At 42.3% G+C, this 144179-nt stretch overlaps 4 protein-coding genes across 9 annotated transcripts; 3 read left to right on the top strand and 1 right to left on the bottom strand.

Annotated features, from left to right (window-relative positions):
* The first annotated feature begins 12947 nt into the window (after window positions 1-12947).
* ogfrl1 (opioid growth factor receptor-like 1) lies at window positions 12948-26181 on the top strand. The gene is made up of 7 exons (XM_080481767.1): window positions 12948-13208; window positions 17125-17211; window positions 17315-17393; window positions 17473-17551; window positions 21325-21391; window positions 22171-22316; window positions 23805-26181. The coding sequence occupies exons 1-7, from the start codon at window positions 13035-13037 to the stop codon at window positions 24361-24363; spliced, it is 1191 nt and encodes a 396-aa protein (XP_080337893.1). The 5' UTR covers window positions 12948-13034; the 3' UTR covers window positions 24364-26181.
* Window positions 26182-40169: 13988 nt separating this feature from the next.
* Window positions 40170-101251, bottom strand: ncapd3 (non-SMC condensin II complex, subunit D3). The gene is made up of 35 exons (XM_080482255.1): window positions 101184-101251; window positions 98593-98759; window positions 98225-98387; window positions 96950-97116; window positions 96552-96722; window positions 96419-96480; window positions 96255-96342; window positions 95657-95790; window positions 95149-95221; window positions 94903-95028; window positions 93219-93471; window positions 90935-90973; window positions 84196-84288; window positions 83992-84065; window positions 83754-83888; window positions 81216-81436; window positions 80862-81053; window positions 80412-80509; window positions 80216-80325; window positions 77712-77819; window positions 72542-72656; window positions 72326-72421; window positions 72014-72252; window positions 63141-63220; window positions 53461-53598; window positions 53195-53328; window positions 52470-52678; window positions 49068-49178; window positions 48811-48978; window positions 47753-47865; window positions 47528-47598; window positions 45830-45877; window positions 41040-41102; window positions 40914-40962; window positions 40170-40399 (listed from the first exon to the last, which is right to left on the bottom strand). Exons 1-35 carry the CDS (start codon window positions 101236-101238, stop codon window positions 40330-40332), a joined length of 4233 nt encoding a protein of 1410 aa, XP_080338381.1. The 5' UTR covers window positions 101239-101251; the 3' UTR covers window positions 40170-40329.
* Window positions 101252-109123: 7872 nt separating this feature from the next.
* Window positions 109124-132815, top strand: hells (helicase, lymphoid specific). Of its 6 annotated transcripts, XM_080481183.1 has the most exons (24): window positions 109134-109196; window positions 109286-109311; window positions 110012-110109; window positions 110215-110327; window positions 110707-110829; window positions 110905-110946; window positions 111029-111062; window positions 111291-111349; window positions 111440-111481; window positions 111665-111892; window positions 112139-112321; window positions 113472-113615; window positions 113790-113986; window positions 114842-114935; window positions 115037-115198; window positions 115336-115478; window positions 122758-122902; window positions 123061-123144; window positions 126597-126716; window positions 126809-126925; window positions 127052-127211; window positions 127284-127380; window positions 130949-131025; window positions 132415-132815. In XM_080481183.1, the coding sequence occupies exons 2-24, from the start codon at window positions 109304-109306 to the stop codon at window positions 132501-132503; spliced, it is 2559 nt and encodes an 852-aa protein (XP_080337309.1). In that variant the 5' UTR covers window positions 109134-109196; window positions 109286-109303; the 3' UTR covers window positions 132504-132815. The 6 variants fall into 6 exon arrangements, with proteins under 6 accessions (XP_080337313.1, XP_080337311.1, XP_080337309.1 ...); XM_080481187.1 differs by lacking the exon at window positions 109286-109311 and having other exon boundaries at window positions 109124-109196; XM_080481186.1 differs by lacking the exons at window positions 109134-109196; window positions 109286-109311 and adding an exon at window positions 109809-109872.
* Window positions 132816-139192: 6377 nt separating this feature from the next.
* Window positions 139193-141853, top strand: calhm3 (calcium homeostasis modulator 3; the record flags this gene model as incomplete). Its single annotated transcript, XM_080482273.1, has 4 exons — window positions 139193-139493; window positions 139970-140097; window positions 140275-140402; window positions 141401-141853. Exons 1-4 carry the CDS (start codon window positions 139207-139209, stop codon window positions 141851-141853), a joined length of 996 nt encoding a protein of 331 aa, XP_080338399.1. The 5' UTR covers window positions 139193-139206.
* Window positions 141854-144179: the final 2326 nt, after the last annotated feature.

Raw genomic sequence — 144179 nt, 5'->3', positions numbered from 1 at the left:
TGAACCCAATAGATGTTGATATTGTTGTCGTTGTTGTTTGAGGGCGAGCTTAAGCCAGGGAATAGAGAGCATTTCCCACGGCTCCAGCTCATCTATATCCCAAGTTAATATTATATGAGCTAAACACAGCGACAACAACAAAAAATATGTTTTTCCTACCTGTGGAAGGTAATCCCACGCAGTTGATTGTCCTGATTTTGTCTATTAGCACAACCAAACGCAGTACAGTGATGCGGCATCGTTGCTGACGTCCTGACAAATGACACTCACAAGATGGCGGCCGCACTGACGTATGCTCCTGCCAGTCGGTGAGGCGTCTAGTGTATATGTCTATGAATGAAACTACCATGTGTACTAATGTGTGCTTTGTGGAGGAGCTAACATGCTAGTGTGCACTGTGACATAATGCTAATGCTTTCTAATGCTTTCTAATGCTAATGCTAGGCCTGTTAGCGTAACTGGTTAGCATTTGAGATTAGACCAGATTTCGGGTCAAGAACACCTGGCGGGGTATCGTGTGTGCTTTTCAGGTACATCACAGGTCTAAGCATGCTACTTAGCATGCTAACAAAGTTTTGTTCGAATGAGCTGAAATTTGGGGGGTGTAACAATGGGGGCGCTAGGAGTACGTATCATTAGCTAATTAGCTGGATCCCGCCAACGCTTGACCATGCCTTACGGTTAGAATGCTAACAAAGTTTGTCCGATTGACCTGAAATTTGGTGTGTGGCCTTATGGGGGCGCTACGGTTACGGATCACTAGCTAATTAGCTGGTTCCCGCCAACTTTTGACCACGCCTTACGGTTAGGATGCTAACAAAGTTTGTTCGATTGAGCTGATATTTGGGGGGTGGCCTTATGGCGGGGCAAGGGTTCCAAAGAGGCCATAATAGGGCAAGCCCGACGGGCCGGAGTCCGGCAAGGATCGAGGTCCCGACCAACGCTGCTTGCAGCTTTAATTTTCATTGAAGTTCATCCGGTATTTCTTTCTTTGTAAGTACTTCATAAATATATTCCAAAGTAATCAAAAATGTATTATTCCATATAGCAAGGTATATGCTGCTTAATAACTATGTCCATCAAAAGAACAGAGGCCACAAATATGGTGCTCCAATCCTGTGTGGGTTGGGTCTAACAGATGTTTGGGTGATTCCTTGCTGATTGGCTGGTGCTGATGTAGGCACTGCTTGGCAGAAAATAAAACAAGAAGAAACAGGAGGTAAACTGAGTGACTCAGCAACAAAACCCTTGTGAGAATTCCTGTCAGTGTTGGGAAAGTTCAGTTCACAAATTTTAAAATGAACTAGTTCAGTTCATAGTTCTAAGTTCACTATTCGAAAAATGAACTAGTTCATAGTTTGTTTGTTTTTATTATGTTGCTGCGAGCTATGAATACTGGCATTTCTCCATTGTTGCCACCCATTCAGTCCACACTAGTAGCAGCTGCAGCTCCCCACCCCGGCAGTATATTCTCAAAAACAGGAGGAAAAACTTGCTGCTTGAATGGTCTTTTTGAATGAGGAATTATTAAAGCAAAAACAAAAAATGAACAATAGTCCTTAAGGTGCAAAGGGAAATTACCAGGCAGGTTCCACAAACAAATTACAACTTAAAGGAGTAAAACCCTCACGGAATTTTTTTGTAACTCACACATCCCTTGAAAGGCTCGCCAGGTTCAATGTGTGTCTCAGGTTAGATGTTGAAGTTGTTGAGTTGCTTCTTGAAACCCGGCGGGTAAAGTTTATAAAAAAAGGTAAGAATTTTCCCACCTGGATCATCAATGACCTTTTCATAAAATTCTTTGAAGTACCTTGATTTCCGGACTACTGAGCGCACCGATACATAAGGCGCACCCACCAAATTTAAAAAGGAAAAGAAATATTGGAGTTATGTGATGCACCTGAATGCATCACCCATATCAGCGGCATGAAGCTCGTTAACCCTTAAAAAGCCGAGTCATCCTTCAAAGCATGTTAAAAGAAAAACAATTTTAAGTAGCGGCTTATCATTTGGAAAGCACTTTAACCATACGAAGATGAAGTATTAATGGTGGAGGTCTTCCATTTGTTTTTGCCGCGGTGCTTCACGCTTTGATAACGCATGCGGTGGTGCGACTCTGTGGTGGTTGCTGTTGCCAGATTGGCTGTTTTCCCCCGACAGGTTAAGGCCCGTTTACAGTGAGCTTGAGCCGGGTTGTCTGCTGGAAGGCTCTATGGAAATCTGGCACTCTCCTAAACAACGTTGAACTGAGAGCGCCGTTCACTAACAGCAGAATGAGCGCGCTCACAGTAACGTTCATCAGGCAGAAATACAACACGTTCAGTTCACGTTCGCCTAAAATATGAAGGAGTTCATGAACGAGCGTTCACTGAACTCGATCAGGCACAACACTGATCCCTGTTACATATGAATTTGTTGCTAGTCTAGTGATAGAATTCTCCCCTTTTACACAAGAGGCTTTCGTTTGGTTCATGACACAATGTTGTCTATTTTCCATCCATCCATCCATCCATCCATCCATCCATCCATCCATCCATCTTTGACACAACTTATCCTGGCTGAATGCCTCCTGAAGACGTCTCCAGTCCATCACCGAGCCAAAGACACACACACAGACAACCACACACACTCACATTCACATGTAGGGACAATTTAGCGTCACCAATTAACAAACAATACATGTTTTTGGTCTGTGTGCGGAATCCGGAATACATGGTAGGGCTGTAGTTGTGATGTCCTGTGTTTCCTGTTTGGTGCACCTCTCCTCTCTCTCTCTCCCCTTCGGCCAAACCAGAAGGAAACCAGGTGAAAGCTATGAGGACCCAACAAGAACTGATGGTCTCCAGGATGGATTAGAAAGACCGCCTCCTGAGAGAAGCTCTCGCCGCTAAAGCTGCAAAGGACAAGCAATACCACCAGCGAAAGACTCTGAATGAAAAAAATGTGTGCAGACAGTAACAAGCACTGGGACGTTCGCTGGGGCATGAGGGAGAAAAACATGGCAGCCAAAGGAGGAAGCTCTGGTCAAGCATCATCAGCAGCAGGTCGTCCAGCTGACTGCAGAGAACCAGGCTCTCTGGAGAACCCGCAGAACATCGGAGGAACCCAAGACAGAGCCTCTGGCCAAAAAAGTGGTAGCTATTTCCAGATTCTCTGGTGGTGCCCCCTTTCATTATTAATGATTAAATAATGAATTCATTTCAATTAATAATTTGCATTAATAAATTATTTTCGATCATTTATTACCTTAAAGTAATTAATCAATAACTTTAGTTGAGTGAACTTTAAAATGAGTAAAATGAGAGTTTACTTCATTGATAATTACAATTTTTCATAAATTATTTCCAGTGATTTATTCCTTTCAGTAATTTATTACTTACAGTTATTTAATGCTAATAACCAACTATAAATCCCAACATTGATATTGTGACAACTTTAGTGAACTTCTACTATCTCCTCAGCATAAAAAAAAGCCCATTGATACCCTCAATTCCTCACATTCCTTTTGTTTTTCTCAAGTATTAATTCTTGTGGTTGTTGTAAATGATTTCGCAGCATCAGATCAGGAAGCATACTTCCCAATGACAGCAGAAAAGTCCCTCCTAGGGGTAGCACAGTGGCTTTTAAAAGCCCAAGTAGCACGGCGTGTGGACATTTACACTTCTATGCATGTCCATCATCACTGTGCCTCCAAACACTATAATGAACTCCACAACTGCTCTTTCTACTGGTTCGTGGACTATTATGAGCATGAAGAGAGCGCCTGGTCATGAAACAAGCAGAGGATTGGTTAGACAATACTGCCATCTAGTGGTAGATGTGACGGATGTGCAGGCACAGAAAAGAATGCAACAAGCCCTCCAACTCAAACGACCACATTGGCATTAATCAGATCAGGCATCAACAAAGAAGTAGTAATGGATAATAGTGGAACTAAAGGTAAAACTTTCAAAATAGAATGGAATATTTTACTTTACTTCCGGATAATTGTTTTGCAGAGTTGCTTCACACAGAAAAGAACACAGAATAAATGGAATAATGGAAATTAAAATATCAAATAAGACAGGATGAAAATGAAAAAATAACATTAATTATTGATATGTATAAGGCTTAATGGTGAAGCACAGAACAAATAAAATGAACACTCTAGAACTCCTTAGTTCAGAGTCGCAGGAAATTCTTCATTTCTGCAACTCTGAACTAACGAGTCTTTTAGTGAAGCTGCTTTTTTTGTCTTTTACAACTCTTTTAACAAATTTAGCTGTTTTGGTCATTTCTCATTATTTTATCTTTTAAAACAGGTGGGAATAGTTTTAACAAATTTTGCAATATAAGATCCTCCTCCTCCTCCTCCTCCTCCTCCTCCTCCTCCTCCTCCTCCTCCTCCTCCTCCTCCTCCTCCTCCTTCTCCTATTCCCCTTCCTCCTCCTCTCCCTCCTCCTCCTCCTCCTCCTTCTCCTCTTTCTCCTTCTCCTCCCTATTCCTCCTCCTCCTTCTCCTCCTCTCCCTCTTCCTCCTCCTCTCCCTCCTCCCCCATCTTCCTCCACCTCCTCCGAGAGGCTGCCAGTGGGGAATCCAAGATGGCCGACAATATGGCTGCTCCCTGGTGATCGCCGCCACATTGTTCCGTCATTTTGTTCTGAATCACCACCACAGCGCCACTCTCGGTGGGAGGCGGTAGTACATGAAATATGGCCGCTTCTTGCAGGTCGCCGCTATTTTGTTCCAAAGCACAATCACAGCGCCACTGTTCTTTGGGAGGCAGGAGTACATGATCAGAAACACGACCATACTTCTCCAGAATTGAAACCCCGCCAGTGGGATGTCAAATAATGGCGGTGTATGGGCGCCGTCATACTTGTATGTGGTCGCCGCCATATTTAAAAGGCAGAATGACGTCAGTGGCTAAAGTTACGTCACGGCTTCATGGGTCATGTTCAGTTCTGGGAAGCACAAGTACACTGGAAGGTACATCCAGGTAGATTGTATCTGAATAAAACTCAGAGAGTATTTATAAGGTCCAGAGCCAAGTGGATTGAGGAAGGAGAGAAAAAAACATCATATTCCACATTCAATTTATAAAAACAGCCTAGAAAAAAAAGATTCATTCTCATGATGTATGGGGAAGAATACTTAGAACCAAAAAGTATAGTGAAGGAGATCTTGAATTTCTTTAGATACCTGTATGATTCTTCTTATTCTAAACAAAATGCTGAATTACTTTAAATCATTTATTACTGTAAATGATGAAAACTTTAGAAATGTTTGTGAGGAGGATTTGAAAATTGAAGTATCATAAAAACAGCCTCTGACTGATCTCCAGGCTCAGATGGAATCACTACAAACATTTCTGAAAAGAAATGAAAACGTTGCTATTTGAGGCAATAATGTATGACTGGAAAGGAATTATTGACAAAGAAATGAGGCAGAATTATTTCAGACATCCTGAAATAATGGGATATGCTTTTATTCTATTTGTCATGTTTCCTTACCTTCAGGTAAAAATAAGAAAAGTGTAAAACATTTCACATCACTGCACCTGTGTCATTTTATATCACAAATCGTTGGTGAGCCATGTAACAAAAGTTTATTCTGCAGACACTTGCTGCATACATGATTGACAAAGTTGTCTAACTGCAGCTGACCTCCGCTCAGGGTCAGAGGTCAGCTACTAAACTGATCTGCCTACTTCATTCATCCAGTGACAATGTGTGGCTGCATGAAGCAAAACAAACGACAAGAATGGAGAATAACTGTAGTTTCTTCAGCAGGAAAGGAGGAAATGTCCATGACAAACCTTCAACAAATACCTATGACAACTTTTAAAGAATCAAACTATCATAAATCATGTCATTGTTCTTTATTATATATACAATCACAGGGTACTTTAATAAAGAAAACCCAACAAATCCACATGAGCAAGCGTGAGCGACTGTGGAAAGGAAGAACAGGAAGAAACCTGCAGAAACCAGACTCAGAGGTGGAGGCTTCCTGCTGACTGGTTGGGGTGGGAGGACAGAGGAGAGGACAGACAGATAGATAAGAGAGAAATCCACTCTGTGAAGACTGATCAGGACAGGAGGCTTCAATCCACCTTCAGCTCCACTGTCATGTACGGTTGGTTCCCCTGTGAGAGCATGTTAGAACGTTCTCCCTCTGGCTATGATGACCTCTGCCTCAAGCCTTGAATGACCTTCGGCCATCAGGATGTTGATGAGGATCTGAAAAACATTGACAAGGTGCAGGTAGAGAGGTTTACAAAGACACAAAATATTGAGCACTCTACTTCTATGATGTCCTCTATTCCATTGATCATCCTACTTCTGGGAGCAAAACATCAAAACGTAATGGATGAGTCTCTGGTCCTCCTTCAGGATTCCTGTGACTTCCTCTATCTCCTTCAGCATCTCCAAGATCTGCTGCAATACAGAGGAATAAAAGTAAACAAATCAAGCTCATGTTTCGTAAAAACTCTCAAACTTGACTGATGAGATGTTTTCTTACCTGCTGGTCACTGAAAGGAAACATCCTCAGTTTGAGCTGCTGCTTCAGGGAAAGTGATGCTGACGACATCTTCCAGAGGTTTATTCTGTCTGAACAGACCCTCGACTCCATGACATCATCATGTAAGATCTGAAGACAAAGAGCAAAGAGAGAACATATATTTGCACTCGGGAATAGAACCACCAACAGCACAGTTTGTTTCGCTCACCTTGATCAGCTCTCTGGAGAATACAATCAGGATCACCCCCCTTCAACACGTCAATGATCCTGCAGATTAAAATATGTTGTTAAACCAATGAAAAGATGCAGCAGCAGCAAAGTTACACTTTGATTAAAGTCAAACTGTCATTTAACAATATTAATCAGCCAACTGGAGACAAGATGTAGAATCAGTTGATGTTTTGCTTTGACAATGTGATCATCAAACAACTGTTGGTTCAAACCCCTTTAGGAATGTAGTGATGTCATTTAAAGACACAGCGTCCAACACAAAGAGTCCAGAATTAATATCTCAGCCAAGTGGTTCAGTCCTTTCTCCCATACGACACACATCTATTGAATAATTGCACTAACTATTGTTGTAGTACCTTGTGCTCTCATTCATGGTGTAACAGCCACAGCTGGATGACTCATCCAGATGTTGGTGGGATTTTAACAACCAACCAGCATGCAGCCAGTCTTTACAAAGTTTACACTGCTTCCATTCCAGCATTTCTGTGTCTGGATATGAAATCCTGCTAAACAAGAGATGGATTCACATTATTCTAGTTTGTTAATTTCATTTAAAATAAATAAAATAAAGATATGGACAAAAAACTACTTAATGTGAATGGATGAAAAGGAGAGAGCAACAATCTTATAGTGATCTGCCTCCTACACACACATTCATTATGAACCAATGGCTGGAGACAAAGCAATACTCTACCATCATTTCACATGGCAGAGGCTGAAGAACCAGGTGGATCAGGTGTGATCTTCATATCAGAGGTTATGTAGGAGGATGAGTGATGGTTCATGTGTTACATGTTGTTAGTTCAAACTCAAAGCCAACAAGGCTGAGCAGAGTCTGGGTCCATGCTGGAGACCTGAGTGACGAGGCTGAAGAGTCCGGAGGAAGGAGAAGAGAGGACCAAGGTTTGTGGGAGGAAGGAGCTGGTGTCACTGACCAGGTGTTCCTGTTACCTGTTGACATCTAGTTTCTCTGACCAGGTGTTCCTGTTACCTGTTGATAGTTAGTTTCACTAACCAGGTGTTCCTGTTACCTGTTGACCGCTAGTTCCACTAACCAGGTGTTCCTGTTACCTGTTGACAGTTAGTTTCACTGACCAGGTGTTCCTGTTACCTGTTGACAGTTAGTTTCCTGCCAAGGAGCCAAAACAGGAAGCAAACAGGGTCCGACAGACAGTGTGGGTGGACGTGTCTACCACTACTTACCATCCTGCTCTCTGCTCAGCCATGTGGCACCAGATGTCTCTGGAAGATGTTCTGGAATGTTCTGTTTGCTCTGATGATCCAATCGAAGACTGTTTTTGAAAAAACCAAGTCATTCATCATCATTTATATTTGTTATAACTTTCTGTGTTGATTTCACTGCCGTGTTTATCTTATTTAACTTTTTATACTTCTCTTATCGTATTATATTCTTCGCCTGTATATGTGTACCTTAATTATTTCTTGTATATTTTTAGTGTGTGAAATTCTTTTTTAAATGTGGGTGTGAAGAGAAATGCAATTTCAGTTCTCTATATGTGTGGCACAGACGGACATAAACATTAAACTTTATTGACAAACATCTAAATGATTCATTGCAGCATGTTATACATTTGATTTTAATTCTCTCATAACCATTAATAGTTTTCTCATGTGGAGGCACCCAAATTCATCCCAAATAGATGCTTCCTATTTAGATGTCTTGTCGTAATAAGTTCATTATTTGTCACATTTTAGTGACCGAGGATGTATAGTAATGTATTTTTACACATAAAGACACTTAGTTCTTTTGAAAAAAGTAGCTTAACATTGGTTAGAAATCACAGCGGGGAGAGAAAGAAAAAGTTGTGTAGTCCTTCATAGAAAAGAGGCTCGAAGTGGAAAACAAATCAGGCACATATGTGAAGGTGACGGGAGGAAACAGGGATGAAGACTCAGCACAGAGGAATTCCTAGATACTGTCCAGCACCTGGTTGCACACAACTAAATAGAGAAATAGTCTGAATTCCTTCAGGGGGGGAAAAGAAGTCAGAGAAAAAAAAGCCTGTTCCTGATTCAAACCTTCACAGAAAAGACTAAACTATATATAAATCATCTATCTGGGATGAAACCGACAAAAACAGCAGCAAGCACCTTGTATACATTAATACAGTACGATACGAGTACTGGTACGGGTCAATGTCGACACATTCGTCTCTTAACACACCAAAAGTTGCTGGAGAAAGTTTTCACAAGGCAAGAAATTCACTTAATAAACCAGCACATGGTACGAGGATCAAAAGAGCAACTAAAAAGAGTACCTGTCTCTGTGCTCTGTGCTGATTTTACTGTCCTGTGTTTTTTTTTGTTTTTTTAAATTTGTCAGTGTGAATTGTTGGATGCTTTGTCCCGCAAACTGCAAAAAAAGACCGTCTACGGTACTAATGAAGTCACCTTGACCTTGACCTTGATCATTTCTGTAGTTTGACAAGGGAGATGTATAGTTGTGTCTATCATAGCCTGCAGCATGGTCTTTTCTTAATCTCATCACTATCTTGGTGCCAAATGCTTATTTTAGTATAAACATGAGAATTAATTCTGATTGCTGGTTGGTGTTAATGAGTTATTTTTGGGATTAAAGGATTTCCTCTCTACAGCAGGGAGAAAGACATTGAGCCTGATGAGAAAGGGTGTAACAGCGTCTTCTCTGCTGATCATGGTGCAGCTGTGTAATAACGTCAGATCGTATCAACGAAAGCAATAAAATGCCTGCTGGCAGTCTTTATGGCCGACACACTATGGAAGCAATAAGACAGAAAGGATGTAAAGACAAACAGCAGCGGATGTGAATGTAATATGCTGCTGATCTTCTGATCCTCGTCCTCCGATTCTGGGTTTCCACCTTGTGACTTTCTGTTATCTGACTGGAAAATCCAACACACACACACACGCACACACACACACACACACACACACACACACACACACACACACACACACACACACACACTTTGGTTTCATTGTTGACGCCACAAAACGATCACTTCATTTGTTCCCATCAGATTCACTACAATCATAGAAATCCTACGTCAGCGTCTCACTTCCTGTTTCGGCCAAAAGAAGCTGCAGCCACGAGGTTTTAGTCTCGATTGCTTCAAACGGCTCTTTCTCTCAATTTCCACATCTTTTCTGAGCGAAACTGATGCAGCTTTGAACTCTGGTCCACGTCCGTTTGACCACAGCAGACCCTGGGTCAGGTCCTGGGTCAGGTCCTTGGTCAGGTCCTGGATCAGGTCATGGGTCAGATCCTGGGTCAGATCCTGGTTCAGGTCCTGGTTCAGACCCTGTCTCAGACCCTGGTTCAGGTGCTCAGTTAGGTCCTTGGTCAGGTCCTGGGTCAGATCCTGGGTCAGACCCTGGTTCAGGTCCTGGCTCAGACCCTGGGCCAAGTCCTGGTTCAGGTCCTGGGTCCGGTCCTGTGTCAGATCCTGGTTCAGACCCTGGTTCAGATGCTGGTTCAGACCCTGGTTCAGACCCTGGGTCATGTCCTGGGTCAGATCCTGGTTCAGTCCCTGGGTCATGTCCTGGGTCAGGTCCTGGGTCAGATCCTGGTTCAGACCCTGGGTCATGTCCTGGGTCAGGTCCTGGATCAGACCCTGGTTCAGATTCTGCTTCAGGTCCTGGTTCAGACCCTGGGTCAAGTCTTGGGTCAGGTCCTGGTTCAGGTCCTGGGTCAGATCCTGGTTCAGACCCTGGTTTAGATCCTGGGTCACTCTCAGTTGACCTCCTCAAGACCTCCTGATGTCGTTTTGTTTTTTCAATTTAGGCGGTCTCATATTTTAAAGCTTCTTTTCATTTATTTAGTCACACGGAAATTGTAAAATGTGTGTACAGCAGTGTTGCATGAATATTGTGATATTGTGCAACTTTTTAGATAAGATTATTCAAAAACAGACATTTGATTTACAGTACAGAACAATTATTTTGTTGAAAGAAATACAAGCTACAGGTTGCATAACTGTTACACACTTAATTGCTATGAAAACCATATTCATATTGAATTATTTGACTTCGAAAATTAATTTATCAATCATCATCTCATACCTCACTTTTATTATTTTAGAGTTGGTCAACCTAATGTTTGAGGCACAATCCCCAGTTTGCGCTGACATAGAGCGTCTGTAGTCACGTGATGCAGCTCTGGTCCTGATGCTGCTGTAAGCAGCTCCTTGTATAGAGCGTGGTTAGTGCCACACACTGAAAGTACTGTACAACTAGTGCCATAATTCCCCACAAGTTGCAATATGCAGTGTGAATTCATTCTCAGCTTCAGATTTACAACACAAATGTAATTATTTCCAATCATTTCATACAATGCTACGTATGCAGCTGTAAGTTTTATCTTAGATATAGCATGGAATAAATGTATCATTATTTCATATCCCAGGTGTTGGTTAAATATGTTATTTATGATTAATTTCATTCATGAACAAACTTTGTCTTAATATTTGCCACAAGACAGAAAAAAAGATTTAAATAAAAAATGGAATTCCAACCTTTGTTCAATTGACTTTATTGAGAGAGTAAATTCTTTCATTAAGAATGAATATTTTGTTAGAATCACATGTTGCACTTTTGTCCTTTGCTTTTTCATTCACTGCTGAGCCGGATGAGTAGCTGCAGAGCCTCCAGAAAGGGCGTAGGGTCGGCACTCGGTGGCAGAAAGGACTCAAACTGGCTGATGCCAAAGCTGGTGACCTGGCAGGCAAGGCTTGAGACAAAGAACCTGGCAACCCCATCCTGCAGACTGAGGAACTCTTGATCCAGCAAATGTGTCAGGCCGGCCTTTATTTTATAGTTGACTCGGTTATTTATCTACAAAGTTGTCAGGAGAATTTCCTAGTAAATACACAGGACGTTTAAGACCATTTTATTACATTATTTTTGCAAGAAGAGACAATATCACAGTACAACCTTTCCAATAAACAAAACCTCATGCATACATGACAATTACATTTTGTTGGAGCTCAGTTTAATATAATTCCAATTTTAGTTCAACGAACTTAATGGCTCACAGAAAGAAATACATACAATCCTTCCCCCAAATCCTTTCTATCTGATGGTTCTGAAAGTAAAGAAAAGGGATTTCATTATCACAAATAACCTCTGAGTGCATGTAAACAACAACAAAACATTTTAATGAATGATAAAGTAAAACATTAACATTTTTAACAATACCATTCCTGCAAAGCAACTTTGAAATTTATTCATCAGAATTTTAATTATCAGAGCATGTCAATTTCACAAAGTACCGTTCAGAAAAAGAAGAGCAACAAAGAAAACCTACTGATGTGGATGTCGTCTGTAGAAAATGTGTTTTGTGGTGTTGAATCTCTTGTAAAGCTGCTCCTCTCCTTTCACTGGCACGTCTTCCTTTAGAAGACACAATCCTGTCCTTATCTCAACCATCAATTAAAGCAACACATAAATCAGTAAGATGATGAAAATGACACACAACTGCATACAGAGCTGCATCAGCTTGCTAATAGTAATACTATCAAGAAGAACAACACGAATGATACATTTTTGCATTATATTATGAACCATCAACCAATATAAAAAATTGGTATCAATAGTTTTTTTAGAATGTGTAAATATTATAGTGTAACTACAAATTAATCCTGCTGAATCTCAGTACATTTGTAATCTCACATTTATAATTATTATTTTGTTTTTAATGTGAACGTTTCTCTCCTGAAAAATGTTACATTTAATGTGATGACTGAGCTCTGAGGACAATCTGCAAGTGTGCTGCGTCTCACAGTAGGGGACGCTGTGAGACTGCAGTCCAGCTCAGTCCCCCTTAATGAGACAGGAGCCCCCCCCTTAAAACATAATTTGTGAAGTTTTGGGGGTCTCTAAAATATTGGTTAAATGCTGTTTTACCAATATTCAGATCCCCCCCCCCCCCCCCCCCCCCACCTATCTATTCCCCATATTTGAACCATACATGCACAAATTCAGCTAATTTAAATTTAAAAAAAAAATGTTTAAATGTTAAATGGAGAATTAATTCATTTTCCAAAACCATTAGATAAATATACCAAATTTATTTGTTTATTCTTCGTTCTTGTTGCCTGGATGACGTGTGTCTGCAGCTTTAACGGTGTGTGGCACGTTCCTCCCCTCATAGTTCGGCAGCGTCATCGCTGCTGGTCTGGAATCCCCCTTCCGGTTTGTGCCGCGTCGAAGCTTCGCGGGGTATAAAGTGTGGAACATGTAGCGTCTCTCTCCTCCGGGACAAAGAGGACGGCGGCCAGGCGGTCCTGCATGCCGCTCCGATGGGAAACCTGCTGGGCAGCTGGCGCTTCAAGGAGCCGAGCACCGTGGAGGAGTGCGACTCGACATGGGGCTCGGACTCCGAGGATGACAGCGGCATCTCGGAGTCCGTCAGCCCGGCGGACAGCGAGCGGGCCGCGGCGGGGGGGCACGCCTCCGGAGACACGAGCGCGCAGGTACCGGGGGGAGGGGCGCCACGAGGCCGGGAGAGGGGGCGTTTTCTGCAGGCACGGCACCATCCACACACCGCTGACCGAGGCGGGGGGCGCCGCCGCAGCATCCAGGGTGGCAAACAAACCACAAACCACTCTTTCATATTTAAGAAAAGAAAAAGAAATACACATTTCAATCCTTCAGCTAATGTCTTCTTCTTGATTCTGTCAGCCAAGTTGAATATTTAAAAAAAGGCTGCATGTGATTGAAACCTGGAGTTTACTCTTATTTATATATATATATATATATATATATATATATATATATATATATATATGCCAAAAATGACCATGTCTGAACATACTCACATACATTGCAGCAGAATAAACACACTTCAAAAAGGTACAGAATACAATTTTAAGAGCATTTAAAAAGAATTCAAGTAATTTTTAAGTCGAGAAATGGATATTCAACTTCAACATCTTTGAATCACATAAATAAAGATGAAGACATTTAAAAATGAAAATGTGGTCATAGACAAAAGTGACACTGTTTCCTCTAGCGTGTCATGACTCCCAGTCCAGATTCTACGGGGACTTGGTAGTTTTATTTTGACAGTCACTGTAATAACAATCCAACTTGGTTGTCCGTACATACAGAGGTACATCTCCTCGCCATTGTTAATGTTTGAGGCATATTGTTCTCTAAATGCACTGTGTTTGTGGTCTCCTCACAATAACAACAACCCCAGCTTGTGGCGGTATACGCGAACTACATTGTTGTCAATGTTTCTGTCCGTGTTCCGTATTCAAAGTTGCCACATAAATGCAAAACTTCACTAAAATGAAAATGCTAAAAATGAGGCTTCAGCTACATTGTTCTCTTCAACTTCTGTTTTCAGTGCAAACTACTCCTCAGAATAAAGATGAGATCAGACTTTCGACAGAGATGATGTGATGAGCTGCCACTTCATGGCGCCATCTTGAAATCATATGTTCACCTTATTAAAAATATTATCCTCCAGTATTGTCGGTTGCTTATTCAGCTATTTAGAGAAATACATGAGCAGCTTTTTGTCCATTTTGCACTAAATAAAATTAAACTGCCCATTTAACTTTCATAAATACTCCTGTTATTTTCACCAAACTGCAGTATATGTTGCATTTAAAAAAAAAAAAAAAAAAAAAAAAGTGAATTATATTTCTTGCTGTTTTATCATAGTTATCTCATTTTTTTTTACACTATCGCAGCGATTGTAACTTTCAAGCTTTGTAACTGTTTTTGTAGAGTAGGGTCGAGTTAGGGTTAGGTATTTCATGCTAATTTAGTGAGTTGTTTATTCATTTTTCTCCACGTGTCAAACATTCAGATGAACCTGCTCTATAGCAAATCTATAACTTTCTTCCAAAGCATTTCTTTAACTGGTTCGGGGGGGCACCAGCAAAGTCCTAGATCCACTCGCTGCTGACGGATTTGGGCGGAGGCTCAGACCATGAACTTCCAGTCCCAGTGTCAGAGATCCTGCAGGGAGGTAGAGAAAATGTATTTTGAATTCTTCGACAAACTGCCTCAAATTGTTCCATGAATTTGTTCATAGCTTTGAAGATTGTAATACAGTCGTGGTGTCATGTGTCTACGTCTCGCTCCCATATAAAGGCTTCCCCACACATTTTAACAAACTTTAGTTCTCACGCCCTCTCACACTGCAAAAGAAGAAATTAGATAATCACGCCTGCAGACAAACACACACGCTGACTCGTGGGTATGGGCTTTCATGTACAGCTTACTGTAGGTATGTGAAGAAAATGCAACTGGTACCACTGGAAAGAGCAGGAAAAAACCAAGAAAATGACACCAAAAAAATAAGGAATTTATAGGCAAAAGAAGTTTACTAATTAGTGCAATTGTCTTTTCGGTAATTCGTACACTAATCTGTGACTGAAAACTTTTTACATAAAAACACTTGTAGTTTCTTTAATAAGCAAGATATCTCAATGAAACTTTCAGGGAAGATGTATTTCTTTATACTTTTCAATCTGAATGAATAATAATATATATTTTAAGTTTGTTCTTGGTCTGAAATAAATTTGATAGTATTAAGATTGGAGCTGCCACACCCTACTACCATACTACGACATACTACCTACTACCACACCATAGTTATTGTATTACTCACTTTTTATCCATATACATGTTTTTTTTTAATAACCTGGTAAATGTGTGTCATGTATTTTTATTATATTGGTCAATAACAGATCAAATCCTGTCCCTCTGCCTGTTCGCAACTTTTTTTCTGAATCATAAAAAGTTATGAAACTTCGGGATTAGAAAGTCAAAATAATAATAAATACTTCGTTTTACCTTTCAAAATCGTCACTTAATCCGTTGAAGTTGTTTTTATGGATTGAAGTCGAGTGAGTTTTTAATACGTTCCGGTGACGATCTGAATGTTGACGGAAGTGAAAAAATCCAAATGGCGGACGACGAGGAGTTTCCCGATGACGTCATTCGAGAGAATCCTGAGGAATTATGCAACACTATCCAATCAAAATGCATATTTTCCGGGTAAGACGCAGCGCATCACTGTCCAAAATGCGGATCACGAATCAGGAAGAAAATATCGGGCGCGATCTTCACACACCTACCTACCTACTGGCATTGATGTGTTTGGAAAGAAATCCCATTAAAAGAAGTGGAGGATGTGGACACGGTCGTGACTCAGAGAGGACAGCCATGCAGCTGCCTCCCTAAATATCAGACACAATCCGATAGCGGTCGCGGGGCTTCCGACCGGCACCTCGGCCGTCCTACAACCGAGCACAAAGCCCGACCGATTTGAGTCGCGACCGCGGATTTTACTAACGATTCTCATGCGATCCGATCTTTCGTCTAAGACAGCAGAAAATCACACCGCTTTTGGAGCCTCAAGACAGATGAGAGGCTGATGTTGGTGTGAAGCCAGATGTTTTTGGTCTTTCATCATTTGGTGAGTTGAGCAGTTGAGCAAGATGTCCAGTTGCCAACCTTCTGTGTCCAATGTCAAATCTTTCGTGACGACAAGTCCACGAATATTGGAAGCTGTTCACCTCGTCAAGACTTTTCTCATCTATTGTCCATACCCATAATTCATTGCAGTGTTGTCCAAGGCGACTTGTAAGTTAAATGAGTTCCTCTCTGGATCCAGCGGTAACGTCGATAGAGATTAAGTTGAGATGAGAAGCAAAACATTTTTGAGGTGTTTTCCAGTCACACAGACGACCACCGCCTGCAATGACTGCACCTCCACCTTCACCGATCATGATCGTTCACTTCCTTCTTCTTCATTTCCTCTTGGCGTTTGGCCAGAACATTACAGTAGCGGGAAGTGGTGGATGTCACAGGGCCATGCTGTTAGCGACCAGTGGAAGTTCACACAACCTAGATCACGTTTGAGAATTGGTTCCTGCCGTGCCTTTGGTCGCCACTGCACAGCGGCGCCGGCGCGACTCGTCTTCCTTTGCTACGAAAAAGATGGATGTGGCAGAGAGGTGATTAAGCCCCTGATGCGTATCAGGTGTGCTGCTTCACCTCTCTGCCCATAAAAGACGAGCCGCCCAGACACACGCGGTGACAGGCGGGCGTGAACACGCAGACACAGAAAAGCCTGAAAGAGTAAGTCGCGTCTGAGAGTGTGTTTTGAGTTTTGGTTTTGTTTTAATTTAATTTAATAAAAGAATGGATTTGGAAAGCCCTGATTCCACGCCTCTGTGGGTGAACCCGGCGGTGGCATGCACGACTGCTACAATGGATGATTACAGCCCCCGACCTCTCGAGCAAAACTCAGTGTTTTCTAACTCCGCTGTGAATGGCAGACAAGCGCTGCACCTTTTAGATTCAGACCTGCTTTTGTTTCAATTCTATTTTCTTTTTTTTTTCTTTCTGTCTTGTGTGGTTTGTCAGCGGACTGACTCTCCAGAGTCCACCCCCAAGATGAAGAGGAGTTTCTATGCCGCCAGGGACCTGTACAAATACCGCCACAGCTACCCGGTACTAGCACACACACCCCAACACATGCAAGTGCACCCAAAAATACACAGACAAACACGGGCCTCCTGTTTGATCTCTCTGATCTGTGTGTTTTTGTGTGTAGAACTACAAAAAGACCCGGCAGCCCAACGAGTACCGCAACCTGCGCTTTTACCTGAACAAGATCCCTCTGGTGCCGGATGGTGAGATCACACACACACACACGCACACACACACAGTGGAAATGTGTGCAGCCTCTGATCAGCCTCGGTTTCCTCTCAGGTATCTACATTGAGGAGATTCTTACCAAGTGGAGAGGCGACTATGACAAACTGGAGCACAATCACACCTACATTCAGTGGTGAGACTTTTCATCTGTACGTGAGGATGTTCTTATTGTTATTGCCTGTCAAATGAACAGAAATAGCACAGCAATAATCACTTTTTAACACTGACACGGCGCCCAGGTTTTTTTTTTTTTCACAGTGTCCTAAGGTGAGTGAACAGAAAAACAGTGCAGATGGTGTATTGTTGTGTGCACAGTAAATGTTAGAACAGACGAAGCACAGCAGTCTGAAGCGAGAGAGAGCACAGTACTCAGAAAAGATATGTGTGCATCGAGAGAGCACAATAGTTTCAATTATTGTTTATGAAGTAATTAGCCAATATACGAAGGCAGTGTTTCTTCTAGGATTTTTTTCAGCAGTGGGGGCATGCTCTCCCAAAGGGGCGTGGGGGCTTTATATATAGTTTACCTCAGTACTTGAAGTATTTGTGCAGCAACCAGTGCTAGTCAAATATATATTTTTTGTTATTACTATACAATCAGAACCCCCGGCTTGCTCAGTTGGTAGAGCATGAGACTCACACTCTCAAGGTAGAGGGTTCATGTCCCACACTGGGCGCTACCTTCCCGTGGGCTCACCACCTGCAGGAAAGGTTCTTAATCGGTGCCATGTCATCTGGGTGACGGTGCTCAGACTGCCACCCCCGCCACCCGGAAACGGATAAGCGGAAGAAAATGGATGGATGGACTATACAATCATAACATCAAATAAATCTAAAATAAAAATAAATAAATGGAGCAAAAAAGTAGATTTGGCTCCCGAACAAACACCCTCATATTATGAAAAAATAGACCTTAAATGGTGCATTCTAATGCATTGCGGACTACTAAATACAGCATAAATTGTTGGACCAGATGGTAGTGAACAAACCAAACACCAAATAATATATTGGTGGTGTATTTGCGTCAATTAAAGAAAAGAAAAAAAAGAGATATTTGAAGTCCCTCCAGCATGTCCGAGGTCTGCCCCGAGGCCTCCTACCGGAGGGACAGATGCCCGAGCCACCTCAGCTGGCTCCTCTGGATGTGGAAGAGCAGTGGCTCTACTCCGAGCTCCTCCTTGGTGACTGAGCTCCTCACCCTATCTCTAAGGGTGCGCCCAGCCACCCTACGGAGGAAACTCATTTCAGCCGCTTGTAAGCGGGATCTCATTCTTTCGGTCATGACCATAGGTGAGGGTAGGAACAAAGATCGACCGGTAAATCGAGAGCCTCGCCTTTTGGCTTCGGTCCTTCTTCACCACGACGGCCGATACAGCGACCGCATAACTGCAGACGCTGCACCGATCCGCCTGTTGATCTCACGCTCCATCTTCCGCCCACTCGTGAACAAGACCCCGAGATACTGAGCTCCTCCACTTGGGACAAGGGCTCTCCACCAACCTGAAGGGGGCCATCCACCTTTTTCCGGTCAAGAACCATGGCCTCGGATTTAGAGGTGCTGATCCTCATCCCAGTTGCTTCACACGCGGCTGTGAACCGCACCAGTGCACGCTGAAGTTCCTGGTTTGATGAAGCCACCAGGACCACATCGTCTGCAAAAAGCAGAAACGAGATCCTGTGGTCCCCAAACCGAACCCTTTCCGGTCCCTGGCTGTGCCTAGAAATTCTGTCCATAAAAGTTATGAACAGAACCGGTGACAAAGGACAGCCCTGCCAGAAGCCAGCGTGCACTGGGAACAGGTCCGACTTACTGCCGGCAATGCGAACCAAACCCCTGCTCCTGGCGTACAGGGACCGGGCAGCCCTTAGCAAAGGGTCCTGGACTCCATACTCCCGGAGAACCCCTCACAGGATGTCTCAAGAGACACGGTCGAAAGCCTTCTCCAGGTCCACAAAACACATGTGGACTAAGGGACTCTTTGTTAATTTTGTGTGGAATTCTTTCAAAGTTGAGAGAATGAAATTGTCCACAATGTCTTGGTATGCTGAAGCTTTCAGAGTTCAGGATCGGCCGAGCGGTCATAGCGACGCTGCTTTTTGCTCCTTCGATGTTGGCTCTTCCAATCACTGTGAAATATTTGGCGTGAATTAAGCTTCCCAAAACATTAAAAGATGAGAGAGCGCCAGGGGTAAGAATTGGAATCGTAAACTTTTTATCAATTCTATTTTCTATTCTGCTTAATGACTCGGTTCTTAATCGATTCTCTCATTTGAAATTAAATCTGCAGTATTAACGGCAGAGGACGTGCTAACGTTGTCGCTGCTGCTAGGTTAAGATTCGCTCCGGAGCGGATTGAAAACTGACATTCATTCAAAGTTTATCGTTGCTGTGTTTGTAAATGTTTCTGCATAATTGGTCGTATTTCTTCCTTTTGATGAAACGGCCACTTCCTTGTAAAATGGAGCCAAACTTTTGAGTGTTTCTGCAGCTCAGGCGCCATGTTCCCTGCTGGCTGCACTGGTGAATAACGTCACCAAGCACATTGTGTAACGTGTGGTGACGTCATCCACGCCCACTGGAGTCGAAAAGGGAATAATTTGTAAATTTGGCAAGCGATTCCAAGGAATCGGAACACTGGGAACCAGTTCTCAACAAGAACCGGTTTTGATTCACATCCCTCGAGAGCCCTGCGAACACCATCTCCTTTCAGCACACAATTTGACAAGAAGAAGAGGCTGGTTTTAAATTATAAGCATGTGGTGCAGCGCGTCGACTAGGGACTTATTTCACTCCCGATACCTGAATTTGGATATCTGCAGATACGGATATTATTCCGATACCAGAACTGTTTGGTTATCATTATTGTTGACTTTATATGAGGCTGTAATAAACTCCTCTCTACAGTTAAGTATGAAATGTATTCTCCCAAAAATCAACTTGAGGTTAGTATCAGGTCAGAAAAAGAAGCAGTCCAAAGTATTTTTGTTCCATGTGGACAATGTGGAGGTCTGCGTGACGTCATCATCTCATAATAAACTAGTTCTGTCTAAAGACCTCAGAATCACTTTATTAATCCCTGGAGAAATTCTTTAGCAACGCAGCACAAACAGAATGTGCTTTACGGCGGTGTGAATCGCCTGCTACGGGGGAGGAGCTGCTGTTCATTGTTTTGATGTCAGTGCTGTTCTCCTCGGAGAGCTGGCGTTTTAAAATGGTGACGTCTGGCTGTACAAAAGCTTTGTAAACGTTTCTGTTGCTTTACGTTGTTTTTAGTGTAAAATTCATCCAAACAGCGACATGTTGTCATGAAAAGTTGGATAGCACAGTGCTACTTCCCTAGCCTGCTCACTGGCTGCAAACTGTGGAATGGATTTCCTGACTCATTCCTCCTGGTCTCATTGAGACCCGCCTCCCTTCAGGAAATCCAGTCCACAGTTTGCAGCCAGCGAGCAGAGCAGCAGCAGAGAAACACTGTGGAGTCATTTCAGCAACAGTGAAGCAGACGAGGCTTCATGGATCACAAATCTCCGCAGGTTGGATCGGAAATTTCTGATCCGTCAATTACATAGGGAACTGAACCCGATACTGATACTGGGTCGGATCAGCCCCATCCCTAGTGATCAATAGCATCACAACTGACGACCAAGAAAGTCGTCCGCTCACTGGAAGATGTTGAAGCAGAAGCTGAAATAACTGATGGAGGGACAATAAAATGCTGAGTTTGAGGAAGAACAAGAAAAGTACCTAAAATTTAGTTTGTAGATTGAGAAGCTCTGCACTTGCAGACTGTACAGCTCTTTCTCAGGTCAGAAGGTTTTTGTTTTGATTTTGCAGTCAGTCAGTTTGTCCTCACTAGTTAATGTGTTTTCGCCGCTGTGTTGTCTTATTCCTTTTCCATGTGCCAGGCTGTTCCCATTAAGAGAACAAGGGCTCAACTTCTACGCACATGAACTGACTCAGGACGAGATCAAAGTAAGTGCCGTTTTTTTTCTTTGTTGGCTTCCTTTATCTGCGCTGTGCTGTAGTAAACCTGCGCTGACATGTCTTTGACCCGCAGCCGAGCAGCGCCGCTGCAGGCCGGCGGAGACAAGCCAAACTGGCCGTCTCTCTGCAGATCGAACTTGTTTATCTCGGAGCCCTGGAGGGGTTCTAGAGACAAAATCATCAGCAGCAGGGGGCGCTCCGCTATGAGACGCCACAATATTTTGTACCCACAGAACTTCTTTATACTGAAGCCAGACTTTTGGTTCGTCAGTAACTACTAAACAAACTACAAACTACTGTAAATGAAAGTTTGGAAGTTTTAGACATAAAATTTGCCTTTTAATGGCTTCATGTGAAAGAAAACTTTAATCAGTGTGTTTCACTGAAGTTAATCTAATAACTACGGGGGGATACATTTCATCCAGCTGTGCGCTAAAAACGATTCAGAGAAAAAATGGTAAAGTATACCTAAGGTTGTATATCTTGGGATGTTTTCCAGAAATTTACACCCTGATTATGAGTGAAAAATCAAGTTATTGCATGTATTTTGTCGGGAAACGTGAAGAATTCTTCAATAAATGTAAAGAAGAATTCAAAATCTAAAGCACTACTGTGAATCGAGAGAACAACCAATCTGTTTCTATGACTACATTCAGAAGTGATCTAAAAGGTTCCACGTGTTCTTTTTAAGTTGTCCTACTCAGCCATCATCCGAACAGGAAGCTACCGCCGTTGGTTTTCTCATCCGTTGCGTTTAATCCCGTCAGGAATTCCAAAACACCCGGGAAGCCAAGCGGAGGTTCCTGGCGGCGTATTCCCTCATGCTGGACTTCTACGGCATCAAACTGCTGGATAAGAGCGGGAACGTGGCTCGGGCTTCCAACTGGCAGGATCGCTTCCAGCATCTTAATGAGTGAGCACACACACACACACACACACCAGCCTGAGGGTATAGAATTGCAGCCAATTGCTGCTTTTGTGTCCTTTGGTAAAAAGTTATTGTAAACGCTGCGTAACTTAATTGTTCCTCAGTGGTGCACCAGCCTGTTTTAACCCAGCAAACAGATGGTTAACGGGTAATTTAAGGTATTCCTTTCTACCCATCTTCATGCTTTCATGGCCTATTGTGTTTCCCTGCCAGAAAGCCACCTGATTGTTGAACTTCACTGCTTCCACTGAGATATATTTCTACTTATACCCAACACACTCTACGACCCAATCGAATCACACATCTACCAGTCTAGAGTATCCGAGGCAAATCGTCGTTATTATCCTCACCATTAGGAGAACAACAAATCCTCCACCATGACCCAGCTGCTCACTGCATTTATTTATTCCCTTCTGTTGTTTTTAATAGCCATTAAAAGTGTGTGATAACGTCTACATCAGGGTAACTGCAGTTTGTAGAGGCCTCGGGATCGACTTCAACAAATTGTTCTTGCTGAAAGCTGAATAAGTGAAGGAGACTGTCAGCACGTCCATCAGAGGTCGGTGTGAGTTAATCCCAAGTGTGCAGGGTTTCTGCTGTTCTCCATTGTCAGTTTAAAAGAATATTAATCAGGGATTGTATTACTGTCGTCAACTTTATTTTCTTTCTTTGAAAGTGACTGAATCAGAACATAATAAAACTAGAGCAGGCCCTCGGTAGAGCGCACGCACACCTTCACCAACACCACATCTGTCATCATGGAAACCAATGGATTACAAGGTTATTCGATCCACCACACCACTCCTTCCATCATTTGTCATGGTCAAACTGCTTCATGTTGTCACTGATGTACACACATTTTACAATTTACATGTATTCATCCATTCAGCTTGTGGAGCTGGTTGGGCTCTATGGATGGATCGAATGAATGTTAGAAGTGACCTCTATGGTACAGACCCATTCTTACTTATTGCTGTTTGGAACATTGCCTGCACGTTTAGGATTGTGGATATTATGAGGATTAAGAAACTCCAACTGTCACTTCACTGAAAACTGTTCTCAGAAATCCTTCAGTTTGTCTCTGTGCTGGATTAAAAAACGCCCACCGCCAGCTCCAAAACGTTTTGTACTTCCATGGTACCATCCTACCCCAGCAGGCCGTCGCTCTACTGACCGTGAAGGAATCTGCCTTCATTCCTACAAATCCTGTCAGTAGGCTGTCTCAGGAGCCTGTTTCTGGGGTGAAATCAGATTTTTGGAATAGCCAACTACATTGGAAGCTTTGTTTTAGGGATGAACAGAATTACTGCTCTGTAATCTGCACTTCTAGTGAGAAGGAGACACGATGATGGCGAAAGGGAAAAGGGCTGAACTGAAGTCGCTGGACAATCAATTGGCCGTTTGGATAATATTAATTAGTCTGTGAAAACAAACGGTATAACAAGTGTCTTCTTTCCTGCTTTGCTTTTAAAGATCCCACCACAACTACCTGCGGATCACCCGCATCCTCAAGTCCCTGGGTGAGCTGGGCTACGAGGCGTTTAAGGCCCCCCTGGTGCGCCTCTTCCTGGAGGAGTCGCTGTGCCAGAACACCCTCCCCAACATGCAGCACAGCATCCTGGAGTACTACGTCTACACCATCCGCCTGCCGGCCACTCGCCGGCGCCTGCTCCGCTTCGCCCGCCAGCACTACAGGCCCACCCACGCCTTCCTCTGGGGCCCGCCGCACAAACGGCGAGGCGGTGGCTCAGGTTCCAGAGGAAGTGTGGGCGGTGCTGGAAGTAGCGGGATAAGAGCACCGGCTCCAACACCAGAGCAACAGAGGAGGGGGGAGGAGACCACCACGTCTATACCTGCAGGGAGCGGGATTATCGTGTCTTCCCACAACGCCATGATGTGCCAGGACCTGGCTGGAGGCGGGCCTAAGGACTGCGCCGGACCAGGGTCCAACATGGCCGGACTGGAGGGGGCACTGATGATGGTGGGAGCGAGAGGAGAGAGGAATGAGTACAATGACATGGTTCCTCTGTAGACATTCTAGTTCTGACATGAAATAACATGTCAGTAATATATGAAGAGATTCTTCTAAACATCTTCTGAAAGGCCCTTCAGGGTCCGGACACCGTCAGGACAGGAACAGTTCCTCATACATGGTCAGTCGGAGTTTAGTTTAAGGGCTTATCGTCAACTCTGACCTGTCTTTATTGCCAGTCATCTCTGTGTTCCTGATTAGGGCTGCACAATATCAGCTGAACACGCAATAGTGGAGTAACGATATGATTGACCATTAATGTCCTTCCTGTTTGTAAAGTTCTTCTTCCAAATAATCATTTCTAGAAGGAGCAAACAAACAGTGGTGCAGTTTGTTTTTGCTCTTTTTCTCTTGGTGTCTGTGCTCTCAGGCTTCTTATTTCTGGTGTGAAATAATGTTGCAGGAAGGAAGTGGAATATGATCCGTTTCCAACAAAATGTTTTGTTCTGAAAATTGTTGGAGTTATGAGACATTTGTTTTACTACTTCCTGAAACAACAAACATATTGTCCATTAGATTTATTGCAATTAGTGTATTTCGCATGTTGCGATGAATTGTGCAGCCCTATTTCTGGTCATATCGCCACTTGTAAGTTTCAGGAATCTTTTCATGAGCCGATTCAAATCAGTCCCCCGTGGGCCAAATCATCCTAGAACCATTGACACCGGTAAAGATCGATGTTTTTGTTAAGAGGTTTCTTCTCATCAGGGCTACGACCACGGACAAGCCGACACAGAAAATTGCCTTATTTAAAGTTTTTGTCTGGAACTGAAATGTGGTCACCGACACCTTGAGAACCTTTTTTTCAGCCAAAGGTGCCCCCTGATTGGCCGGCTGGTGTTGCGATGGTTTCAGGTAATAAAGTTGTGCGTACTTATTAAACGGTGTAGCCGGAGCTCCGCAAAGCAACAAGCTGGACTCTCTATGTACAGGTGCTATAAAGACAATAAGACCATTTAAATACGCAGATTTTTATGTCTTCATTCCCTTAACATGTGAAATGACCGGCGGAATTAGAAAGACGGTTTGTCAGCAATATTTTGAAAGTTGATCCACTTCTTGTTGGCTTGGGCACAACCTCAAGTTGAAGGGAGCTACTTTCTCTGAACATTGTACAGAGCTGTAAAGCTACAAAATAATACTTGTTTGTGACTTGATTTCTTGACCTACCAGGTTGGGATAGAATTGCTTTTGGTGACACTTGAACTGAAATCACCAGTTGTTCCATGTAGTATTCAAATAGGACAAATTGGTCCAGATCAGATATTTATTTAGTTTTAAGATAAATAATTTGAAACTCTTGGTGGAACATCTTTCTGTGCAGTGTCACTGAGAATCCTTCTGTGCTCACCTTGAACCAGGGAGTGGGAGTGACGTTGGCGTCACGTGCAGTGTGTGTGTGTGTGTGTTGCGCTTGTGTCTTCCTGTTGAAATCACTGTAGGTCTGTGTCCTAAAGGCTGCGAGGCATCAACATGATGAGTCGCTCTCATTTAACCCAACACTGCAATAAGTTCTCCACATGAGAAACCGAGAGCAGGAGTCTGCAACCTGCTGAAACCTTTACTCTGCAAACATGGTCAAAAACGGCTCACTGAGAAAAACAGCCCAGAAAAAGATCAAAGGGAGAGAAAAAAAGGCTAATATGGGCAAAATTGTAAAAATGACCAAAAACGTCAGAATCTGCAAAATGGATGGATGTGGCCGGAATAGATGACATCATTCAAAACTGTGAAAGGACCAACAGCCAAAACAAAGGAATTGAAACAGCTAAGACCAATAGAAAAGGTCAAATAAATCAATAAACTGCCACAGGAGCCAAAAATGCTCGAAATAAAAACTAAGAATGGTGAGAAACAATGAGGCTTAAAAAAGAAAATTTTGAAACCAAATAACTGAAGGAGAATCTGTAAACATGGCTAAAACTGCTTAAGAAATGCTAAAACGACTGAAAAAGCAAATAGAAAATAGTTAAGACGAAAACAACAATCAAAACGACTTTAATCAATAGAAATGGCTTAGAATTATGGAATGAGTAAAATGAGTCTAACAGCAACTCAAAATGGCTGAAACACCGCAACTGTTAGAAACCTGCCAAAACGGCTCAATTGTCTTAAACAGTCACTCGGAATTCCTGAAAAGGTAAAACAAAAAAGTGTTAATTTTCTCTTTGATGAAACGTTGGAGATCCAAGCTCCGCTCTAATGAAACCTGCAGATTGATTAAACTTAAGTCCTGACAGGTTTCAGATTTCTGCGTGAAGACAATTCAGCCTTTATTCTTTTCTTTGATTCTTTTGTGAACGAGCAGAGGATACGGAAGAGTATTAGGCCCACTGAAGAAAAGAAATCATTCGGAGGCTAAAAAAAAACTTTTCTGTTCTCCAGAAAAAGTTGAAAATCAAAGTCCGTCCATGTCCATGCCAGCGAGTGTGACTGCTTCTATAGCATGCATGGCGGTGGAAAGGTGCTTCAGGACAGGATGCAGCTCCTCTACAGTCGGTCATCATATCAGGACGAGAGGAGACGTCCAGCCTGCAGCCTTTTTCCATCGCAGACGTTGGTCGAGTACAAAGACAGAGACACGGATCCCAGGGTGCTTATAGAATATAGTGGTATTAATCAAGGAACTCCAGTGTGAAATCACGTCCATGAGCAGTAAGAAACACTATATAGTCAGAATTGAGTGATTTGATGTGATTTCACATCCACGGGTAAATGATGAGGGCTGGACAGACGTCTCCACTTTGTATCCAAAATAAACAACAAAAAAACATTTTTTTTTCTCAGTGAAGAAAAAATGTTGACTTTGATTTTCGACTTTTTTTTCAGAAGGGCATGTTTTTTGTTTTTACCGATTTATTTATTTATTTTTTTCTTCAGTGGCCTGATTACTCCTCCATAAGAGCATGAGATTTCCTGCTGCCTTGCTAACTATTCATCTGCAGTACACCGGAGTAACTCTCACTCTGCGTGAGCCACTGTAGCTTCCTAACCTTTCTCAGATTAGACGGTACTATTGTTGGGATCGGCAGGTAATAATCTATCCTGACCTTTACACCATGGCAGCCTGGCCCTGCAGCCTGACGACCACAGCTCGGCCAGAGTGAAAGTCATGTGACGGCGGGACAAGCGTATCTGAAATAATTGTAACGTGGACTTTTCAGGTGAACTTCATGAGGACAAGTGTTTGGGTCACTAGCATCCTGTACGTGTACAGAAGTGAGCGCGTGATATTCTAAAGTGCCTCTTTTTGTATTTTTTGATTTTTAGCGTTTCAACTTTTTTGGGGCGGTTAATTTTTTTGTGTACAGCAGTTTTAATATTGTCATTCCAGTTTGTGTTTCTGTCTGTTTCTGCACACGGTGGGATTATTAATGTACAGCTGCAGCAGGAACCCGTCTCCAAGAATGGATCAATACTATAGAATACTTGAAATTGTTTGTATTTGGCTCATTCAATTAAAAATGTGATTGTTCCACAGATAAATTTTTTGGGGTTGCATAATTTTTGCATGTATTTTATGAAAGGTGAATTATTCATTTTGTAATCTAAGACATGCATTTGATTCAATAAACATAGAATAATTTGATCATGTCCAAGTGGCTTACATTGTTGGATAATCCTTTACAATCGAGACTTCTGTTAGAGATTATGATGTTTTATTTTCCCTCGCTATAATCTGAATTGGCCATCACTGCAGCAGACGGTTTATTGTGAAACTGCAATTAAAAATGAATCAAGAGTCAAACTGAAAAGATGACACAGATTTAAATGTTCTGAAGACAACAAAGGAATACAAAAACATGAATTATGAAATTTTATATCTTCCTCTGCTGATCTCCAGATTAAAGCATCTTCCTCCTATGCTGCAATAGTAACACTGCAATAGTAACACTACAGTAGTAATGCTACAGTAGTAACGCTACAACACTAACGCTTCAATAGTAACACTGCAATAGTAACACTACAGTAGTAATGCTACAGTAGTAACGCTACAACACTAACGCTTCAATAGTAACACAATAGTAACGCAGCAATAGTAACACTACAGTAGTAACGCTACAGTAGAAATGCTACAGTAGTAACGCTACAACACTAACACTTCAATAGTAACACTACAGTAGTAACGCTACAGTAGAAATGCTACAGTAGTAACACTACAACACTAACGCTACAACACTTAACACTTCAATAGTAACGCAGCAATAGTAACACTACAGTAGTAACGCTACAGTAGAAATGCTACAGTAGTAACACTACAACACTAACGCTACAACACTAACACTTCAATAGTAACGCAGCAATAGTAACACTACAGTAGTAACGCTACAGTAGAAATGCTACAGTAGTAACACTACAACACTAACGCTACAACACTTAACACTTCAATAGTAACGCAGCAATAGTAACACTACAGTAGTAACGCTACAGTAGAAATGCTACAGTAGTAACTACAACACTAACGCTACAACACTAACACTTCAATAGTAACGCAGCAATAGTAACATTACAGTAGTAACGCTACAACACTAATGCTTCAATAGTAACACAATAGTAACGCAGCAATAGTAACACTACAGTAGTAACGCTACAACACTAACGCTTCAATAGTAACACTGCAATAGTAACACTACAGTAGTAATGCTACAGTAGTAACGCTACAACACTAACGCTTCAATAGTAACACAATAGTAATGCAGCAATAGTAACACTACAGTAGTAACGCTACAGTAGAAATGCTACAGTAGTAATGCTACAACACTAACACTTCAATAGTAACGCAGCAATAGTAACACTACAGTAGTAACACTACAGTAGTAACGCAACAATAGTAATGCTACACTAGTAACGCTACAATAGTAAAACTGCAATTTTAACTCTGCAATAGTACCGCTACAGTAGTAATGCTGCAATAGTAACGCTACAATAGTAATGCAGTGACTTGGAGAAGTAACTTTAATCTGATTACTGGTTTGGAAATAGTAATGCATTAGATTTCTATTACTGATAAGTAGTCACATGAGAGTAACACGTTACCGGTATCCATTTTTCCCATTACAACCACAAATGTATTGCATTGGGATTTTCTGCAGCAGACCAACACAGCGCCTGTAAAGTGGAAGGAAAATGATTCATGGTTTCACACACATGGCTGTTCAGCTCAACAAGGGATCTGCAGCCTTTGTGACCTGAAGATCCATGTTCACAATTTTCCACCAAATAAAAACACAGATGTTTAAAGTGACACCTGAGGACTGAACTTTGAGCAGAACACTTTAACAACAACAGATTAACAACAGCTAATAGCATAAAGCTGGCCCATGCTAAGTTTATGGCTCCTGACTGCAATGACACCTAAAAACGTCTTCCTGAAAATGTTACCCAGAAATACGTTACCTAGAATTTCCACCTTTTCTATTTCTATTTCTATCTGCATTTCTTACCTGCATGCCTGTAGGTTGCCCCGAATAGGAGGACACCGTTGAAGTCTAATTAAAGTATGGGTGTTAAAATTAACAATCTGGAATATTGTACAGCTTTTATATATTTGTAATTGCTAAGAATGGTCCAACACAGCCTGTAAAAGTGAACTGTGCTATCAGCATAACTTTATTTATGCCTATCAGGTGAACACCGGCATCCCCCAGCTAGCTCAGTTGGTAGAGCATGAGACTCTCAATCTCAAGGTAGAGGTTTCATGTCCCACGCCGGGCGCCACCTTCCTGTGGGCTCACCACCTGCAGGAAGTGTCTTAATCGGTGCAATGTGATCTGGGAGACTGCCACCCCTGTGACCCAGAAATGGAAAAAAAGGAGAAGATGGATGGATGGATGGATGGATGGAGGGATGGTGAACACTGTGTATAGAAAGTGTTCTATCTTTCAAAGTACCCACTGTTCCTGAAGGCAACATAATCAGGGAAGGTCCTGAGCTTTCTTTGCCATGCAGCGCCTGACAAAATATGAGAGTGAAAGAAAGTTATTAGGGTAGCGTTACTACTGTAGCATTACTACTGTGTCCTGATCTGCAGTGGACTGAGAAAACAGACCTGAGATGGTTGTTGTTTATACAGTGTTTATCATCAAAAGACATTGTCACCAGACGATCAATATAACTTCTATATGGGCTCTTTCAACACTGAAGGTGATGGAAAGAGACTGATTCAAATCACAGCAGAGAAATACTGTCTAACCTAGAGGGGCGGTGGACCAATTCCGGCCTTTCTCTCCTGGGCCAATCACAGCCCACGATTCTTGATTCCAAGTTATGTTCACTAAAAGCGCTCCGTCTGGTTCGACAGTCCTAAGGTGCAAGGCACTCACAAGTTCATATACCTGATAATGTTACTCTGAATCTGAGATTAAAGTGGCAAAGAAGTTAGAGGAAAAAAACTTTTCATACACTTATCTTTATTTTGAATACAGTGTTTTTAATTTTCCAAAATTCAACATCAAAATTTGAACATTGACTTTTGAATTTAGTTTTTCCAGTCAGTCATTTTTTGTTCTATTTTTTCAAATGAATAAACCTTTTGGCCTGGATTTAGCTCCATACATGCAGGGCAGCAACTTTATTAAAATGAAAGAGTGATGACTCACGATCATGCGCAAATCATACATTAAAACTAGCCTCATTTTAAACATGATCCTGACAAAAATAAAAACAAACAAAAACAAAAAGGAAATACCTGGAAAAAAATGAATTTTAGAGACCAGGATTTCACAGATTATATTTTCAGGGGGGATGGTGTCTCATTAAGAGGGGCTTTTGGAAAGCCCCCCCCCCCCCCCGCCAGTAATCCCTCTCTACCTTTAGTAACTTGCACAACAAGCAAGAGCTTCACGCTCACATATCGTTAAAAAGCTTCTCTGAAGAGCAGAACAATGTCTGATGGAATGATTTAGACGGAATGCAGACATTGGGATTAAAATAAAATGGTTCTTTTTCTCCGCCTCTAATCTCCATGAATTCATCGCCCTCTTCATGACCTCCGTCTCTCTCGCTGTGCGAAGCCGCCTTCTGGTTTCGTTGTGGTTTCGTTCTCGCCAACAGCTGCTCATGTTTGGTTTCGGGGGATTTCTTCATGTCGCTGGTGACAGGAACTGAAGTGTGCACACACACACACACACACACACACACACACACACACACACACACACACACACACACACACACACACACACACACACACACACACACACACACACACACACACACACACACACACACACACACACACACACACACTTCTTCTACAGTCACATTTACTCAACTATTCCTCGAATAGCTGAATCAATCAACAATCAACATCTATTTCTAAAATCCCTTTACAACACTCAAGGTGATCAAATAGCTTTCCAGTAAAAACAGACAGTAAAATGAGAAGAAAAACATACACTATATTAACAAAGTAAAATCAAATCAAAATAAAAGAAGATAAAATGTCACAATATTACTGAGAATTAAAAGCAAGTCTAAATAAATAGATTTTGAGTCTGGGGGCAGTTTGTTCCAGAGTCGGGGGGCAGTTTGTTCCAGTGTCTGGGGGCAGTTTGCTCCAGAGTCGGGGGGCAGTTTGTTCCAGTGTCTGGGGGCAGTTTGTTCCAGTGTCTGGGGGCAGTTTGTTCCAGAGCCTGGGGGCAGTAACTGAGAAGCCCAACCTCCCCAGAGCTTCTACCTGGCTCTAGGACTTCCAGTAGCAGCTGGTTTGTGGATCTTAGCCCTCCAGTGCGATGGACAGTCAGAGTTCTGCTGAATAAGGAGGGTCAAGGCCGTTGAGGGCTTTAGAATTAGAAACTGACAAATGAATGCACAAAGCTAGAAGTAAGCAACGACGAGTCAACATACAGAATCATTTTACTGACAGAAAGGGGGCTTTTGTTTACAGGGGGAATCTGGACTTCAGAACCAAGAGAGGAAGGGGTGCACTGTCTGAATGAATGTGTATGAATGCAAAACTTATTCATTCTTTCTATATGTTTGTGTATGTACAGTAGAACCTGTGAGGCACGGATCCGGTAAGAGTGACACCCTGTACTGGACACATCACTGTGTATGGATGGACACATATTTACCTGTGAACACACCTAATGAGCAACAACCTGCCTGACGAGGACAACAGACAGCTTTTCCTGGAAAATTTCAAGCTGACCGACACTAAAACGGCCAAAATACTTGGGCTGGACCAGATTATTGGAATATTCAGGCTGTGGGTGCTCCATGCTTGCGTCCATACTCCACTCCTGGTTCACTTCCTTAACGTTCCATAACATAACGTAACGATCCCCAAACTATCTCCACTTCTGCTGCCCGGCGTTCTCCACCTTTCCTGAAGTAGTTTATGTTTCACTTCAGCAGTTCTGAGCCTCTGGCTTTTTATTTGCTTTTAATTTGTGATTGTTCAGACGGGAGACGGAGGATCTCCTCACACAAGTGTCCTTAAAGCAGAGAACATAAGGCTCCTGGACCAAAACCCACCAAGAGGCTCCACTCTGGTCCCACCAAGCAAGGAGGTTATAAAGGATTTATACAAGTTTTATTTTGACATTTCATTGTATTTTGCACCAGAATGTTTCATTAAAATTGGCTTTATGTTGAGATTGTAATCATTTTCAGTACTAACCGTTTGATCTTACAAATATAGACAATTCCATTACATACACTGTGACCACAACAAAGAAAAACTTTGGAGTGTAAATTTAAAGGTTATTATAACAATATTTTACAAGTCTGGTCCACTCAGGATGAAACTGGACTGTACGTAGTCCCTGAAGTAAATTAAATCTGATTTAATAATTATTTTTTATACATCTTGGATACATATTGTATATATGTATATATATTGTATACATCTTGTATTGGTTCAGTTATTTGCTTTTAAATCACCATAACATATTCGGTGTTTGGTTCCTTCAATATCAACTGGTCCTACAATTTGTCCTCCTGACCCGTCCCTCCAGAGAGGACACCTGTCTTCAGGGGACACTTGCCCTTGATTTTTAGGGCGTCCCTACATCACAGATTTTACTGTATATATGTTTGTATAGGTAGGTGCGTGTATATACATGTGCCTGTGTGTGTGTCATTATATTACAGCGCATTCTTACTGGACATATTTACATATATAATACGATATTTTTAATACAGAACGATATTAATAGGGTGGAACTATCCAATATTGGATAAGGAGTAGAATTTGATAAGTTTGACTTCTTCCTCTCCTTTATCAGGCACGTTAATTAAACATATGAGTTATGTGCATGAGTGTCTGTTTATAAGGGTGTGAATATTCTAAAATATAGATTATCTATTTTCTGTGATAATATTTTCATAAGCTATGATTTATTTATAGTATCATCTGATGAAGGTTTCTGGACAATATTGTTGAGAAATGGACATGGACCCTCCAGCGTGTCTCTCTCCGAGGCGTGTTCCTGACAAGCTGAGGGTGTTTGTGGATTATGGAGGGTCTGCTCTCTTTTTATGATGCAGATGCTGCAGTGCTGATCTACTCCTTCACTGGCTGCTGCTTCACTGACACTCACCCATTCTTAAATCTGTCTTAATGATGGTGTAAAGAATCCACACCTCTGGCCATCTGTCCTGTCAAACTGTCTGATTAGTTTTTATCATTAAACATCCCCAACAAGGAATAAACTGGTGAGGAAGTGACGGATTGAATGCAAAAGTTCAGCTGCCTCCTCTTTCTGGTTCTTGTCTTCTTACCGGGACTGAAGGAGAACCTCTTCAACGCTCTCACTGAGGGTTGATGTTATGCTGACCTCTGCCGGTCACAGAGAGAACCACAACACACTTTAACCAGTTTCCTTGAAGAAACTCTTCCCCCTGACTCACTTCTGTCGAAGTGGAGGTGAAAACCAAGAGAAGCCTCACCTCCTCACTTTGTCTCTCCTCTGATTTCATTCTGATTCTGCTGATTCCTGTTTCCCACGCTGAAGCAGAGGAACTTTGGACCAACATTAAAGAGGCAGTGGCACAAAGCTTACTGGACGGATAATTAAATAAATACAAAATATGAAGCGATGTAACTGTAATACAACTGTACCTTTTTATAGTAAAAACCCTGAACAGAATATCTTTATTTTTCTTTTATTATAATAGTGTGAACAATAAAACTGCAGCCTCACAAAGGCACAGCTTTATTAAATAAATATCTATACAATAATTAGTCAAGGGGAATGTTCTCTTCAGTTCTTCTTAAATGAAATCATTTATTAGAAACAATGCTACGCCGATGTCTTCTCCCTCCATTTGAGTTGGTAGAGTTGCACACAAGGTTGCTGCAACAAAGTTCTGTAGTATTCTGTGAAAAGCACCGCATTTGAAAACACTGACTCTCAAAAACAAGGACAACTGGACATCGGGTTATGTTCTCAAAACCTCATTTAACTGAGTCGGATTAGTGAAAATAGAGACAAGCAGTCAAAATTTGACATGTGAACTATGATCTGCATGATCAAAGTAGTTTGGAAGATAAAAATAAATCCATCAACACTTAAATATCTGCACTTGTTTCCTTCTGACTAAAAATCACAATTCAATGACACATTGTCGCCGCTCCATTTTTTCTAAAAATCAAATGAAAAAAACACAGTTTTTGTACTCTATACCTCTAGAAGATCTTTCAGAACTTTAATTCTTGAGAAACTCAGATTTAAGTGAACAGTGAGTATTCACCTTACATGAGCTATTCAGTATATTTAAATCTGTGGATAGCCAATACACCCACCTGCTCTGTAACCCCTGTATTAAACAACTATCTGACTCCTCTTTACCTGAACAGGTGAAGCTTCTTAATGGGAGCTTTTTTGCATACTGTCAAACTCTGTTCTGATGAATAAAACCTGGAAACAACGAGCAGTGAGCATTCAAACTAAAGAGCATGTAGTAGGATTGTTGACTCAACTGTGGTCCGTGTGACTTCGAAATGACATAGAACTGATTGATGTTGGTGAGGCAGCACCTGGAAACACACCACAACCAAATCAAGGCTTTAACTGGGTTAACAGCTGTTGTATTTATCTGTCGTTTCCCCTGCAGCATGGCAGTTTTCCTGCTCTATGCAGAAAAAGCAGGGGTAGAACCAAACCGCTGATCAGAGCCAGCCAATTGACTGACATCAGGATGACACAGCCAGTATTGTAACTGAGCAGATTGGAATTCTCAACAGCCAGAGCAGCCGCCACTGCCAGCAAGTACAGCAGCAAAATGGCCATGATGGTGGAGATGGTGTTGAAAGCCCTCAGTTTTAACTGACCTGCATGTTGATTGTCACTGCCCACTTTACCCGGGCCTGGACCAATCAGAGCACAGAGAACAGAAAGGCTGCAGAACGTGATGACAGCCAGTGTGAAGGCCAAAAGGCAGAAAAATGTTGTGTACGGTATATCAGGGTAATTAACGTGTGTAACACCCATCCACCCAGAGCACAGCAACCAAACACAACCGATGCTGATGTTTCTGATCCTGACTCCACCAGCCTGCCTCAGCCCCAGGTAGGTGACAGGGTGAATGACAGCCACATAGCGCTCCACACTGGTCAGGATGTGGAGAAACAACTCTGCTGGAACAGCAATTGAGGAAATGTAAATGCATACTTGGATCAACAATGTCTGCCCTGTGTGCTGAACACATAAAAACAGAATCGTTGCAAAGGCAGTAATCAGATGAATGACGGCCTGGTGGAAGGCGAAAATGTCTGAGTGGCTCATTGCTGCAAAGGAGCGACGCCGTCGCCATTGCTGGGAGCACAAGAGGAGGATGAGGATGGAAGCAGGAATTTGGGTGCAGAGTTTTACACCAACGACGGAATAGGAGATCGATTTGGAGAGTTCAGAGCTTAAGCAGTATGGCAAAAGGTTGGAGATGGGCGCAGAGGAGTTTTCAGACATGTTGGTTGGTTCAGTGGTCGGGCTTTGGATGAGAAAAAGAAGACAAACATTGCTCAGTTGTCAGTACTTTAAATATTTACTGTCTTATTTATAAGGCTGATGTCAGGAGTCACATTCAATCATTCACCCACCACTGCTGTCCATAGCCAAGTAATCTGAGTGTTTGTTAAACATATACATATGAGATTTTTAGGTTTCAATGAACTCAACACTTTCTATGCTGGTGATATTGTGCAGTTTCTTTGGTTTCTGAACAAAATAAAGATGAATGCTGAAGTCTTTCTCTGAGGTTCATGGTCACCATAAGTTCTGAAATGAAAATCTGGGTGCTCCATGTTTCCAGACATTAAAACAGTGGAAAGATATCCAAACATGGATCCAATAAAGACATTCCTACCTTGTTTGTTCTTTGCTCAACTCGTAACCAAGCACATATGAAGGCTGAGATGTGAAGAGAGCTGGAGATGTGAATTGAGATTTTGCTCCACTGCTGACTTACTTCAAGATATATGAACTCTAATCGCAGGTGAGATCTGTGTGAGAGATCCAACGCCATCCAAAATGTCCAAGCGGGGGGATTTTTCCTCTAAAGCTGAACTGAGTCCATCATTCATCGAAAGTGTTTGACAGCATTCAAATGAAGTGTGAAGAGAGTGCTGCAGTTTATTCAAATGAAATCATGTTTCCAGCAATCAGTCTTCAGTTCATGCTTCTGAGCCATTTATCAAGGCGAGTGACCTTATTTTACACCTCCATCATTTACTCCAAACCTGAGTTAATAGTCACCCAACACGAGAGGAAAGAGGTCAAACGAGAACTTTGAAAACTTCTAGAATTCTTGTTTTGTAAGAATTCAAGAATGTGTCAGAGTTCTGGTAGGTGTGTGAGTTTTTGAATGTCTGAGTTCTGGAATATGAGAGTTTTACATTGTGTCACAGTCCTAGAATAAGTATGACTTCTGAGTTCTGTAACAGAGTTCTAGAATGTGTGACAGTTAGAGAAAGTGGTAGCACTCCAGATGGTGTGAGACATCGAGAATACATCTTCTGCACATGCTCAGTAGATGGACAATAAGAACAATGTTTTCCTCCAGAGTGTCATGACTCTCAGTTCATATTTTCCTGGGACTTGGTAGTTTTATTTTGACAGTCGCTGTAATAACAATCCAACTTGGTGGTCTGTCCACTAGAATGTCCGTCTTCTCCCATTGGAAATGTTTATAGTGTTTGGGTACTGTCGGTTGTTTTTGTAATGAGATCACACAAACAACCGACAGCACCCACTCATGGCCTGGCATGATAACTACATAGTTTTCAGGGTTTCAGCCGTTTGCATGGAAATGAACAAAACTGTGTTAATTGTCCAACTGTCACCTTTAATGTCTCTAAAATCAGGAACATGGAGTGACACTGACAAACTAATCCATCATTTGTTACTTCCAGAGGAGACTATTGTACCTCCCTAACATTAGTGTACTAATAACTGCTTAACAAGTCTTCCATTGATTCAAAATGCTGCAGCGAGCGTGCTGACAAGAACCAGCATCAGAGATCACATCACTCCAATACTAACTTCTCTTCATTGGCTCCTTGTTAAATCTAGAATAGAATATAAAATCCTCCCTCGAACTTATTAAGCTCTCTACAACCAGGCTCCATCATATCTTAAAAAACTGTTAGTCCCATATCTCCCCAGAAGAACACTTGGTTCTCAGAGTGCTGGCTTACTGGAGGTTCCTAGCTTTTCTAAAGTAGAATGGAGGCGGAGCTTTCAGCTCTCAGGTTCCTCTGATGTGGACAGCTTCTCACGGATCCCGGGGGAGGATGGAGACATTGAGTCCGAGTGGACCATGTTCTCCACCTTGTCGGATCTGCTGCTCGGAGCTGTGGTTGCAGGGTCTCTGGTGCCTGTCGTGGGGGCAACCCCCGAACCGGGTGGTGGAAACCAGAAGTAAGGGATGTCGTCAAGCTGAAGGAGTCCTATCGGGCGATGTTAGCTCATAGTACTCCCGAGGCAGCTGACAGGTACCGGCAGGCCAGGCGTACCGCAGCCCGGGCCGTGGTGGAGGCAAAAAACTCGGGTTTGGGAGGAGTTCGGGGAGGCCATGGAGGAGGACTATTGGTCGGGCCCGAAAAAATTCTGGCTAACCGTCCGACGCCTCAGGAGGGGAAACAGGTTTTCACCAACACTGTTTACAGTGGAGGTGGGGAGCTGCTGACATCAACTGGAGATGTTGTCGGGCGGTGGAAGGAATACTTCGAGGACCTCCTCAATCCCACCATCACGTCTTCCGCTGAGGAAGCAGAGGCTGGGTTCTCAGAGGTAGACTCGTCCATTAACCAAGCTGAAGTAACCGAGGTAGTTGCTAAGCTCCTCGGTGGCAAGGCACCGGGAGTGAATGAGATCCGCCCCAAGTTCCTTAAATCTCTGGATGTGCAGGGACTGTTGTGGCTAACAAGTCTCTGCAACATTGCGTGGCGTTCGGGGACAGTGCCTCTGGAGTGGCAGACCGGGGTGGTGGTCCCTCTAATTAAGAAGGGGGACCGGAGGGTCTGTTACAACTCCAGGGGGATCACACTCCTCAGCCTCCCCGGGAAAGTCTATTCCAGGGTACTGGGGAGGAGGATCTGGCCGTTAGTAGAACCTCGGATCCAAGACGAACAATGCGGTTTTCGTCCTGGTCGCGGGACACTGGACCAGCTCTATACTCTCCACCGGGTGCTCCAGGGTTCACGGGAGTTCGCCCAACCAGTCCACATGTGTTTTGTGGATCTGGAGAAGGCGTTCGACCGTGTCCTTCGGGACGTCCTGTAGGGGGTTCTCCGGGAGTATCGAACCCGGGACCCTTTGTTAAGCCCTGTACGCCCGAAGCAGGAGTTTGGTTCTCATTACCAGCAGTAAGTCGGACCTGTTCCCAGTGCACGTTGGCCTCCGGCAGGGCTGTCCTTTGTCACCGGTTCTGTTCATAACTTTTATGGACAGAATTTCTACACAGCCAGGGACCGGAGGGGGTCCGGTTTGGCGACCACAGGATCTCGTCTCTGCTTTTTGCAGACGATGTGGTCCTGCTGGCTTCATCAAACCTGGACCTTCAGCGTGCACTGGCACGGTTCACAGCTGAGTGTGAAGCAACTGGGATGAGGATCAGCACGTCATGTTTTGGAGTGATGTAATGACGTGGCTCTCACTTGGCTCTGCTAACGGTGGAAAAAGAACCGGTTCTTTAGTGGTGCTCATTTAAGAACAGGCTCTGGCACCGGCCCCGAACTAGAACCTGGTTCTTTTTGGTAGAAAAGCCCTAACTTGCTAGGAGGCCTTGGGGCAGACCTCGGGCAAGCTGGAGGGACGATGTCGCTCGGCTGGCCTGGGAACGCCTTGGGGTCCCACCAGAAGAGCTGGAGGACGTGTCTGGGGGAAGGGAAGTCTGGCCATCCCAGCTTAGATGGCTGCCTCCGCGACCCGGCGCCAGATAAACGGAGGACAATGGATGGATGGATGGATGGATGGATGGATGGATGGGGAGAAGAAAAGCTCTTACGACATGTGGGTATATATTTACCATTATTAGATGAGAATCCAAATTGTAAATCATTTGTTTGTATTGTCAAATTGTCAACAATTCAAATAATGGAGGCTAAAAGCCCTGAATGTCTCGAATGGTTAAAAAGCATTTCCCACAGCACTTTTTAAACACTTTGTTTTCCTTACAAATGTAATGGTAAGTTCCGAATTAGAGAATCCAAAATGATAGGCTCAAGCTCAACCGTGGAATAAATGCATCTGACTGAAATTATGGATGGAAAAACTGAGCCCTGCTCATAACTGTGACACCGCCATGTTGTCTCTCTAGGGTCCAGTGGTCCAGGAGTCTGTCCATAACAAGCCTGAAATACGTTTCATCTTCAAGAAGTGCTTTATTGATTCATCAGTTGAAGTCAAGAGGAAAAATAGAAGTATAAACATGGAAAGCAAGATCACCTTTCGGATGAAAGATTAAAAACTCCAGATTGATAAAGTACAGACAAAAAGAACAAATATGAGAATATATCATCAGTTAAACTCTGGAAAGTCTTTTTTTCTGGCGTAAAGGAGACTGAACGTTCCACCGTCTGAGACCAGGAGCTCTGAGAGAGAAACACACACACACACACACACACACACACACACACACACACACACACACACACACACACACACACACACACACACACACACACACACACACACACACACACACACACACACACACACACACACACACACACACACACACACACACACACACACACACACACACACACACACACACACACACACACACACACACACACACACACACACACACACACACACACACACACACACACACACACACACACACACACAGTTCAGTGTGATAACAGTTGTGAATTTAGAGAGTCTGTCTCTTCTGTCACTCTGGTCTCCTCCAGCCTGACAGAAGAGCTTTTGAAGGACTGACTGATGTGAAGCTATAATGTCTCTCATTGGAACGTAGTGAGAGGCTGATATGAAGAGAGAGACGCTGCCACAAATGACTCCTGATACTAATCTAGCAGAATGGAGCAGCTCAGGTCGGGGCTGATGGACAGACGATGTGTCAATGTGTTGAAGACTTACTGCGGTTCATTTGAGCAAACATGAAGGAGACTGGAGTCTTCAGAAGCACCTGTGAAGAAGAACCTCCACTTAAAAACATGCAAACGTCACATACTTCTCATAGGAAGATGAAGGAGAGAAACTCACCTGTTCCCTGTTCACTGAAGATCGCACTGAGTCCTTCTTCAAAAGTTAGGTTGATGTTGACACCTGGATCACAGAGGAGACGGTTTGATTCCTTCAACATGTTTCTATGAAGCCTGCCTCATTCAAGTCTTGTTTCATTCTATATTTGCTCTTGGTTTGTTTCCTGGTTTTTGGTTAGTTTTTTCCAGATTGGTTTGATGTTTTTAGTTATTAAAACCCATTAAAGTTATATTTGTTTTGACAAAGCTGTGTCTTCTTTAGAAATGATTATTCATGCAAGTCGTTTGCGAAAGACATTGAGAGGTAATAAAAAGAGGTAATAAAAAGCATGAGGTTTCTATTTGAAATTAGTGGCGAGTGTTTATGGAAAGTAACCTCACCATATCTTATGATTTGAATACTGTACATTACATGTACAGTGCCGTGAAAAAGCATTTTTGCATATTTCCCCAAATTGAATGTTCAACATCATCAAACTAAAGCAAATATCAGACAAAGATAAACCCAGTAAACACAAAATGCTGTTGTTTTTTTATTTAATAAAATATGAATTTAAAAAAAGAATAAATAAAAACGACATGGGGGAGGGGTAGCCTATTGATTCTTATATTTTCAAATAGGACAAAAATATACATGTAGAAGTATTGATTCAAATAGTGTGTTCAGAAAATGTCTGAAGTCACAGACTTGACATATTCTGATCATTTCAACTTTTTTCTATATAAATGTGTCCTTTAGTTGTGTGATGGAAAAGGAGAGTTTTTTCATCATATAAATCTCTTGAACAATGTTTATCCAGTCTTCAGTTGGTGGTTTGGGCTTTGCTTGCTTTGGCAGGGCTCGACATTAAGGCCTGTCCGAACGTCCGGGGCGAGTAAAAGCTTTGCCCGGGCAAGTGAATCATCTACCCACCTCGCCCGAGCGGGCCAGTGATTGTTTGGCAACATTTTGACGTTTTTTTGGCAAACATCACTTGGCATGACCAACGGATCACACCATCGAGGAGAGATTCTCTTCAGGTCTTCTTGCTCTGTGAAGACCGAGGAGGACCTGCTAACAGCTAACAGCTAACTGCTAACAGCTAACAGCAGAGACCTGCAGCAAAGGTCTCAACTCCTCTTCTGACCGATTGTAGGACAACTCGTCCATGGATGAGATTTCAGAATTGTTTTGAGAACATAAATCCTGTGGAATGTAGTTTTAGATATCATTTCTAATTGATATTTTACATATTTTTCATACATCTAGTATTTGTCCATATGTATGTAGTATAGTATCATATGGCTTTGCTTCTTGTGAAGAATGGTCTTCTATGTGCACAGTGATACAACAAATAAAATCTGAACTCAGGTCCTTCCTTGAGATTAATGACAATTGGGAATTGAACCCAAACATACCCTGGGATACATTAGAGGCAGTTATTAGCTCCGCCAAGGAGGTTATAAAATCATCTGTGTTTATTTGTCTGTCTCTTAACAAGATATCTCAAAAACTAAAGAGTGGATCTTCATAAAAATTAGCACACAGGTGCATTTTGATCAAAGGAAGAATCCATTAAATTGTGGGGGTGATGCGGATCAAAATAATTGTTACAATAGGAAATGATCATTTTGCAAATATTGTCTTATTAGGCAGTTGATCTAGATGTGGAATATGTGTCAGATTCCTGTGTCCATGTCGACCCTTGGCGGAGGTCAGAAATCTCAGATTGCTCTTGTTTGAGGGAAATTAATATCCCTTAGCACAGCAATTCTAGAAGTAAAAGAAAATAGACTTAAAGAACTTGAGAATAATTTAAAAGAGTTGGAAACGAAACGAAACACAGCAAGAAACAAGCTCCCCAAGTAATGGCCACAATTAAAGAAACCAGCAGAAACAAAGCAGTAATATTATGAAGGAGGACTGAAAGCTACAAAATTAATAGCAAGAAAAATAAGAAAAAGACCAACTCTACAATCAATATATAAACTATCAGACCCTAAAACAGGACAAACACACAGTAACCTGGATGAGATTGATGCTGCATTTCAAACATATTATAAATCTCTCTATTCACAACCAAAACAAGAAAAAAGATTTAGACGCTGCACAGAATAAATTAAAAGATAATAAGACACAAGTTCAACAGCAGGGAACATACAATAGCATTGTATTCGGATGACGAATTGCTCTATGTCAGCAATCCAAATGTTGGCCTTCCTGTCCTTTTGGATCTTCTTGATAGATTTGGTACATACACTGAATATAGAGTTAACATCCAAAAAACTCAGGTATTAGCATTTAACTCTAGCCCACCGCCTGATCTTAAACAAAAGCTGCCCATTGGCTGGTCTCAAAAAGCACTTAAATACCTTGGAGTTTGGTTTACTCAGTATCAGATTGTCTTGTGAATGTGATCGGACCAAACAGGTTCGGGCCCCAGAGTGCAGAAGACACAATTGACAGAAGTAAATATGGATGGTACGCAGGGTGCCAGATGTGACTCACTGTTTCCAGCCCAAACAAGGTAAAACCTACACACCTCACTAAAAACCAACCCAGATCTCAGCCTGTGTAGGAATCTAGACAACATGGCGAGGGAGAGGAGCTGTGAGGAAAAAGGAGAGCACAGCTTTTAACATATTAGCGGAGCTGCTTCCTTTGGCATTTATTAGTGACGTCAGTCACACGTCAAAGACGAAACAGGCGCATGTAGAAAATATCTGAATTGGTACCACAAATGAACAAGGCCTGTATCTGGTGTGAAAACATCAGAATTGGAGCTTTAACATGGCCACAAAAGAGATCAGATATTGGTCACTGTGAGCATCTGAATTGGGTAGCATTTTCCTGCAGTGTGAACGAGGCCTTAGAGACTATTATTATTCCTTCCAATTAAACACTACAGCCCTTTGGTGTGACAGTGGATATGAAACAAAATGCAAGGAAATGGAAACGAATGCAAGGGAACTCCAATACAATCAATGATTAGAGATTACAAACTAACCGTAACTCATCGAGAGGATTTAAACCCCATCACCTCATTCACCTTGCATATTTGGTTTGAAGTAATAAAACAATTAAATTTATGGGACCAGATTAAAAAACTTGGATGGATCGCATATGATACTGAAACCAACCCAAGCAAATGGATTCTGGATTCAACAATGGTATTAATATCTTTCATTCATTCATTCATTTTCTTCCGCTTATCCGTTTCCGGGTCGCGGGGGTGACAGTCTGAGCACTGTCACCCAGATCACAATGCACCATTTAAGAACCTTGCTGCAGGTGGTGAGCCCACGGGAAGGTGGCTCCCGGCGTGGGACACGAACCCACTACCCTGAAATTGTGAGTCTCATGCTCTACCAACTGAGCTAGCCGGGGGACTGGTATTAATATCTATTTTAGTAAAATGAAGAAAAAAACATTAAAAGGTTTTCAGGTACTAAGAGAAAAATGCAATTTGGAAAAGCACACATTTTTCTGATATCTATATTTACACAAATACTCTAGGAAACTAAAAGGAAGAGTGAGACAACTACAGAACCTAGTGGAATAATACAATCAATAATACAAGCATTTGCTGGTAACACAAACTCAATAATTTCAAAACTTTATCAGGGAATAAGAAAGAATAGAAGGGAGACCACAAACTACATACGGGAGAGATGGGAAAAAGAGTTCAATGACAGAATAACCGGTGAACAATGAGAGAACATGTGAGACTACCTCTAGTACCTCTTGTTCCATGTATTGGCGAGATTTCTGCTGGAGGAACCTTAACCGCTTTTTTGTTACTCCTAAAATTACAACACATTTCACACAACGGGCCCGTGCATGTTGGAGAAATTGTGGGGATGGGGGAGCGGATCACTACCACATTTTTTGGAGGTGCCCAAAAATCCAAATATTCTGGAAAAGTATTCAGGAAGTTATAAAACACATCTTTGGGCAGAACATCCCACTGATTTGCACAACACTTACACATACAGGGAAGATTGAAAGGACATGATAGATATTTTCTGAAAAAACTAATTGCTACAGCTAAGAAAGCAACGACTCGTAAATGGCTACAGAAATATGCACCGACACTAGATAATTAGATTGAAGTTATCAAGGAGATTCATGAGATGGAAAGACTGATCTTACTACGCCTGCAAAAGAAATCAGACATTGCAAAATGGAGTAAATTAAAGATATATTTTCAGATATGAGATCACGCCCCTTGCTCCCCCATCCCACACATACATAAATTACCTGTGTATGATAATAAAACTCAAAATGCTGCACAAAAAAAAAAACCTTTCTACAAAATTCCATAAGAACGTTAATTACCTTGAGATTTAGTGAAAAACAATGCCTGGCAACTGAGATGTACTGTGACACGGTTTTACTGTTCATATTTCTGTATGTTCTGCGTTTTCTTGTGTTAATAGTAAAAAAACGATTTAACAAAAAAAAAGAAAAGAATTCCAGAAGGGAGCAAATACTTTTTTACGGCACTGTAAATAGAGGTAATCCATTTGAGCAACTTTTTGTTTCTATCAATTTTTCTTTTCAGAGATCAAAGAAAAAAATCTGAATGCAAAAAGACTTTTCCCGACCCGCTTTTTTTGGCTGGAAAATAAATGGAGTGTTTCTGATGTGGTTTGTCTTTGACCTGGGAGACGCTCATATAGACATTTCTACTGCTTGTGTGTGTGTGTGTGTGTGTGTGTGTGTGTGTGTGTGTGTGTGTGTGTGTGTGTGTGTGTGTGTGTGTGTGTGTGTGTGTGTGTGTGTGTGTGTGTGTGTGTGTGTGTGTGTACCTTTGGGTGTGCTGATGGCTCTGTCGATCACAGCTCCTCTGGTAATCACTAGAAAAAACAGAAAACATACAAAGTCAGGCTCCATTTACACGTCAATGTTTCACATGACAACTCCTTTTACTGTTTACACTGCAGCATTGGACACACTGACAACAATGTAGTTAGTATTCACACCACAGGAGGGCAGTGTTGCTTGTTTTTGTAATGAAATCACACTTGCATGTGTGCAGGCAAACAATACACTAGAAATGCTAAGACAATGGAGAGTACTCTATATTCGAATGGACAGATGACGAACTGGATGCTATTGAGGTGAGTCACAACTATAAAACTACCAATATCGCCAATAACACTTGAATACGGGCCGCGAGTCATGCCACTCCAGAAGCAGCCATGTTTGTTACTCACGCATGCCAGAAAAGCTATTTACCAGGGCCGAGGTGTGCCGAGGGGCGACCGTAAATGAAAAGTTTCACACCGGATGCCGGTGTAAAAAAAAAGTCACGGTTGCAGTGACTCTGAATACTGCTGTTGTGTAAATGGAACCCACAAACTTTCTTTGGGAGCTTCTGTGGATGTTCCTGGGCTGGCAAAACAGCCTGAGCTGTTTAATGGCCGTGATCCACTTTGGAAGTGAGCCGTACTGGAGACTCAGTAGGTGCGGGATGAGGTATTTCATCAGCATGCTGAACGCTGATGGAGCGCACAGATTGCTAGTTGTTGTTAGCCGTAGTGAGCCTCAGCACACAGCACCAGTGTACCCGGGACAATCCCCTTAGGATACTCCACTTAGTGTCACCGGGATCACTCAAGAAGAAGCTCGGATGGTTCCCAACAACCGCAGGAGAAAATCATCCAGACAGCCGGTATTGGAGGCGACGACCGGTAAGCGATGCCAGCCGGCCAAACAGTAAAAACCACTGAAAGAAGGCTAAAAGCAGTCTGAAAATTTTCCCTGTGGTTTTGGCAAAGAAAATTCACTCAAAACAGTGAGACACTGAGTCAGACGGAGATACAGCGGGGAAAATGATGGAGTAGCGGCAAATAGGAACATGGCAGCCTCCTCTCAGCGCCCCATCCATTCACTACACACATATTGATCTACATCGATATTTAAGATAGAAGAGGGGTAGGGCCGGATAGGCAAGTTGCTTCTCCCTACTCGTTTTTGGACAACAAATGATTAAAAATTATTAAAATTATTATTACTGATAATTGATATTATGATTGTAAAATGTTTCATTAATCTTAATACATCAGAACTGTTCTCTCACTCTTTCTCTCCAATTTAAACAGTATTCAGACCCCCCCCCCCCCCCCAAAAAAAAATATATATATATATATATATATATATATATATATATATATATATATATATATATATATATATATATATATATATATAAATAAAGAATAATTTTACAGAGTATAATAAAGTATATTAGGTTGAAAGGCCATATTTTTGATGCTCAGAGGAATCCTGGATCATAACTGCACATCTGCTGTTTGGAACAAACCAAACCAGGTGAAACTGTGTTGTAAATTCACAGAGTTAGGATTCTTTCACTGGTGTTTCATCAATACAAGTGATTAGAGCCATGCTGAATGAGCTCCATGAGTGTGTTTGTTTCCTCTTCTATACATCTATGTGTCTACTTATATATGGTAGTTTCTACTACTATGTGTTTGTGGTCCTACCTGTTCCTTCCAGAGAGACGGACTTGGACAGGACTGTGGCTGGCACCTCTTTCGGAGCTTTGCGTTCATGCCTTGCAAGAGAAAAGGAAAACACACAGGTTTTTTTTCCATTTGTTATGTGAGCGATTTAATAGAACAAAAAACGAAAACTCAAAGTCCCTGGTTCAGTTCTTTCACTTTATGCGCAGAAAGTGCACGTCTGCACTGTGTTTGATGAAAACCTACCAGTCAGTCAACGGCACTCTGGTGGGCTTGGAGTTTGGACGAGGGGGCTGTGGTGTGTTGAAGGTGAAGGGCATGAGAGGCTTGGACCTGACGGGAGAGCCCTGAACTGAAGCCTGTGGACAGACCCATTGAAGGAGCCACAGTGTCAGACATTTAACTGGAGGAAGGTGTGTGTATACAGGCGATAGAGGAAAATATTGAAGGTGTTTCCAGAATTACAAGAAGCTTGATAAAACACAGCAAACAAGACTCTTTCATTCAGCAGGTTCTGATCCATGAGTCTGCTGCTTCTTTTGTGGTCATGGTGTCCAACATGCAGCTCACGTCCCAATATTCAGTCTGCTCTTACATCATATGAGGAAACACAGCAGCTCCCTCTCGCTGTGGTTCAACTGACCAGATTAGCTGTCATTTCACTTTTAAAGGCGGCTTGGCAGTTTGCCAATGTCATCAGCGAGACCAGTTTAGAGCTAATTTGTTCACTTTTGAGAGATCAGTGTCTGAAAATTGATAAACAATTGAGCACTGTGTGCAACATGTCTGAAAGGGATCAACAACAATCTATAGCGGCATCAGAAAGAGTACGACTAAAAAATGAGCGGTGTGGTAGAAAGTGAAAACAGTGCAACAACTTAATATTAATTAGTCATATCTGGAATACGAGGTGGTAGCATTGGAGCTTGAACATGCAGCAGGTTCACTAAAGCCACACAAGAATGACAAAGAACCCTGAAAAGGACAAAAGCAAAAAGCTATGGTGGTAAATTCAATGCTTTGGTAGAAAACAAAGTTTTGAATCATCGTTTGACGATTTGGTCAGGTTTACTAGATGGTAAAAAAAAAAGTTTACTAGATGGTAGTCTCGTACAACAGAAGATGCCAGGAGTGTGACATATGTTCACAATCAACGCCTTCAAATATAGTCCATCTTTTGAACCAGCTTAATTCAATTTGTCAAACTAAAACGGCACAGTGATGAAGAGTGGAGTGAAAGCGTTTCTGTGCTATACTGTCAATGGGATTCCTCTTCAGCAACACTAATGAAGCGTGGCTCATACCTGTGCATTGGGAGGCTGAACACCTGAGACCAGACTGCAGCTCTCCATCTGCTCCCGCATCTCACTCTCCTTCTCTGCTGTCTTCAGGGCAAACTCCACTTCAGCTGCCAGCTGTTCATCTCCAGAAAAAAACTCCTTCACCTCATGACGGTAGTCTTGCATCGTCACCTGAAGACACACATGCACAAAAACGCAGATGATGCTCAACTCAGGGCAAACAGAATGTGTGTGTATGTGTACTGATGTTAAGGTCTCACCTGCAGGTAGGCCATGAGGTCCCTCAGGACCGGAGAGCGCTTTTGCTCCAGCAGGATCTTCAGACTGATGATGAGAGGAACTGTGTTCTCGATAAAGGCCTTCTTCTGGACCTGTGGGTCAAAGCAGACCAACGCTCTTAATCGTTCCGAGGGTCTGCTGACCAATGTTGCTCATTTTGATCATTACTGTGTTTTACTGAATAAAAACAACCACCCCTGCTAATTTGAACAGAGTGGAAGTACGGGTAATCAGAAAGTGTTATATTAAAGATAACGCCTGTGCATTATTCACTCAGGCAATTACACCATCATCCACCCTGCCCTCAGCTCTTGTTGATGACCTTGTAAATAGTTTCAGTTCCAAAGTTAGGGCTGTCATAGATTCGGGAGTGATCAGAGATCAGAGACTGATCAGACACCTGAATTTGGCCAATCTTGCATTTTGGACAAATGAAGTGACAGACACAGGGAGTGGACATCATACATGGGGAAAAGAAATCACCAGCAGATGCAGAGGGCAGGGAATTACCACATTATTTAACGGTTTCCACATCACACAGTGGGCGGGAACAAAGTGATGGAGACTGGATAATATATAACAGCTCAAAAAAGGCCTCGTTTTACACCATTGTGCTCTTTTCCTGTGAAGTAGAGGAAAAGCCAACTTGTGCAATAGATTCTTAGTCCAAACATCACAGCCCTAAATACAACGGGAAAATCCCAAAACCGAAATACATAAGAGTTTATTTGTCCCAAACAGGAGAGGAGAGGGACCGGCCCCAATGATAAAAGTTGTGGATGGTACAGAAAAGAATTTAACCACCAAAAAATGCAATCGTGATTTTTGTCACCCCTCCATTGAGGTACCGAGCACCGAGGAAAGGTCTATGAGGAGGAGCGACAACGCAGCCGTCTGCTGATTGGTCAGTGAAGATCACCACTCTCAACTTGCCCACAATGTTTCAATATTTCATCGGCCGTAAACCCTCCGTTGTTGTTTACATCCGCCGCTTTGCGCTCACTGGTTGTTTTGTTAACTGGGTTGATTGAAACGTCGGCGTGCGACACAACGTCACATCTTTCAGCGAGGTGCAGACGCTCCTCTCAGGAACAGGAGGAGGAGATTCAGCAGGAGCTGGACACTGCTGTTCACAAGGAGAAATGAGGCTCAAGGCTTTTACTCAGATGGTCATACCCTTACGCCCCGCCCTGTACTGCACAGTGGGACCGCGGCTTAAGGTACACAGCAGATAGCTAGGGATAGGTACTTTTATAGGTACTGACAGAATTCCATCTGTTCTATAGAGTACCAATTCACGTAAAATCAAACGGTACCGTGTTTCAGTACCAAAACGCATCCTTGGGGGCTTTTCCACTAGAAAGAACCAGGTTCTAGTTCTGGTCCAGGGCCAGATTTAGCACCAGTTCTTTGACTTTCCACCACCAAAGTCCCGGCCTATCAGGGGCCAAACTGGTGCCAAGCCGGCCCCACATCGTCGCTGGGCCAGTGCTGCAGTTCACCTGCGCTGTCACACAAAGTCAGCAGTGTCGAGTATAGAATGTAGAAGCAGTTTTCCATTGTTGTTGTTTCACACAAAACCGGCCCTGAACTAGCACCTGGCTGTTAATTTGTATATTATTCAGAAAAAAAACACTGCATAATTGTGGTTAAGGGTTTTCATGCTGAGGAAATTTGCGAAATAACTGTGATGTTACAATACAAACAGTTGGATGCGTTTTCATATATTTGTTAAAGTTTACATATTGAGAAAAAAATAAGGTAAATTGAGAATCAATTTACCATTTATTAACACATAAACACACAAAACTACAGAAAATTGGAACCATTGAGTATCAGTATCGGTACCGTATTGGTTCAAATGAGAAAGGTACCCATCCCTACAGATAACTGTTCCAAAAAGAGTGGACGAATCACCGTGCATGGACAGGTTTTAACAGTTAACACACGGGGTGCTGTTGTCCAATTACTTTTTAACATTTTAACCAACTAGACAACAAGCTTTTGATAGAGATTGTTGTACAGTTAAAGTGCACAACCTGCTGCCTTGATACTCCTATATGCCTGCAAAATTGTTTGAAAATGTTTTTCAGTGTATAGCTCCAACTGTACTGCAGATAACAAGCATTTCTCTTCAGTCAGGGCAGTTCTCAAGGCTTTAAAAATTACAGTCATGGAAACACTTCTAAAGAAGCCGAACCTGGAGGTTTCAGTAATAATTAACTACAGCCCATATCGAATCTTCAATTTTTGGGGGGAAAAAATTGACAACAGTGTTTTTCAACAGATTCACAGTTTCATGATGCAAAATAATCTTCACACGTGTGAATGATGATGCCTCCAAAACTACTGTCTTGGTATGGCGAGATCTCAGAGTTGCATTTAATGCAGTTGACCAGAACATACTGCTCAACAGCCTGGAGCAGTGGCTGGGACGTACTGGTACTGTGCTAAATGGGTTGAAATCTTACTTAGAGGACAGGGACAACTTTGCCTCACTTAGTAATTATGAGTCTGAGTCAGGGGTCGACAACCTTCAACACTCGGAGCCATTTGGACCGGTTTCCCACTAAACAGAACACACCGTAAGCCGCAAAACTTTCTTGAATTATATATCAAGATAACACTGTACATACCAATTTTAACCTCCATATTGTGTATAAAACCACTGGAGACTAGTCGATCAAAAAAAAGAGAAGAAACAAAACCGCATCTTTAAAATAAACGAAATATATCTAAGGGCGTGTTCACGTTCCCCTGTTTGGTCCTGACCCTTCACCCTTTAATGGAGGATCTTCTGCTCCCCCAGAATCCGAACCACTGGTAACAAAAATGTTTTTCATTTCCAGTGTCCTCAGACATAATCAGGGAAGCATGGGCAAAAGATCTGAATTCAGAGATGACTGCAGAGGTCTGGGAGGAGGTGACCTCCCGGATACATTGCTGTTCAATTAATTCACGGTACAAGTTAATCCAGTACAAAATAATCCATAGACTGCATTACTCAAAAACAAAATTGAATCGCATCTTTCTATCAGTGCCTTCTACATGTGACAGATACTCTCTAGCTGAAGGATCACAAGCACATCTTTTTTGGTTCTGTTCTACACAACAAACTTTTTGGACTGAGATCTTCAAGTGGTTCTCAAATCCAACTCCAAGGACATTTTACCCAATCATTCCAATCGTTTCTTCAGAGAATCAGAGATTGGAGACAGAGTGGCAGATTGAAGACTTGCATGAAACTATTGTATGTTCAGGGTTGGTCACAGTGGAGCTACTTGGAGACATTGACTTGTCCCCGTTTGAAAACTTGTGGTGAAAGCGTAATGTGATGGTGTTTGTGTCACACACCGTAATGTGATGGTGTGTGGGGGATTTACCTGAGACACCACCTTCTTCTGAGCAGCCTGCAGGACAGCCTTGGCCATGTTTGGCATGTTCTCCTCCTCCACATCCTCTCCTGCAGCACCTCTTGCTTGACTGGACACAGCCTGCAACTTCATTTCCTTCAGACTCAAGATTTTGAAGGTCTCAGACAAGATTCCTGCTCCATCTGCATCTAGAGGCAGCTCCTCATCTGCAAAGTAAGCTTGGAGAGAAGATATCAACACAAGGATTTAGTACAATCTTGGGAGGTAAAAACGGTCTGAAATCCACAGAAATGATCAGATGCTCGACAACAAACAAACAAACAAACAACATGGGTCAAAAATTAACAGTGTCCATTATTTCATGCTGGCCTAGGATTATTTGTTCTATTATTTAGTCTTTTCCTCTCATACAATGAATATAAATAGTTTATATATTCTTAGCCCTTAGAATGTTTTTAATGTAAAGTACCGTATGTTACAAATAAAGTGCATTATTAATTCTTGTGCCTGTCTCTCGAAGAGGCTACGCACAAAGATTACTATCCTAGGAGCTATTTGCCCCCTCCCACCACCACCACCCCAATGCTGCCCCAGGCCCCTGCTGCAGAAAAAAGTCTTTGAGGAAACAATGAATAGTGTTTCTCTTTCTATTTATCAAACTCCTGAGAGAGAGCAGGTGGTGGAGCCTCTGCAGCCTCTTTTTAGTTGTGCGTTGGAGTTGGCTCGGTGCTCACCTAAGACAGTCTGGTTGATCTTGTTAGAGATGTTGAAGCGCTGGGCGTCCGTGAAGTGTTGGAGCAGGAAGCGGTAGATCCAAAAACGCTTTTCAATAAACTGATCTCCTTTCAGGGAGAATTGAATCTTTTCTCTGAATACACAACCAGGATCAAATAATTAATAGACATGAAGTTAACGGTAACTATAAAACAACGCATGCATGTGCTGAAATGATGTATGCGTGTGAAGAGGGCTGAAGATGGAGTGAGGCCAGCTCTCCTACCTCTCACTCTGAGAAAACTTGTTGTAGGTCTTGTGTTGGCTGTAGGAGTTGAAGTAAAAGATGCACTCGATGAAATGCTGGCTGAACATTTCTGGGTTCTTTTTCAGCAGTAGGTGGAGCAGGCAGTATTCACACAGCCTAGAACAGAAACAGCACAAGATTCCACAGTGACACTCTGATTTGATCTTATTCAAATGTGTTCTGACTTGATCTTCAGGGTCTGTTAGGGTTCATCCAGAGGGTCTCCAGCTCTGGGGCCTCAATTATAAATGTTGCATCCGCACTAAAGAGGGCCTGAATGATGTGTATACCACTTCTCACACAAACTTTGGGATTTTCAAAAATAAACGTGGCGGAAAAATGTGCACACCGGTAAGCCAAATTTGAACCTTGCACACGCACATTTTGGAGATGGCGAAACTGGCGGCGCAAATAGTGATGTGGTGAATTCTGAGCACCAAGAGTGCATAGGACCCTTTTGGAATTCCTCTGGACTTTGACTTAAGCCTGTCCATTCCTTGCAGAGCATAGACCACCAATGAGTTCCCTCCACTTTCTTAGATCCTTCGACATCTGAACCATGGAGTCCCAGTCCAAGTCAGCTTCTTTCATTTTGGACTCCCGGGAGCGACGCCAGGTGTTTCTTAGTGTTTATTGGAATTCTTCAGAGGAATTAAAAAATTCTTATTCACAAACAAACATTTTTTGGGGGGATATTTTGGGGTAAATACACATGTGACTGTCAAAATGGCTCAACAGCACCACCAGCCAAATAGTAGAAAATTAAGCCCCTGCATCACATTTCACCTACAGCAGGGGTCGGCAACCTTCAACACTCAAAGAGCCATTTTGATAAGTTTTCCACTGTACAGAACACACTGGGAGCCCCCTGGCCACTGGAAGTCCACGTCTTCGAACTTCAGCGTTCTCCCAGCCAGATGGAGCGAGCGCAAGGATTGGCTGCCTAGAGGTTTTTCACGCTACCTCAGCCTACACACCCGATGGCTACTTGTAATATATGTGAAGTACATGTTCCAAGGGGATATTTCACACCAAGGAGCATGTAAAGTTTATTGAACGGAATAAACAAAAAGGAAGCGGTCTGAAGCAGCTAACTTTGAAGGAGATGAAGGAAAGAGATTTTCCAGCAAACAGTGTGAAGGCACTAAAAATCACGGAGCGGATACAGAACTTCATTGTTATGGGCAGACAACCGTTGTTGGGTAATTAGCCACTTGGAGCCGTGGTACGATCGGTCAAACAGAAATATTTTTCCAATTTTTAAAATGTGTAAAGTCATATTAGAGAAGACACAAGATGTTGAAGCTCTGTGTTCCATAACAGATATCTGGAGCTCTGACGTTACCCCCGTGTCAGTTAAAGTTAACTGCTCACTGGCTGGAAGGAAAGTTATGTGCCACACAGTGCATTGTTCAATACTAAAAACTTCCGTGAGTCTCTAAGTGCATTTGCTCTAAACACTGTAAAGAGCTGATCGCTGTTTATTTTAAATGTCTACCAAGCAAGCAAGTGAAGCTATTGTTTTATTTCCTTCTCAATTTCAGCTTCTTTATCAATTATCTGATGGAAGCTGGACGCTGCTATTGGGTTGAAATGTTGAGTGACAGTATCATCAGCCAATCAAATTTTGATGTGTTATTGACAGAACGCCCTCAGTTATTATAGTCTAATCCCTCTGAAACTTCCCACATTGCATTAGAGTCTGCATGTGATCAAATCCATGATAATAATCATTGGAAATAGTGCCACCTCATAGGGTGAAAGAATGCTCAATTGGAACGTCAGATGTGTCAGACCACAATGCAGTTTACCTAACTATACATCTAAATGACTGTGGAAAATTAATATTAGGATTCTGAATAACTTAACAACAGTGAATGAAATAAAAGCAGAAATTAGGGCGTGTACTGAAAATAATAACAGCGAAGTCGAACCAACAATAATATGGGATACTGTTAAAGCAATATGAGAGGGAATCTAATTTCACGGACGGCCTATATGAATAAAGTGAAGAGGTTAAAATAGGAAAAATTACAGGAAGATTTGAAAAGGTTAGAGAAACAAAAACAGATGAAGATGTGGGGCTGACAGATCAACTCAAAGAAGTAAGAAAATAAATAGATGCAACTCTGTTTTATGAATCTGTTTCTTTTTCAATTCATCAGTCAAACATTTTATGAACTCGGCCCTAAACCATTAAAGGCTCTGGCAAGACGCCTCAAGACTCAACAAATTAAGAACTGCATATTTAAGATTTGAAAGTCATTGAATACTGTCTTGACTTTTTGCATTACATGTCACTATACTCATTCAGATCCAATTGAAGATGAAACGATTAATAAATACTTACAATCACAAGATCATCCCTGCATAGGAAAGGGACAAAATTAATCTTTATCTAACCCCATTACAAAGATAGAATTAGATCGTGCTATTAAGAAATTGAAAAACAATAAGAGCCCAGGGAGTGAAGGTTTCCCTAATGAGTGGTGCAAGGTTTTTCCAGAGGACCTTGCACCCACCCGCATTACTTGCTTGAATCGGACTCAGAATACCCCCAAAATACCCCCATCATGGAAAGAAGCCATGATATCAGTGTTACCAAAGGAAGATAAATATAAAGAGCTTTGTGAATCTTATTGTCCGATCTCAGTACTAAATTTAGATTATAAAATATTCACATCCATAATTTCTAGGAGGTTGGAACATCTCCTCCCTGACTTAACGGATAAGGGCCAAACTGGGTTCATTAAGGGCAGGACTACACAAGACAATATCAGACGCACGTTACATATTATAGAGCAGATTAATAAAAGGGAACTTGGCGCAGCCTTAATAAGTCTTGATGCAGAAAAGGCATTCGACAGAGTTAGCTGGCCCTGTCTCTATAAAGTATTGGAGAGATTTGGCTTCAATAAACAATTTATTAGCTGCATAAAAGCTCTTTACAGTAACCCTCCTGCCAGACTGAGGATCAATGGATCTCTGAGAGACACCTTCAACCTCAGAATAGGGCAGCTCCATTGTGGGAAAAAAATCATAATCACGATTATTTGGTGCAATATTGAAATCACATTTATTTACACGATTATGTCTTTGAATTTGGAACAGCATTCATTGAACATGTTTAAAAAAAACACTCTCCTGTTAAATATATAAAAATATCTTGTAATATTATAATGAAAAATAAACTATTGCGCTGCACTCTTTTGAAAACAAGAAATAAATAAAATACAATAAGAGATAGATATACTTCAATAAATATTTATTATATATTTATATTCACGCTCAGTAAAGCAGCGGTGGCCTTGCGCATGCTTCTCAGTGTGGACGCAGTGTGGTGAGGGTCTCCTCTGGTCTGACTGCGGGAGGGAGAGACTGTCAGACTGACCACAGGTCTGTCAATGCTTCAGGACGTGGGAGGGGCTCACAGCAGGACCCGCTGCTCATTAACGACAGTGACTGCGGAACCAGACCTGCTTTCACCTCAGAGTCGCCAAACACAATAGAAAGTCGCTAATAACACTAGAAAAAGTCGCTACATTTGTCGCTAGTCGCTTTTCCCAAAAAATAAAAAAGTCACCAACAGGACCTGAAAAATCGACAGATTTTGCCTTTTTCGCCAGAAGTTGGCAACAGTGCATGCACGTCTCAGAACGAAAACACCACATTGAGGTGATCAGTGAAGTTCATAATTCACCCAGTTCCTGTGGGGTGGTGGGGAACTTTATTTTGTAGAGAGGCAGGGTTTCTGGTCGGAAGTATTTTGGTGTTAAACAGCGTATGCGCTCTCATGTTGGAGAGCAAGAGAAAAGCAAAGTTACTGAGAAGTGTGGTCGAATGGAGAATAAAGTTTGCAGTTCCTTGCTGAACACGCCGCCTCCGACTCCCGTTCATCGGCTCGACATCATAATCGTTTTTCCTCCATTATATGAATTTTGAAATCGTCTGGAGCCATAATCGTAATCGCAATTAAAATTCGATCAATTGAGCAGCCCTACCTCAGAAGACAGGGATGTTGTCTCAGCCCCTCCCTCTTTGCGTTATTTATTGAGCCGCTAGCCCAAGATATCAGACCATACACTGAACGGGAAGGGATTAACAGCAACAGAGGAGCACAAAATAGGTCTGTTTGCTGACAATATTATTACCTATTTAAAACACCAAATTGTAACAATCCCCAGACTTTTAACCACTCTGGAAAACACAGGTTCTCTGCTTAAATTATACAGCAAACAGCAAAATTAGAAGCAACTATAAAATGAAGCGGGAATCAAAATCGTCAAATTTTCAAGGAGTAATAATCACACAGAACTTATCTAATCTGTATGAATCTAATTATTATACTTTGAACAATAAAACACGCTGGTCAACATTAATCTTGGACTTCAGCTCTCGGATAGAGAAAATAAAAATGAATGTACTGCCCAAGCTATTATATCTCTTCCTCTCACTCCCTGTAAGGATCCCAGAATCCCAGTTCTCTGCATGGAACAAATTAATATCTAGATTTATTTGGGCAGGCGCTAAACCAAGGATAAACCTCAAAACACTCCAGTGAGATAAATAACGAGGAGGTCTCGCCCTGCCTGACTTAAAACAGTACTACTGTGCGTCTCAACTGCGATACATAGTTTATCGGTGTTCTCCTGAATATCGCCAAAAGTGGAAACACATTGAATTCAATATAGATAAAGTGCCACCTTCTGCAAAATTAGGGGGGAAAGAAATTAAGAGAAGATAATACAGTCTTGAGTAACACCTTGAAAATATGGTCTGAGACTGTTAAGAAAAACAAAATGGAAGGAGATCGTAAATTATTAATATGGCCCTCTCAAACATCTACTTTTAGTCCCAGTGTGTCAGATGAGACGTTTTCCAGGTGGACAGAGAGGAATAACAGCAATACGTACACTTGTTGAAGGAAAAACCTTTAAATCCTTTGATAAACTCAAACAAGAATTCAAGTTAGAAAACAAAGACTTGTATTTACAGTTATGGAACTTTTATCCAAAGGAAGTGAAAAGGCATTTATCAGAGGAGATTCAGAAGTTGATATTATTTGTGACAGGCGCATACATGAGAGTTCCTTCAAAGATCGTATCAAAACTGTGTCGCTATCTCCAAGAATGCAGTGGAAGAAACTCATTACATCTGAAAACAGAATGGGAACAAGAACTTAACGGTGACTGGCTCTCCATGTGCAACACACAAACTTCTACTAGCTCGAGAAGATGGAGAGAATTCGGTTGGAAAAACCTAATACGCTTTTTATAACCCCGCACATAAAGGCAAAACAATTAAAATTACAACAGAAATGTTGGAGAGGGTGTGGACATCTTTTGATCATGTTTAAAAATACAGTCATACTGGGATGAGAGTTGCAAATTAGTGTCAAGCTATACACTCTGTGCAACACATCGGATTTTATCTATGTATATTGCACTGTCCCAAATAAAAAAACAACAACAATGTCATTCAAATAATGGAGGAAATCTTAAATGTAAAACTACCCAGGGACCCACGGGATATCTGGGATTAATACCTGGTGAAATACTTGAAAAGAAAGACACTTACCTCTTTAAAATATTGACCATTGCTATTAAAAGGACTTTGACAAGAAACTAGCTGAAAAGCGACAACGGCTGGACATTGTGGAGGAAATATAGACACAGGAAAAATTGACTTTTCGCTTGAGAGTCAGAGAGTGGGATTTGGAACAAAAATGGCAGAAATGGACTGCATCCAAGGTCAAATCCTCACCACAACGGACTATATATTATTTTTGTTTTAATTGTTTTTGCTGTAAGTTGGTATTATTGTTTGTAACAAAAATTTGAAAATAGTAAAATAAAAACATAGAAAAAAAAAAAGAAAGAAAATAGTGCCACCTGCTAGAAACAGGAAGTACCATGTACATAACCCCTCCATGCTCTGACTGAACCCAAATTTAACGTTTCATTAGATGGCATACATATGCCGACTGACATTCTCATTTAACGCTGTTTGCAACTTTAATTATTATTATTTTTACATGACTTTGAAACACATTTTTGAGGCCCTAAACAAGCTTGAAAAGTTTTGAGACTTTGCAGGCACTTGTCCCGGCAAATTGTTTTCTATTTTATTGGCATTGCTCGTGTCTGGAAAATGGCTCCATAGCACCTCCTACACTTTTCAACGTCTACTACGGAAAGCATGTTTAACCTACATACATGGGATTTCATAGGCATATGCAGCACATTGGACCACAGCAAGAAGTCAATTACAGCCATTCTGTCAGATCAACAGCAAGTCCACCATTTTGTGTCAAGTGTGATTTCTATTTTTTTTAAAGTCCGAGACATTTGAATTTTGGCCTGTATAAACAGCCAGATGACAAGTTGTTAAACTGTTCTGCAGAAGTCAAAGGGCATGGTCACAGCAACCGTTTGATTTTCCATCCATTGCTATCAAACAGGTAGTGCTGTATAACGATCGTGTGGATGCTCCAATCAGCCTCAAACTTTACATGCTTGATCACAAGGCTGCCCTGATCACATTGGTTTGCCATTATACATTCACAGCAATAGCGCCACCTGCTGGCATTAGGAGTGACACTTTGATGTAGTATTCTTAGTCCGTTTATCGTATCAACTTCAAATGTGGTAACATAAGGGTTAACAAGCTTTTAATGACTCACATTGAAAATTGTGCATTTACGTTAAATGCCATGTCCATGACGGCCTGGCAAATTTCTATTTTTAGTCATAAAAACTGAAAGGTAAATATTTCTGTCACAGATTGATGAATCTGGCCCAAATTGCATATGACTGAACTCAACTTTATTCATAGAGCACTTTAAAAGCAACACTGTTGGCCAAAGTGCTGTACAGACAAATAATAAAATAAAATAAAATATAAATATCCATATATATATATATATATATATATATATATATATATATATATATATATATATATATATATATATGTATTAGGGATGTCCCGATCCAATCGGAAGATATCGGATCGGGGCCGATATTAGTGATTTGTAAGTGATCGGGGATCGGCAAATCCAGCCGATCACCCCGCCAATCTGAAAAAAAAGAAGGCAGTCCGCAACGTCACCTAATGACCACAACAATCACGGACTACAAGCTCCGGTCGAGCTGCAGAAGCTAGAAGCAGGCGGAGCGGGGCTATAGACCTATAAAACTAGAGTTATATATAGTGGTTTATGTGTTTATGTGCAGAAGTCTACTTCTAAATTTCCATGTGGTCTGTCTTCTTCTGCTTTTTTATTGTGTTTGGTGAGTCACAGCGCCCCTAAAGGCCTGGCATGTGTACTACATGCCCTGAAGCCTCGTGTTGAGCCGTGTTCATAGGGAGGTGTGGACGGTTTTTTGGGAGAAGGCCAGGGAGGAAAAATATCGTTTTTTTCGTCGTGTGGATGTACCCTCAGTTTACAACAACAACTAAAGAAAAAGAGAAGAATTTTGATTCAATAAGTGAGTTTTACAATAATTTCTAGCTAAACAAAGCTTCTGCCAATAGTGCTTTTAGCTTCAGACATCTTAGTTGCTCCAAAAATAGACTATTGAGTATATTTGCAATAGCAATGTAATTATCGGATCGGGAAAAGTATAGGTATCTGCCGATACTCAATTCTGAAAAATCGGATCGGTATCGGGGGCAAAAAAGTGTGATAGAGACATCCCTAATATGTATATATAAAATTAAATAACAACATAGAATAAAAGCAATGTAGAACAATAAAAACAATAGATGGATCACCTGAAGACGTGAGAGTGAAGACTGGCTGAGCCCAACGTAAAGTGCATAGCTGTAATCTAACCGAGTGGTGATAAAAGCAGGGATTAAAATCTCAAAGTGATGCAATGACAGAAAAGGTTTCACTTTGGCTCGTTGTCTCAACTGACCACTGATTTAATTTGTAGATGTAATTTAAGATCAGAGTCCAGTCTGACACCGAGGTTTTTAGCCGGTTGTTGCCTTAAAGGACCCAGATCAACATGAACCTTGGTGGAACCACTGGGCCCAAACAACATGGCCTCGGTCTTTTCATTGTTTAAATGTAAAAAGTTCAGGACAACCAAGCCTTGATTTCAACAACGCAGTCAAGGAGCGGTTTCACGGAAAAAGCATTATCTTGATTAAGAGGAAAATAAATTTGGCTGTCGTCAGCATAAAAATGAAAAGCGATGCTATGTTTCCGGAGAATCGATCCAAGAGGAAGTAGGTAGAGGGAAAACAGAAGAGGGCCAAGTATAGAGCCTTGAGGCACTCCACATGGAAGAACGACTGAAGACATCCACACATTCAGCCAGTCATAGCGCCACCCAGTGCTTTAAGTGGGCTGGTACACACTGGCACAGGTACCTTTAAATTTTACCCCTCAGCGTACCAAGACTTTTTTCGAGTGTAAGGCACTACTGGAACTTTCCACAATTTTTGTACTACTTTTTTCACAAACTTTGAACCCTGCGGCTTAAACAATGACATGGCTAATTTATGAATTTTGACGGGTTAACAAGCTTCATGCCACTAATACATGTTTGATGCGTTCAGGTGCATCACTAAACTCCAAACTGTTGCGCTCCATCGATGGCTGAGCAAACCTTCCTCATCAGAAAAATACTATATCAACATAGATAATACCCTCTGTCTTTGTGTAGTTTGCTTTAATAATAAGTATAATAAGAATAAGAATAAGAAGAATAAGTACTGCACTTTTTTTTCCCCACTTAAAGCATTGGCGCCACCTATTGGTCAAAGGCAGTTTGAGGCATTACACTTGCAGGTGCCAATGCTCCAAACTTTATAATATCATGAAATTGCTTTACTATATCTCCCTGCCTTGACAATTCTACAGTGCGAAGTTTTGTTTTCAAGTAAGCTGGTGTCGTGGCAATGAACATGGGAAGGATTTTTTGACAGCTTAGGAATGCTCAAAAACTCACCAAAAAGTGACACATAAATGACTATCATCTCAATGACAGACAATGTGTGTTCATCTGGAATAATGACTATAGCGCCCCCCAAGAAAGAAGTTTTCTAATAGCCACTGATGTACGTTCCACCCACATCTATGGAATCTGGTAGACTGGTGTAGCACGTCGGGACGCACAATAAAGCCCCTTGGACTGATAACTGCGCTGTGAATAGCCGGAACATGGTTGTATCAGCCTCAAACTGGCCCACACATTGGAGCACAGTGCGGGCCTGCCAACAGCCATATGATTATAGCCACACTCTGTAAGATACTCAGACTTGCTTTTTTCCTCCTCCACACAGGGATGGAGGTGTAATTTGACATGTAGATGACTAGATGGCTTTTTATTGTATGAGAAGTGCTTGATAAATAAAGATTGAATCATTGCTGTTGTTGCAACTGAAATGCACACAGCTGTGTTTCTGTGCCAGACAATCTATTTACATGTTGTCTCACCTTGATCGATTCAACCACTCCTACATATGGCCATGCATCAATATTATGAATGTGTGTATGTACCACAAGTCTTACATAAAGTCCTAGTAACATGTTGCTTTGGGCCGAACCAAAGAACCAAATAGCAGTTATGAGCACAGCATGGACACAGTAGAAACAGGAAGCTTAAAAAAAACCTGTCTAAAATAATCCAAGTGACATGGTTTACCTGGCGATGGCTGGGACTGGATCGACCAGAGTCACCATGAAGTGGAAAAACAGGGAGCCTTTCCATTTCACAAATTCTTCCTGGGAAAAGAAAAGAAAAAAAAGACAAACCCTGTAAAATGGTTCATAATGACGAATAACTTTTGGATTGCTGTAAATTGTGTTGGCAGCTGCTTCATAACTGATGAAAATATCCCCAAAAATAAAATATGACAGGAGAAAAGAGTGTCGGCAAATGTCTGCTGTGAATCTGAGAATTATGAGAAGCCCATAAAATTAAATTAAATTAAATTAAATACTGACCACGGCTTAAATAGACATTTGTCAAAATCACAATCAAAGATTTTACTGCCATGTACTATATAAATGTAACATTTCACAGTACAATGATTTAATTAAATTGGGGGGGGGGGGCATCTGAGGTGAAAAACAAAACAATAAACTGAATATCAGAAAGTGCAAGAGTCAGAAAGGACTTAAATATGAGCAGAAAACATTATGTGAATAATATGTGTTGGAGGGTGGTGGGGGAGTCAACAAGGGGAGTTCAGCCACTGTTCATCAGTCTGATTGTGGCGGGGAATAAGCTAATGAGGTCCTGGTCTTGATGGACCGGAGCCTTTTGCAAGAGAATGAAAATGTTTGCGTCCTGAGTGAGAGAGGCCAGGGGCAATCCGGCTGCCTGTCTCCGGGTCCTAGAGATGTACAGCTCTGGAGAGGTAGGAGGTTGCAGCCTTCTCAGCAGAGTGGATGACCTGCTGCAGCTTGGCCTTGTCCCTGGCCCAAGAACTGCAAGAAATGCTACAGCAACTGAACCCAGAAAGCTTAAGAGTGGGGCTGAAAATGAACAAGAAGGAAGACAGATCATAGGTCCATGGAATTAGTACCACATGTGTGGATTCTGCATATATAATTCCTCAGCATATTGGAAAGGAAGTTCCTCCAGAATCCTCCTCTGCTTTCGCATTTGAACGCATTATGTTGAGTCAGAGAATTATGAACCAATCAGAGGCTGCCTTTCAAAAGGTACATTTACAGTACAGTTTGTCTTTGAGTGCCAAGAAAAGCACTATATAAAACCAATGCATTATTATTATTACTATTATTATTATTATTGTTATCATTAGTTAGGCCCAGAAATATTTGGACAGTGACACAGGTTTTGTTATTTTAGCTGGTTATGAAAACATATTCAGGATACAATTATATGATCAATTGGGCTTAAAGTGCAGACTCTCAGCTGTAATGTGAGAGTATTCACATCCAAATTGGAGCAAGGGTTTAGGAATTACAGCTCTTTAATACGTAGCCGCCTCCTTTTCAAGGGACCAAAAGTAATTGGAAAATGGATTCAGAAGGCTGCAAAAAAAATAACAAGGCTGCATGGGCTCTTCCCTCGTTAACCTGTCATCAATTAAGCAGTGAAAAGGTCTGGAGTTGATTCCAGGTGTGGCGTTTGCATTTGGAAGCTGTTGCTGTGAACACACAACATGCGGTCAAAGCAGCTGTCGATGGAGGTGAAACAGGCCATCCTGAGGCTGAGAAAAAAGATTAGCAGTGTTAGCAGTGGCCAAATCAACAGTAAATAGATGTTCATATTGTTTCAGTATGTAATCCGTGAGTGCACTGGTGAGTTTGGGAACTCATAAAAGCCTGGATGTCCACGGAAGAGAACAGTGGTGGATGATCACAGAATCCTTTCCATGGTGAAGAAAAGCCCCTTCACAACATCACTCAAGTGAAGAACACTGTCCAGGAAGTAGGTGTATCAGTATCCAAGTCTACCATAAAGAGAACCGATGGACAATGATCCAAAACATACTGCAAAAGCAACCCAGGAGTTTTTTAATGCAAAGAAGTGGAATATTCTGCAATGGCCGAGTCAATCACCAGATCTAAACCTAATCGAGCATGCATTTCACTTGCTCAAGACAAAACTTAAGACCCACAAACAAGCAACAACTGAAGACAGCTGCAGTAAAGGCCTGGCAAAGCATCACAAAGGAGGAAACCCAGCGTTTGGTGATGTCCATGGGTTCCAGACTTCAGGCAGTCATGGCCTGCAAAGGATTCTCAACAAAATATTGAAAAGTAACATTTTACTTTGGGTTATGTTTATTTGTCCAATTACCTTTGAGACCCTAAAATGAGGAGCATTTGTATAAAAATAGCTACAATTCGGACTTCCGGTGTCATGGCGACTAGTGCAGCAGCATAGATTGGAGCTCCCGCATCAGCTTAAAGAAAATCCCCAAAATTCAAGTCCGTACAACGGTACAAACTACTGAAACGTAAACAACAATGAGCGGGGATAAAAACAAGAAGGGGAGACTTGCAACTCGGAACTATCCCGACCCCGAAACGCGACGAGAAAGCAAAACCGGTGGAAAAAGTACAGGTGAGGAAGGAGACAAGACGAAGGACTCGCTGAGAAAGGTTGTGAGCGAGGTGGTCGCGGAGGGAATGAGAGACCTGAAGTCGGAGACGAAAAAGGAACTGTCCCAGGTGAGAGTAAGTTTCAGGAAAAAACATGAAAGCTCAGCTGGATGAGTTAACGACTGAAATTAACCAACAAGTCACTAACGCGACCAGCAGGATTGAGGAGATGGTTAAGTGGCTGGGAGACATGGAGACAAATATGGCGGAGAAAGAAAAATGCGACATCGGAGTTAAAGACACTCGTTCAGCTTATAAACAACCAGAAGCTGCTCCAGCAGAAGAGCACGGATTTAGAAGGACGCTCACGTTGGAATAACATACGGATTTATGGAATCCCCGAAGATGCAGAGGGTTCGTCTGTGTCGCGGTACGTGGAAGAGTTGATAATGGCAGAACTCGGCGAGAGTGTGGATCTGTGTGGGCAGAACAGTCTGGGGATAGAGAAGGTGCACAGGGCGCTGGCGGCTGCTAGTCCACGCTCCATCGTAGTGCACTTCCTCAACTTTAAAGTGAAAGAAAGGAAAGGTTCTTGATCGGTGCAATGTGATCTGGGTGACAGAGCTCAGACTGCTACCCCCGCGAAACGGATAAGCGGGAGAAAATGGATGGATGTTCAAGGGAAACGGGTGTTTTTTGACCACGACTATGCCGAGAGTGTGCAGCAGTGGAGAAAGGAATATGGCCCCATCAAGAAAGCACTGAAAGACGGTAAAATCCGCTTCCAGACTGCTGACCAATATGCGTGTGCACTTCGACTCGGGCACGGTAATGTATAACAACGTGGAGGAGGCTATGGAGGATCGCTGAGTCGCTGCCTGCCAGAAAATCTAAAGAAGTCACTGCAGAGACCCTCAACAAACTTCTGCCGTGGAGCACAGCTGGAGCGTGGGACATCAGGAGAGCGTCCCGGAGAAGCTCAGAGTGTTCCAGCTGCAGGAGAAAGAGGACGTCACGACGGAGGATTAACAGCTTTTTGGTGTTTTTTTGTTTCCCTTTGGATTTATATAAAGGTATTCCCTCCCCACCCCCCATCATCAAAACAAAGACCAATGTGTAGTCACCACCCCCCCAGAAAAAACTAAACAAATACAAGGTACCAAGCCAGGTGAGGGTAACTTTTTCTTTCTCTTCTCTACCACCAACTTGTTTTGTGCTTGTAGGGGCCCCACTTAGTGGCACTTTCCCCTACTACACAGAAATGACAAAAAACACTCTGAACTGGAAGACCTGTTCATTAGAGTGTGTTCATTTAATGTTCTTGTGTGTTCGTTTATTGTTCTGAGGGCTTGGTTTAACTATGCACAGGTGAAGGATAACATGTCTACAATAACCAACTTGCATGCAGTACCATAATATAAAATCCTTAAACGTGAATGGCATAAACAATCCCATTAAAAGGGGTAAAATAATTTCAAAGTTAAAACAAGAAAGAATCCATATTTCCTTTTTACAAGAAACACATTTGTTAAACATAGAGCATGAGAAATTTAAGAAAATGGGCTTCAGAAATCCAAATTTTTCCTCGCACAGAACAGGGAAAAAAAGAAGTGTCGCTATTCTCATACCAAACTCTGTCCATTTTGAATTTATCTCAGAACACAAAGATAAAGAGGGTCGGTTTGTGTCAGTAAAAGGCAGGTTAGAGCAGGAAGATGTTACCTTATGTAACATATATGCACCCCCTGGTAGTAGCATCATCTTTTTCAAAGAGATATTTAACCTCATTGCTACAGAAACAACAGGAAACCTGCATACGTGCAGGAGATTTTAACTTGGTGCTTAATCCTAAACTAGACACAACCAATCAAATGCAGGGAAGGACTTCTGAAGAAAAACGAGTTCAGAAAATCTTGGAAGAACTAGGACTTGTTGACGTATGGAGAAATCGGCATAAACATGATCGAGAATTCATTTTCTACTCTGCAAGGCATAATATGCACTCCAGATTAGATTATATCTTCACGTTTAGCAAAGATTTACACAGAGTGAAAGACTGCACAATTGGACAACGAGACATCTCTGATCACTCTGGTTTAACTATGGAAATCAGTATAAATAGAAAAGCCAAAAATACTTTATGGAGATTGAATACAGGGCTATTAAACAGTAAAACCTTTAAAATGGAGATGGCTCAGGAAATAGAAAAATACTTAGAATATAACGACAATGGAACAGTCAGTCCAGTAATATTATGGGATGGACCCAGCCATACTGGAGCAAATCAGACCTGTTAAGCAGGAGATTGATAAAATTTTAAGCAAAGAAATTAGAAAAAAAGATGAGATTCATTAAACAACAATACTATGAGGCCAAACCCAAGTCAACTCAGTTACTAGCCTGGAAAATTAGGAAACAACTGGCAGAAAGCACTATCTATGAAATTCGAGATCCAAAAACAAATAAAATGACCACCAAACTTGAAGATATTCAGAAGGCATTTGAAAAATACTACACATTATATACACAGCCGGACAAAGCGGATAAATGTACCAAACAAAAATTTCTTGAATCCCTAGACCTCCCATCCACTGGTGAAAACGATAATGACAGGCTTACCCAGGACATTTCCACCGAGGAAATTGATAAAGGAATCTCAAATCTCAGGACCAATAAATCACCAGGTTGTGACGGATTTCCTCTGGAATGGTATAAGAGTATGAGAGAATCTCTGCTTCCATTATTAAAGACTTCCTTTAACTATACCTTAAAAGGAGGTATAGTTAAAGGAATGCCATCATGGAATGAGGCATTTATTCCAGTTGTACCAAAGGAAGGGAAGGATAGGATGGACTGTAAAAATTATACACCAATCAGTGTCTTAAATGTAGAGTATAAATTATACGCAGCAATACTGGCCAAGAGATTAAGTACAATAATGCCCTTCTTGACGGATGAGGACCAGACTGGTTTTATACGTAACAAGCAAACACGCGATAATATAAGAAGAGCCCTTCATATCATTAATCATATCTCTCAAGAAGACTCAAGTGCAGTCCTTCTCAGCTTAGATGCAGAGAAGGCGTATGACTCTGTCGGATAGGATTTTTTATTTCAGGTTATGAAAAGATTTGGGTTTTCTGGTGCATTTCTGCAAAGTATAAGAGTGCTGTATTCTTCTCCAACAGCAAGGCTTAAAGTCAATGGTGGTCTTTCAAATAGAATTACATTACAACACGGGTGTAGACAAGCTTGCCCGCTAAGCCCTCTACTTTTTAACTTCATTTATTGAGCCACTTGCCGAGGCTATTAGGGAGGAGAATAACCTGAGAGGTATAAGAATTGGTAATGTTGAAAAAAAATTTGCTTATATACCGATGACGTTCTGATAACCATTGAAAATCCTGAATCGGGTATCCCTCTGGTCATGAATATTTTGGAAACATATGAAAAATGTTCTGGTTTTACACTCAACATCTTAAAAACCCAGAGGCTGACCTTTAATTTTGCACCAACAAAACAATTACTCGACAGGCATCAATTCGATTGGCACCAATCACAAATTAAATACTTGGGTGTGATATTGACAAAAGATCCTTCACAGTTGAATGATCACTACAGGCTGATAAACAGAAGGGTCTATGATGATCTGGACCAGTGGACCTGCTCCCCCGAGACCTTGGCAGTAAAATACGGATAATTAAAATGAACATTCTCCCGAGATTACTATACCTATTTACGGCACTTCCAACAGAGGTGCCTGCAAAACAATTCAGGGAATGGGTTAAGCATTTTTCAAGATTCATTTGGAGTAATAAGCGACCCCAGGTAAGATATGCAGCATTGCAATTGCCGGGAAAGAGGGGGGGGGGGGGGGGTATGGCTCTGCCATGCCTGTATGATTATTATCAGTCAGCCCAGCTCAGGCCTCTGGTGTGCTGGTGTAACCCAGGCTATGAAGCAAGATGGAAGGACATTGAATTGTCCCTAATGGACATTCCTATACAGTCTGTTCTGGTTGTTTGAACAAGCTCCATGAAACATGCCAGCTGCAAAACCCATGGGTTAGTATATCCCTGAAAACCTGGTCTAACGCCGTTTGAAAGTATCAACTTCAAGGCGAAATACCACTGTTGTGCTGGCCTGCATTCCATCCACACTTCCTCCCTGCTCTGCTGGATCATAAATATATACAATGGACCAAAGGAGGAATTGCCTCCATCTGTAGTATCACCAAAGGTGGGGAAATAATTAGTATTGAAGGTTTTTTTCAAAAATATGATTTAGCTAAAGAAGACTTTTTACAATATTTACAGATCCGCCACTTTATTATAACAGAAATTAAGACTGACGAACGTAAAGAAAATTCATCTATAATTCAAATATTTAACAAAGCATATGAATCTAAAAGCCCAAAAGGCATTATTGTGAAATTATAGAAAAATTCAATGTCCAACAATAAGAACTCAACAGATTATATTAGACAGCGTTGGGAGAAAGAAGCCAATATAGTAATTTCAGATGACATATGGCTACAACTCTGGAAAAAATTTTAACAACAAGCTCCTTACTATGGCGGGATTTTAATTGTAAGAATCTTATTCAATTTTTTATTACCCCAAATCAGAAGTTAAAATGGAGTGGGTCAGAGGTGTCCTGCTGGAGGGAGTGTGGAGCGTTTTCTGCGGACTGCTTCCATATAGTCTGGTCTTGCCCAAATTTAACAAAATTCTGGAAGGAGGTACAACAACTAATATCAGAAACCCTGAGTATTGGACTGGATCTTTCTTTCATGTCAATGTACCTGGGAAAGCTTCCAAAGGGCTTGAGCAGAGGAGACTCATACCTGCTGAGGGTCATTATGGTGGCGAGCAAAAAGGCAATAACCAAATGCTGCTGCAGAGGGACCCGCCCACCGTGAAACTGCTCAAAAACATAATAAACATGATTCACAAGATGGAGATATTGACTTTCACACTAAGATTCCAAAAACAAAAAGGAGAGGAATAGTGGGAAAAATGGGCTAGTATCAAAAACTCTTAAGGACTGTCTATAGTTGAGTACATAATCTTGCAAAATCTGTGCATTGCTCCTACTTGTTGATTGTATTTTTTATCCGTATATATATATATATATATATATATATATATATATATATATAAAAATTGTAAATATCATTGCCCTCAATTGTGTTGTATGTTCATGCATGTTGTTTGAAAAAGCAAAAAAAAAAGTAAAAAATAAAATTCCTACAATTCCTACATTCCATATATTTTTGTTCAACCCCTTGAATTAAACCTTAAAGTCTGCACTTCAATTACGTTGTAGTTGTTTCATTTCAAATCCAATGTGGTGGCATGCAGAGCCCAAATCATGAAGATTGTGTCACTGTCCAAATATTTCTGGGCCTAACTGTATATACCATGTAGTATGAATTGACCAATCACGTTGCTCGTTCCTGGGCATAAAAAATAGGGATTTAGCCAAAATTAGACTGTGACAAGCAGTGATGGCCATTATATACATATTTTAGACGACTTTAAGCAACCCGTTCACTATTTTTTTTCAGCTATCTTTCCAAAAATTGCCCGTGCAAATGATGGCTGGACAGCTCGCTACATTAAAAACCATGCGTTATACTGAAGCAACACGTCAGGAGGTGAAAATAGACAATGTGTCTCTCCAAACAGTGGACAAATAAGTTTCGCTCGGTCAAGAAGTCAGATGCCAAGCCACTGACAAAACAAACTAAGCAAAGAGGCGTGTCACTTTGGGATGAACTCCGTTTCGCCAAATGAAGGACATCTTCAACAAACCAAAGTCTCACAAGAAAAGCTTTTCGCTGGCGAGATGATCTAAATGCTATGACGAGTATCACCTGGGGAAGGACAGCTCCAGACAGAAAAACATATATTTGGAGAAATCCTACATCCTGCAGTGGACGATCTAAAGGATGTTAATTATTCCTTAGGAAATTTGCCTTCTGCACTGACAAAACGCAATAGATATTTACTACAAATACGACGAGCAGGGGGTAAAAGAGCAATAACATAAACATGGCTGAGTAAAGATATCCCAAAAGTCCCAGAATGGACAGAAACATTTTAGAAAATATACATTATGGAACAACTAACCTTTGCTCTGAGACATGCAACTCAAAAATGTGAAAGGTATTAGGAAAACTGGAACTCTTGCTTGAACATCAGGTGATCAGTTATTATTGTTGTTGAGCTGTTTACTGATCATTTTCTAAATATATGAGAATAGAAAGCTTTATGTCTTGGAAGGAGCAAATGCCAAACGAACTCTAACCCAGAAATACATGGAAGACTTTTACTCAAGAACGATCTGGAGGATCAATGTTTTATATGGACATATATGTATTATACTGTGATGGTATTATTATGTCTGTTTGGTTTGGAAAAAATAAATCAAAAAACTAAAAGAGTTTTAACAAGCTGGTCCTTTGCTGTTCACCACGATGCAAGTTGACCTCACCTGCAGCAGGTTGGTCAGCATGATCAAAGTCTGCTCCCTGATGACGGCCTCACGGTCTTGCAGACAGGCAGAGATGTTGGGAATGTAGTGATCCACAATGTTTGTGTACCGAACACAGAGATCGCACATCACCACCACCACATTGTTTCGTACAGCAACTTCTGTACCGATCTCCAGCTCTCTGGCAAACACCGGGAGGTACTTCTGGACGAGGTTGTCGTGCTGCAGACACAGCTTACCTGAAGCAGACGCAGAGTGTAAATGACTGGACAGCAAGAAGTGCGTGTGCACGCATGGTGAAGGGAAGCTTACCCAAAGTGATGACGCCATGAGCTCGGACTCTGGTCGGCAGGGAGTTTGCTCTGAACTGGGACAGAGGCAGTGAGGCTGGCAGTTCCATCTGACATTCTGTTAATAATGACCAACAAACAGCCAGTCAGCAATATCTCACATTGCTACAAACTAGTAGTCTAACCAGTTCAATTTTCCTTCCTTCCATGAATAAATGTCCTTTTGTCCGGCTCCGACCTGCCAGATTGTCACCGCGTGTTGTGAGGATGGACTCCACTAGCAGAACTGTCCTCTTGCCCACCTCTGCAGGGCATTGGAGTGACGCCACACCGAGAGTGTGGAGGTGTTTGATCTGAAAGAGAAGCCGCTTTTCATTATATGAACAGGGTAGAATTAATATAGTCAGCACGTATGTTGAAGGTTTAGTGCAGCGGTCTACAATCTTTGCAATTCTAGCCCTCCTTAACCAACAAATGTGTCTGGAGCAGCACACTTCAATCTTCAAAACCTGAGAAGAGTATTTGGAGTCCGGAAATTTATTGCAATAATAAAGGTAAGCTACAACTGAGAATAGTTTTTCTCTGAGTTTGACTGTTGCAATGAGGAAAAGGGTTCAACTGAATTAAACTCTGGGAGCCTATTGAAGACTTAAAAACACATTCAAACCCAATAAATAAAGATAGTAAATAAAATAAAACCCTCGTTGAAACAACATCATGCAGCCTGTAATCCAGAAACTGGGAGCATTTTCCTCCGAGGCTTTTTTATTTTCTAGTTACTCATTGTTAGATTTATTAAGTTTGAGAAATCCACTGGATATGAAATATTGAAACTTTCAACAGCTACATTTGAATTTAAATGAAGAAAAAAAAAAACTTAACCAAATAGTAAATGTATTAACATGTAAATCAGTGAGACCTTCATAGAGTCACTGCAGAGGAGCTGTAGAGTCACTAAAGAGGAGCTGCAGAGTTACTACGGAGGATTTGTAGTCACTACGGAGGAGTTGTAGACTCACTACGGAGGAACTGTAGAGTCACTAAAGAGGAGTTGTAGAGTCACTAAAGAGGAGTTGTAGAGTCACTAAAGAGGAGTTGTAGAGTCACTACGGAGGAGCTGTAGAGTCACTAAAAAGGAGTTGTAGAGTCGCTGCGAAGGAGTTGTAGAGTCACTGCGGAGGAGCCATTGACTCACTACGGAGGAGCTGTAGAGTCACTGCGGAGGAGCTGCAGAGTCATTACAGAGGAGCTGTAGAGTCAATAAAGAGGAGCTGCAGAGTCAATAAAGAGGAGCTGCAGAGTCAGTAAAGAGGAGCTGCAGAGTCACTATGGAGGAGTTGCAGAGTCACTACGGAGGAGTTGTAGAGTCACTACAGAGGAGCTGTAGAGTCACTAAAGAGGAGCTGTAGAGTCAATAAAGAGGAGCTGCAGAGTCACTATGGAGGAGCTGCAGAGTCACTACGGAGGAGTTGTAGAGTCACTACAGAGGAGCTGTAGAGTCACTAAAGAGGAGCTGTAGAGTCAATAAAGAGGAGCTGCAGAGTCACTATGGAGGAGCTGCAGAGTCACTACGGAGGAGTTGTAGAGTCACTACAGAGGAGCTGCAGAGTCACTACAGAGGAGTTGTAGAGTCACTACAGAGGAGCTGCAGAGTCACTATGGAGGAGTTGTAGAGTCACTACAGAGGAGCTGCAGAGTCACTACGGAGGAGTTGTGGAGTCACTAAAGAGGAGTTGTGGAGTCTCTACAGAGGAGCTGTAGAGTCACTAAAGAGGAGCTGTAGAGTCACTAAAGAGGAGCTGCAGAGTCACTAAAGAGGAGCTGCAGAGTTACTATGGAGGAGTTGTAGACTCACTACGGAGAGGCTGTAGAGTCACTAAAGAGGAGCTGTAGAGTCACTAAAGAGAAGCTGCAGAGTCACTACGGAGGAGTTGTAGTCACTAAAGAGGAGCCATAGAGTCAACAGAGGAGGTGTTTGTTTTTTGTCCGTCCTGTTTTCTGTTGACCTGACTATTTGACTGTATTAAAAACTGACGAAAACACACTGTGAAATGTACGATTGTTGGAAACCACAGGAAACAATAGCAGCAGTTGGTGTTGATGTGTGAGATGGCAGGTCCAGAGCCACAACTGAAATACAAGACCACCTTCAATCACTAAGGATGCACGATATTGGATATGTGCCAATATGCTGATATTTTTTAAACACAATATTGACAATACTAATATTTTGGTGCAGTACTTAATACTGGAAAGATTAAATCACAATAAATTATGATGCTTTAATCAGCCTGGTGATGGGATGGCTGTTGTTTTGAACCCAAATGAGAAAACAAATGCAAATTACAGGTAAACCACGTTCCTTTTTTTGTTTTCTTTTACATTTTTAGAGACAAAGACAAAATTGTAAATTCTTTTTCTTAATTTTCTCTGAATGTTTTGACAATGATGGAGGCATGAAACGCTGGTAACCATTTCTGGTTGCAAGAATAATGAAAGTGAACTTACAGCTTTACAAACAATATAATAGTCCCCACACCTACCTGAATAAATCTGAGTTAGTGCACTGCAGGTGATTCATTTTATCAACCGAATGAAAACATTATTTCCTTTTTTAAATAAAGCCCATATGGTTATATAATGCTTAAAAATAGAAATGTGAACTCAAAACTGAGTAGCGATTATTGTGCACACATATGGCTTATGGAGACATGACCCCGCAATCCCGGACCACACATTTTAATAGTGTTGTGCCGATACCGATACCAGTATCGGGAGGGGGGGCCGATACCACACTAAAAGTTGGTATCGGTATCGGCAGGTACGAACTATGCCAAGGAAAGCCTCATATCTATATATATTTTTTTTTTTTGGTAGTTTTCTCCATTTGGTAGTGTTTTACACTTCCAGGCCATCGTACAATACAGTGCATACTTTCAGACAACACGCTATACATACGTCTGTGTACGTCTGCCTCTGGCAATTGGGTTTTTCCCCCCACAAAATTTGAAACTACATACAGAATCTCAAACACATCAACTCTGAACATATCGGGAAAGATGGTAAGATACAAAAGAGCAAATAGGAAAAGGAAGGTCTATCCGGGAGTTTTGAGATAAAATGTAAGTGAATATGGATATAATGTGGATGTGAATAAAAATACTCACAGCCTGATGGATAGCAATCCCTCCATTAATCTAGTATACCCAGCTCTGTCATTAAAGCATTGATTTCCTTAAGTAATGGAGTAGTAATTGGGTTTTTGGATGAGCCCTCTTGTGGATTGAGATGGCTATTCAAATGGCCACCACATATGGCAACCCCTGTGCCCGCTATCATTGAATCAAAAGTCTTTCTATAAAAAGTAAAATCACTTCTAGGAGCATAAACATTGCAAATTCTTATAATAACATCAAGTACTTTCCCTGAGACTACTTAGGGATGCACCAATCCACTTTTTTTTTTACTTCCGATCCGATCCCGATACCTGAATTTGGATATCTGCCGATACTGATACTATTCCGATATTAGAGCTTGTTGCTTTAATATTATCATTATTGTTTATTTTATATGAGGCTGTAATAAACTTCTATCTACAGGCAAGTATGAATTGTACAAATGTGCGCATGTATTCTCTCAAAAGGCAACTTGAGGTTAGTATAAGATACTTTGCAGGCTAGCCTCGGAGCTCGCTTCCTCTTGTGGGTGCAAGTCCGGAGTGCTACTTCGGCGAAGACTGGAGTCTGGGTCAGCTTTGGTCAAACTCACGCTTATTCCACTTCTAGTGGTTACCCCTTTCCTCATTCTTTTGTAAAATGTCCACCAGGATTGACAAAAACAGTTTTTTGGGGTTAATTGATAAAACCTGTGGCAAACTGGAAAATTAGGCTGACAACCTCTCTGCACCGGAACTGGAACTCCCAAATGTCGGCCTTTCTATCTCCCCCGAGAATGAGCTCCGCTATTCTCAGCTCCATCTATATTCACCTGTGGGCGAACACAGATGCTGCATTAGCCGAGCTACATAATGCCATCTCCAGCTACCAGACTGACCACCGGGAAGCCATCACATCAGCTTCCCCACCAGAGGAGATAGAACTCTGGATGACTGTTACTCCCACTTCAGAGAAAGTACTTTTGTACCATGCAGCAAGGACTCGACCACTGTTCGGCCAGTCTGAACACGCGTCAATCCTCTTCCTGCCCAGGTACAAACAGTGGCTGAAGTAATCAGCTCCTGCGGTGAGGGCGGTGTCGTGTTGGACTGACCAATCAGACGCCGCACTGCAGCAGACCTTGGAGACAACAGACTGAGATATGTTCCGTCACAGCTCAGGTGATGACGTCAGTGTGTTAACGGAAGCGGGTGTGGGATTTATAGGGGAAAAACTTAAAGGCCAGGAAGATCCTGAGTGAACCCACAAACCGAGCTATAGACTGTTCTTAATGCTGCCAGCAGGGCGGCGTTACAGCTGCCTGAAGGCAAGCACAGAGAGAATGAGGAGGAGCTACTTTGTGCTTTTTCCCTTTTGTGTTGCAAACAAGCACAGCCCTGCCCATGTTGGAAGTATTGAACGTCTTGCAGCACAACTTGCACTTTGTGCGTCTTAATCATCACCTTTTGCCAGCAGTCACTCATCCTTGAAGCTGCACTTCCCTGGCATGACGCTGCTATTGACACCTGTCCAGCCCCCTGCTTTAGCGGAGCTACGCTCCCGGTGTTATTCTAATGACACCGGTGGCGGAAATAATGGAATGCGCTTCTCACACACCACTGAAACACCGCAACTGACAGTATTTCATTTTATCTGAAAATAATACATAATTATATCTGCCCTACTAATCTATTATGTCATCTGGATTTCCATGACTTTTCCAGGGCCTGGGAATTGCATTTTAAATTTGCATAACTTGTTCAAGTTTTTCATAACTGTGCGAACCCTGGTCATTTTTTTAGGTTTTCATCTATCTGTGTGTATCTAAAGTGAGCATCCATTACAAGAGGGAGCGGTTATTTCCCAGCATGATTTCATGAAGGGAAAACCTCTGATTCGTCTCTGAGCTAAAAAGTTGAGCAAGCAAGTGAGGGAAATGACAGACTTTCTTCACCTCTGGGGCTGCATACGCAGGCTATGGGGACAAAAGATTTGATTTAGACATTTCCCTCTTTTACACCCATCAATTTCGTGACGTCTTTTTTTCTTCTTCTTCACTTTGGCAGCCTGTGCTCTCGTTGGTTGCGCAAAAAAAGAAGAAAAAAAAAGAAATTGTCGAAAGATTGAGAGTTCATGTATGTTTTTGAATGTTGACGTGATGATACATTTGTGAGGTAGTGTGTAGATTTTAAGTTCCCGGTCAGGTAAAGAGTGTTGGTGTCGGTGTGTAACCTGCCGAAGGTTGCTTCTCACCATGAGTTCCTCATTCAGGTTCTGAGCGCCGTCTTCACTGAGCATGATGTTAGCTAAATAGCTCTCACAGATTGACACAAGCTCTCCACAGTGCCGTTTCAGAAACTCCTGTGGAGAAAAGAAAACATTAAATCTTCAGTGAAACAACCCGAAAACACCTCCCATTAGTTGCAGCCTTATTCTACAAACTTCTTCCACTGGTGTACGCCTCATTTTGAACACTTCATTGTCAGGATTTAAAGAGCTTATGACACCATATTTCATGTTAATTGTATTTTTTCCAAATTAAAGTTAAAGCCATATTTGCCTTCATCAGATGCGCCTTGGAATGTTGACATTTTTAACATTTTTAGAAATTTGCGCCGTTGAAAATTAACAGAGACGGGAGAAGGTTTCAACAGGGTACATTGTATGGTGTACAAGAATTTGTCTACTTAGACGTACTTTAGTAGATCATTCACGATACGGGATAGATTGATGACCATTGTAAATTTATTGTAAGTCCCTTAGTCCTCAGAGGGGAAATGTCTTCACCAAACTGACCCATCGGCAGCAGCCACACAGAGTAGTGCTCAGGGGGAGCTGATGGAGGCCCAGGGCCTTCCTCCAGTAAACCCAGTGCATTTTTTCTGAACTGTGGGAGTATACCGGCGTACCCGGAAAAGATAGGGCTTTTCCAACAAGGTGCTAGTTCAGATACTATTGCCAGTTCTTAAATGAGCATCGCCAAACAACCGGTTGTTTTTCCCCATTGTTAATGGAGCCAAGTGAGAGCCATGTCATTGCGTCACTTTAAAACGTGGTACGTCACTGATTTCACCAATGCAGCATGCATACAAGAACCAGGAGACAGACTGCAACAGTGGTTTGGTCCGGGTCATTCCATCTAGTCTGGCCTGAGCCAGAAAACATTGAGTCTCCTCGTCGCTCTAGTGGTGTTTTTTCACGTCTGTCTTGTTTTAGTCCGGAGCCCTGGAGTGGCCATAGCAAAAAATAATAATAATAACAACGCGTGAATGAGCTTGGGGCTTATTTTTCAACATTTAGGCATTACATAGTGAATTTCTGCTCCTTTCACATCATTTCTGAATGTGTCTGAATCAAATGCTTCAACATGGAGGAATGGAGGTGAAGAATGAGAACGCTGCTCTAAAACTGTTTCCAATGGCAACCTTGCCTCAAGCCTCATTTTATGGCTATAAAATCCAAGCTTTCATAACACCATACAAGACCTGGAAGTGAAGTTAATTACAATCATGTCACCATGAAAAACTTGAAAAAAAAACAACCATGAAAAACTGCAAATAACGTACAAATGAAAAACTTATTATTATTATATATCCAACGCAGCTGATGGGGCAGGAGCTCTGCAGCACAACAGTTCGAGAGCCACCGGCTCTGCAATCGCGTATTAAATTATCTCCTTCCCTCGTATTATTAACTTGAGGGAGCAACTTATTATATCGTTCCAAAGCGTCATTAGTATTTTTGTCTCTAGAACCACTCCGGGGCTCTGTGTTTGCTGTAGATTTCAGAAAGCCGGTTCAGCGTCTCTCCCGCCACGTAGGTCGCGATGACTCCGCCAGCTTAGCACCCATTTAGCCCCTGACAGGCCGGAGTTTTGGCGGTGGAAACACACAAAGAACTGGTGCTAAATCCGACCCTGGCTCCGAACTAGAACTGTTGTTTTCTTGTGGAAAAGCCCCCAGAGAGAACATACAAACTCCACACAGAAAGGACCTGGCCGGGATTTGAACCATGACCTTCTGGCTGTGAGGCACGAGCGCTCACTGTGGAGTCAGAACATGGGTGAGTGGAACATGTATTATCATATCAGATCTTCAGTCTTTACTCTGGAGTCTCCTACTATAAACTGATATAGACACATTCACGTTGCCTTTTCGATCGTCTTCAGAATCATCTGAATCTGTGCCGGAGTTTCTTGGTCGATCGTCACGAAATCCCCCAATTCTGTACGGTCTGACCTCCATCGCTCTGTCAAACACTCTCTGATACTCTTCTTCTTCCTTGAAAAGTCTTCAACTACTGCTGAACAGTCTGAAATGTCAGAGAATATCTCTTTCTTCGCTTTGCTGTGCGTTCATCGCTATGTTTTGACGTCTGGTTGTCCTCCGTGTGATGTCACAACCAAGATGGCGGCAGTTCAAAAAGCTCGCTTAGCAGACTTGAGAATCATGAATTAATTACACAAATTTTTCATAATTGTTTGCGAGCAGATGACAGCAGTATCACAAAAATGTTTTATTCCACGGATTCTTTTTATTTATCTATTTCTCTTCTTGAACATTTTTTGGTGTCATAAGCACTTTAAGCTTTGCACATTGTGTTGCAGATTGGTCTCCACTGATCATCTTGTTTTAATGATGAAATTTTACACGTCATGTTACACACAGATGGATTATTTCTGAAGACAGGCTAACTTCTGTACTTTGAAACCAGAAGTGGTTGGCACTGGCCACTGCCTCTAAGCAAGCTCCTCCAACCTGAGTCTGTTTGATGTCCTCACAGCGGCCAAGTTGAAAAAGAGTCTCCACAGCAGCACTGATCAGCTCCAGAGACAAAGTGAAAGTCTTCAGCCATGACATCAGATCAGCTGGAGTAAGAGAGAAAGGAACAGAGTGCTACATGATGACGGCCCTGGATTCCTCCAGTAAATCAGCCACTTTCCTTATTACCTACCAACTATCCTTTGCTTTGTATCTTCATTCAGTTGTGCAGCGATGTCTCCCACTACAGACAGGATGTGGCAGCATGTCGTCATGTTCACATCCTTTGAACTGAGATAGTAAATATACTCAATAAATCTTTATAAATCATAAAGAGTTTCACTCTTCTGATTCTCAAGTCATATATGAAACTCAAATACACAGCAGAGCAGAAATGAGAAGTCATTTGTGAGGGCTGTAAAAATTCCATCCTCACTACCAGAGGGTCCAACTATGACCATGCACCCCCCAAGGGTTTATGAGATGATGGCACTTCCCTCAATACAAATATTCACTTCAAGTCTCTATTTTTAATCAACATTCATGAATGTGATCATGTCACCTTGGTAATGGAGAAATTTGACATATTTAAAACTTGGCCCACAAGCCACTGCAAATGTAAATAAAACTGTGTCATGCTCACTTGACCATGATGTCCCAGGCATCCAAAACCTTGCCAAAGGGAAGTTTTGGGGATGACGCCGCCACCTTAGAGAGCAATAGCCAAGCTCCAGCAGCGTGCTCAGCCTCAGTGTGAGAGATGAGGTTGGTGAAGAACATCTGGGTGAACTTGTTCTGTTTGGACCAGATGCTGAAGGCCCGACTGAAATAGCGGCTGAATAACAAAGAAAAAAACCCAAAGCCACATTTTTATATGATTTGTTTCATGATTTTAGTTTCACTAAAGTATGTTTTCAATCAAAAGATAAAAATCTACGCTTTGCGTATTCACTGAAGTTTAAGTTGTGTGATTGTGTCCTCAACAAAACCAACCAACCTGAGGTTCTGGCACCCGTCACACATCAGGAAGAGCAGGTCCCAGGCCAGCCTCTGACCGGCGTCCAGGTGACGATCTGCTGAGTAAGGTTTGACCTGACTGAGCAGGACCTGCTCCAAAGCCTCCAGAGCTTTGTCCTGCACCGAGTTCTCAGAGTCCACCACAGCGGGAACGACACCGTGCAGCCACGCCTTCTGCACCACACTGCTCTCTGGTTTGGCCTGGTGGTGGGAAGCGAAAACATCAAGCATGTACTAAACTTTCACTTCATTCACCAGGACAAGTATGGAAAAATTCACTTCACACAATACTGCCACTAAACCCACTAAATTCAAAGTTTAATCCAGAGGTGTTCAAAATATGGTCCTGAGGGCAGAACTGAAGAACCTAAGGATCAATTCAGCCCACAAGATGGCATTTCAAAGTGTGAAAATGAGATTATGAGGACATTAAGAAGAATTTTTCAACCAAAAAATTACTCTTTCTACAGTATCCAAGGATTGCAGTGTTTGTTTTTTATACCAGGAGTTAAGGCTCCACAATATTAGCAGAGCTGGCCCAAAGCATAATACCTGCGGACACTAGGGGGCCCCCCAAGAGCAATTAACAAATTATATATATACATATACATAACTTTTATCTTTTGAATGAATGCCTGATGATTTCTACATGATCAAAGATATATTATTGTACAAAAACTGCTGCTGCTGATGGAGGCCGAGTGACTCTTCCTGCCTCTCTTTAAATGTCAAAGCTCTGCTGCACCAGTGACGTGCACCTCCTGCTGTGCAGTGTGCACTGTGCTTCCAAAGCGCAGGATAGAGGCCAAACTTGTCACAAAAAAAGGACATATCCTTCAGGTGCAGAGAAAAGAAAGTGGAAGAGGAGAAAAAATGCCAAGATAAAGGTATGTTTGCATGACTTGATAATGAAAAGTTTATCAAAGGGATGTGTGTGGCCGTTAATAGCAATTAGCGAGCTAGTTTTAAAACGAGAGAAGTTTATATTTTTAATGAGCCACAATCTGATGCGATGAAGAGGCTGGAAGTATCCTTTTCCAATGTTGTGGTAGACCGTACCATCCAGGCTTTGCTTGGTCTGAAGCATTTTTGGAGTGCTTCACAACTTTAGCCAACTTGATGCACAGGCAAGGAAGGACCAGTGTAGAGTTCTCAGAGACACACTCGTCTTTGGAGAACAGTCTGATCTTGATGGGAGTGCACTGGCTGCAGAGATGGAGAACCTTCCAGAACTCCCTAAAGCACAGATGACCCCCTTTGAATTGCTCACTTACTCTCTCAAAATGAGATCTGTGAGTTGTACCCAAATCTTTGGGTGGCTCTGCGGAGAGCGCGACTCTCCCTGGCACTGGAGCATCTGCAGAGCTTTTCCAAGCTCGAATTAATACAAAAAAACTACTTGAGATCTTCCATGGCACAAGAAAGACTGAGTGGACTAGGGTTAGGGTTGTATCAACAACAAAGTTGGCCTTCAGATTTCTTACAGTGATGTCATAAATGAAAAGCCAGGAAGCACAGGTTTTGAGGAGTGGGTGGAGTATTGGGTGGAGTATTGGGTGGAGTATTGAGGAAGAACAGGAACAAAAAGGTGATTGTCAAATATGTGGATTAAGGTAGTGTATTTAGATTTTTTTGCTAAACTTTTTGCACATTTACATCGTTTTAATACCTAGTTATTCCACTTTATATATGTTTTTAAACCTTTTTTGTTCCCTTGTTTCTGGTAACTCTGTTCATTAACATTATTGAAGTATTTGCTTGATATTTGATTTAATTTTGTTTGTTGTTGTACAATTGAATTTGTCACTATTTCTATATATCTAAGTGATTTCACTTAATTATTGTTCTTGCGCTACAAAATTATTTATGCACATTGCTGTTGCAGTTTTTTGTAACCACAAATAATAAACCAGATGACCCTTTTACTGTAAATACAAAGCTTTATCACTTGGAATGTTCAACCCCAGGCCACTCTTGCAGTTGAATGTTCTACATTTTGAGATTACGAACCATGTGGCATCCTGGACGTCATTCATTCATTGGTATTATTTGTATTATTATTGCATTTGAATTATTTAGGTACTTAACTGGACCACCCCCATGTCTTTATAAATGACATGTCATAAGTAAAGACATGTCAGGCTGACAATAGGATAATGTAAACAAAACTGCCAGAGCCACAAAGAGTTTATAGTAGGTGTGTGAATGATCAACAATCAATATGATTGGCAGAGATAGAGGGCCCAAAAGTCTCATTTTGCTTAGGGCCACACGAAGGCTTGGCCCGGCTCTGAATATTAGCCAAACATTTTCTTTAAAATATGTTTAATTTTTAAGACTTTGAAAATCTTTTAAGACTTAAAAATGTATTTAAATGTCAACTTTTCATTTCTTTGCACTAAAACAAAGGGAAACACTTAGTGTCGTTTAAAAATTGTGTTTTTGAATGTTGTTTCCTTGCTCCAGATCGCATGGCGTGTTTGAGGTCCCCTCGTCAAAGCAGACCTGTAATACTCACAGAGAGCAGCTCTCCCACACACTGCAGGGCTTTCTTCTTCACAGACACAGCCGGGTCTCTGCAGCGCTCAGACAGCGTCTCCAGGTTTTCCCAGCTCATAGGGATCACACCATGTTTCAGTAAACCCACCAAAGCCTGTGAGTGGGTCAAACAGCACAGATGTGAAAAAGTTTTTCCTGGTGCTCCATAAACTGAAGGTCCACGTCAAGAAGAAGCAGTCTGGCGCAGCTCCACGTACCTGCAGTGCTGATTTCCTCACATTAGTCTTTGAATCTTTCACCCGTCGCAGGAGAAGAGCCACGTTCTCCTTTGCTGAGTTAAAAACAGTTTGACAGTAACTAACTAACCTTTATGTCCTGAGACAGCAGGGTGTCGCCTCATAAACATAAACCCCTCCATGTGTGAGAAAATGCCATGAGTGACTGGCTGACATTGATCTCACCATCATCGCCGGAGTTGTCAGCATTGCTGAACTCCACCGTCCTGAAAGGCAGAGTGCCATAGGTCTTCTGAGTGTTCTGTGTACTGAGAGTTTCTGGAAAACAGTGACACATTTCTTACCACACCAACACTTCATCAAAATCATTCACTTTTCTAGAGCCCTCCCAAGCTGCCTTTAAAAATGCTGCAGCCGGCACACCTTCGAGATGGCTGTATCGAGAGAGCTCCCGGCAGAACCAAAGCAATTAAGAGATTTACCCCAATATAAACCGAAGAAATCCACCAGATCTAAAGCATAAAGGGGCTTCTACCAAGGTACTGAAAAGTAAACACCAAAGGAAAGTAAAGACAAGTCAAGGGAAGATTTCCACTTTGACAAACACGCCTTGACTTTCGATGACCACCGCGGCGCACAAACTTGAATAAAGAGAAACACGTCGCCACAGCGTCACCACTGTAAACAGGAAGTAGTACAATGCAGCTTGTCAAAAATGAATAAATTTACCAAGTAATGGACAAACGCACCATACTGTAAGATTAACCGAGTTAGTTTTTTTTAAAAGTTATGCATTAGAGTATTAGTTAATGTCAAAAGTGACGGTATTGTCCAACACTGGTTAGGACTACTCCATTTTCTTTGGTATTATTGGCTTGCGAACATAGTAAAACTAATTCATTGGATTTATACAGATGAGAATAAGCAGGGTCCAGACTAGGTGGAAGTATTATCCAACCCTCTACCAACACTCACATCATCGTTACACATGACTGTAGTATACAGTTCACAAACCCGGTTGGTAAAGCCTCACTCAGGATATGGTTACAGTTCAGGAAACATTTTGATTTAAAGAGGCATAGCAGGTATTTTCCAATATCAAGTAATCATTTATTTATTTCATCTGGGTTCGGCAATGCATTTCAATATTGACATAGTAATGAGTTAATGTTCTTCTCTGATTTGTATACTGATAAGAGGGCTGGGCGATTTATTGAATATACTTAATGCATCGCAGCTTGTTCTCTGTGCAATATAGGAAATGGAGAGAACCTGACATCCGTATGGACTGATGACACATCGGATGCTATCAGGGGAGAGTCTTAACTATTTTATATCTTTATGTTTGAAGCCTGAAATGTGGCGAAAGGTTGAAAGGTTCAAGGGGGCCGAATACTTTCGCAAGGCACTGTATTTGCTTTTAAATTGTGATTGTTCAGACGGGGAGACGAAGGATCTCCTCGCACAAGCGGCCAGTACCTCTGGAGCATGAGTAGTCAGCAGCGCACAGGCCGTGCCATCACAAAATTTGGTCTGCGTGAGTTCGACCGCAGTGGGGTCATTGCGGACCCTGCGCAAAGGGGCGGATGACGATTTTGACGTCACTGCGCACTGCGGAGAGCATGTGAAAGCCTTAAGAGCGCTCCATAGCCTCCATCAGTCTCTGCAGGAGGGAATAGAAAGGCCTCGGTCCGAAAGGCCGACACCATTAGTTTATTTAAGAGTAGACTAAAAACATTCCTATTTGATAAAGCTTATCCTTAGGAATAAAATAGGAATAAAATAGGAGCACTAAGTTGAGCTGCTATAGGCCTAGACTGCTGAGGGGATTTTTTCTCTCCCGTTAAAGGGAGGAACTCTACATTTGGAGGTTCTGTTTCTTGTCTTTCTTTCTTTCTCTCTGTGTAACAACATTACTGGAGCCACCAGAAACTGCCGCCGTCTTTTTTATCCCTGACAGGAGGAGAGCAGGATCCAGGGGATCAGACCCAAGACTCACAGAGTGGAGTTACGACGGTCCTACTACCCGACCTCACCACAGCACCGGGACCCCACCGCAACGGCACGGCCCTTAAACTCCAGACTGAGATTGGCTCATCATCAGACCAACGCTCATCATAGACTTTTCTTAGTATTTGTACTTATCTGGCCTGTCTGCCACTCTCTCTCTCCCTCTTCTTTCCTCTCTCTCCCTGTCCTATCCCATGTACTTCTCCCCCCAACCGGTCAAGGCGGATGGCCGTCCTTCCAGAGTCTAGGGTCCGCCCCACGGTTTCTTCCTGAAGAGGGAGTTCTTGAACTTCTCTCCATGCGAGGGAGTTTTTCCTGGCCACTGTTGCTTGTTACACCTGCTTGCTTTGGAAGGGTTTAGTTGGGTCCTGTTGTACTCTTATCATTGTAAGAGCGCTTTGAGATGTTTGTTGATGTGATTTAGCGCTTTACAAATAAAATTGAATTGAATTGAATTGAATTGAATTGAATAGAGACCGTGAAAAAATCTTTTCAACTTGGGAGCTGCAGACATAATATAAAAAAATACTGGAAGTTATGACAACAAACATTGCGGTGGAGACTTCAATATAACTTTCAATGCTGAGCTAGAGTCATCAAAAGGGGAGAGGGGGCATTAGAAATATTAGGAAAAAGATGGCACACCTCATGAACGAGTTACGAGTCGTCGATGTGTGGCGAGACAATTATCCAGCTAAAAGAGAATACACACAATAGCCCCAGGTACATAATGTCTACTCTAGGTTGGACTACATACACTGCTGAAAAAATAAAGGGAACACTAAAATAACACATCCTAGAACTCAATTAATGAAATATTGGAGTTGAAAGTCTTTAGTCAATCTATAGTAAAGTGTGTTAAGAACAAAATAACAAAAATGATCAACGCAAATCAAAATTATTATCCCATGGAGGTCTGGATTTGGAATCCTACTCAAAATAAAAGTGGAGAATCATATTGAAAGAACAGGGCCCCCTTGTGGACGTGAGCCCTCATAGCACCTTGGTGAAGTCTGTTTCTGACAGTTTGAGCAGAAACATCACATTAGTGGCCTGATGGAGGTCATGTTGCAGAGCTCCGCCTGTTCCTTCGTGCACAAAGGAGGAGGTAGCGGTCCTGCTGCTACGCCCCCCTCCACGTCTCCTGGTGTACTGGCCTGTCTCCTGGTGTCTCCTCCATGCTCTGGACACTGTGCTGGGAGACACAGCAGACCTTCTTGCCACAGCTCACATTGATGTGCCATTTTGGATGAGCTGCACAACCTGAGCAACTTGTGTTGGTTGTAGACACGCCTCATGCTCCCTCCAGAACTGAGAACACTAACAACATTCACAAGTGACCAGAACATCAGCCAGAAACCAGGAGAACAGTGTCATAGTTTGTGGTCACCACCTGCAGTATCACTCCTTTATAAGGAGTTGTTTTGCTAATTGTCTCTCATTCCCACATGTTGTCTGTTTCATTTGTACAACAGGTGAAATTGATTCACAATTAGTGTTGCTTCCTACCTGGACAGGTTGCTTTCACACCAGTCTGATATACTTTGGAGTTACATTGTGTTGTTTAGGGGTTCCCTTTAGTTTTTTGAGCAGGGTATTTATGTCCAGAAACTTTATGTGGAGGGTGAAGAGCCGTGAGATTGGGCCCAGTACCATCTCGGACCACAGCCCAGTCTATGTTAATATATGCCTTAACAACAAGACTCCATCCACTCTGTGGAGACTACACACTAACATCTTGAACTATTCAAATACCAAAGGGAGCATAGCTGAGCAGAGAAATTAACTCTGCAAATAAGAAACTGAAAGGAGGGAAAATGGCGGGAGCAGACAGATTTGGCCCAGAATGGTACAAAGTTATGGAAAAGCATTTGGTTCCAACCCTCCTTAAGACTTGTAACTGGGTGATGACAAATAACACAATCCCCCCCTTCCTGGAATGAAGCAATGATTTCAATTATTCTTAAGGAAGGAAAGGAAAAGTTTGAATGTAGCAGTTATCGTCCACTTAGTGTTTTAAATATAGACTACAAACTTTTCACCTCCATCATAGCAAAGAGACTGGAAACCATCTTACCCAAGTTAATACATGAGGATGCTGTTACATGTGATTACAAAGGGTACACAACATACAATGGAGACACTAATACCAAGTCTTGATGCAGAAAAAGGCATTCACCCATTTATAATCAATGCAATCTCTGAGTTGTATAATAAACCTATGGCCAGAATAAAAGTTATTGGAGACCTCATTGAGCCATTTTTATCAGAAAGAACAACTAAACAGGGGTGTTGTACGTCCTCTCTACTCTTTGCCTTGTTTATAGAACCACTGAGCCAATGGGTCAGACAGAAGGAGAATGTCACAGGTGTGAGGATGGCAGGGGAAGATCAAAAACTGGCTTTATTTGCAGATGACCGATTACAACTGCCCCCACTCAAACTCTCACCAAAGTTATGAAAATGTGAAGAGGAATATGGCGACTTAAAGTAACCAAAGCACAAATACATTGAATAATGATCCACCCAGGACTTCTGGATCAATGAACAAAATGGCAGCATGAACTTTTTTCTCCCGATAACGAGTTTAAAAGTTTCTCCCCAAAACCCATAAAGGAACACTCTTCAGTCGGATTCAATGAGCGGGGGAGACAAAACAAGAAACGAAACCTCAAAGGACGTAACTCAAAGGCAATGGATAAGAACGACGATGACCGTGAGCAGCTTGCTAATGCTCACTCACTAATAGACATAATGCGCTTGGGGTTGGATGCGATCAGTAAAGAGGTAAACAATCACAAAATCCAGATAAAAAAAGAAAAGTCACAGAGGACATTAAGTCCGATATCAATGAGCTAAGGCAAGAACTACACCAGCAACTGTGTAGCTGACGGGTATTGAAGGGAGGAATAGGAGGAAAAATATCCGCATTTCTGGATCCCCAAGATAAAGAAGGTGACTCCATAGGCCAAGGCCACCATACGTCAAAAATCTGCTCACGACGGAGCTCTCGCTACCACCTGACGTCAATCTGCAAATTCAAGATGCACACAGAGCGCTGGCCCAAAAGACAAACTGCAACTCACCACTAAGGTCCAGATTGTAAAACTTTTGGGAATTCATGATCAAAGAGATGATCCTGAAAAAACCTTGGCAAAAGAAAATCGTTGTGGAAGGTCGGGAGCTGATTTTTGACCATGATTATGCAACTAAAGTGGTTCAGAAGAGGAAAAGAGTCCACCGGGATACCGGACTGAAGCTATATGACTATACACGAGAAGCAACTGGCCCTGAGGAGGCGGGGCCTCACCGCGGAGCTGCCTGCACCCGCCACAGATCTGGACACGACACTGGAGCGGCTGCAACAGGGGCTGACATGGCAACGCGTCTGACAGAGCGACGCAGTGGCGCCGGGGCAGAGGAGGAGACGGAGCAGCTCAGCACAAAGGTAAAGGTTGCAGGAAACTGAAAGGATCCCCAACAATAACTAACCATTCCCAAATGTGGGTATCAATACAGCAGCCTCCAAGGAAGTGCCTTCATTATTATTAACTACTTTGTTGATATTTTTTTCTCTCTTTCATTCTAAACTTCAATTTTATGGCCCCTGCTTGTTTTCCCTGTACCTACTGGTACATCCCTTTCCATTGTTACGCAGACGACAGACAGATTTATGTCCCGCTAAAAATAAAGATGCCTTCTCACTGTCACCTCTCTTGCCTTGTCTCAATGACATCGAATCCTGGATGGCATTTAACTTTCGAAGTTTTAGTGGTACAGATAGGTTTCCCTCTGAATGGTAGCAAATGTTTAAAAGTGAATTAACACCTTTATTTGTGTCGTCCTTCAATTGGAACCCCCCCCTGCCCCCCGACATTACTTTGAGTTGGACTCAGTAAAAGGTGACAAAAACCTTAGTGCCGGCCGGGCACTCTGCGTGGGAAGAAAACTTATCTACGGCAAAAAATTCCACCTAAAATCTGAGCAAGCAGCAAGAAAGCTGGCACAGGAAGTGAAACTCGCCACCCACCTCACCCCCGACCCCCCACTGACATGCCCGCTGCAGCTACTCTTTGATATTTTGTTAAAAGCAGGAAAAGCCTAAGTTTGGTAAATCTTACACTGTATTGTAATCTGAGATGTGTTTTTTCCAGAAAAAACACATATATATATATATATATAAAAAAAGATTGAAACACAAATACTGTATTCATTCAAAGTCCCGACACAAAAATGCGGTTCATACAGTTGCTATTTGATAGTTGATCATTAACTGTTCTGAAATCCTCAAGATAAAAAAGATATCAGGATACCTGAGAGGAATGGTTGAGATGCAGACCGAGATGGATTAAGAAATCTGTTTGAGATGCGGGTCGGAACCGAGGAAAGGCGTCCAGTAGCGATACGTCGGTGAGGATTAATGACTCACTTGCTGTATTACCAAGCATAGGAGCTCCAAGGTGTCCATTTTTCACTCTCACCAGCACACACTGACTTGTGAGGCTGAGGTTTTCGAGTACCTGCAATGCGTTTCAGAGTCGGTACGCCCCGCGCAGCAGGGTGTGATTATGAGGGCGTGGGCGGGCAGGCAGGCAGGCAGGCAGGCTGTCACGAGCTTCAAATCTTGACCCCTTTCTATCAGAAACAGCACGAGCCTCAAAAGCTGTGTGAACTCCAGAAGCTTGTCGCACAACAGAAGCGACAGAAGTTTGGGAGGTTATCTATCGACATTGTCAAGACAGAACAACTTGTTCTTTGGCCAAAGAATCAAATCTTTTTCTTTGAGGACAAAATGTTTACTTATGTCTGGACATGACTCACCCACTGACAGGTACCATGATAGATAACCATCAGCCAGTGGTCATAGTATTACAGTTGATCAGTGTATACAACACGTGATACACACGCACAATGTAGTTTAGAAAACATTTCTTATGTAGAAAAGAAGTCGTACCTCCGGTGACGTCGCTGTCAAACACTGTCTGGGTCCCAGCTGCACAGAGAGAGCAAACAGGGAACTTTAGTGAACACACATCCACACAACACTGCAAATAAAGCAGCTTAGAAAACATGAGCAAGATCCAAAGGTATTTTAAATTAGATGGCAACAAACCCCTTTTTGACAGATTATACTTTTATATAATGGGTGTTTGGCCTTCTGACTCTTAAACTTTACAAATATACAATATGACAAATACTTTATTGCTTTCAAAGAAAAAAAGAAATCCATGTGGCTTATTTTACACCATTCAGAAAACTGCCCAGATGTTGCATATTAGTGGGGAAACTTTGCATCACAGTACTGAGAGAAACACTGAGGTCTGGATTCATTTCATTTAAGGTCTGCGTGTAACAGTGTTTATCATCAGACTGCTTCTCTAACGGAACTCGGAACAATTCAGGACATGCAGACTAGGCCGCACCTGACTATAAGTCACAGGTGTCCATGTTGTAACAGAGCAGGAATTTCACTGCGGGAATTCAAGGATTACTCTTATTTTCATCAATTCTTTCATAGTGCTGGAAATTCCTGCGCACAGTGCTCTCTCTGTGAGAGAGAGAGAGAGAGAGAGAGAGAGAGAGAGAGAGAGAGAGAGAGAGAGAGAGAGAGAGAGAGAACCACAGGGTTTTATCTCTGTTGATAAAGTATTTTATGGGTATATAGTGGGGCTGAACGACTAATTGCATTTGTTAATATCGCAATATGATAAAACGGGATTTTCTAATCGCAAGGGCTGCGAGTTGACTGCTCACGTGATCTGGTCACGTGACGTCCTGCCCGTGTCATCTGCCCACCTTGCCTGAACGAGCTCGTGGTTTTTAGGGATGGAGCCGATCTGACCCGGGATCTGGTTCCGATATCAACGTAATTCACGGATCGGAAATTTCCGATCCAACCTGCAGAGATTTCTGATCCATGATCCTCGTCTGATTCACTGTTACTGAAATGATCCACAGTGTTTCTCTGCTGCTGCTCTGCTCGCAGGCTGCAAACTGTTGACTGGATTTCCTGAAGGGAGGCGGGTCTCAATGAGACCAGGAGGAATGAGTCAGGAAATCCATTCCACAGTTTGCAGCCAGCGAGCAGGCTAGGGAAGTAGCACTGTGCTATCCAACTTTTCATGGCAACATGTTGCTGTTTAGACGGATTTTACGCTCAAAACACCACAAAGCAACACAGCAACGTGGATGTTAGCAAAGCAGTTATACAGCGAGGCGGTCGCTTTGTCAAGAGACATCTCCATTTTAAAACTCCATACTTTGTACTGCTTCCTTTTCTGACCTGATACTAAATCTCAAGTTGTCTTTTGAGAGAATACATGTAAGCATTTGTACAATTCATACTTTACTGTAGAGAGGAGTTTATTACAGCCTCATATCAAGTCAACAATAATGATAATAATAATATTAAAGCAAACAGCTCTGCTATCAGAATCGTATCGGCAGATATACAAATTTAAGTATCAGGATCGGATCGGAAGTGAAAAAACGCTGACAAGACCGCAAGTCACAGTATTTAGTAAGTTTACAACTGTAATTGAAGTAGAAGATAAATAAACTGTCTTTCATATTAATACATGTTTCATTTGACTTTATCTTAACATAAGCCTCGCCCATAAGAAAGAACAATTTATAATAAATCTGATACTGATTATTATAATACAGATTGATTTACTGCTTGTGTTTGTTGAAAAATACATGACAAGAGGAACTTGAAAAAATAATCGCATATTAAATGGCAGTATTGAGGAACAAAATTGCAATAAGATTATTTTCCAAAATTGTTCAGCCCTAGTAAATAACCCATAACAAATAGCTGATTGTGATTCAGAGGAGGAAGATTTCTCAGCCACGGAGGCCAGCAGGGCGGCTTTACGTGATGCACCTAAACACATCACTCACGCCGTCAGCTGCTGGAGCTCCGGACCACAGAAAGCAACACAAGACGAGGTCACCAAGAGCAGAAATATCACTTTTAGGGCAGGTTGTAGAGAAGCAGAGGCTCAAAACAGCATGTATCTACATGCGGAAGTAGAATCTGGCGGCATGAAGCCCGTTAACCTGAAAAAATCCATAAATTAGCCGCGTCATTCTATAAGCAACAGAGTTCAAATCGTGTGGAAAAAGTAGCGGCTTATAGTCCGGAAATTACGGTACGAATATGTGACGCTGTGTGTGTGTGTGTGTGTGTGTGTGTGTGTGTGTGTGTGTGTGTGTGTGTGTGTGTGGGTCCTCACTGGCAGAGAAGAGGCTGTGGACAGCCTGGGTGACGTTAAATGATGGCAGCTCCAGGCACCGTGCCAGACAGGAGAGGGCATGACCCTGGACTGTGGGCGATTCATCCATCCTCCGAGCAAAAAGGAGGTCCTGGATGAGATACTTTTGCTGCAGGAAGCAGGCCAGCTCCGGATCCTCACCCTCCTCGGGCCTCCTCTCTGGCTGCTCCAGCAAAACCATCACCACATCCACGGAAAACAGGCGATGGACCATCTACAGAGGCCAGCACAACACAGACCTGTCTGAAAAGACAGCGACTGAAAGGCATGCAACAGTGGCAGCAGCTTAGTTCAGCTAGAAAAATAAATCAGCTTCGAGGAAGAAAACTTTTCATGTCTACAACTCAGGTTTGTAACCTCCAGCTCTGGAGCCTCGTGTGGCTCTTCTGTCACTCTGCAGCTGTCAGAAACAAACATTTTTGTCTCTTTTATCTTTCAAACAGACTCTTACCTCACAGCTCCAGGTGACATATGTGACACTTGAATGGAAAAGTTCAATATGTGTGTCACCTGCAACCAGCGGTTCACTGCAGGTTGTGACTGTTGAGTTTCCAAATACACCTCAGAAAGCTAACCTTGGATATTTCTAAAGAAGGAAAGGCTTTAGAAAAACATGGACTTTCATTCAAAACAGCACTTTGTTGTTACTACCAACAAAGGGGATTTTCCTGCACATTTGACATGGAGAGAAAATTGGATAAATAAAAAGTTCTCTTTCTCCTGCTGTGTGGTTGATACAGTCAGGAGGCTAATGCTAGTGTGGTCACAGGTGAAATGCTGGTCGCAACCTGAAGTCACTCTGCTTCCCTCCTCTCATGAGTGTCTGCTGCTGCTAGAAGTGCAATGTAGAGCGCAGCACACCATGTTCAGTGTGCTGAGCAATGCCAGCAGTATTTTCCTTGGTAAAGGTGCTCCTGCTGGTTTTGTCTCCATGGCTGCTGTACTGCTCCGTCTTGATGTGCGATGCCTGATGGTGACCCAACTGCATGGAGCATCATCTTAAACAAGAGTCTGCTCCCCATTATATTCTGAAAGAGTGTATGGGTCAAATTCTTCTTGGGTTGGTTGTACATGTTTATTTGTGTATTTATGTTTGGGATCAAATTGGTTAGTTGATCAATCTCAGAAATCCTCTCGTTCCAATTAGGTAATTGTTTGCGTTGGATCGTTTCTCTCGGCCTTCTTTATTTTCTTTGATTGGTTTATAATCCAATTTTTGTTACAGGGTTCTATTCATTGACTTGTGTTTTTGTTGCAACCCCACCAATTTGTTTTATTTGCAGTTGCTGAAGGCCGGTGGTGGCGGTGTTGGTGACCTGGTGGTGGCATCCTCCTGTCCCGTTGGACACCACAGCGAGTGCATGTGTGCCACATGTGTCCAGTGATTTAATTTGATTCTATTATCTATTGGTGGATAACCCCCCACCCCACCCCACCCCACCCCCTTGTTGAAATGGTAATTCTCTGGGTGAAATTCCCAGGGTGGTAACACTATTAGTTACCGTATATATATATTGTTTTATCCAATCCCCGCCACAGCTGCAGCCCGAATTAACTCAGAAAACATTTTCTGTTGTGAAAAGTGTCCAAGCCAGAAAGAAAACGTGTGATTTGAATGAAGTTTCACTCAAAGGACCTTCATTACCTTGGAGTGTCTGGAGAAGTTGAAGAGCCACTTGATGAAGAGGCTGTAGTCTGTATTTGTCATGCGAGACGTCAGCACACCCACAGCCTGTGCTCCGTGGCTGCGAAACTCGCTCTTCTCCACCATCTTTACAGCAACACAACACAAGCACCGCCATTACAATACATCTGAAGGTCACTTGAAGATATGAGTTGACTGTAACTTTCTGACAAAACACAAAGCTGTTGGTTTCACAGGAGGGTTCACCTGGAAGCAGAGGTGCTGCAACAGGATGTGCAGCAGAGGCCGAGCCGGCTCCTTCAGATCATCCACAAGATGACTGCAGTCACAGACACCATGAATTAATTATAGTCCAGGTCTGCTGTTATCAGTAGATTTCACCAGAAGATGCTCATATGAAAGAATTAGCAACAATCATGGCATTTCAAAAGGTGTGATTGATGTTTGACATCAGGATTATTCCGTGTTGCTATATGAAGAGAACCAACGGAAGGTGTCTGCACATACGACAAGCTATGTGAAAGCACAAGGTTGGTAAAGTAGAAAAATGACGTGTATGTGAGAGATCATTGACTAATAATGTTGTGCTTTATAAAAGGACTTGAAGGATATATTGTAATTCTGTGACGTCTCAGTTACATCTTTCCTTGCAGGTACATTGAAAATTTGTATCATAAAAAGCAATGAAAATAAACATGACGTTAGAGTCAATATTTGCAATACTTTAATGGTTAAATAAAAAGCAGCTATTTACCAAACAAAGTTCAAAGCGTGGTCCCGGGTGCCGAGGATGGAGTGGCTGGGTACGAGCAGAGTCGGCTTCCCTCCGTTGCCTTTATTCATCATCAGGATGACGTAGAGAAGCTGGTGCAGCACCCTCCGCAGAGACTGGACAACACACAGTTCACAGCCACTGAAGCACCACTCTCAGGTAAAGCATGCAACTTCTGTATTATGACCCCAGCCAAATATTGCTTCTCAGAGGGCAGCCCCCTGGAGGTTCCTACGTTTTTTCTAAAAGTGGAATGGGAAGCAGGCTCCTCTCATGTGGAACCAGCTCCCAGTTTCAGGGAGGGAGGCTAAAACATTGCTTTTGAATAACGCTTACGGTTGAGGCTGGGTCAGATCGCCCTGGACCTTTTTGTAGAGAAGCTGCAATAGGTTAAGACTGCTGGGAGAACTTCACTGAGCTTCTTTTATTTCTTACTCGCAATACAGTCATGTTACACAAGTGTCTCCTGTAATCTGTGCTGTACAACATCACACACTGAGCAGCCTCACACCACTTCAGGTTGGTTCTGTATGGAACCAGTCTGCATACTGTCAGTCAACCAGGGACCATGGTTTCTTACTTCTTTCTGGTCTCCATGTTTGGGTGAGCAGAGCAGCTTTAGGCCATAGAAAGCCATCTGTGGAACGCTCTTCAGCTCTTGGATGTCTCTGCAGAAAAAACAACTGTCAGTTTCAAAGGCTCATACACACACAATCATCACCATCACAGAGTATGAACACTCACTGCACATCAGCAAAGTTCAGGTCCCCAATCACAGGCTCAAAGTACAGCAGCTTCCTGAAGATCTGTGGAGAAGGAGGCTGGTTTAGTGTGGACACTTCAGTGAGGGCAGTGTGAGGCTGGGACGAGGAGTAACCTGAGTGCAGTTGCTGACGCTCTGCTGTCTGTCTTTGAGTGGGAACGTTTGCAGGAGTCGGAGAAGGCTTTGAATCAAAACCACTACAGCTCCTCTGATCCTCATCAAGTCCTGCCCAGAAAAATGAAGCTCCTCTTCCTCCTCCTCTTCATTTGCCTCATCTACCTCCATCTGCGGATAACAGAGTGATTTCCAGAGGCTATCATACAGTTTATTTTATTACTAAAGGTTATGCTTAAAACATATTGTTGGAAACTCTCACTTAATGGAAATTTACAATGTGTGAGTGAACAAATCAAACAACAGATAGAATTCACAAAACATAGAGGTGCTCAGTACAAAGCGACTTTCAGAGTTTTCTCTGAAATGGAAAACTTGAAGTGCAAGGTATGGTGTACCTCTTGAGCATCTTTCCGTGGTGGTTTGGAGCGTTTGCCCTCCATCTGAGAACTCTTCAGGACATCCTTCTTGCGTTTCTTTCCAGAGTCTTGAGGCCAGCAGTGTGAGCTTAAGTCTGAGCACGTGTCCAGCAGCACCTCATGAAAAACTTTGTTAGCAATGCTCCCTGTAAACAGAAAACACCAAATATATAACATCATCTAATACCCTGCACACGATCAGCAGTCTCAAACATGGAGGGCAGGGGTATCACACATAAACCTGAAGGCCACAACTGGGCAGCCACAGGCTTCAGTCCAGCCAAAATAAAATCTCATCCTACACTGGGGATCACACAGTTTTAGAGTAGCCATTATAAAGTAACACTGAGACTAGGGCAATGTAAACTTAATCAAGAGACAGGGAGCAAATGAGGAGATGACGAGAGCGGTGGGAAACAATGTAGATAGATAGAACCAGCAGATGGCGGTAATGCAACTTTATGGCCAGAGGAGGCGGAAGAGCAAGAAGAAGAAGAAGAAGAGAAAGAAGAAGAAGAGTATAAAAATAGGTCTTCATGGATCCCCAGCCTGATAAATGTAAATATACATGCAGCCTCCATCTTACAACTTCTAGGACAGAAAGGCCTTCTGCCAACATATTGGTGGCCATAATGTTCTGGCTGATTGGTGCGTTGCCTGAATGTTTATGCCTGTCCTCTGATGAGTCAGCAGTGAGTGGCAGGCACACAAAATTCCATATGAAATGTTCTACTTAATAACTTTACTGTGTGCTCTAAATTTGTACGTTTCTACTCTTATTATCAAAATCGGTAATAAGGTGTGGAAAAAGTACTAAAAATGGCACATTATACTGTGACAAATAAAGGACTAGACAAGTGTGTGTGACAAAAGTGCTGTATTTTAGCTTCAGTCTCTTGCACAAATTGCTAGTAAAAGTAGAAAAAGGGCCTACGTTAGTCAGGATTCCCATCCTTAAAATAACTTCAAATAAATGTCGGGTGTGGGATCACTTCGGTTTTGCAGCTGAAGACAACGACGAGGGAGTGAAAACAGTTGACAGAAATGTCACTGTCTGCAAATGTTGCTTGTAACATGTCCCATAAGTAAAAGAAAACATGAGCAATATGCAATATATGAAGCGTAAACACCATGATGTAACGCTTCGGATACTCAAGGATTCGAAAAAAAAAACAACTAACACGGAACAATACTGTGGCCCAAAAACCAAGGTTCAAAGCCACAGGTAGTTGGATGTTCCTCAGAAGGCCTCACCTGGGACTCCTAGCAGCAGAATGTAGACGGAAGCGGCGTAAAGGCCGGTCACCCTCTGCGAGACAGTGGCCATTTTGGCTTTTCCTGTCAGAACAAAGAAGGACAGCACGGCCAAAAGAGACTTGACCGAAACACCACTCTCTCCCAGAATGGCCCAGACACTCTGCAATGCAACATGAGAGACAGTCAACCATTGCTGCTGTGAACACCCAGGTCAAGGAACACAAGAACACAATTTACATGGATTACTTCCCTGTCTGGAAAGCATTAGGTCACCTCCTCACAAACTTAAATTCACAAACAATAGATAATTATGGATTATTCACATCATTTCAGGAGCAGAAGAAAAAAAGAATCCAGCACGGTACCTGTGACGGCCCACTGCAGCCCGCTTCTTTGTCTGCAGCGTAGTTCAACAAACCCTGGAACAGGGTTTTAAAGGCTGGATGTCCATTGGATGATAGCTCTTCTTCTATTGTGTCATCGAGAGGCGTCTTTTCCGTGAACTCCAATTCCCATACTGCATCCACCCAGGCTGCAAACAACATTTATCACACAACCTGAAGAGCAACAACAAAAACACCACGACATCCAAAACAGCCAGGACGTTCACGAGATTAAAAACATTCAGAAAATCGAGAGTCCTCCCTGCATTCGTTTTCTTTTTTCATAGAATTAAAATAACAAACATTGAAGGTGAAGACCCACAGAGATTATTGTACTGGTAGATTGTTGACGTTCGCCTCTGGGTTTCGGTCAAGACACACAAACAACGCTGTGGATTCTAATAGTACTTCTTTTATTAATGCCGGGGTATTGTAGGTAGGCATCAGTGGGTATATGGCGAGTGTTAGTATGTGTGTGTGTGTGGTCCTACAACAACAACAAACTATCAATCATTAGACACAATTATTAGAACACACTGCATCCAGAACATCTTGAGTCAAAAGACACCTACTGGACCAAAAGAGTACAAACACACAAATCTCGCAGATGACTATCAATTAATAGATATTTACAGAAACGACAGTAATTTACACCATTGGAACAATAACACACTTATCTTGAGGGGCAAGCAGACAGTATGCTGAACAGAGAACACAAACTTTGAGGAAACTGTACCAAATATGAAATATCACTCCTTACAAGCTAGTATCCACATGGCTATTAGTACACAAAATACAGGACTAAAAGTACCAGAAAACAGTAATGGCATTTTGCTGCCAGTAGGTGGCACACTAACCAACACCAACGCAATTCACCAATCAGTTTCTTGCCACAGATCAAAAGTAAATCAAGGGTTAGCTTTCTGATGGGTGTGGTTGGAAGATCAACACTGATCTTATGAGTCAGTGACACAACATTCATTACCCCCTTCGGACGTTACCACTTTAATGGACTTCCTTTTGGAATAGCCTCAGCCTCAGAGCATTTTCAGCAGAGGGAGGGAGAAAGAAAAGAAAAGAAAAGAAACTCTCTCAGTTTGGCTATCTCCACAGATCTGGAGCAGTAGTCCACCAGAAGGATGGAGTTGCTGTGAGTGTAAAAAAATCAGCTCCAACTCTCTGCCATGGTCTCTCAGGGAGCTCATTAATGGCTCCACTGGGTTGGCTCTTCAATACATGTGGTACAGTTTTTCCCCAAGATCGTTGATTTTGCTACTCAGACCGGGCCACCATACTGTCTCTCTTGCTCTCTCTCTGCATCTGGACATTGCCTGATGTCCCTCATGTAAAGCTACAAGGAGGAAGTCACACATAGCGGTTGGAATAACTCGTCAGTAACATCAGTAAGAGTCCATGGTGCACTGTTAGGGTGCCTCTTTGTGGCCACAATGCTTTAAGTGGGCCTATGAGATGTCTGTATGCTGGCCAGCCTCTCTGACAGAATGACACGGCTTCTGAACATATGCTGTTCACTTTCAGCTGTAGATTCAAAGGTTATTATAACAATGTTTTACCAGTCCAGCCACTCAAGATGAAACTGGACTGTATGTGGCTTCTGAAGTCAAATTTTATTTCGTATTTATTTTGTATACCTCTTTGTAGATATTATTATATATATTGTATACATCTTTATATTGGTTCAGTTATGTGCTTTTAAATAAGTATGCTTCTTCCATAACATATTATTTGGTGTTTGGTTTGTTCAATATCAACTAGTTCTCCAATTTATCACGTCACAATGTAGTATTTAGTAGTCCACAATGTAGTATGTAGTATTTAGTAGTCCACAATGTAGTATGTAGTATTTAGTAGTCCACAATGTAGTATTTAGTAGTCCACAATGTAGTATGTAGTATTTAGTAGTCCACAATGTAGTATTTAGTAGTCCACAATGTAATATTTAGTAGTCCGCAAAGTAGTATTTAGTAGTCCGCAATGTAGTATTTAGTCGTCCACAATGTAGTATTTAGTAGTCCGCAATGCATTAGAATTATTGACAGTAAATGAGATGCACGATGATGTTATGAGCTCCAAATCATTCCTTGTTAAATCGTCAAGGTTTTTTGCATACAAGAAACATGAGACTTAGCCAGAGACGCACCTTCGTTGTTACCGTGTACAGACAGTTACACAGTACAGTATATTTGTACGTTATGGCTGTGAATCCTAGTAAACGCAGCTGGGACAGAACGGACGTCTCCAGACAGGCAGTGCGCGCTCCCGTGGACAGTAATCACTTTTTGGCACCCTAACACCGGCTGCACATAGAGATCTACGTTCTCTCTGCTGCTCCAAAGACAGATACTTTGATTAAAATGCGCTTGTAGAATATGTTCTACCTCACGACGATGGTACGGGGATTCCGTTTGAGTGTTGAAGACGTTTCATTAAAAGTTATTGATGCTGGAAGTCCGAATCTGTGAATGTTTCCAACTTTACCGGACTCAGGTGAATAACAAATACAATACACAGTTTGTTTGCCTTGTGGTATTAGATTGATAAAGACTATTTACCTTGTGGGATTAAATTGAGATTGAGGCGCTGCAGCGCCGACTTGACGTCGTCCATCTTTGTTTTGAATCTGCCCGCCTGAAATTGGAGGCGCTCAAATGCTTCTTCTTCTTTGGTTTCGGCAGACCAGACGCAACACTGACGTAATACTGCCATCTGCTGGTTATCATGCAAATTCCCTTTCAAGTCCTCTATAGTTTACTGTGCAGCCCCGTTGATCTGAGAAAGTAGTTTCACGTCGTTCAACTCCTCCGTGCTCAGTAATGAGGAAAGGCTAAAATCAGTAAGTCCAGCAGCTCCAAGGTCTCTGTTCAGGATCCTCAGTTGCTCTGAGGAACGTTTGCACTTCAGGAAAACGTACTTCAGTCTCTGGTTCACCGCACTCACGGCTCCCATCCTGGTGTTTCCCTATCAAAGCCAGTCCACTGTTCAGTCTGCTGGGTCCCAGTCTTAGTCAGGTATGAACAACTGTCCTGTCTTGAGGAATTTGAGCTCTTTCTTACTTTCCCCAGCGTACTTTGAATACCGTAGTAAGTCATTCCCTTCTTTCCTGACTCCCAAGCTTTCTGCCATAAATCTTTGGTTGAACTATTTATGATTGAGATGCAGCCTGACAGTTTGTACGGAAGATCAAATGCTACAGCATCACCCATGGTGGCTGTTTTAGCCAAACTATTTGCTTCCTCATTGCCCTCCACACCCGTATGTGCTGGAAATCAAATCCCCCCCAACCGCATTATGAATGTGAAACAGTGCTTGAAATTCTTCTAATAGAATAGTGGGTCTGGCTTTAGAACTAGCTTCTTTTATTGATGTTAAAACTGCTGAATCAGTACATTGAAGTGACTTGGCCAGTTTATTATCCATCACCCACCAAAGTACCAAAAGGATCCCCACTATCTCTGCAGTGAAAACTGTCATGTAATCTGGAATACAAAACCCTTTTCTGATCTTGAAATCATGAATGACTATACCAACAGCGACTTTATTATTATCTGGGTTTTTAGAACCGTCTGTGTAACTTTGTACATAAGAGCTTCATTCTCTGCGCTCAAATGGTTCTTCTATGGAGAATATAAACAGCTCATTGGCTCCATTGGCTCAGTGCTGCCCCCACCTGCTGGGAGGAAGGATCAGCGCATTCACTTTATAAGCAGTCTGAGGATTAGGCTACGTCTAAAATACACATTTATGTTTTTCTTTGAAATACTGGGGGAAAAGAAAACCTTGACTTGAAAAACATCTTTATTCAAAAAACAAGAAAATTCATAACAAACGACATGTTTATCCATCGTCATAAAGCGAAAAATAACATGTAGACAAACTGTGAAACTAGAAACAGGTGACAGACTGTGATCAGCTATGAAATCAACACAAGATCACACGCAATGTTAGAAATTCATGATGAGACCGTCTCCCTCACCAAGGGAGCAAAGGACCTGTCTGATTCCCCACACTGAAAGAAAACCACTCAAATGTTTCGTGAGTGTATAAAAGCTGTGTTACACTCTCAGATGAGCTGTGGCCAGACCTTTAAAATCATTCAGAGGATCAGTAAAAACGTCTTCTGGACCCTAGTTCTTCCTGCTTTTCCAGTTCAAAATTCAATAAAACCAATGTTGTTTTCTGTCCTTAGGAGTTTAGGGGTGGCATGGCTTGGTTGTTAGAGTGGTCATGTTCCAATCAGAAGGTTGCAGGTTCAACTCCCACCTCGGCCTGTCCACGTGCTGAAGTGTCCATGGACGAGACTCTGAATCAAACTGCCTGGGTGACTGCAGTGAGTGGGGGTGAGAGTAGGGGTCGGAGTTTACGACCATCAGTGACGTGTGGTGAGGGGAGATAAAAAAAAAAGTGCCTATTTTCCACTGATTTGTGTTAAAGATGTATATTCAGTATGATTCTACACATTTTATTCTGTAGAAATCACCGAATTCGCCAAATTCCGCGATCAAATCCAGGGCAGAAGTCCCGGGTGAGTCAGAGGAGACCTGTGCCTCATATCTGACTGGGCGATCCAAGACAAGCTGGGTCACATGACGCTGCCCGTTTCTGTTCCCCGGCATATCACCAATATGAACTTTACAGAAAGATTTGTTATACAGCATGACTCTCTACAGTCTGTGTAATGTCTTTAATGTATTTGTGAGAGGATCGTTCCTGCTGATCGCAAAGTGAAGTGCAGAGAAACGTCAGCAGGTGAGGCAGGCAGTACTCTACCTCACCTCCAGGGGGCGGACGTGAACTGACAGGCGCTTTCTAGCTTATTTTGATAGACAACCTTTATTATAATCGATTAAAGCACCAGAATTTAAAGTTTAAAAAAAAAAACAGAAATGTTTACTGAAGGTCAAAATCTAATTTGTGCTGCACACATCTCTATACTTTAATTGTGTACAGTAAATATGAATCGCTTAGACACAAGGAGGTGTTCGATCCATTTATGTAAAAGAAACTTTCTTTTGTAGGATTAATGTGTTCCTGTGTTTATGTTTGTGTCGGTGTAAATGTAATGGAAAGAGGAATGCTGATGGGATATGAAGCATTAGCAGTTGATGCTGTTGGACGAATAGTTAATATAAGATGCGGTTTTCACGTCTTACATTGTAAATGTGAGTCCAGAGGAGTCAGAGCCTCACCAAGCACAAACCTCACCGCACGTCACTGACCACCATCCAGTATGGAGTGAATGAATAATGCAATGTGGAGTGTACAGGGCGCCATAAAACGGCCATAAAACAGGGGCCATAAATCTTCAATTATGACATATGGTGTATCACTATCTTTTTTTTCACACACTCTAAATGTAATAGGAAAGAAATGACGTGATACAATCCCTACACTTACATCGGTCAGATAAAAATCTCGCCAAATTATTACAAACTTCAGACCGAGCACCACATCCAAAGAGAAGCTTGTTGAAATGCAGCAGCAGAATGGGGATGAAGCAACTGTGAAACACATGTGAAATGCTGGCAAAGGCTGAATAGCTGCACGGACAACACGACCACGGAGGAGATTTCACTTTTTTTTTTAACAAAATGAATCCTGTACAATGTACTTTTACATATTGTTATTTCTAATTGATATCTTAGATATTTTTCATATAGCTAGTATATGTAGTACATAATATATATTTGGTATAGTATCATATAGCTTTGTTTCTCTTAATTCTCCTCGTGGTAAACAAATTGAACAAGTGCATGTCAAAACATTTTTAGGAATTACTTTTAATGAAAAGTTCAGTTGGAAGCCGCATAGAAATATCCTGAAGTCAAAATCAGCCAATAGTACTGGCATAATGTGTCAAATCAGATCAGTACTAGATCAAAATTCACTCAACTTATGATAGAACTCCCTCATTCTCCCATATCCGAGTTATGGTGTGGAAAAATGGGGAAATGATTATAAAACAAACATTCATTCTATTTTTTTTCCTTCAGAAGGCCATTAGACTCATAAATCAAGCCAATTATTATTAAGCTCCAACAAACCCTCCATTTGCCATGTCAAAGACACTAGATATACACCATATTGTCTGCCTTAATACACTTGCATGTTTTTGTGTCAAATATACATAATGCTCCTTCCAAATGCGTAAAATATACTTTGAAGTCCAGTCTTTCAAATCAATAATGCTGACAAAAATTGTCGTGGACGAGTTGGAGGAACCAGTGTGGATAGTTGCTGCCGGGCTAAAAACTGACATACCTCCACTTACTGCAGATGAGTTTAGCATCACAGAGGAACACTTTGCTCCGTTGCATCAGGCCACAGTGGAGTTGTCTTCGGAGAAAACAGGTAGCAATACATAAAACGTTTTAAAAAAATTAAATTATATGTAAAGAAAAAACCTCATTCACAACACTTTCACTTAGATTCTCATATGTTACGACACACATTCACAGTATTTATTGATTGCATATTTTAAATATATCAAAAAAAGTTTTAAACTTAGCTGAAGATATGAAATAATACAATATACAGTATAAGATACTATTACTTAAGCAATGCTGTATATACTAGATCATTGGTGTGTTGGTAGTATGTCATGGCACTAAAAACGTCTTCACAAGAAGTTATTGTTGTGTACAGAAGAGTATTAGGGCCACTGAAGAAAAACCCAAAACCTCACACGCTTCAGAAAAAGTTTTAAATCAAAGTCGAGATCGAGGGAAAAAAGTATTTTTTATCTCCATGCCAGTGGTGTGACTGCTTCTACAAAATGCATCTCAGGTGGTTTAATGAAGTGAAAAGATGCTTCAGGACAGAATCTAGCTCATAACCACGGTGCAGTTAGCATCAGTATCAGGACTAGAAGAGACAGAGCAGCCTGCTGCCTGGTTCTGTTGAGGACATTCGTCGAGTACGAAGGACAAAGACACGGATCCCGGGGAGCTTATTTCAATGTGTTCTTACTAAACATGAAATCCTGTGTAACATCACATGTCCATAAGCAGTAAGCAACCCGATATAGCCAGAATTAAGTGATTTAATGTGAATTCAAATCCACGAGCAAATGAGGGATGGACAGACGTCTCTCCGTGAAAAAAAAGAAAAAATCTCGACTTTGACTTTCTCTAAGGTGCATGATGGTTGAATGTTTTTGGCCTCCGATTTGTTTTTCTAGAAATCTGAGCAGTATTTACTTCATTTGCACAGGATCGAGGAGGACATGCTGGTGAGAGTTACTAATACTGTGAGTTTGAGATGAGAGTTAAGAGGTCCTCCAGGACATTTACCTGGATTGAAAATGGCTTTTTCTTTTTGGCATAACTTCCTAAATGATGTCTGTCAGCAAACTTACATTCTCCCTAAATATAACACATAGCAGCTCGTGGAAGATGACAGTTTCCCAGTCCAAGCTCAAGGTACCCTGTAAGTCCCGCAGTGCAGCAGAAGGGGTTACACAGTTAGAGTAAAAATACACACTCATTTCAGTGATGGCCGCCACCGATTGCCGCACAGCAACGTGATCTGCAAATTTGTGTTCTTCTTGTGACTGCGACTGCTCATAAATCTGTCGCTTTCTCTTCTGCATTTTGCGACGTCTGCCACAGCTTAATCCAGGGAGGTGATACTGGAGCCTCCAGCTCTCGGCCTGCGAAAGGAATCACGGTTCAGCGTTTCCCCTCACGGGAGCCAAGAAAATTCAGGGGTACAGATCCTATCGTTTCCCCTCCTGTTTAACGTTTTCAGCAGAGCAATCCGTCTTTCATTAACTCGTGCACAGTTGTTAATGGTGGGATAAATCCAGAGTTTCGACATGAGCATGGGTACGGCATTACCTTGAAGACGGGATCTCTTACGGTTTACGTGGGTGTAAAATGAAGGTAGAAACTAATTCATGATATGTATCACGGCTAATCAGACATGGAGTCATTCTCTGATTTCAATTATGGATTAAGGGTGGTAGATGTGTGGGATCCTCAAGCCTGACCTTTATACCTTCACAATGTGACCACCAGAGGGTGCTATTTGACAGTGCCGTGCACAATATTGGGGGTTTTAATACGACCTCTTGTCCTGTGCTTGTTTCTCCATCAGTGTGAAGAGTGTGCAGTCAGTTGTTGATGCTGTCATTGGCAGGATGCGGCCTGCCGGTTGTAGACGTCCCACTTACTGTTGACCGCCGTGACGCTCCTCCTTAAGGGACCAATCAGTTTGGATAATAGTAATCCAACATCGCTGTCCTCAGAGTTCACTCTACTGCATCCCACAGCAGCAGCAGCTGTTTTTCTTACTCCACACTGTCCATCGAGGGTCACAGGCTGTGCACTGTGAGGTTTTTCTATCTCCAACTGAGTCAGTTTAGTGGACACTGGGGAAACAGCTGGATAGTGATGAACTGTAGAAAGTCAACTAATAGACAGCAATGTATTGATATAGAGCCCTGCAGCTGTTGGATCTCTTATAGTTCTGTAGTGGAGCTTATTTATAATTTTCATAAATACAATTTATAATCTCCAAATCTTCTGATTTTTACATGATTTCTTCAAAATGTATTCAAACAATAAAGTATGGCATCTATTAACACACACACCTTACAAATTGCATCATGTTTACATGTTAGACTTTGACATGAATGCTGGTGGATGAACACGATCTTCTGAGAATTGCACATTTGCCCCATTTCATTTGTCACCCCATTAGGGACACTTAATGTATTTGCTTGTCTTCTACATCAATTGTCACAATATCTTCTTTTAAAGGTCTGCAGTGGATCTAGATTTACACTTTTGTGAACATCAAAAGTATAAATATTAGAACTAGAGAAGCTTTTCCTTGTGTAAATTGTCTAGTTTAATGTTTGACAATTGGAAAAATGGCCATTTGTCTTCCGTACACCACTTTATCTAACTCCCTGGCAGCAGACGATAGCAAAAGAAAAAGGTCGCACGTCCATCATAAGATATGCAGACAAATCCACAAACACATACATCCATATTCACTCCTTCAAGCAATTAATAAATTACACTCAAAGTCGATCTTGGACTACTGAAGAAAGCCAGAATAAACTGAGAAAACCGGCCTAAGTACAGAAAGCTAATCTTTCACAGAATAAAACCAGGGATTTCTTTTTTTTTTTTTTTTTTGCAATGTGGTGTGAATGCTAACCACTACTCTACAATGGCACAGCCTCAGTACCGTACATTATGTGGTAACAGAGAAAAGTTCTGGTCTTATTTCAGACAAAACCTTGAAACATCACTGATTCATTAAAATGTGTCAAAATGTAATATCTCTTACCAATCAAAAGGCCTTATCCGGACTTGACGTGAGAAAAGTCAGTTTTTACTGATTCTACCACCCCTGATATTACATTTTTGCCCTTGATGAGAAACTTCACTAATCACTATCGGTAGGTATTTGGGAATTTACAAGCACCTCTGTCGAACAGATTCAGACACGGCTCGCGACATGTGTTACCAGTGTTTGGCCTTGGCATGCTGTGTGCTAAGTGACCAGCTGACAAACGTGCATGACACCTCGACACGAATGCCAGACGGGCTGGGCCCCGTAGAGTCGGTCCCTGGCGCTGTCGCGCTCGCAGAGATGGATCCTGGAGTCACGCACCATTTGTTGAAAGAGGGTTATGATTTGGCAGCCTGCACGGACAGCGAGAGGACCACTGGCACCACGGTCCAGGCTTCGCTCACTGCAGCACCAGGCCAAGGCTGTCATTCAGTTAGTTATTATCCTGCTGCTGCTGTTGCAGTGCCAATAGGGCATGAAACATATCAGGTCTCCTAAAAGTGTTTATGTAGATGGTAGGCAGTGATACCCTCAAAAAGAGGTCCTCTTATAGATTGATTCCCCAATTACACTTTGTCGGATATTTTGTCATGTTTCAGGAAGTGCCATGCAATAGACAGCCATTGAAAATCCATCAAACAGCAGTGTGTGTTTTTGTGTGCGTGCAAATGCGTTAATGGTGTGCATATGCACCCTCCAGGCACACACTGGAGGACTACTGTACATGTCTAGGCCTACAACATCATCATTTATTTTACACACTTCACAGATTCGCGCGAAAAAGCAGATTAGGTATGGTCCATATTTCCCGCTATAGGGGTGTGTAATATATTAAAACTCATTCATTTGAGGGTGGTTGTTGTTGTTGTTGGAGTCATACGGTTAGGCGTGTAACTTCAAATATTTATATTTATAGTTGTTGCGTTACTTAACATGAAACATACTACTATATCTACTACTATAGCTGCCCTATTTGAGTACCCCCCCCCCCCCCCTTTTCACACAGTGGTTCCGTCCTCGCTGGCGCGAAACGAGTGATTCCGCCCCTCCGGAAAAATCAGAGAGAAAGTAACGGCAGCGGAAAATGAGTGGCGTTTGCTTTCAAAATAAAAGAAATGAGTGTGTTTTCTGTGGTTTTTGAGTGGTCTCTGGCAGTGGGCGCTTTTATTTGTGCAGATATTGACAGGATGTTCGCACTGGAACGAGCTGCTTGTCTGCAGAGGAATAACGTGTGTTTGAAGCACGTTCAACTCTCTATATTTGTAAGATTACAGTTTAAACCTTAACTTTTACTCAATTCGAAATAACCCTTTCATCGCTGCTTTGCACACTGTTAATCGCCCTTTTCCAGGATTCTGCTTTTGTGACAATGAGCTGGTGAGTTTTCCTGAGTGGAACTTCCTTTGTGGAGTCTGCGGATGGTTTCTGTGCTCCATTGAGGAGATTATCGCCTCATGGAAAGTTAGTTTTGTGTATGTGGAGGAATCTTTAACCTGAGTTTTAGATATGTGTCAGTTCCACATGGAACTGACGCAAACTCACTCTTTAGTAATACACAATTTTAGAAAATATGGATTTGAATCACAGGCTTCTGACATGAAAACTCAGAAATCTGACTAGTTGAAATGCCTGAAAATAATCTGAAGTGACACTTCCTGTGGTTAGAAAATACAGTCACATTAATTTTAAAGAAGCGTGGGAACATAGACTTGTAGGAGTAGAATCGGATTCGAGCTGGAAAATCAAATACTAGTAGATATAAGCACCTTGAAGTGTAGCCAGAGAATCACACACAGCTGTAGATATTTGGAAATAGATAAGAGTAGGCTTACAGCTATGTAGAGCCCTCACTGACCCTGGCGCTGATGCATCAGTATGGCTGCCATCTTGGATGAGGACCCACTTCTCCTCCTGTACATTCACTTCACAATGAAAATGGTATGAAGTTGGTGAAATTACTTTTACCTGGTTTAGTTTGTTACATGAAATTGTTATTTTCAGATAGAAGACGCACGCATGCTTTACAGGAAAGATACACATGACTGATTTTGATGTTTGTTTACTATGACTCTGCCAGCGTGCAGGAAGAAAGCCGGAGTGTGTCCCCTCGTTGCCCCAAACCTGACGAGTCTGAAGAGCCGCTGGGCACCACCATGGAGACTGGAGCCGACAATGGTCTGTTCAGCTCCCATCTGTAGCCTCATACGTCCACATGAAATATTAGTGAGGAGTTTTAGGCTCCGTGTCAAACTTCAGATGAACACTGTGATTCTTTTGAAGATGTGCTGAAAGCTGAAGGCTCGTCTGATATGGTCATCACCAAGGAAATGGAGGAAGAGGAGAAGCAGCTGATGGAGGAGGGGGAGAGGAAGGAGAAAGAGATGATGGATAAGGTGTGTGTGTGTGTGTGTGTGTGTGTGTGTGTGTGTGTGTGTGTGTGTGTGTGTGTGTGTGTGTGTGTGTGTGTGTGTGTGTGTGTGTGTGTGTGTGTGTGTGTGTGTGTGTGTGTGTGTGTGTGTGTGTGTGTGTGTGTGTGTGTGTGTGTGTGTGTGTGTGTGTGTGTGTGTGTGTGTGTGTGTTCAACCCTGCACTGTATTTATTAAAAGATCACATTTTAAAACCAGTTTATTCAGAAAACTTTCAAAGGGTTCAGTTGTATAGACATAATAAAAGTGATCAATCGCATCAGCAGCTTTTCAGTAAAATGTGAGATTGATTCAAACTACATGGTGACATTTATTTATTTCTTTATTAAAAATGAACTGGAACCAGGCTCGGGAGACCTGGGAGAGGGACTCTCACGACATGCGCTTCAAGAGGCTGCAGCATCTGCTCCAGAAGAGCAACATCTACTCAAAGTTCCTGCTGACCAAGATGGAGCAGCAGCAGAATGAGGTTGGTTTGTCCGTCCCGTCCCGTCCTCTCCCGTCCTGTCAAATCACTCCTGACGATGTGTGTCAACACTTTTAGGAAAAACTCAGGAAGGACAAACTTGATAAGAAGATCAAGAAGGTGAACATGTTCTCCTGGATAAAGAATCATAGCTCACCTTTAAAGTCCTCAAGCTGTCTGAACTGGTGTTCTTTCTTTTCAGACGCAAAACCCCAAGAGTCCAGAGCTTGAGAAAGGTGAACTGAAACACACACGCGTGCGCGCACACATATTATTCTCAGTTTTATTTCACTCTAAACTTGTACAATGGAATGGATGTCTGGAGTTTGTTTCTAAATTCAGCTGTGACCTGAATGAAACAGAACATATTTATAATGAGCTTAATTTATTAAATATCTGTTGATCCTCACAAAGTTACTGCCTCACACTCCCTCAAAACACTTGCTCACTGTACGAATCTGCAGGGAAAAAGAAGAGGAGGAGGGAGGACGAATTTAAAATAGCCGATGTTATGTCAAAGGAAGTAAGTCCCAGATCATTTTAATGTCTTTTACTATTTAATCTTGTCGGAGCCATTTGTTCACTTTGGTCCTGTCTGATTTCTGTCTCCCAGGAAATCATATCGCATGCTAAGAAGGCCAAAGTGGATGTAGAGGTGAGGATTTCCCTGTTTTTGGCTGCATGTTTTGGTTTGTTTGGCACCTTTTATTCAGATAGAATTTAAAGATATGATCTGATTTACAGGAGGGGCATTACTTGTTGATAAAACCAGTGTGTGTGTCCCTCTGGTAAATAATTATGAGATGTGTGGACACAAAATAATGAATGCAATTTTTAGGAGGAGGTTCCAGTGAACAAGAAACTGCAGGCCGAGGATATCGAGAAGATGAGTGACTCAAACCAGGACATCAAGAACCGGCTGTCGGAGACGGTGCGGGACAATGCCAAACAGCTGCTGCATCCTTCCAGGACGGTGGACGGACAGCCGGTCCCTGCTCAGCAGCCGCTGCACTTCACCGGTGGGGTGATGAGGTGGTACCAGATCGAAGGCATTGAGTGGCTCAGGGTGAGCATCTTCATTCAGCTCAGTCCTGACTGAGACCAACAGCTCAGGGAAAACCTGGACAAGAAACAAATAGTCAGGATTCTTTTAGCAAAGATATTTTTATCCAAGAGTGGGTTTAGTGGGTCACATCCCGTAGACGTCCATGTTTTGTCCTCCTGTCTTAAAGCAAATCCAGACGCGGGGAGAAGTGTAGGTTGGATGTGATTTTGTTGGAGTCTAATGAGGAGCTGTTTGGTGTTTCCTCAGATGTTGTGGGAGAACGGGATCAATGGGATCCTGGCTGATGAGATGGGCCTGGGAAAGACCATCCAGTGCATCGCTCACATTGCCATGATGATCGAGAAGAAAGTGACCGGACCCTTCCTGGTGGTGGCCCCTCTCTCCACTCTGCCCAACTGGATGAAGGAGTTCCAGCGCTTCGCTCCTGAGGTGAGTGGCTGAGCTGTGGAGGGACACAACATCTCACCTGAACTCCGGAAGAGACCACAAATGTTTTATCTTCGATACTGTCTGCCGAGGACTCGTCACTGTTGGATGAATATGAGGTACATGAAGAAAATGAGTAAAGTTTGAGGTGGAGACATCTTTTCCAGTGAGGCTGTGGTTTGGTCCAGGCAGTGTTCAGGTTCCTGAAGCCACAGAAAATGTGTGTGTGTGTGTGTGTGTGTGTGGAGGATCGGGGAACAAACCTATATTGGCAGTTTGGAGTTTCCAAAAATGTATTTATTTGTAAGTTGCCATTTCAAAAGAATATTCAAAAAATTGACAAACTCGCTTAATTCACTCCCAGCATCACAGCCAGCTAACACTGAGCCTCACCCTCTGCCCTCTGGCTCTACACAGAATGAGGCCCTCTTTAAAGGAGTCATATTATCCAGCTTTTCAACACTTTCACGTGGGTTTCCTTGTTCCAAAAATGTTGTATTCAAAGTTTATTGCCCCATATCCAACTTTTCCTTGATTTTCATTCATTTGAATATTGGATCATATGAGCTGCATTCAGAATCTGCTGAGTCGTGGTGGATTTTGCTCCGGGTGAAGTAGGCAGCTGCCCAAACAGTGGCTCACCGTGCACCCGCTCAGATAGTCTTGTGACTCCGCCCCCTGTCTGCGCAGACAGCTGTCAGCTCGTGCAGTTAAAACCAGACCAATATGGCTGCTCGGACACAAACTTTCTCTTTTAATACTGAAACAGTTCAGAGAAATTGATTTCTGAAAAAAAATATGCTGTGCAGTTGAAAAGTTAAAACACCGCTTGGTAGCTGACCGCTTCGAGTGATGCATTCAGGTGCATCACGTAAGTCCGTACTCCGACATGTTAACGAGCTGCGGCGCTCTACAGTAGCAAAGTTACAAGCTAAATATGATTAGATTATGACTGATGCAGACTGGAACACGCATGCGCTGCACATGGCAGTGCCGAAGTTCTGGAGGCTTGGGGAGGGGGGTTTTAGTGAACAGATCCGCCACTGCTCCTGTGTCTGTGTGAGCTGGACGGGCTCCGCCCACACATGCAAGAAGGGAGTGTCACTTTCTCAGTCTGTGTATCACCTTGAGTTGAAAGAAACTTGTTTTCCAGGTGTCGGTGCTGCTCTACCATGGTCCTCAGACAGAGCGGGCCAAGGTCCTGCAGCAGATCTACAAACCTCAGGGGCCCCTCAACATGTGTCCAGTGGTGCTCACCTCCTTCGAAATCTCCATGATCGATCGGAAGTTCCTCCAGGTATCGCTTGTGTAGTAACCACAATAAAGTTAACGACAATCCAATTATTTAGTCGCTTTGTAATCAATCTCATGTTGGTGTGATAAACAAAAAGTCTGCATTTGATTCTGTCTGGTTTTGTCAGTTGCATGAATGAATAAAGGAACATTGAGCAGAATTCATCTATTCCTGCAGCGCTACCAGTGGAAGTACCTGATCGTGGATGAAGGCCACAGAATTAAAAACCTGAACTGTCGACTAGTCCGTGAGCTGAAGATGCTTCCCACTGACAACAAGCTGCTGCTGACCGGCACGCCGCTGCAGAACAACCTGGCCGAGCTCTGGTCCCTGCTCAACTTCCTCCTGCCCGAGGTCTTCGATGACCTCAAGAGGTGCGTCTGACAAGGTTTTTAGTCTGAAAGCTCTAAAACGGCGAAATATCATAACAGAAGGTCAGCTCTTCTAAAATGTTAGAAAGGCAGCATATCTAAAGGAGAAGATGGCAAATTTCCTATTTTACAAGTTTAATCTTTAGAAGACAACACAGATTGAACTTGTTTTCTGTCATCGGTAAATTCAGCAGATTTTTCGTGTTTGTCCCTCAATTTCTTCATTATCTGTGTTAATTTCATATTGCATGTAATGCTGGGACTGAGACGGAGCAGGTTCTTTAGAACAGTCTGACATACTTCCTGTCCTCAGCAACCACTGGCAGATGGGATTGTGAAGCCGGAGCAGAAAGCAGAGCTGCACCGGCTCTCTGCTGGCTGCAGATTCCTGCTGTGTTAGAGCAGACATGATCCATCATTCAGTAACGTCTGGAGTCTCTCCACTGCAGCACAGCGACTTTGTAAAGAAGTGTAAAGTCTTTGCTTTGACTTAGGAATTCACTGATTAAGTTGAGTGTTGACATCCCAATACGATTTGAGGTGAATATTTTGGAATAGCGCTCTTTCTCTTTCTGGACCCAGTTTCAAGCAGACACAACAGTTTGTGTATCTTCATTTTCAAAAGTGAAGCGGTTTGATCTTTATGCCTCTGACTTCTGTCCTGTGAAGTGATCTGTTGTAGAACGGGAGGACTGCCCGAGATTGGTCAGTGTGGACATGCAGAGCCTCAACGCACAGCCTGGAAACCTGCTGTCCAATTCAGCCTGTTGTGATGTGTGAACTGCCTGTTGATGTGAGGAAGCCTTAACATGCATCATTAATGAAGTTTGTTTGTGTCCTGCAATGTTTGCTGCACAGCTTTGAGTTGTGGTTTGACATCGATTCATTGGGTGAGACTGAGAGTGTGGTGGTGGCTGAACGGGAGCAGAACATCCTCGGCATGCTGCACCAGGTCAGCCCTCCACACAGTGCGGACGCCTGGAACCAGGCACTTCACAGACATGCAGACCTCGACTGAGTCTCCATGAAAACCTCCTCATATGTTTGTTTTAGATTCTGACCCCGTTCCTGCTCAGGAGGCTGAAGTCGGACGTGACGCTGGAAGTTCCTCCAAAGAAGGAGATCATCGTCTATGCTCCTCTGACAGCCAAGCAGGAAGCCTTCTACACTGCTGTGGTCAACAACACCATCACTAAGATGTTGGGCCAGGAGAAGGTAACGCTGTGCTTCAGCGTTCAGATCCTGGGCTCAGCGTTCAGATCCTGGGCTCAGCGTTCAGATCCTGGGCTCAGCGTTCAGATCCTGGGCTCAGCATTCAGATCCTTAGCCATGTCCTGTTAATTTGTGTGTAGACGGAGGAGACTGTGGCGCTGTCTTCCAGTGGCAGGCCAAAGCGCCACAGTCGAAAGACGGTGAACTACAGTGAGACGGACAAAGACACGCCGTACAACCTGGAGAAGTACCTGGAGAGAGTTCGTAAAGAACAAGATCAGAGGTCAGCGCTGCGTCTCACACACACTCCCCTGTCTCTCTGTTCTTTCACTTGTTATTTAATGAACATTGAGATCAGCTGGTTCTCCCCTGATTGCACGTCTTATCTTCCTGCTTCTGTGCATAGGAAAGACTTCTGCATTCAATTTTTATCAGCTGTTATATTCCATTGTTTAAATGCGACACGCGGTTATTTGAATAATGTCTAATGAAGTGGCCTCCTCCCTCCACACTGGGGGGGCTTTTCCACCGGAAAGAACCAGGTTCTAGTTCTGATCCAGGGCCAGACTTTGCACCAGTTCTTTGTCTTTCCACTGCCAAAGCCCCGGCCACACAGGGGCTAAACTGCTGCTACGCTGGCCCCACTTGGTTGCTGGGCCAGAGTGGAGCCTGACACGTCATCAGCTGGGGTGGAGTTATCGCTACCTACGATGCAGAAGAGACGCTGAATCAGCTTTCTGAAACACGGAGCCCTGGAGTGGTTATAGAGAAAAAATAATAACGTGTGGAAACGAGATAAGTTAATGCGAGGGAAGGAGAGCATTTAAAGGGCGATGGTGGTTCTAATTGAACTGTTGTGCTGCAGAGCGCCTGCTGTCACACAAAGTCAGCTGCATTGGATATATAATTTAGAAGCAGTTTTCCATTTTCGTTTTTTTTCACGCTTTTCATCGGGAGCAGAACATCACTTCCAGGGGCCTCTTTTATAAGACTCAACTTTATTTATAGAGCACTTTAAAAACAACACCGTTGGCCAAAGTGCTGTACAAACAAATTATAAAATAAATATATATATATAAAATTAAATAACAGAATACAAGCAATGTAGAACAATAAAAACAATATAAAGCAATAAAAATAACTAAAACCAAATAGAAAAATAAAAGTCAGCCTCTCAGACTGAGTTAAAAGCCAAAGAGAAAAAGTGTGTTTTCAGAGAGGTTTTAAAAACAGGAAGTGAGTCGGCCTGTTTGATGTGTAGAGGAAAGTCGTTCCACAATTTTGGGGCTCCGACTGAAAAGGCAGGATCACCTCTCTGCTTCCTCTTGGTCTGAGGGACAAACAGCAATGACTGATCTGAGAGAGCGAGGGAGTGTACGGCCGGAGCAGGTCGGACAAATACTGTGGGGCGAGGCCATGAAGGCATTTAAAAACAAATAAAAGCATTTTAAAATGAATCCTAAGAAGAACAGGGAGCCAGTGAACCGATGTTAAAACTGGTGTGATGTGCTGGTGTTTTCTGGCTCCTGTTAAAAGTTAAGCAGCGACATTCTGGATCACCTGAAGACGTGAGAGTGAAGACTGGCTGAGCCCAACGTAAAGTGCATAGCTGTAATCTAACCGAGTGGTGATAAAAGCAGGGATTAAAATCTCAAAGTGATGCAATGACAGAAAAGGTTTCACTTTGGCTCGTTGTCTCAACTGACCACTGATTTAATTTGTAGATGTAATTTAAGATCCGAGTCCAGTCTGACACCGAGGTTTTTAGCCGAGTGCATTAAGTGTTGCCTTAGAGGACCCAGATCAGCATGAACCTTGGTGGAACCACTGGGCCCAAACAACATGACCTCATCCTGAACTTTTTACATTTAAACAATGAAAAGACCAACCAGGCCTTGAGTTCAACAACGCAGTCAAGGAGCGGTTTCACGGAAAAAGCGTTATCTTGATTAAGAAGAAAATAAATTTGGCTGTCGTCAGCATAAAAATGAAAAGCGATGCTATGTTTCCGGAGAATCGATCCAAGAGGAAGTAGGTAGAGGGAAAACAGAAGAGGGCCAAGTATAGAGCCTTGAGGCACTCCACATGGAAGAGGTGCTGCAGAGGACTCTACGGTTCCAACACGGACACAGAAACTTCTATCTGCTAAATATGACCTCAACCAGTTTAAAGCACTGCCCCTTATGCCCACCAAGCTCTCCAGACGAGACAGGAGGGTCTGATGGTCCACTGTGTCCAAGGCAGCGGTAAGGTCCAACAGAACCACAGCAACATAGCAACCAGAGTCTGTAGCCAGGAAGAGATCATTAAAAACCTTCAGCAGTGCCGACTCAGAGCTGTGAAGGGTTTTAAACCCAGACTGAAACACCTCCGCAATGTTGTGCTCATCCAAGAATGACTTTAACTGACCATAAACAATTTTCTCCAAAACCTTAGAAAGGAAAGGAAGCTGAGAGATAGGCCTGAAATTTGCGAGCACAGACAGGTCTGAGGTAAGGTGCAGGCTTTTTAATCAAAGGTGTCACCACTGCAGGCTTAAAACTCACAGGTTCACTCCCATTTACCAAACTGATGTTTAAAATGTTGAGGACAAACAGTGCCAAGGTGTGAAGAAGCTGTTTAAAAAGACGAGGTGGAACTGGATCATTGGGGATCCAGCAGGCTTCATGTGGCCAATGATCTCTGTTAGATAAGGCTGGCTGACCGGCTCACACTGCTCTAACTCAGCAGAGCATGAGACAGAGGTAGAGGGGTCATAAGCAGGACTGCTAATGAGGGCCATAATGTTCACAACCTTGTCAGTGAAATAGCTCTGGAAGCTCTCAAACACCTCTGAGGAGCTCTCTGGAAGCTCTCTCACCTCTCAGGAGCTCTCTAGAATCTCTCACCTCTAAGGAGCTCTCTGGAAGCTCCCACACCTCTGAGGAGTTCTCCCAACAGGCTGGTTGTGGAGCATTAAGAACCGAGTTTACAGTTTTAAATAAAACACGAGGATTGTGACAGTTGGAAACAATAATATCAAACAAATATTTGGTTTTAGCAGTTTTCACAGTTCTCTGATAAGAACGCCAGCTGTTCCTCAACATCTGGAAGGACACCTGTAACTTATCCTTCTTCCACTTATGCTCGGCTCTCCTGCAACCCTTTCGCAAACAATAAAAACTTGCGTAGGATTCCTACTAATGTACGTGTGTCCAAAAATAATTCAGATCTATAAAACAGTGCGTACACACACCTGCAGGCACTTTCCTTTTATAGATCCAGTCCACCTGGAAGGGTCAGTTCAGTTCTACCATAAATGGTCAATGCAAAGTGCCTTGTCAATATTGTTGCACCTCATTCAGTCTGTTGATCGCCGGCATTTGAGGCTAAATCCTGGAAGAAAAGACGAAGAAAAGGAATTTTATGTAGAGAGAAATAGTGATGGAGGAAGTGGAGGTCAGCAGCTCGTTGCCACTGCTGGAAATACTTTGAGAGTCTGAGAGATCAGTGACTGTAGAGGTGGAGGAGAGGAGTCTGATCTGAAGGTGGAGGTCAGAGGAGAGGGACATTATGGGGGTCAGGCAGCACCCGAGTCGCTTTACACCAAAACAGCCTCATGGTAGTGACGCCACCGTGTGTCAGAGTGTCGTAGAGGAAGGAGACATTTTGGTGGAGACTGATAAAGTTCATTTTTTTCTGTTTATTAAATGTATAAATTAAATATTTGAACAGGGACTGTGAAAAGGTTCAGTGGACTTTGTGTTTTATCCTCAGTCACTAGAGGAGGTGGAGGAGGAGGGTGGAGGGGGAGGGTGGAGGAGGTCGACTGTCCCCAAGTGTCCAGAGCGCATGGCGGAGCAGAGCATCCACACTGAAGCTTTACTCACAACTGTCACAGCACTATTTATATACTGACTCTGAAATTAGACTGATTTTTACACACCTTGTCACAATTAATAATCAATCAGTTCTATCTGCTCTGTAGCATTAATAATCAATCAGTTCTATCCTCTGTAGCATTAATAATCAATCAGTTCTATCCTCTGTATCATTACTAATCAATCAGTTCTATCTGCTCTAGCATTAATAATCAATCAGTTCTAGCTGCTCTATAGCATTAATAATCAATCAGTTCTATCCTCTGTATCATTAATAATCAATCAGTTCTATCCTCTGTATCATTAATAATCAATCAGTTCTATCTGCTCTGTAGCATTAATAATCAATCAGTTCTATCCTCTGTATCAATAATAATCAATCAGTTCTATCCTCTGTATCATTAATAATCAATCAGTTCTATCTGCTCTGTAGCATTAATAATCAATCAGTTCTATCCTCTGTAGCATTAATAATCAATCAGTTCTATCTGCTCTGTAGCAATAATAATAAATCAGTTCTATCCTCTGTATCATTAATAATCAATCAGTTCTATCTGCTCTGTAGCATTAATAATCAATCAATTTTATCTGCTCTGTATCATTAATAATCAATCAGTTTTAGCTGCTCTATAGCATTAATAATCAACCAGTTCTATCCTCTATCATTAATAATCAATCAGTTCTATCTGCTCTGTAGCATTAATAATCAATCAGTTCTAACTGCTCTGTAGCATTAATAATCAATCAGTTCTATCTGCTCTGTAGCATTAATAATCAATCAGTTCTATCCTCTATCATTAATAATCAATCAGTTCTATCTGCTCTGTAGCATTAATAATCAATCAGTTCTATCCTCTGTATCATTAATAATCAATCAGTTCTATCTGCTCTGTAGCATTAATAATCAATCAATTCTATCTGCTCTGTATCAATAATCAATCAGTTCTATCTGCTCTAGCATTATTAATCAATCAGTTCTAGCTGCTCTATAGCATTACTAATCAATCAGTTCTATCCTCTGTATCATTAATAATCAATCAGTTCTATCTGCTCTGTAGCATTAATAATCAATCAGTTCTATCCTCTGTATCATTAATAATCAATCAGTTCTATCTGCTCTGTAGCATTAATAATCAATCAATTCTATCTGCTCTGTATCAATAATCAATCAGTTCTATCTGCTCTAGCATTATTAATCAATCAGTTCTAGCTGCTCTATAGCATTAATAATCAATCAGTTCTATCCTCTGTATCATTAATAATCAATCAGTTCTATCTGCTCTGTAGCATTAATAATCAATCAGTTCTATCCTCTGTATCATTAATAATCAGTTCTATCTGCTCTAGCATTAATAATCAATCAGTTCTATCCTCTGTATCATTAATAATCAATCAGTTCTATCTGCTCTGTATCATTAATAATCAATCAGTTCTAGCTGCTCTATGGCATTAATAATCAATCAGTTATATCCTCTGTATCATTAATAATCAATCAGTTCTATCTGCTCTGTATCATTAATAATCAATCAGTTCTAGCTGCTCTATAGCATTAATAATCAATCAGTTCTAGCTGCTCTATAGCATTAATAATCAATCAGTTATGTCCTCTGTATCATTAATAATCAATCAGTTCTATCCTCTGTATCATTAATAATCAATCAGTTCTATCTGCTCTAGCATTAATAATCAGTTCTATCCTCTGTATCATTAATAATCAATCAGTTCTATCTGCTCTGTAGCATTAATAATCAATCAGTTCTATCCTCTGTATCATTAATAATCAATCAGTTCTATCTGCTCTAGCATTAATAATCAATCAGTTATATCCTCTGTATCATTAATAATCAATCAGTTCTAGCTGCTCTATGGCATTAATAATCAATCAGTTATATCCTCTGTATCATTAATAATCAATCAGTTCTATCCTCTGTATCATTAATAATCAGTTCTAGCTGCTCTGTATCATTAATAATCAATCAGTTCTAGCTGCTCTGTAGCATTAATAATCAACCAGTTCTATCCTCTGTATCATTAATAATCAATCAGTTCTAGCTGCTCTATAGCATTAATAATCAATCAGTTCTATCCTCTGTATCATTAATAATCAATCAGTTCTATCTGCTCTCGTATTAATAATCAATCAGTTATATCCTCTGTATCATTAATAATCAATCAGTTCTATCTGCTCTGTATCATTAATAATCAATCAGTTCTAGCTGCTCTATAGCATTAATAATCAATCAGTTCTATCTGCTCTCGTATTAATAATCAATCAGTTATATCCTCTGTATCATTAATAATCAATCAGTTCTAGCTGCTCTATAGCATTAATAATCAATCAGTTCTATCCTCTGTATCATTAATAATCAATCAGTTCTATCTGCTCTATAGCATTAATAATCAATCAGTTCTATCTGCTCTGTAGCATTAATAATCAATCAGTTCTATCCTCTGTATCATTAGAAGATGAAAGTTTGACATATGAACATAGAGCTGCTGATTCAGCAGTAACGTTCCACTAAAGAACCATCTAGAACACGGCAGCTTGGCTGTTTATGATTACGTGGATCAATAAGTCTGATATTTGAAGATAATAAATGTATGAAATGAATCTGGCTGTAATTCTGGCTGCCAGGTTGCCCGTCTCCAAAATGTGCGTGTGCAAGTTTCAAAGTTGTCGTACCCGTACGAACATTCTCCCTGAAGTTTATTTTTATAGATCACAAACTTTGTGTGGGAAGTGGCGTACGGATCTTTCAGGACCCGTTTTGTGCGTAAGCAGCCTTTATAAATGAGACCTCAGGTCTTGTTTGGTGTTATGACTGCAGGCTGAGGTTTGCATGAGGCAGCAGGGGGCGCTCCGCCATGAGACGACCCACCATTTTCTACCCACAGAACTTCTTTCTAATGAAGCCAGACTTTTGGTTCATCAGGAAATGAAAGTTTGGAGGTTTTAGCCATAAAATGAGCCTTTTAATGGCTTCATGTGAAAGAGAACTTTAATCAGTGTGTTTATGTAGGTTGCCATGGAAACGGCTGTAGAGCAGCGTTCTATCATTCTACACCTCCATTTCTCCATGTTGAAGCATTTGATTCAGACACGTCCAGAAATAAAGTGAAAGGAGCAGAAATTCCTAATGTAATGCCCAAATGTTGAAAAATAAGCCTCAAGCTCATTCACGTTGTTGTTGTTATTGTTATTATTATTTTTCTCTATGTCCACTCTGGAGCTCCGAAATAAAACAAGACGGACGTGAAAAAACACCAATAGAGCGGCGAGGAGACTCAATGTTTTCAGCCGAGGTTCAGGCCAGACTAGATGGAGCGACCCAGACCAAACCACTGTTACAGTCCGTCTCCTGGTTCTTGCATGCGTGCTGCATTGGTGAAATATGTGACGTAGGACATTTTGGAGTGACACAATGACGTGCCTCTCACTGGCCTCGCTGACAATAGAAAAACAACTGGTTCTTTGGCGGTGCTCATTTAAGAACTGGCTCAGAACTAGAACCTGGTTCTTTCTGGTGGAAAAGCCCTTACTGTGGTACTCTGTCATGCTGTACTTTACAGGGGCAAGTTTATCTTGAAATTGAGATTACACTTGAATTTTTGACCAACAATTGTCCAGGGGACTGTCTCTGTCAGCCCTGCCGTCTCTCTTTCAGTCCTGCCGCCTGACTAATTGTTGTCTGTCCCCTGCAGTGCTCCTCCAGTCCTGGACATCCGGAGCCCGTTGGACGCTCAGATCACCCTCAAACTAAAGAACATCATCATGCTGCTGAAGAGATGCTGTAACCACCCCTACTTGGTGGAGTACCCCCTGGACCCGGCCACACAGGAGTTCAAGGTCACACACACACACACACACACACACACACACACACACACACACACACACACACACACACACACACACACACACACACACACACACTGCTGTCCTCTGTGGAAATGTGATGGTGGATGTTCTAGAAAAGCTGTCGTCCTGTGCTGTGTCCTCTGCAGATTGATGAGCAGCTGGTGAAGTGCTCAGGGAAGTTTCTTATACTGGACAGACTGCTGCCTGCGCTCAAGGACCGTGGACACAAGGTGAGACACGACCACAGGTAGAAAGGGGTCTCCTGCAGCTGCCTGATGGGAGGGAGAGCGGTGTCAGACGCTCGCCACCTCGATCACATGGACCAGAAATTCACTACTCACTAAAGGTTCAGGATATGTGGCCCTCGGGTGAAATTTATAGAAAACGTATAAAGTTCCTGCTACAGCGATATTATATCATCAAAGTAAAACATCACCAATGGTGATTTCCTCATGTCAGTGGAGGGTCTACTCTAACGGGAGCAAGTGTGCAGTTGTGTACTGGAGCTTGTATTTGGAGACTGGAGCCAATCTACCGAGCTGGTTGGCTTTATATAACTATAAAGAGTATCAGGCTCTTAAATAGGTTAAAAAGGCCAACAACCCCATCCAGGGAATTAGAGCCCCGGGACTCTCACAAGGCTGTAGAGTTGTAGGGATCAGGGTTGAGTCCAAGAGTAATTCTTTACAAATGTATTTCAAGAGGAGATGAACCAAAAAAGAAACATCTCATAAAATGTCTAATCTTGCTTGGAGTCGGCAGTCCACCCATGGCTGCAGCGGAGCCTCGTCTTCCACTGGCCACAATGCGTCTTTTGCCCGATTGGCCATCCACGGGGGAATAACCATCCCCAGACCACCCACCGGCCGCAGCGTGTCTCCTGCTGGGCGTTAGTCCTGGTAGCATAACCATCCTGGAAAGCCCACCACTCACCTCATAAGGCCGTCTTCCTCCCAGTGGCGTTTCTAGATGTAAATACTTGGTGGGGAAAGATTTTATTTCAGGTCTAGTGACACCACTGAATTCCAAAGTAAAGTGTGTGCATAACCTTTTAGCCACAACATTAGAACAACCATATAGGTGCTGATCCCTTAACAATATTGAGCCTTGGAAATAGCCGATTAAAAAAAAAAACCAACACATCATGGACGGTGTCAGAACCAGGTCATGTTTCTCAGACAGTAGCTCAGCCACTTGACCAACAGTAAACCTACAAGCCAATGAGATTCTTAAGAAGTCTTCCTCACTTCGTCACAGTTTACAACTACTTACTTTAATTTTATCTGCTAAAGTAAGAGTTTCAAACTCATAAATAATTGACCTAATTCATTTTTATTCTTAACTGTTTGTTAGCTTTAGCTGCTAACAAGATGGTATATTCCGGTTCTGTGAAGCTCCGCCTCAATCAGCACCAGCCAATCAGCTCTGAGCATCTAATGACGTTGTTAGTGGGGCTTCAGGCTTCAAGCCCCACGAGGCATCAAAATCACGTGAACTGAATAAATGGAGCAACAGCCTGAGCATGCGCACTTTCACTTTACTGCATCCATTACACACTGCATGGTGAGAGAGGGGCGAGCTACACTAATGCACCATCGGTGTGGATCAGGAGGAAACAACCTGAAACCCCAAGAGGAGACTAAGAACCAGGGAGGACAGTCCTCACACAGTAATTATGTGCTATACAAGAGGAAGTTTTATTCACAGACAAGAAAATATTGTAGATAATCTTAAAGTAATAATAGCATACTTTGCATGCAGTCCTTTCTGAAGACACCAGGTGGGGCTCAGTCCCACCTGCCCCTAATGACCAGTCGCCCCCGCTTCCTCCTCTCCCGTCCGTAGCACTTTTTCTGTGGCGAAGCCGTCCACACTTGAGCTCCGGTGTCTGCCTCACTGGATGAGCTTCTGTCTGCTGCCTCCATCCACTGAGCGCCTGCAGAGGACTCCTTCATGCCGCCAACATCGTTGGCAGTCATCGTTACTGCTTAAGTAAAATGAAATGTTGAATGTAGTTTCCATTGCTTTGTTAGAGGATCTAGAATGGGAGTGGGTGGGCATTCCTGGTCCTTAAGGGCTGCATTCCGACAGTTTCAGGCCACGTTTACACATACCTGGGTTTTTACAATAAAGGGATATTTCCTCTATGTTTACAAAGAAATCGTCCCTGACACAGACCCGCGTATAAACGTGGTTCAGAGCTGCTATGAGCAGCCAAACCTGTAGGGGGCAGTGTAACGAGTAGCATGAAACCATAATAGCCAACCAGAGTCATGGAAAAAACACAAAGTCACTAATTGTGACGTAAATATCCGCCTACCCCCCGTTTCGATGCAAACGGGGACACAGAGTTTATCTAGATCTCCACTGTGGCCGGAGTTTTCAGGAATCCTTGTTTGGTGAGTCGTAGCTGCGTTTATGTGTAAATGCAAGAAACACTGAGAAATACCACCGTTTTTTAAATACCCATGTACGTGGAAACCTGCCCTCAATGTGGCCTCAGTTTAACACACCTGATAGTAATGATTGGCTTGTTCTCAGCCTTTCTGCAGAGTTTCATCAGCCATTTATAAATTCAGGTGTATTGTTACTGGGGAGCATTGAAAGCAATGGCCGTCAAGGACTAGGAATGCCTCTCCTCAACTTGAGGGTCTAGAGCAGGGGCACCCCGCAACAATGTGGGGTCAGCTAAGCACCGATGGCGATGCTCACTTCACTGTGTTGACTTCACTGCCTTTTGACTTTTTATACTTCTTAACTTATTATATTCTTATCCTGTATATCTGTAGCTCAATTATTTCTTGTATATTGTATATTTTTAGTGTGTTGAATTCTTTTTTTAATGTGGGTGGGAAGAGACATGTGGGTGAGGGTTAAGGCTAACCCCGACATGTGGCAGAACGGCCATAAACATAAGTTTTATTGACGAACATGTAAGTGATTCATTGCAGTATGTGATGTATTTGATATTAAATTGCTCTCATAACCATTAATAGTTGTGGATGCACTGATAAAAACACAGCAATCCCAAGCACATTGACTACGTCCATTAACACAGTATGATAAAATGACTGGTACGGGTCAATGTCGGCACATTAGTCTCTTAACACCCCAAAAGTTACTGGAGCAAGTTTTCACAAAGCAAGAATGACACTTAATAAACCAACACATGGAACGAGGATAGAAAGAGCAACTTAAACATTGAGCATAATTTCATTCATTGCTCCTAACAAAACCACAACTACTCCTACTCGCATTTATACTGGTATAACTACTGCTTCTTATTAGTGCAGGCTGGGGATTGTACATAGACAAGAAGGTCATTCTTTTCCATAACAGAAGACAATCCTAAACTCTGTTGAGATACGAAAGACACAGAAAAAGAAACAATAAATGTGCGTTCACCTGCGTTGAGGAATAAACGTTCCGTCTCACATCTTTTCCGGCCCATGACTTTCGCTTTGCACCATTTCAAGATGGCGGCGGCCACGAACAAGGATCATTTTGAATTGACAATAAAGTTCCTTAGAAAAATGAAACTTGCAAAAATTAAACTAAGATGTGAAATGTTCATAAAGCACTTCTGCAGCTTTGATGTGAAACTAAGAGAAACATTTTGAATTGTCTTTGAGGCCATGATTAACACCTGTGTGTGTGTGTGTGTGTGTTTTTCTCACTCCAGGTGTTGATTTTCAGCCAGATGACCTCCATCTTGGACCTTCTGATGGATTACTGCTTCCTGAGGAGTTTCCAGTACAGTCGGCTTGACGGCAGCATGTCGTATGCGGACAGAGACCAGAATGTGAGTGTGAGGTGGAGACAGTGTGTCTCTCTCACTCACACACACACACACACACACTGCTGTGCTTACTGGGATTCTGTTTTCTCTCTCAGATGGCAAAGTTCTCCTCAGACCCCGAGGTGTTCATCTTCCTCCTGAGCACCAGAGCCGGGGGGCTCGGCATCAACCTGACGGCCGCTGACACCGTCATCATCTTCGACAGTGACTGGGTGGGTGCTCGAAGGAGCCGGGGGTGGCGGTACTGGGGTGGCCTGGAGCAGGCTGGTGGTGGACTCGGGGTGGACTCTCGGGAGGCGGGGGTCTCTGCTGTGCTGATGGTACTGTGTTTCTCTCAGAACCCCCAGGCAGACCTGCAGGCTCAGGACCGCTGTCACCGCATTGGACAGACCAAACCTGTGGTGGTCTACCGTCTGGTCACTGCCAACACCATTGACCAGAAGATCCTGGAGAGGGCCTCGGCCAAGAGGAAGCTGGAGCAGATGGTCATCCATAAGAGTGAGGGTCTGCAGTTGATGGATCCTCGTAGGCTATTTGGGCTTTTTCAACACCTTTTGGTTTCTTTCACAGACAAGTTCAAAGGTGGGAAGGCAGACCTGAACCAAGGCCGCAGCTGCATCGACCTGGATGAGCTGAAGGAGCTGCTGAAAGCCAGAGGAACAGAGAAGTAAGAAATCCTACTGGTAAATCGTAATGGATTCCACTTGAACTGCAATTCCAGTGTCAAATTACCTGCAGTTAGTGATGTCACCAGAGTGGGGCGGAGAACGGGTTTTATCCAAATATTTTGGAAACAGCTCATGAATTGTAGGTCTTGATGAGACGAACAATTAATTTTTTGTTTGATCTCTCTATGAGATTCCTACGAGCAGTGGTCGCCGTTTAAGTGTTTTTAGGTGGCCGTTGTAGTGTATGTAGGTGGTGCTGGAGAGCACATTTTGGCACTCTGGGGGTTAGTCTGTACCTTTTCTTATATTTTTATCCCGTGTTGATGAGCGTGCCAGATTTGCTGAGCTTTTGAGCATGTTTAAGGGTCAAATTTATTCTCCTTCAGCTAAATGGCGTAAAGGTGAGGCCTTTTTTGGGTGAAAATCTTACTTTGAAAGACAAATAGCAGACTTCCTGTTGAATTTAATCAGGGGTATCAGCGTGTGATTTTTAGGTCTTGATGAGACAAACAATTGAGTTTAGGTTTGATCTCCCTACGACATTCCTACTGGCCATGGTGCACGTATTACTGTTTCTAGGTGGCACTAGAGAGCACATTTTGGCACTGTCGGGGTTAATTTTTACATTTCCCGAATTCTTTAGCCAGTCTTCATGAGCGTATCAAATTTGAGTCAACATTTTTGCGTGTTTAGTGGGTCAAATTTGGCCTCAAAGCCTCTGAAAGAAAAAACAATAAGAAGAAACGGAGGAGATACAATCAGTCTCATGAGTCCTCTTCATTATGGTCCTCTGATAGATCCAAACGTTCCACATAGGTGATAAATGGCCTCCATATAGATTCAAACTAGTCATTTTTTTCCTTTCAGGAGATGTAATCCGTTCCAGTGGTAGAATTGACAACATCTGTTTAGCCCTTTGTCCATTATTTGGAGCCCTCCAGCTTTAGCAGTTCAGTGCAGTCAGACGTTTGGCTTGTAGTATACCCGTCAATAAGCTGATTTAGTATATTTAGTATATTTGGGATACATTTTTAAAATTTAAAAAGCAGGTTCCTAAGTTAAGCCTTTTGAGATAATATCTTTTAAAGTTTGAGTAACTGCATCCCAAAATGAATGAATTACTCTACATTCCCAAATGCAATGGAACGGTGTACCCATTTCTTCATTACACTTCCTACAAGTATCTGGGATGTCAGGGTTGTACTTATTCAATTTAACTGGAGTGATGTAAACTCCCATCAACCATTTATATTGTAGGGTCCTTAACCTTGAGTTAATAGTTTGGCATTCTGTTTGGATAAAAGCCCCAAAACATTCTTCAAGAGACAGATTTTTCTCCAGGTCCTTTCTCCATGCCTCCAGTTTAATAGTTGAGTTCTCTGAAGAGTTTGGCACCAGTAAATTTTCCTTTTTTTTTCAAACTGTCTTCAGTGATTAAGACCTCTAATTTACATTTAAGTGGTTTTAAAAGATTGTTTTGTTTTTTCCTAATAAAGTTCCTAAATTGAAAATATTTGAAAAAGTACTTCCTATGTATGCTATATTTATGTTGAAACATTGCAAATGACATCACATCATCTGAACCTGCATTATATAAATCCTGAATCTGCTCTGCCTGGTTTAAATTCTTGGTTTGCCCATATCGGGCTCCGCTGCGAGAGAGTAACTGGTTCTTTCATAAACTTTTTAACATTGTACCACACTTTAACCATGTTCTTAACAATTGGATTCCTAGTTTTCTTAAGTAAGTGCGCTTCTGAGTCAGGGAAGGGGTTTAAGAGCTTATTTCCATTTCTGTCCACTGGGGGGGCCTCCTTCCTATTGAAATAATACCTTATGGACCTGAGCTAGGGACAACCTTATCCTAGCTTTTTGGTTTTTCCATATGAGTATCAGCGTTTTAATCTTCTAGAACCAATCAGTTGGGGGAGGTACAGGAATATTTTGAAAGGTGTACAGCAATTTCGGAAGCAGAATTTCGAAATTTATGTTCATTTTGGAAATATTGATTCAGCCTATCAGACATGGGAAGAAGCATCCGTCTGTTAATGTTATCAGTTATTTCATTAATTATAGATTCATAGTTATTTTGAACTCTGAGATCCAAACTTGGAAGTATTTGAATTCCTAAATAAGTGAACTTGTCGAGTGAATCAAACTGTGAAGTAGCTACAGGAGGTTTATCTCTTTCTTGTCCAGCAGGAGAATAGATGATTAAGATCTGTTTACTGAATAACCTGAGCTATGACCAAACTCATCGATTAGTTGTAGCAAGGCAGGCATAGACTTGCCTAAGTAAGAGAGAAATAATATTATGTCATCTGCGCATAATGAGTCTGTTCTACTTCGATCAACTACAATTCCAGATATATCTGTATGTGCATGTATATCCATGGCTCGTGGTTCCAATGTTGGAGTGAACAGCAGGGGTGACGGGGCAGCCCTGCCTACCACCACGGATTATTTAAATTGGAGGAGACACATTTTCATTGGTCAATATTTCTGCCGTGAGATTTATATTAGGTAACTGAACCCATTTACGGAATGTTTCTCCATAACCAAATCGCGACAAAACCTTGAAACGGTAAGGCCACTCAACTCTATCAAATGCCTTCTCAGCATCAAGAGAGAGGAGCGCCCCATCTGCAGCGCCATCATAGCCATGAATAGTGTTAAGCACCCTACGTACATTGTGCAGACCTTGGCAAGCCAAATTAAAACCATTTTGATCTCTATAGACGACTGATGGAAGGGAGCCCTTTAAATGCATTGCCAGCAATTTTCCGACCTAAGATCCTTATGGGAATATATAATACTACAGGGAGAGTGGTCTGATATTGTTATACTGTCGTAAGAACAGTCAATTATATTGGATAATAACTGCTGAAATCAGAAAGTAATCTATGCTAGAGTCTGAGTTAAAAGTTTTAGAATGGCATGTTTTGTTAACTGTTGATTGAAATGTTGGTGCTCCACTGCCCCCTGGTGGTCCAATGAGGTGCAGACGCGCTCTCGTAATGGGACAGGAGGAGATTCAGCAGTAGCTGGACGCTGCTGCTCAGAATGATAAAGTTTTCCAAGCTGTGTCACAGAGAACAGAGGCTCACCACTTTACTTGGATGGCCGCAACAATAGTTGTTCTGCGTTGGTCCGAACACCATTACTGTTGCAAAATGATGTCGCATACCTGCATTGTTGGACATCGTTCACAACCCCGCCTACACTTTAACCGTACTCTCTGTGGTGGAACCACACAACAGAGTGGGGTCTGGGTGCACTTTGCCTTACCGTCCCGATGCTGCATATACTGCGCAGTAGAACCGCAGCTTTATTATAGCGGTTATCCACTGCAAAATATATTACACTGTTAATCAGTCACCCATTCACACACCAATGGAAAGAGCTCAGTCCATCCACCACCAGCAGTTTCAGGTTCAGGAAATTACTTCAGGACACTTGTGGACGGATGGAGAATCGAACCTTCAACCTTCCTTTTCGAGAGACAACTGCTCTACCAACCAAGCCACAGCTGCCATGTCTGATGTGTGTTACTGCTGTTTCCCACAGAGAGGTGAAAGCATGCCGAGGGAAGGTGATCAGTGACAAAGACCTGGAGGTACTTCTGGACCGCTCTGATTTACTGGGTGAGTCCAGGCTAGGAGCTGCAGCAGTGATTCGTTCTCCTGGTCTCACTTCACCTGCATCATTTGTCTGAATGTTCTACAAAATGAAAGGCTGGCAGTTCGTTTGTAACACTTTGGATATTGAACTGCAGAGACAATGCTAATGCTAGATGCTAACCTCCACAGTCTCTTCAGGGACAATGCTAATGCTAGATGTTAACCTCCACAGTCCCTTCAGGGACAATGCTAATGCTAGATGTTAACCTCCACAGTCCCTTCAGGGACAATGCTAATGCTAGATGTTAACCTCCACAGTCCCTTCAGGGACAATGCTAATGCTAGATGTCACCCTCCACAGTCCCTGGAGGGACAATGCTAATGCTAGATGCCAACATCCACAGTCCTTTCAGGGACAATGCTAATGCTAGATGCTAATCTCCAGAGTCCCAGGAGGGACAATGCTACTGCTAGATGCTAACCTCCACAGTCCCTTCAGGGACAATGCTAATGCTAGATGTTAACCTACACAGTCCCTTCAGGGACAATGCTAATGCTAGATGCTAACCTCCAGAGTCCCTTCAGGGACAGTGCTAATGCTAGATGCTAACGTCCAGAAAACCTCCTGCAGGGAACAACGAGCCTCCAAATTCAGCAGATTTTAAAATGTGATCTTGTTGTTGAAGACTGAGATTAAAGGCTTCTAATGAACCTGAATACACACTTGATGTTTCAGGGAGAACGATGGATTTGTCAAGAGCGAAATTAGTCTTCAGGAACTTCTCTTGTCTGCACATCCCACAGATGATGATTTGATTGAATGTACTTTCCCCAGCAGACCACTTAAAATACATTTATTGAATGTGTTTTCAGTTTGTTATTAGAAGGTAAAACAGCTGCGGATATTAAATTGTTTGAAGTCCTGCTGCTCAGAGGTCAGGTCTTTCAAGAAGCCTAAACTGCTTCCACTCATAGTTTTCATTGTAGAATACTTTATCATGTTAGGCTGTTTCTTACAGGTACATTTCATTCACTTCTGAAAGTTTTATTGCCGACAGGTATTCAGTGTTTTTGTAAAAATGAATTGAAAAAAATGAGGCCTGTTATCTGGCACTGATTAAGGTTTTATTCCAGGAACACAGAATAAAGAAAACTTTACATTTCTGTTTTCCAACCAATAGTTTCCCTTGATGAGTTAAAGAAAAGTGTTTCAGTCTCCAAACATCAGAAGTCAGAAGACAAACTTGTCCTTGTGTGAATGAATCCTGAATTTAAAGGTTGCTCTTGGTTTCCGTTCTTGAATGTGCCGTGATGAACGGAAAGAGAAGAGCAGGTTTGTCTGTCTGGTGAGTATTTTGGAGGGATGAAGTGGTAACGTGTTTGTTGATCAGATCGGGGTGTGTGTGTTTTCAGATAAAGAAAAGAGCAGCACAAAGCAGGAGAAGGTGGGAGTCTTCAGAGTGATTGATGCCAAAGAGTCTGCCGACATCTCGCTGACCTGATTCCACCCATCAAACTGCTTCTTTCTGTCTTTCAGTCACATTTGTTCTGTTGTTAGTTAGTCTGTGTTGAAGTGCTGGGATGTTGGGATGATGGGGGGTGTTTTGTAGTTTTATGAAAGAAAGAGTGGAGCTGTTTCTCTCTCACTGCACAATGAATGGCGACTAACCTTTACAGGTGACTCTACCACATCTGAGGAACAGCTCACCATCACATGTCAAACACTTTCTTATGTCCATATTGCAATAAATACACTTTTATGTAAGTAAAGCATGTCTGCAGAAATTAAACTTGATCTGATCTCCTTAATCATCAACACACACCCACTACGACGTTTCCTCTTGGTAAAAGAACCACAGTTGAGGCACTCATTGGCTTATACTGACAACCTGCTGCTTTACCTGGAGCTCTGACTCGTACACTCCAACTACTGCAAAGTTATGAATAGAGTGGCTTAAACAGAAAAAAAATACTGTTAGAGTAAAACTGCTACAATGGCTAAACCACTTGAAAAGGTAGGAAGATTGAAAACTTTAAAAATGGCTAAAATGACTTTAACTACAAGAAAAGGAAAGTAGACTAGCTTCTCAGTTTTCCTCTTCATGGCTCTTATGAACTTTTATATGTGGATCATGTTGCATCAGTGCAGTGTGACATGCTGGCCGCGGCCTGGTTACCTGCTCAGGTAGGCTCCGGTCCAAGTTCTCCCTGATTGTGTAGTCAGATGTCTGCTGTCCTCCACTCTGACTCGGCTTTATAAAATACAGCTTCAACACTGGATTTTAAAGTAATAATCACAAACATATCTGCTCCCTCTGAGTGTCCAGAGCTTCCCTCAAGTTCAACTCTTAATGAAGCAGAGACCAGGCAAGTCAAATTCATGTTCCTTCAATAACTACCACTCCATCAGTGGCGGCTGACCAATAGAGCCCCCCCCCCCCCCCCCCCCTTTCTCTCTATCGGGCCATTTTCCAATAGATCGTTTGCACTGACGTCACGAATTTCCCACGATCCTCTCTGATTCGCTCGTGTCCGCCTTTTGTGACAACTTTTATTTCTACTGTGTAGACATACTCTAGTAGATTGTTTTTATATCGATAATTTGCAACAGACGTCAGATTTCCCATGATCCTCACCATTTCGGTTGGATCCACCATCTTTTATGCATACAGCTACATGGCAACATATCTTCAATGGTGGATCCATATAATTTTCCCCAAATTGATCAAGGATTAAATATTCCAGATAATGCTAGGTATTACAGTAAGATAGAGGAGTGCGGTGGGGTTGACCCCTACAGCAACGGACACCGTGAACTACTTGGTACTCACTACAAGTTTTGTAACGGGGAGACAGATGAAGGCGTACGAAAGCCTCTCCTCATACAACTTTTTTGTGTCAGGATGGGTGAGGAATATTGTAGTGAAAGAGACTCACAAATAAAAGAAAATAATATTGGCCAGGGTAAGTAAATGTGACTTTATATTCTTCGTAGTTTTTTCAGAACAGTTGAGCCAGATAGAGTATGATAATCATAAAGACATGGTGCTTGTACAGAAACTCGTGAGGAAATTGTCATCACAACACATAAGTCAGGGACAAAGAAACGTACCCTTCACAAAATGCTCTTCACATACTGGTGTGTATTTGTAACTTGTAGGTTTTATGACCAATCTGTACAGATTTGCGAGCCACTGTCTTTGACGTCTGCAAGTTAATTCCTCGACTTTTAACCAGTAGGTGAACTAAAGAAATGAATCATTATTGCAAGCAGAATTATTAGAACACCCGACAACTGCGCACATTTTAGCGCCTTCCTCAATGGTTACCGTCGCGTTGTTCTCATAAGAAATGGAGGACGCTAACGAATCAGAGAGGATCATGGGAAAATCGTGACGTCAGTGCAAACGATCTATACCCATACTTGTCCATACTTGTGTTCTTGTGTACCCGTGAAACGTCATCAGTGGGAGACCAAGTACTGATCCACTTTTTAGGCCGTTTCTCACCGAGTACGCATGGAATGCCTGGATGTTTTCTGGCTCCGCCCACTTTATTGAGGAGGCATTGACACTGGACCTGTGTACGCTTGGGAAGACAAATGACCTAGAATGCATTTGGCAAGAGATACTGGAGGAGATCCACACTTCCGAGGACGCCCTGCTATAGTTACTCATGACGTATGCGATTACGCACTGGTGTTCTGAGAATTGGAAAATGGCCTGTGTGTGTGTGTGTGTGTGTGTGTGTGTGTGTGTGTGTGTGTGTGTGTGTGTGTGTGTGTGTGAGTGAGTGATTGTAAGTGTGTGAGTGATTGTAAGTGTGAGTGTGATTGTAAGTGTGAGTGTGAGTGTGTGTGAGCGAGAGAGAGAGAGAGCAGCCTGGGGCAATGATAAATCCCCCCAAGGAGGTGGTGCTTAGTGGCGATTTCACCAATTACTGATTAACACCAGAGTGACTGAGAAACTAAACCAATCGGTATCATTTGATGTCAGAGAGCTGGGGCGACCTTTTTTGAGGGGGAGGGGGGGACTTACCTATGACTCTGTAACCACACATATGACAGCTTACAAATCTTCACATCTTATTCTGACTAACATCTTCAGCAAACATACTGGTCAGTTTTATATAATAGACATGTGCATTTAAAATAAAATAATAAAACTAAATCAAATGAAAGTAAATTCAAACTTGAACTATTAAGAGGTGACGAGAGCCCTGGCATCACTTTAATCACTGGGGTCCATTTGACCACTAATCTACTTGTTTTCAGCTGTAATCTGGCTGTGATTTCTTCCACGATGAAAACAGTTTTTGGTCTCTGTCTCCACTGAGTTTTATTGAGAGCCTGTAGTTTCAGCCATCATGCTGTTATTGTTTTCGTTGCTATCAATGGCAAAGTTCTGAGCAAGGAAATCAAGTCTCTGTCCATTTCAGTGTCGGGAGCTATACCTAGAATACAGTGTGAGGGGTTCCCAGTTGGATGAATTCCCAGAATCTGACTTATTTCTTTCTGTATATTTTTCCAAAAGTCTACAAACCTTGAGCAGTCCCCAAAAATGTGTGTGAAATCCCCACTAGTCCTCATCCAGTCCTCCAGCACAGCTCTGAAGTATTACTGTATCTTGAGGTGACGGATGGGCTGTTGAAGTATTGCATTTTGATTTTCCATTCAAACTCCCGCCACACTGGACTGTTGCTCTATAACCCATTTCATAAAATTTTTTGGTAGTAAAGCATCCGGCCCCTTCTGCTCTGCATGTCAGCACATCTTCAGTCATTTCTTGTCTTTTTTAGTTCAGGTAGTGTGGAATTGTCTGATGTTCTCTTATGGTTCAGCTCTAATTTTGCTCTCAAGCCTTATTTGCTTTTCCAGTCTTGCTTTTTTTAATCTAGATTCTAGTTCTATTGTTTTCCCTCATCACCGCTTTCCCTGCCTACCATAGAACTGATGGCGAAACTTGGCCATTCTCGTTCATCTCCAGATATTCTGTTATATGTTGCTTTAGTTCTTTTACTGTTTGTTCATCTGATAGAAGTGACACATTGAATCTCCAGTATTTAAACAAAGATTCATTCCCCAGTTCCACAATTATAGTAATGGGGGCATGGTCACTTATAGTTTTACTCTCTATCCCACAGTTTAGAATATTGTGTTCATGTTGCTTGGATACACAGAAAAAAAATCCATGCTTGAATAGCTGTCATGACGGTTAGAATAAAAGGTAAAATCCTTGCTCTTGGGTTTAATGTTTCTCCCTGGATCAGTAAGGCCTAACTCTTTTATAATGTTATTTAATACTCTGGATTTCTTTGTCATTGGTCCTCTTTCTGGTGGTCGTCTCTCTACCTTCCCATTTTGTACTATATTTCCCATTATCGCCATCCCTTTGTGTTTCCTGTAATAATATTAGCTAGGTGTTTAAAGAAGGTTTCATTCTCCTCTTGAGGGGCATATACATTTACCAAGGATACATTAATATCTCCTATGGAGCCTACTATCATAACGTACCTTAACCATTTTATCTTTTATTTCTTTTTCTACAGAGAATGGTACTGATTTATTTATTAATATTGTTTCACCCCTCTTTTTGCTGTATGAGGCATAAAATACCTGGTCTACCCATTCTCTTTTTAAGTTTTACATGTTCAATCTCCATCAGGTGCGTGTCTTGCAAAAAAGCTATAGAACTCTGCATTTTCTTCAGTTGACTCTATCTTTTTGCTTTTAATGGGATGGTTTACACCATGGACATTATATGAGATTATATTTAGCTTATTCATCTTTCTTAATTTTGGTCCTCTCAACTCTGCACTTCTGAAAGAAAAAAAAACAACCGTTCCAAACATAGCACAGCGCATAGAAACCTTGAGCATCTCCTTTAAAACGACACTATAACAAAATAACATGGCTCCAAAAAGTCCCGCAATCAGAGATGTGGCTGGTTCTCTCTGGTGGATCGCACTATGTGCTCCTGTAACTTCTCCGGTGTTTCTTAAGGTGCTCTTTAGTCGGATCGAGTCTAATGTTTGCTCTACGTGGCCAATGTTTCGGTCAGCTTCAGATACGTTTTACATCATTACTCAACTTACTATGGTGTTTCCTTTTAAAGTCCGGCAGATAATCTGGTGTTTGGCTGATTGTTTTATAACCTTACCTGCCCCCACATTTACCGAGTATCGTCCATGCTTTGCCCCTTTACCTTGTACAACAACAATTAGTAACAGAGATCATTTAAAAAAGGCATCCATGTTCTCCTCTGTCATGCACGGCTTCTTCCTCCTCTCCCTGCGTCCTGTCACTGGGGTTCAGCTGCCCTGCATCATCACCTTCTGTAGTCTCTCCGTTTCATCCTCTGCAACCTTGATCCCCATCCAAAACTCCAAAACGTGATACGTTACTGATTTCAACAATTTTGCACTGACAGCGCTGATCCAGGTACAAGGAGACGGACTGTAACATCGGTTTAGTCCGGGTCGCTACATCTAGTTTGGCCTGAACCTCAGATGCACCAAAGAGCGAGAAAACATTACGTCTCTTTGTATCTCTTTTGGTGTTTCTTTCACGTCCGTCTTGCTTTAGTCCAGAGCCCCGGAGTGGACATAGAGGGAAAAAATAACACGTGTATGAGTTTGGGGCTTATTTTTCAACATTTGGGCGTACATAGTGAATTTCTGCTCCTTTCACTTTATTTCTGGGAGTGTCTGAATCAAATGCTTCAACATCGGAGAAGAATGGAGGTGTAGAATGATAGAACGCAGCTCTAAAAGCTGTTTCCAACGGCAACCTCTGTAAACACACTGATTAAAGCTCTTTCACATGAAGCCGTTAAAAGGCTCATTTTATGTCTATAAAATCCAAGCTTTCATTTACAGTAGTATGTAGTTTGTTTTTTAGTTGCTGATGAACCAGAAGTATTTATTATAAAGAAGTTCTGTGGGTTAGAAAATAAATATTGGAGCGTCTCGGAGCGGAGCGGAGCGCCCCCTGCAGCCTCACACTGCATTGCTCAGCGGCTGCAGCTCCTCAGCCTGCGGTCAGAACGTGAAACGACCTGGACGTGACGTTAGTTATAATAATGTGTACACAACAACAAAAGCCACAACGCAACAACAAAATGCCACAACGGAAGGACGGAGCAGTCGGAGAGCTTTTAAGAACTTTTGTTGTTGTGTTGTGGCTTTTGTTGGTGTGTTGTGCTGTTGGCCCTTCTGGGCCACCATAGTAACTCTTAAAAGAAAGACAGGTTCAGTATTTTGTCAACTCAAACATGCTTCACATATTAAACATGTCACAGTTACCATGCTACAAGTGAAATTTGTCTAAAAAGCCTATTTATTATTAGAAAAACCAGAACTGCTGAACCAATCAAACAACTCATATTGCAAAAAGGACGAACAAATAAACTGTTCAGTGGTACTGAAAAGTTTGGAGTGGTTCATGGCAGTCATGAAAGTCAAAATTAAATCATAGTTAAATTAATGCACAAAGCTAGAAGCAACTACCAGACAACATAGAGAAACTTTTACTGAGCTGGGCCCTAACTACAGGGGGATCTCTACTTCAGAGTCCAGACTCTGTTGGAACCAATGAGGAGGAGGAGCTCTTCAGTCAGTGGAGGAGGATTTAGAACAAACTCAGTTAGGACCTGACGGTTCGAGCATGAGACTGTCTAAAAGAGGCTCAGACTGATCATTTTAAACAAGTACAAGGATGGAGAGCAGTGATAAAACTATATGGGTGTCTCCTACACTGCAAACTGGTGATTGTTGGTGTGTTTCATGTAGGGTTTGTGTGTGAACATGTATGTTGGGAAGGAGAGCGCTGTCTGAATGAATGTATGAATGCAAACCTGAAGTTTATTCTGTGTGTGTGTGTGTGTGTGTGTGTGTGTGTGTGTGTGTGTGTGTGTGTGTGTGTGTGTGTGTGTGTGTGTGTGTGTGTGTGTGTGTGTGTGTGTGTGTGTGTGTGTGTGTGTGTGTGTGTGTGTGTGTGTGTCAACATGGAGGATATCGGTTTATGTTTGATGATTGCTTTGAAGACCAGCTCCCAGGAAAAAAACAGTGTGCTCTTTGTTGTGTGTGAACCTTTGAAGTTGGTGTGTGTGACTTTAACAGTGAGGCAGGGTGTGTCCACTCACTCACCTGTTCAGGTGTGGTCATGCACTCCTGCTGCTCTGACTGAAGCTGCACTTCCTCTGAGCGATGGAGCGTCTGAAGCTGGTCCTGCAGTACTTCCAGTCCAACTCTGAGTCCATTTCCAATGGGATCTGTATCATCCTGGCCCTGGTCAGCGTCAAGCTCTACACCAGCTTCGACTTCAACTGCCCCTGCCTGCCACAATACAACAAGCTGTACTCTCTGGGCGTGATGATTGTGCCGCCCATCATACTCTTCTTCCTGGGGGTCCTCGTCAACCGGCACACTGGCGTCATGATGGACGAGTGGATGAGGCCGACTGGAAAAAGATCCAAGAATCCTGCTGTGGTGAAGTGAGTCCCACAAAACACTGAATGAGAAGAAGTGTCACTCCCTGCCAGAGGAAACATCTTGATTTGCATCATATTTAAATGACTGTGCAGGTGTGTGAAGTCAGACTCTTAGTTAAGGTTCCACAAACAGTCCAGTTTGATGTCTCTTTTCATGAGTTACATAAAGAAATCCTATCTGATGTCATGTTTCTGTGCAGGATGCAGCTTTAGCCTAGAAGTTTTCACTAACTCACCCCACAACATTTTCTTTTAATAATTAGCTTTCAATGCAAACTGCTTCTCACTCTGACCTGTTCTGTGAAGCATCTCAGCACTTCAACCAGTCACTGGAATCCTGTTTTTACTGTCTGGAGAAGACTGGAACTTCTCTACAGTACAGAAACATGATCCCATTTTGTTATTTCTGCAGTGGATCAGAAAAATAGGAGAGTGTCTTGTCATCATTCCAGTGAAGGTGAAGATGTGTGTTCCTGCAGGTATCTCTTCTCGGCCATGATCCAGAGGGCACTGCTGGCTCCCATGGTTTGGATCCTGGTCACTTTACTGGACGGGAAGATCTTCATCTGTGCCTTCAGTGTGAGTGTGGACCCTGCACTGTTCTCAGGTAAACACACACACACACACACACACACACACACACACACACACACACACACACACACACACACACACACACACACACACACACACACACACACACACACACACACACACACACACACACACACACACACACACACACACACACACACACACACAATAAGAAGAACTGTGCTTGTAGGTTTGCCCAACAGCACGGGACTGGATGTGGTGAAGATCATGGCCAAAGTGCCGTGTAAGGAGGACGTCATCTTCAAAAACAGCTCGTTTCGCAAAGCGGTGTCACGATATGTTCGCTGCTATTCACAGGTGAGTCTCACTTATTTATTCCTTATATGGAGACTTATAATCAGAGGTTTTTCTCTGTCAGACAGGAGCTAAATTCATCATTTATTATTTACATCTGAATGCCAGTACTGTTACTTGGACACATTAGTTCCTCATATAACTAATGACAGTAGATCACAGGAGCTTTTTTGTTGTTTGTCCATATAAATGAGTCTTTCTGTACCATTTGTCACAGTTCAGTCTGATATCATCTATTCAAATGTGAATGAAGTGATGAATTCACATTTTCATGCCTCGTCAGTCTGCTGTTAATACTCAGTTTGGACCTGCTGATGTTAATTCATCATAGTTTTTTTTCACCTGCTGTTCCAGCAACTAAAAGGGTTTGGCCTGCTCTCAACCCCCACAACCCCTTCCTCCAAGCCCAGGCAGGTCTTTTTATACAATCTGATACTGTAATGAAAATTCGTTTTCACAAAAGCATGAACAATATTACTCACAGTATTTCTTTAGTTTCCCCAGGAATTCATCACAAAAATGAATAGGAAATAAAAACATGCTGTGAAAAGGCACTTTCATAAAAGGTTCCTTTTGATTTGCGTCTTAATGTTTTGCTTCACAGCATGAACAAGTCATTGTATGTAGATAAAGCCAGGTTAAGTTTTGAAGACATCAGTCTTTAATAATAATGATGTCTTGGATCTATATAGCACTTTTTTCAGGCTGACTCAAAGCACCTACAGAAGCCATGATTCATGGCTGCCATTTACAGCCCCTTTGACATTCATACCCATTCATATGAGGCAATGTGGGTAAAATGCCTTGCCCAAGGACACAACGACAATGACTTGGATAGATTGGGATTTGAACTGCCAACCCTCCAGTTATTGGACGATCCACTCGACCACTGAGCCACAAATAAGTTCTAATAGCTTCACATGAAGCAGGCAGGTCTGTGAGCTCTTCTCACAATCTCCTCATCTGAATCCATGACTGACAGCCTTCCTCTCTTGGTACAGGCAGTAGGCTGGTCCATCCTCCTCCTCCTCATTGTACTGGGGGCACTGGGACGCCTCATCAAACCTTGTTTTGATGACCATGCCACCTTCCTGCAGACTCGCTACTGGAGCAACTACCTGGATGTGGAGCAGAAGCTCTTTGATGAAACCTGTGTCCTGCATGCTCGTGACTTCGCCAGGAAATGTGTGGTGCAGTTCTTTGAGGACATGAGGGAGGATGCTGTCCTCCGTTTACCCCACCCTATCTTCATCCGCACCTTCAGAGAGGACTGGGACGACAAGTGCAAGGAGGAGAGACTTCATGGGGTGACAAAACATGAGCAGGTGGACCAGCTGCTCAACAAATGGTACCACAATAAACCTGAGCTGGACGTAACCAGGATCGCTCACCGACCCCGGGCTTGTGTCTCCTGGGAGGACCGTGAGGGGAAGACTTTATACTCTGACGTGTAGAACGCATGTCAGAAGGAGGGTTCCACACGTACACAGTTAGTACACTTTAGTTTAGATAAAGTCAACATGACATCTGAGTTCATTCACAGCTCCCATCTCTATCTCACTGTCTTCACATACTGAAAAGACTAATTCAGACCTCCATCTCAGAGCACTCCACACAAACTGCTGCACACCCTCACAAGGCTTCAATCAGCAGGGGGGCAAACTTCTGGCCCGGGGGCAAAAACGGACTCCTCAGAGGTTTCAATCCAGCCTGCGACCAGCCTCCGACTTTGCAATGTGAAAAACTCCAAAACTCTCAAACAAAATGTTAGACCACAGCAAAAGCTCAAATGCTGCACTGTTTATACCAGGCCTGCAGTGGTGCTGTGGCAGGAATTCCTTAAACATAGTAGAATGGACAAACAGAGTGGAACCTCTGCTTTGGGTCACACAGATTATAACACCAACAAATAGAGAACATGATTTGTTTGAAAAGCTTTAATGAGTGGTATTTGTAGCACATGCAGGTGGAGGAGAGGCCATGGGGTCTCATGTACAAAGATTTGCGTGGATTTCCAACTGAAAAATGGCGTACGCTCAAATCCCCAAAAGATTCTCACACACACACCAAAAAAAATCAAGATTCATGACTCTGTGCATAAACATCCAAGCACATCCTGACCAATGTGGAATCGACCTATCTCCTGTGCAGTGATGGAATTTTATCCTATCATGTGGGAGGCTGGAGTTTGATTCCCGGCCAAAACACAATCATGTTGTTTTATTTTTTATATCCAGTACTCCACCTGTTCAGTGGGTGTTCCTCCTGTTCAGTGCTGCTCCTGTTCAGTGCTCCTCCACCTGTTCAGAGGGTGTTCTTCCTGTTCAGTGCTCCACCTGTTCAGTGCTGCTCCTGTTCAGTGCTGCTCCACCTGTTCAGTGGGTGCTCCACTTGTTCAGTGCAGCTCCAACTGTTCAGTCCTCCACCTGTTCAGTGCTGCCCCAACTGTTCAGTGGGTGTTCCACCTGTTCAGTGCTGCTCCACCTGTTCAGGACTCCACCTGTTCAGTGCTCCACCTCTTCAGTGCTGCCCCAACTGTTCAGTGGGTGTTCCACCTGTTCAGTGCTGCTCCACCTGTTCAGGACTCCACCTGTTCAGTGCTCCACCTCTTCAGTGCTGCTCCACCTGTTCAGGACTCCACTTGTTCAGTGCTGCTCCACCTGCTCAGTGCTGCTCCACCATGTAAGAGGAGTGGGTGGAGGAGTGTGTGTGAAGCTGTTGATGCTGTGGGCTCAGAAAAGCTCACACTTGTTTCCCATTGTTCATTTTCTGCACTACGTCCATGATCACACGCTGCTGCTGGTGTGGTGGTGCTTCATAGAGCTCATAGAGTGAAAGAGGACAGAAATCACCTAAATCTAAACAGCAGAGGAGATAAGACTGACTACATGAAGTGATTCAAAAATACTGAAATCTGACAGTAAATAATGAGTTGAAGTCAGACGGGACTGTTTTGTCTTTGTAGGACAGAAAGAGTTTGTCCCAGAGTCCTGTGACGTTGTCAGGGTTTCAGTTGGCCTGTTTTACATACAGGTCAACCACACAAGGCTCACCTACTCAAACTGACATGCAAATACTGATTTCTGAAACCTCTGCTTTATTTTCCAGAGTTTGTATTAAAGGGGATATGTTATATTAGGAAAATACCTTTGGAGGGATTTGAGCAATAGCATGTGTGATCTGATGTGTGACCTGATTATGTGGGATCATTGGTTTGGACGCCATTCATACAGAGCAAAATGTGTTATCTACTAACTGAAAGAGGAATCCCCATTCACATATCATATGTGAGTATCGCCTTCTTTTTTCAGGTATGTCTCAGGTGACCCTTTTGTAGAGGGAAAATGTGTGTCAGAGACTCATACTGTCACCGAGGAGCTTCACACCTTTGTATTTGTGTGCTAAACAGTGTCCTTCTGTGTTCATGTTGGGAAGTCTTGAAACAAATTTTAACGTACATCTGGAAGTCCAGAGGTAGCAATGGATAATCGTGGATAGATTTACTATGCAGGCCGCACGGTGGCGCAGTGGTTAGTGCGCTCGCCTCACAGCAAGAAGGTTGTGGGTTGCAGGGCTTTTCTGCATGGAGTTTGCATGTTGTGCAAATTCACTAAAATCACCCTGGTACTCTGATGTTTCAGTCCGAAGCAGAGAATGAAGGTGCCATCTGCTGACCAATCACATCTCTTAAAAAAGGACCTGCCTACTCTTAGTATATCCTGATTGGTGCACAGATTGTACCACCTACTTGAAATCCTCAGAGTGCAGCGGAGAGTATTT

The sequence above is a fragment of the Lipophrys pholis genome (genome assembly GCF_963383615.2).
Source record: "Lipophrys pholis genome assembly, chromosome: 15".
Taxonomy (NCBI): domain Eukaryota; kingdom Metazoa; phylum Chordata; class Actinopteri; order Blenniiformes; family Blenniidae; genus Lipophrys; species Lipophrys pholis.
This window is presented reverse-complemented; position numbering and strand designations above follow the sequence as displayed.

What these genes read in the sequence shown, in the direction of transcription:
- ogfrl1 (XM_080481767.1), top strand. Translation starts at nt 13,035, where the DNA reads ATGGGAAACCTGCTGGGCAGCTGGCGCTTCAAGGAGCCGAGCACCGTG. An exon ending in GATCCCTCTGGTGCCGGATG is followed by an intron (nt 17,394 to 17,472) that starts GTGAGATCACAC and finishes GTTTCCTCTCAG; the next exon opens with GTATCTACATTGAGGAGATT. An exon ending in CGCTTCCAGCATCTTAATGA is followed by an intron (nt 22,317 to 23,804) that starts GTGAGCACACAC and finishes TTGCTTTTAAAG; the next exon opens with ATCCCACCACAACTACCTGC.
- ncapd3 (XM_080482255.1), bottom strand. Translation starts at nt 101,238, where the DNA reads ATGGACGACGTCAAGTCGGCGCTGCAGCGCCTCAATCTCAATTTAATC. An exon ending in TGAGGAAATCAGCACTGCAG is followed by an intron (nt 83,889 to 83,991) that starts GTACGTGGAGCT and finishes ACCCACTCACAG; the next exon opens with GCTTTGGTGGGTTTACTGAA. An exon ending in AGAAGAAGGTGGTGTCTCAG is followed by an intron (nt 49,179 to 52,469) that starts GTAAATCCCCCA and finishes TTTGACCCACAG; the next exon opens with GTCCAGAAGAAGGCCTTTAT.
- hells (XM_080481182.1), top strand. An exon ending in GAGTCCAGAGCTTGAGAAAG is followed by an intron (nt 111,063 to 111,290) that starts GTGAACTGAAAC and finishes ACGAATCTGCAG; the next exon opens with GGAAAAAGAAGAGGAGGAGG. An exon ending in GGACCGCTCTGATTTACTGG is followed by an intron (nt 131,026 to 132,414) that starts GTGAGTCCAGGC and finishes GTGTGTTTTCAG; the next exon opens with ATAAAGAAAAGAGCAGCACA.